The 135,682-nt window shown below is 40.0% G+C and overlaps 3 protein-coding genes and 1 pseudogene across 8 annotated transcripts in view; 2 read left to right on the top strand and 2 right to left on the bottom strand.

Annotated features, from left to right (window-relative positions):
- The window catches only part of DOCK8 (dedicator of cytokinesis 8), a 237,257-nt gene extending 236,085 nt beyond the window's left edge, over positions 1 to 1,172 (bottom strand). Inside the window, exon 1 of the mRNA XM_058431159.1 lies at positions 1,026 to 1,172. Coding sequence (XP_058287142.1) covers positions 1,026 to 1,078 — 53 coding nt within the window. The 5' untranslated portion in view covers positions 1,079 to 1,172. The remainder of the gene's footprint in view (positions 1 to 1,025) is intronic.
- Positions 1,173 to 37,770: 36,598 nt separating this feature from the next.
- On the top strand, positions 37,771 to 85,139 carry LOC116459280 (zinc-regulated GTPase metalloprotein activator 1C). Of its 5 annotated transcripts, none has more exons than XM_032139639.2 (15): positions 37,771 to 38,101; positions 41,113 to 41,199; positions 43,522 to 43,618; positions 44,716 to 44,807; positions 52,873 to 52,932; positions 54,781 to 54,818; positions 60,681 to 60,727; positions 62,411 to 62,497; positions 65,104 to 65,148; positions 71,333 to 71,389; positions 76,698 to 76,749; positions 83,138 to 83,206; positions 83,310 to 83,375; positions 84,463 to 84,592; positions 84,975 to 85,139. In XM_032139639.2, exons 1-15 carry the CDS (start codon positions 37,948 to 37,950, stop codon positions 85,079 to 85,081), a joined length of 1,188 nt encoding a protein of 395 aa, XP_031995530.1. In that variant the 5' UTR covers positions 37,771 to 37,947; the 3' UTR covers positions 85,082 to 85,139. The 5 variants fall into 5 exon arrangements, with proteins under 5 accessions (XP_031995530.1, XP_031995531.1, XP_058287240.1 ...); XM_032139640.2 differs by having other exon boundaries at positions 37,846 to 38,101; positions 60,684 to 60,727; XM_058431257.1 differs by lacking the exon at positions 83,310 to 83,375 and having other exon boundaries at positions 37,846 to 38,101.
- Positions 85,140 to 85,237: 98 nt separating this feature from the next.
- Positions 85,238 to 90,739, top strand: LOC116459281 (forkhead box protein D4-like 1). Of its 2 annotated transcripts, XM_032139649.2 has the most exons (2): positions 85,238 to 89,684; positions 89,738 to 89,888. In XM_032139649.2, exons 1-2 carry the CDS (start codon positions 88,606 to 88,608, stop codon positions 89,886 to 89,888), a joined length of 1,230 nt encoding a protein of 409 aa, XP_031995540.1. In that variant the 5' UTR covers positions 85,238 to 88,605. The 2 variants fall into 2 exon arrangements, with proteins under 2 accessions (XP_031995540.1, XP_031995539.1); XM_032139648.2 differs by having other exon boundaries at positions 85,238 to 90,739.
- An 11,544-nt stretch (positions 90,740 to 102,283) lies between these two features.
- LOC116459282 (eukaryotic initiation factor 4A-I-like) lies at positions 102,284 to 103,524 on the bottom strand (annotated as a pseudogene).
- Positions 103,525 to 135,682: the final 32,158 nt, after the last annotated feature.

A 135,682-nucleotide genomic window follows, 5' to 3' on the forward strand; every position in this document is an offset into this window, starting at 1 on the left:
GCCCTCTAGAAGACCTTACCGCCTTGTTTTTCTGGGCTTTTAATTCCTTGTTCAAACCTCTTCACATACTAACAGCACAAAGATGAACCTACGGTGGAATCCACCTTTCACAGGCTCAGCTAAACGAAGATTAACAAATCAGACAGCCCTGTGGGCAATAGAATAAGTTGACACTTCAGAATGAGTTTCCTATTATCTTTTAACTAGACAGTCTAGCTTCCTCAGGGCAAGACAAAAATGTCCCAACTACTTGTCAGCAGTTTTCAGTGGAGGAAAAACTGCACTTAAAGCACCTTTACTGAGAACTTTGAGCAGTAAATGTGTTTACATTTAGTTTGTGCAACTTTGATTAGGAATTGGATGGAGCTGGGATCCCCCAGTCCTTAGTTTTTTGCTGGAGTCCTGTAAATCTCAAAATGTCAGCCACGGGCCATTCCTTTTCGTTTATTTAAGTGGAGGTTTTTAAAAAATCACTTTTTCCACTTCATGGCTCCTTTGGACCAGGGTATAAAAATAGCGATGCCACCAGGAGCCAAACTCTTTCTGGAATAATGAAGCAGTAGAGGACAGAGCCCTGCTCAGGACAACAGAAGTCTTGCAGCCTGCCTCAAACGCAACTCTCATTTCAGCCACTTCACTTCTTTCCCTCCGCTCAGACTTGCCTCAAAGGAAGGAGCCGTTTATGAGACGCTCCGTGGCGAGCCCAACACGGTTACCCCGGCGCCTATCACCCTCCTGGGACCCGGCCACCTGTAAGAACCTGGAGGGCGGGAGCGGGCGAGGTTGTTCGGAGAAGCGATCCCCGGTGGCTGAGGACATCCAGGAGCATTCTCGGGGAGGACCTAGCCGGGCCCAGCGCAGGACCCACCGCCGCAGCCTCGGGAACCGGGCGCCCCAGGTCTCAGGCGCGCCTCGCCGCGGACGCAAAGGGACTCGTCCGGCCCCGGCCCCCGCAGCGATGCTCCGCGCCACGCCAGTGCTGGGCTGTGCGGCCGCGACCTGCCGCGCCGCGGGGGGCGTCTTACCTGTTGATCTTGAGCGCGAACGCGCGGCGCTCTGCGCTGGGCAGAGTGGCCATGGCCCGCCGGCGGGTCGGCGGCTTCTAGGGTCGCGGGGTGCGGAAAGCGGGGGCCCGGCGCGCCGCAGAGTAGCCGCGGAGCATGCCCAGCCGAGCGCAGACCTCCTCTGTCAGTGGGAGCTAGAAACTTCCGCATTTCCACCTTCTACTCTGAAATCACCGCGGGGGAGGGCCCGAGCTCCGAGCAGCGACGGCCGGCACCGCCGCCCGGCCTGGCACGCAGGCAGCGGCGGGCGAGGAGGGCGTGGACCCAGCGCGGAACTGGCCTCCGGATACTGGGGCAGACGGCGCGCTCTGCCCGGGGCCGCTGACCTCCGGCAGAAAGGAGCGCGGGCGGACGACAGGCGACCACGGAGCGCAGGCCGGAAACTCCATCTGCCCGAAGCGGGAGGCTGGCAGGGAATGTGGGCAAGTGGGGGGAGCCCCACAAAGTTAGCGAGGTCGGGAATCAACCCAGGGATTCTTAAGGCTAGGTGTTATTAAGGGTCGACACCATTCTCGAAGAAGGCAGCCAAAAAAAAAAAAAAAAGACAAAAAAGTTAGTGGAATCTATCAGGATTCAAATCAACTTTTGCAAGCAATATGCCCATCATCCTTCCTGAGACACTAAATAAATATAATGGATTCATCCAAGGAATAAACATTATGAATTCTCAAAAAATGTTTTCGTTACAACCTGGCATGAATGCTTTTCTCCGGACAAACACTGAATGCGGCATTCTTGCGATTCAAGGGTACACTGCGTCCAGGTTTACTTCAGTTTCAGACGGAGGTCTACTAAGAAGCCCAGCCTCAAACTCAAGATAAAAACAGAGAAGTCCCAGTGCTGACTAGAGTGGACAAGCCCGTGTTCATTTCAAGTTGCCGGCATGCTGCTCTAACCTGTGCTATACTAGAGCTCTCTCCATATAATGCCTGCATTTACCAACTTGCTCTTAAAAAATACCAAAGCAGGACGGGAGCAGTGGCTCACGCCTGTAATCCCCGCACTTTGAGAGGCCGAGGCGGGCGCATCACGAGGTCAGGAGATCGAGACCATCCTGGCCAACGTGGTTAAACCCCGTCTCTACTAAAATACAAAAAATTAGCTGGGCGTGGTGGCGCACGCCCTAGTCCCAGCTACTTGGGAGGCTGAGGCAGGGGAATCACTTGAACCCGGAAGGCGGAGGTTGCAGTGAACCAAGATCTGCCACTGAACTCCAGCCTGGCGACAGAGCAAGACTCCGTCTAAAAAAAACAACAACAACAACAAACAAAGCAAAGTATTTTTGGTTCAAACCTGCACTGTTTAATATGATAGCCACATTGGTATTATGGTTAGTCTGAATTGCCAACTGCTGGATGTGTAAAATATACACTGGAATTTAAAGACAGTACAGAAAAAATAATGCAAAATGTCTTGTTAATGATTTTCATGTTGATTGCATGTTAAATGATACTTTGGATATAAAAAAATTATTAAAATTAATTTCACCTGTTTGTTTTTTCCCTTTTAAAAATGTGGCTTGCATTTTTCAAAATGTAAAATCACATATGTGGCTCACATTTGTGAGCCTCCTTATATTCCTATTGGACAGTGCCAGTCCAATACAACCTAATTTGTAACCTAATACTAAAATCCGCCTAAGGACTATATTCAGTCTCTTCTTGATATTGCCTTCCTTTCTGGTTTCAGCTGTGTCAGGTAGTTTAGCAACTTTTCAGTACGGGTTAGGTAACTCCCCGCCCCCCAACCCCTACCAAATATCAGTGCCCTTTTAAGCATATAAGACAAAGTTCACTGCATAGACTACGATAGACTACATATGAAAACACACCCAGAGAAAAATAAAGCTTTTTTGCAATTTAGAGTTTCTGACTTTCAAAAATCTCCTTATTTACTACATTGGAATTTATGAGCAAACATTTCGATAGCAAAATACAAAGAGAACAAATGTGTAAGTACTTCTTCAAACTGAGACTCAACGAATGATACATAGAAAACATTTTGCCCCAGAGGCTTCAGTCCACGGTGTACTATGTCAGCCTTTCAGATGAACTCCTGAGTTTCTGAATGTTTATGACATAAACTTTCATATAGAACAAAAATATACTGGTTTCACACAAACATAAATAAAATGTAATGAAAGCATCTCAAATTTTCAGCATTTGCAATCAAGGAAACTTTTTGGGTGAATGTGGGAATCATAAAATCTTCCATCTTGCCTCAGATCATACTGCAATAGATTCAGTATTTGGTACCTAACCATGAAGGTTAGGCCAGCATTATTATCCTCTGTGCTGTCAGTAGCCTGATGGTTAGAATTGTCTCCAGATTTCCTTAACACTCTTTTAACCATTCACCATGAATGTGTTATCCATTAATTTAGTCAAATGCCTATTTTCAAGTTTGATCTGCTCTTAGATACATTCACATATCGCTGGCAAATAGCCATCCAAGTGCCTTTCTTCCTTATTCTCACTGCCTCTTTCGTTTTCCATCAGCTCTCTGTCCAGAGTGAACTCTGGGAGGCCTTCTTCTTTCTGCGTCTCATGGTCTCTCTTGGCCTTCCTCTTTCTCTGTATCTTTGTGTCATTCAATTTTGTTTTTCACCTTTACACAACTCTTCACTTGACTTCTATCTCAGACCATACATCAATTATCCTAAATTCTCTAGTTTTCCCCACATCTTCTTCTTACCTCCCCAGAAAGCCAATCTCTTTCTTTACATTGCATCTTACCTATTTTATTTAACAAACAACTAAATAACACTTATCTTGTACCAGGTACTGCTCCAAGTTCTTTATAAAAATTAATTCCTAGCAACCATTAAATAATAACATTAACCCCCCCACACACACCTCTTTGCAACTGGAGAAACTGAAGCTCAGAGAAGTTAAGTGACTTGAGCAAGATTACAAACTAGTAAGGGCAGAGCCATTTCCTATCCTAAAGTTTTGCCTATTTCCCATATTTCTGTACTGTAATATCTTCAAACTCCGATATAAAACTAAAATTCTCCATCTACCCTACTCAACTGGAAGCTAGCTATCTGTCCATAATCACCCATTTTTTGGGGGGGCGGTGGTGGCACACTACTTCCTCATTTTCCAGGTTTAAAACTTTGGATTCATCCAGTGGAGGGAAAAGCAGGAAATCTGGGTTCTGGCTTCAGCTTTTTGCTAATTGTGTGATCCTGAGTAAGTCACACCGTCTTTGGATCACAGAGGCTGGTGTCTTGGAATGACTCCATCTGCTTGCCTCTCTCTGAACTTTAGGAATACGTCAGCTCTAACTTTTTTTCCTCCTGTGTCCTTCCGATCTAATCACCTACCAAGGTCTGCCATTTATTCCTTATAAATATCACTTCTTTGTAAATATCCCTGTTCTCACAGTGGCTTTCATTCTGGTCCAGCCCTTATAAATTAGTATCTAGATAACAAAAATAAGATTTTAAATGGCTTCACTGCCTTTAGCCTCTTCTTTCTCCTATCTAATCTGATTCTATCACTAGATGAAGTTTACTAAAATACCTGTTTCATCATATTTCTTCTCTGCTCATTTAGCTTTGGTGACTTCCTGTAGCCTCTATGACCAAGCATGACCTTTTCTAGCTAGCTTGTATGCCCACTTCACAAAACCAGATTTATTCCTTACCTTTCTGTTGGAGCAGGGAAGATCTTCAGCTTGTCCCTAAAGCAGGCAGTACTCTTCTCTGCCCAGGGCCTCCTCCTGCTTATGTTATCCTTCCTGCTGTCCTCCCCCTATACCACATCCAGTCTCTCCCCATTCTCCAAGGTTTGAGTCAAGTTGCCATGTTCCATCTCTATGGGATGGAGTATCTCTTTCAGTCTGACAGTATCATTTAATTAATTAAAAGTGTGGGTCATTACCAATAAACACAGCGCAGTGGAATGCAAGATCCTGAGGACTGGACTACAGAGAAAAAAAAAAGTGTGATCATTTTCATGTCCCTTCCTTCTTCCCCAAAACCACACAGGACCTCCCCAGATTTAGTTCAACTGTCATCTTCCAAGAACATCTAGTTAACATGACAATGCCCCCTTCCCTTGTCCTGACACTTTCTAACTCCTTCTCCAACTTTCTTTTTCTCCATAGCTGTTATGACCATCTGACATACTATATATCTTATTTATTTGTTTATTATCTCTTATGCTTCTGGAATAAAAGTTCCATCAATGCAGAGGTTGTTGTTTGGTCAATTTGTGCTCTATCTCTAGTGTCTAGAGGCCTGGCACATAGTAGGTGCTCAAAAAGTATTTATTGAATGAATGAATGAATAAGTGAACTTAAATGGAAATGGCCAAGTTTCACTTGTCTTTCAGGAGACAGTGACAATTTTTACCTTTTTATTCTCTTATTTTAGTTGTACCTCCTTATGAATATCTTTCAACTCTGTTTTGTATTTATTTCTTGGCTTGAAAAATCAAACCAGCACATACATTATTACTAGCAAGTAGATATCTTTATTGTTGTCTTACAATTGGTGAAACATACAGAAAGATTTGCGTGCAGGTATTTAAAACCAGCCATACTTTAGACATTAGAATTTGTAGCTCCTCATTTTCTTCACGTCATTCCTTGTTTTGTCATAAAAAATCTTTCAATATGAAAAGAACAAAGATTAGCAAACTTTCCTTTAAAAATTATCATTGAGGCTGGGCGCGGTGACTTATGCCTGTAATCCCAGCACTTTGGGAGGCCGAGGTGGGCAGATCACCTGAGGTCAGGAGTTCGAGATGAGTCTGACCAACATGGAGAAACTCCGTCTCTACTAAAAATACAAAATTAACCGGGCATCGTGGCACATGCCTGTAATCCCAGCTACTAGGGAGGCTGAGGCAGGAGAATCACTTGAACCTGGGAGGCAGACGTTGCGGTGAGCTGAGATCGCACCACTGCGGTCCAGCCTGGGCAACAAGAGCGAAATTCCGTCTCAAAAAAAAAAAAAAAATTATCATTGTGTTTTAGATATATACACATACAGATTTTTTATATTTTATATATATACTTTAATATACATATTAGTGTTTTAAATATAGCATTTAGAATATATTCGAATGTACAATGCTATTGCATATTCAGTAGGAATATTTATACCATAGCATTTTATAACTAAAAGGATTTTGTATTAATTCATTAATGAGTGAATAAGTTCACTCTATCATCCACGTGTCTTCTGTTCATTCCTGCAGACCTTTACCAAGTAGTTACCATATGTCACGCACTGGGCTAGGTGATAGTAGGGGCAAAACAAAAAATACTTGTTCCCTGACTTCCCAGAACTCATAGTCCAGGAATGAGACACACGTAAAGAAGGAAAGAAGAGGCTCAGGCCCAGGAACATTTTGCCATATAACAGTCTGGGCAAGTGAGGACGCACAGAGAGGAATGACTTGTTCTTGGGAGAGGGTAGTGACAGAGAGATTGACGCTGAGGAAGAATGACTACACGGACGCTGTAACAGTGGAACTGGGTCTTACACAAGTTCATGAGGCAGAAGGAGCACTTGTGCAAAGGCAGGGAGACAGGGGACACCGCAACTTATCCTGAGCATTAGAAGAATGATGGGAGCCCGGGGGTGCAGAGTGAAGTGAGTTGCAAAAATAAAGCCTTGGAGGTGGGCAGGGCCTGAGTGTGAGGGTCTGTTAAAGAATTCAAGCTTGATCTCACAGGCTGTTGAAACCCACGCACGGTGATTGCTGTTTCTGTATCTAGGTCATAGTCTCTTGGGGGAGGCCTTGCCACTGGCTGTCCACAGTGAGGATGCTGCTGATCCCAGTAGGGTATGGAGCAGAGGGGTGGGGAACACGATGTCTCCTAGACTTGGCACTGTCAGCTCCACCTTTCTCAACCTGATCTCACATATTGGACACTAATGCAAAATACATAGTTCTTTGGGGAAAAATTTAGGCAATTTTCCCAAAGTCATATCTCACGGAGAGAAAAATAAATTACGGGGACAGAGAGTCAAGAGATTAATGTGTAGTCTGGTCATTTTTGCCGCTCATTTGAGTGCCTACGTGCCTCTGGTCACTGCCTCACTCCTGACTCCCAGCTTCCCCCTGCACTTCCCTTGGGCCTCTCTATTTACCCACTGCCCCATCCGTCTGTCTTCTCCCTAAACCTTCCACTACACATCCTTTGGCTAGTTCTTATGTCTGGACAATTTCCCAGGCAGCCACCAAATCTTGTGAACTCCCCTCTCCACCCGTTCCAGTTTCTGCTGGCCCTACAAAGGGGAAAGTTGGGCTCTGTTCTATGCTTGGGGGAGATCCAGTGGTGGGCTTCTATTCCAGGCTGTGGATAACATTCTTCTATGGAAAAAAATTAATTTCCTTCTGAAGACCCCCATCCAATATATATGAAAAAAATCATATTCTTCCCATTCATTTATCTTGATCTTACTTCTTATAGGTTATAATATTGGCCTCATTATGCTAAGAGAGAAACTCCTGCCCACCCACCCCTCACCTCTAGGCCCATAACAAAACTGTCAGCATGTTGGAATATTTCCTCTCAGTCTTTTTTAAATGAAAAATGTCTTAATCTTTCATGCTACAGACACATTGCTGGAAAGTTTCAATTTTGCATTTTACATTTATTTAGCTGTATTTATTTTCTGTGTTAATCTTATTTCTGTATTTATTATTTTGTATCCATTATCTTGATGCCCTCAAATATTTATTTTGTTCTTTTTTGTTGTGTGTGTTTACATGTCACCACTAGCTCTGTGGATGAGGTGGGTATAGCAGGCACATATTGCTGTGTTGATTCAGTATCCATTTCTCCCATTTCTGGGAGCAGCATCTGCATTTTCTGTATTTTCTGAAAAAGATAGTTCCTCCATTTTCAGACCATAGTCTTGATGGAGCTGCCTTCACTGTAGGCACCAAAAGTGTGTTTCCAACCTAAGTCTGGCTCGTCAGAGCATGGCCACCCTGTCCTTCATAATTAAGTCAGAGGACCAATAAAAGTCAGTAAGCCTCAAACCCAGAACTCTTGCTGGAACCATTTGCAGTGGAGACTTTCTCATTTTGTTGCAAATGAAATAGAAAAGGATGTAAGCCTGGACATTCTGTGGCCTTTTAGATACCACCAGTGTAGCTGCCTGAGACGGGAAGAAGGCAGATCCGAGAAGAAGGAAAAAGAGAGAGATTCCTGATCAAAAGCTAATATTGATTGATTAGTTATTGTATGCCAAGTGTTAATTAAGAATGTATTGTTTCAGTTTGTCTTCATTTTACAAATAATGAAATGCATTGTCATTATCTCTACTTTACAGAGGAGGAAATTGAGGCGCAGATTAAGAAGACTGCCTAACGTTACCTAGCTTGTAATGAGTGGCATCAGGATTGAAACACAGGAGGTTTGACCCTAAAGTCTGCCCTTATGACAACTCCACTATTCTGCCTTCTGATAACTTTTTTTTTTTGCTTAAATTAGTAAGCTACAAAGAGACTTGACTAGTAAAACTGAGCATGAGAAAGCAGATAAATGAAATAATTATATCTTCTTATGAGTATTTCAACTGACTCTTTCTTGCCATGCATTTACTAACTTTCCATTGGCCATATATGTCATAATGTGCACGGCCATGTCCTTGCTTAGAAGGAGGCCGGATAATGCAGAGGTTGAGAGTTTGAACTCTGAAGTCCAAACACCTGGATTTGCATCTAACTTTTTCCTTATGACCTATGCGACTTTTGGCACATTATTAATGTCTCTGTATTCACCTTGACCCATAAAATGGGCTTAATAGTGGCACCTTTTTCATAGGATGGTTATAAAGATTAAATAATATAAAGCACTTATGCTAAGTGACAAGTAACTATTTCTATTATTATCATTACCTGTATCCATTAGTAATGTCTATAGCAGCAACGTACTGAAAGTCCAGTTGAAAGTGGCTTAAACATCTAAATTTATTACCTAAGTAAAGCAGATGAGATGGTCCAGAACTGGGCCAGCCACTCAACAGTGCCATATGAACTGAGGTTCTTTCTGTTGCTTCCCTCTGCCATCCTCAGCACATGGGCCTTTGGTCGTCATTCTTATGACCTCAAGGCTAAAAGATGGCTCCCATGACTCCAAGCAGCCACAGCATCACAAAATAGAAGAAAGGAAGAGGCCAGGGCTTTCTCCATGGGAGGTTCCACCTTTCCCAGAAGTCCTCCAGGAAATTTATCTACAGTGTTCACTGGCCAGAAATGGGTTAGATGTTCATCCTCAGCTTCAAGGGATGCTGGGAAAGAAAGAGTATCTGACTGAGAAAAGTGGATAACCCATGGTTGGCTCAGAACTATGGTGATTCCTTTTCTTGAGCTGCCAAAACGAAAGAGGAACAAAGGGGAGAAGAGTTGTGTAGGCAGTGAAAAGAGGCTACCATACTTTCATTAACCAGATTAATTAAGATAATAGACATAAAGCACAGAGCATATTACTAGATATTGAGTATGCTCTCGGGACATGTTGGCTGTGATTTTTATTACTACTTGACATTTGTGTTGCTTTAGAGCCATATGGCTAAGGAAGCAGTTTAGTAATGGTTGCAAGGACAAATTCCTCCAACAGCAGAATGTCTAGATACCTCAATATTACATAACAGTATGTGCTTTTAAGGTGATTATAGTCATGCTTTGATGAGTTTACATACTAAAATGCCCAAAGGTAATTAATGTTCTTTAAATCAACAAAGTGCTAAATTTTGCCATGCTGTCAGCCCACCCACACGTAGATATAACTTAGCTTACTTTTACTTAGATAAGACCCCTCTGTAAGAAGAGTTTAAAACAAATATGGTGCATTCCTCCTCTTGCTTTCTGAGGATGCTCTACTTTTTAACCGAATAACTTTCAATAAACTCTCTTCTCACTGCACTCTGCAATTTGCCTTGAATTCCTTCCTACGCGAAATCCAAGAACCCTCTCTTGGGGTCTGAATCAGGCCCCTTTTTTCCAGCAATACATGTATGAAAGAGAATATCCTTATTCTTAGAAGATACACACTAAATTATTTAGGGCAAAAGGGACAGAACAGTATGACGTCTACAACTTACTCTTGGGGGTCATCAATAATGATGCTGCTGCTGCTGCTGTTAGTAATTTCCATTAGAATCAGACTAAAGATAATAATAATAATAAAATAAAACAGTTGTTGAATCTAGATGAAAAGTAAGCAGAAATTCATTGTGTGTATGTTTTCAAGACAAAAAATTAAAGATAAAATACTACAAACATAATTTTGTTTTTTGTTGGTTTGTACCAATTTATAAGCAATGTTATAAGAAATTCTATTTCATAGAACCCTCATTGAGTTTTTTCATTTTTGCAACTTTAATAAGCTACAAGTACATTTCAAAATATTTTTACGTAAGTGGTTCATTAGGTGAGTTGAATATTTCTCCCTGTTAGTTCACTACATAGTTGTACTTTCTTTTGTGTCTGTTTATGTCATCTCCCACTTGTCTATTAGGGCCTTAGTGTTTTTCTTATTGATTTATATTCATCTTTTAAGTAATGTGTGACTACTTTGGGGCATCTCTCTTTAAGTAACTATAATCTCCCTAAATACCTTGAACCATTTGGAGGACAAAGCCCAGGCAGGTTTACAGAATCTTTAGAAATGTTGTTGGTCCCTGCTATCTCTCAGCATCAGACCAAATTTTACATAATATTTTGAAATGCCTTTTTCCCATTTCAGTATTCTTCAATATCCTTCTGGCTCACTCCACCCCAACTCACTTCCCTACATAACACCATAACAATTCAGAGACCATGACAAGCACCAGGACATTTTTAGAGAGGGAAAAGCAAGCTATGCTGCTCTTGTTTATCACTCTCAATTGACTGGGCTGGAGCAATTGACTGGGCTGGAGCAGAGACTGGTTATGATACCATGACACAATCCAACTGCATGATCTCTGTGATCTTGTGAACTATGTAGCAGCATGATGATGGTGTATGGTAAGAGGTCAACTGTGGATGTTAGATCAAGGCAACATGACTGCCATGTCTCCAAATCTGTGTCCTACCCATTAGCAATTTGTGTCTTTTAAGACAGAAGCTCTCAAACTTTGGCAGTATCAGAATTGCCTGGAGAACTGATAACAAACAAAAAGACCCAGACTCACTGAAGTAAATGAAGCATTGGCCTTTACAGGTACGCCAAGTTCCTCAGGTGATTCTGTTACGTATCAAAGTTTGAGAACCATTGCTTGAGAATCATGAAATAAAAGAAAATATTCCTAAAAGATGTGATTAAAAACCTTTATTAGCTTGAATTTCAGCCTGGATTATTCGAACAGAGTTGAGAGGAATCCTTGCAAAAATGGCAGTTAAGTACGTATTTTGAGAGGTAGGATTCCTAACATGGGGAACAGAGCTCAGAAGGAAAAGCACAGGGTCAAAGGGGAGCTTAGTGCTGGTATAGGAAGGCATACTGTGAACTTAAGACGCCGAAATGGTTCTCTCTCCAGGAGTAGATCATCGTTCAGCAATAAACTTTTAAAAAACTGAGTATACTAATGTAAATGTCTATGTAACCCATAGAGTGAATGCATTACTAATAGGTAAAATCAAAACACATCTTGGCTGGGCATTGTGGCTCATGCCTGTAATCCCAACACTTTGGGAGGCTGAGGGGGGCAGATCACTTGACCCCAGGAGTTCGAGACCAGACTGGGCAATGCGGCAAAACCCCATCCCCACCAAAAAATAAAAATAAAAAAAATTAGCCTGGCATGGTGGTGGCATGTGCCTGTAGTCCCAGCTACTCACAGGAAGGCTGAGGTGAGAGGCTGGCTTGAGCCCAGGAGACAGAGGTTGCAGTGAGCTGTGATCGTGCTGCTGCACTCCAGCCTGGGCCACAGAGCCAGATCCTGTCTCAAAAACTAAACAAAACAAAAAGAAAGAAAAGAAAAAAACCCCACATCTTTATTATGGTTTCCCAATGCCTCTTCAAAGCGCATTAAGTAGGTGTAATCCTCGCCCCTCCCATATGATGGTGGGAAGACTCCATGACTTTTACTAGCCAAGATAATAATCAAAACTCCACCTTATCTTTGATGGCAAACCTTCCCCCAGTTGGAGTGTGCTTCGGGCTGTCCACCTGTGGTCAGAAAGAGAGGAAAGGAGGTATGGTCGGTGTCTTCTCTCTACTTTGTGCCATTTCTCTTTTCTTCCATCTCAGCTGGCCCACCATTTCTGACCTCTTGCTGTTGGAGGAATGGTAAGGAACAAGAAAGCTCTTACAGAATGGACACTGATGTAATCTGGTTTTGCACATTCTATGCCTGGTGGTTGTTAAAAACTGACGCTTTTCCTGGGGCTTTCTTGGGTCCTTTGGAAGACTGTTTTCCAGAAGACTTCTCTCCTATAGGTCATTGTATCTGGTTCATGCATCTCTAGTTGCATGCATTCTTGGTGTTTACTTGTGACGCATTTCTAGCCCCTGTCTAGTTTCCTGCTGGTAGGGCCCTCCACTCTCTAAGTGATTGACTAGACAGAACCCCAACCGACCCTTGGCTGGATCTCTCCCCCGTGGCACACGTCTGCTCTACTAAAAATGCTCATGACATTCCTGGCCCGAGAAGCCTTGCTGATTCCAATACCACCTTGCCCTGGTACCCCAGGCTACTTTAGCACCGTTGGGCCAGAGTCAGGCAGCATCCTCTGGGTCTCCCAGCTCCATTTAAGTTCATGAAAATGGTCATTTAAGCTTTCTGAAAGGTGTCTTAAGAAGCCTTGGAAGAAGTAGCAGCCCTTCCACATTTTTCTTCCCTATAAGCAGAAGTGGGAATTCTCCTTGATAAAATCCTTCCCCTAAAAATATCTTCAAAACTCTTGTGGAATCCAATAGTCATGGAAATGGTTCTCAGAATATTCATGATAAGGTCTGCATATGTTGATCTGGTTTTGGAATATCCCTTTTGTTGTATTTGATTATCCCAGGGAAACTTTTTTTTTCCAACATCCTGTTACTATAGTTTCAGATATCCTGCCATTAGGCCATATTTGGGGTCATAATTCAGGGCATTTTGCTTGTATTGGAGGCCTCTTGGAGAGAGGAGCATATTATTGAAAACAGTAAGCAGTTAGTGTTTTATTTTGCTTTATTATTTTATTGGTAAAATTTATTTCAATGCAAAACATATACAGAGACAAGTACATGGTGGTAAATGTATAGCTCAATAAACCTAATGAAACAAACACACCAATGTAACAGATCAAGAAAGAGGACATTACTAGCTTCCAGATGCCCTACCATGCGGCTTCCCAGTTTAGTTCCCTCAAGGATAATGAATATTCTGACTATTAATGTCATAGATCAGTTTTATCTTCTTTTGAAGTTTATGTAAATGGAATCCTTTCTGTCTAGTCAATATCATGTTTCTGAGATTCATCTATATTGTTGCCTTTAGTTGGAGACTGTTCATTCTCATTACTGGATGGCCATCCTATAAATATACTTGGGCAGTTAATATTTGATCAATTAATTTCTTCCCTCAAGGGTAGCTCAAAGGTTGACTATGGGCTCCCTACCCCGTCCCTGATTTCAATCTGAATCCACAGGAAGATTCTCACCTTACTCTAACAACTTGCATTGAATATCAGAACACAGAAGTTGGATTATTTCCAATTTTTAAACAATGTGCAGAGGTAGGCTTTTTCAGGGAAGCAGTTTATTATTTATTTCCATACTTTGTGTTTTATCCCATCAATCTGCTCTTTCAATTTGGCTTAGAGTTATAGAACGTTTGAGCTGGAGAAACCACATTTTCTGAGAAACATTTTATATAAATTCTGATAACAGTTGTATGAACTTCTATTTCTTCAAGAATCATGATAAGTTTTATCACATAGGTCCCAGAAAAATCTAGGTAGAGTAACAACTGGAGATCAGGAATATTTTTCTGAATATTTCTTGCATTGTACTTTACATAACGAGTTGTTTTTCAATTAAAGTGAAAAGCATCAAAGCATGATAGATTTTTTACCTGAGAATAAAATGGTCTTTTCATTTACATGTGAATAAAAATTCAAATTTAAAACTTCACCATAAAATTCAGTAATGTTGACAACTTGTCAGCACCTACTTCATAGATTGATACCCACACTATAATTTAGTATGTGGAAGTTAAAATAGTATCTACACCCTGAATAATAAATAATATGCACTAAAGACTCTTCTTTTATGGAACTCTATTTGGCAAATGCTAAAATATCATTGGAACATTACTTTAGACTAGAAAATATTTTATTAATAATTCAGACAGACTGTGATATGGTTTGGCTGTGTCCCCCCAAATCTCATCTTGAATTGTAGTTCCCATAATCCCCACATGTCACCCAGTGGGAGGTAATTGAATCATGGGGGTGGTTAACCCATGCTGCTATTCTCATGATAGTGAGTGAGTTCTCATGAGATCTGATGGTTTTATCCAGGACTTTCCCCCTTTTGCTCAGCACTTCTCCCTGCTGCTGCCATGTGAAGAAGTATGTGTTTGCTTCCCGTTCTGCCATGATGGTAAGTTTCCTGAGGCCTCCCTGAACTATGAGTCAATTAAACCTCTTTCCTTTATAAATCGCCGAGCACTGTGAGAATGGACTAATAAATATGAGTGTCTTAATCCATTTTGCATTGTTATAAAGGAATATCTGAGGCTGGGTAATTTAATAAAATAAGACATTTATTTGACTCATGGTTCTTCAGGCTCTGCAAGAAGCATGGCACCAGCATCTGCTTCTGGCGAGGACCTCATGAAGCTTCTGATCATGGGGGGAGGCCAAGGCATAGCAGTCATGTCGCATGGCAAGGGAGAGAGCAAGAGAGAGGGGAGGAGTGCCATGCTCTTTTAGGCAGCCAGATCCCACAAGAACTAAGAGTGAGAATTCACTCAATCCTACCGTAATGACACCAAGCAACTCATGAGGGATCTGTCCCCCTGACCCAAACACCTCCAACTAGGCCCCACCTCCCACATTAGGGATCAAATTTCAACATGATATTTGGAGGGAACTAATATCCAAACTATGTCATAGAGGTATGTGCATAACCTCATTCAACAAAATACGTAGTGAGCACCCGCTATGTGCCAGGCACTGTACTAGGCTGTAGATATGACTCATAAATAAGATGAATATTGCCACAGTCCTTAGGATCCTAGTGTAATTGGGGAATAGATAAGCAAACAGATAATTTCTATACCTGGTAATTACTACTTTGATAGGGCAAAGAGGATTCTGTTTGTGCTGTAAAAGCACATGAAAAGTACGAAGTCAATCCTTGGGATGTCATGGAATCTTTCCTAGGAAATGATATCTAAGGTGGATAAAAAGGTAACCAGATACAAATGAGAAGAGAAGGTGGGCCAGAAATTTTGAAATACTGAACCAACTGGATGTCATTCACTGACATAGGGTAAATAGTATAGGTGACTGGATTGGAAAACGAAAAAGAACTAAAAGTAATTAAATGAGCTGGGGACATGAAAATGAACACTTGAGAAGTCCTGGCAAGAAGTCATCATTAAGACAACATAATGAACTGGAAAGTGGTTGGGAGTAAGGCTGACTTGGATTCAAAGCCTAGTTTCACCACTTAATAGATGTGTTAAGTTGAACAAAATCCTTTAACTTTTCAGAGCCTCGATTTTCCTCTTTGTAAAATACAGATAATAACATGGACACTATAAGGGTGTTGTTGTTGTTGTTGTCATTGTTTTGAGACGGAGTCTTGCTCTGTCGCCCAGGCTGGAGTGTAGTGCCTTGATCTTGGCTCACTGCAACCTTTGCCTCCTGGGTTCAAGTAATTTTCCTGCCTCAGCTTCCAGAGTAGCTGGGACTACAGGCGCACACCACCATGCCTGGCTAATTTTTGTAATTTTAGTAGAGATGGGGTTTCACCATATTGGGCAGGCTGGTCTCGAACTCCTGATCTCAGATGATCCGCCTGCCTTGGCCTCCCAAAGTGCTGTGATTACAGGCATGAGCCACCGCACCTGGCCCGGACACTATAAGTTTTTGGGAGGATTAAATGGGATCATCCATGTAAATGCGTCTATCCCAGTCTCCAGCACACACTGAACACTCGAAAATGGGAGGTTTTGGTATTTCAGAAGAAAATCAGGTGTCGGGGAGTGTTAGTAGTAACCTTGCACTATATTCAAAGACTAAAGCTAGGAAGATAGGAAGAGTTTTACAAGATCCCTTTGACTATATAGTTAAAGTCATTAGCAGTTAGAGTTTCCCTTACAGTTGACAAGTGAACCATAAAAGTGAATGACTTGTGGTTCCTCAGATGAAAGCATGAGTCAGAGTTGTAATTTCTGTTTTGTGGACATAATTGTTGACCAAGTGCAGTGAATGTAGGGATGGCCAGTAGCAAAATTATAAAGCAGGCCTGTTTGTCTTCAAACACTCCTGAGTCAACTTGTCATTTCCTTGTAAAAATGCAAAATAGACTACTGAGTAGAGGTGATCAATTATAGAAATGCACTTACTTAGGCTTTCTTCTGAAACCTAATAAAATGACAGTAAAGGGATTTTTTTTTTTAATGCAGAAACCCACAACGATGATGAAATTAGAAAGGAAGACAAGAACAAGATTTTGGAATTCAGAAGCCATATAGACAAGAGGTAACACACCTGAGAAAGATGATCCCTAAATTTGTCTTGGAGAAAACTCGGAAGTACCTGACTACATCACAGACCTCCCAAACAGCTTCTAAATACCAGACACCACTGAAAATGGGGATAAAGGTAGGTTCAAAAATAGGAGGATTGGGTTATAAGTCTGTATAAGAAGTTGTTAGATCCCTACATCCTCTCTTCAACCCTGTATAGCCAGATAATGGTCCCTCTCCCAGCCTCGCAGAGGCTGGATAAGGTAAATAGAGAAAATTACTTTCTGGAGAACATTTGGCACATTTGGGGATGGAGTTCAGTAATATAAATGAAGGGGTAGTGAAAATTTATGGGAACATTTATAACCTAACAGAACCCCATGTCTTTTACCCCATTCTAATTCCAAACCACTAGAGATTAGAAAATTATTCTCCGGGATATCTGACCACTTCCAGAGGAAAGACATAAAGATGCTGATGTCAACAATGACCCAACTAAATGGCCCAGCCAGATGACCCAGTTGAAGCTGGTGGACAAGAAGCTTCATTCACGGAATCAGAACTTCCAATAAGGTCTTTTAGTACCTCACTCCTAAATTTGAATAGACTACCAAAGATTATCAGACATCTAAGGAGAACTGCCAGCATGAAAGGTAGAGACCAAAGCAAACAAACAAACAAAGAAAACAATTTGGAACTAACCAAGACTATGCTGGGAGAAGAAAACTATTATTAGTATCCAAAGAGCGTAGTACAGCCACTATGGAGAACAGTATGGAGGTTCCTCTAAAGACTAAAAATAGAACCATCATATAACTCAACAACCCCACTGCTAGATATATACCCCAAAGAAAGGAAGTCAGTATACTGAAGAGATATCTGCACTCTCATGTTTACTGTAGCACTATTCATAATAGCCAAGATTTGGATAGACTTTTTTAAATGTAGTACATATACACAATGGAATACTATTTAGCCATAAAAAAGAATGAGAAATGTCATTTGCAACAACATGGATGGAACTGGAGGACCTTATGTTAACTGAAATAAGCCAGGCCCAAAAAAGCAAATTTCACATGTTCTCACTCATTTGTGGGACCTAAAAATGAAAACAGTTGAACTCAGGGAGATAGAGTAGGATGATGGTTACCAGAGGCTGGAAGGGTAGTTGTAGTGGGAGGTGGGGTGGTTAATAAGTACAAAAATATAGTTAGATAGAATGAATAAAATCTAATAGTTGCTAGCACAACAGGGTGACTACAGTCAACAATAATTTATTGTACATTTAAAATAACTAAAAGAGTATAATTGGCATGTTAGTTACACAAAAAAAGGATAAATGCTTGAGGCGACGGATATACCATTTACCTGGATTTGGTTATCACACATTGTATACCTGAATTAAAATACCTGCCGGGCACATGGCTCATGCCTGTAATCCCAGCACTTTGGGAGGCTGAGGCGGGCGGATCACCTGAGGTCGGGAGTTTGAGACCAGCCTGACTAACATGGAGAAACCCGTCTCTACTAAAAATACAAAGTTAGCTGGGCGTGGTGGTGCACGCCTGTAATCCAAGCTACTTGAAAGGCTGAGGCAGGAGAATCACTTGAACCTGGGAGGCGGAGGTTGCGGTGAGCCTAGACCGCACCGTTGCACTCCAGCCTGGGCAACAAGAGCAAAACTCGGTCTCAAAAAAAAAAAAAAAATCTTATGTTCCCCATAAATGTAAATACCTATTATGTACCAATAAAAGTAAAAAGTAAAAAGTTTTAATTGATTTACAACTTTAAAAAACATCCACAGAGTCATAAGAGGAGATATTGTATTGCACCCACGAAACAGTCTTATGCTATTTCAGAAAGGGACATTTAAGAAACAAAAAGGGAGCTCTGGGAAATTTGAACAATATATAATAGTAGAATAAAAAATTCAGAGAAAGTTTGGATGATAAATTTGAGCCAATCTCCCAGTAAGCAGAGCAAAAATATAGAAAATGAGAGTTAGAAAATAAAAAGAAAAAAATTAAAGGACTAAAATAATAAGTGCAACATCTAAATAAGGGAAGATCCACAAAGAGCAACAGAGAAAAGAGAAGAAAGGAAATAATCAATAAAATAATTCAAGAAAATCCAAGGACATGAGTTGGATTGTAAGAGACTACTTGACTGAAAAAAAAAAAAAAAGAATGGAGTTAGACCCATCCCAAGGCACGTTATTTGTGAGATTTTAAAATACCGATATATTAGTATGCTAGAGCTGCTGTAACAAAACACCACAGACTGGGTGGCTTGAAGAGCAGAAATTTGTTTTCTCATGGTTCTGGATGCTAGCAGTCTAAGATCGAGGTGACAGCAGGTCTGTTTTTTCCTGACGCTTCTCTCCTTAGCTCGCAGATGGCTGCCTTCTAGTTGTGTCCTCATACTGTCTTCCCTTGGTCAGTGTTGTCTGTGTCCTCGTCTCCTCTTCTTAAAAGGACACCAGTCATATTAGGTTAAGAATTGCCCATTAGACCTCATTTTACCTTAATTACCTCTTTAAAGGCCCCACGTCTAAATACAGTCATATTCTAAACTACTGGGGGTTAGGGCTTCACTGAGTGAATTTTGGTGGAAAGGGGAGCAGGGGACACAACTCAGCCTATAAAAACTGGAAACAAAGTGAAAATCCTATGTGTTTCTGTGCTCAGAAGACAGGAAGTAGTCATACACAAGAGTCAATAATTAAACTGGTTCCTCACCAGCAATTTGGGAGACTGGAAGTTGGAAGACACGGAGCAGTGCCTACCACATTCAAAAGAGAAAAGAGGCTAGGCATGGTGGCTCAACGCCTGTTATCCCAGCACTTTAGGAGGCGAGGAGGGTGGATCACCAGGTCAGGAGTTCGAGACCAGCCTGACCAACATGGTGAAACCCTGTCTCTACTAAAAATACAAAAATTAGCTGGGTGTGGTGGTGCATGCCTGCAATCCCAGTACTTTGGGAGGCCACAGAGGGCAGATCACCAGGTCAGGAGTTTGAGACCAGCCTGACCAACAAGGTGAAACCCCATCTCTACTAAAAATACAAAAATTAGCCAGGCGTGGTGGCACATGCCTGTAATCCCAGCTACTCAGAAGGCTGAGACAGAAGAATCACTTGAACCCAGGAGGTGGAGGTTGCAGTGAGCTGAGATTGTGCCACTGCACTCCATCCTGGGTGACAGAATGAGACTCCGTCTCAAAAAAAAAGAGAGAGAAAAGAATTCCAACCCAGAATTCTCAACTTCACTGTGTCAGAGGATATGAAGTAAACAAATATTCATCTCTACATTTGCCAGTCCCTGTGGACTTAGGCCAGATCGTATGAGCAATAGTCACAAAAGGTGTATGAATGGGATAAGAAGCCACTTCTAGTCTGAGACAATTAACAGCAGTTGTGCCTTCTCTGCACTCTCACCCCGTCATTCTGATAGCTGAAGTGAAGGACGCCCAACTTCTGGAACTGCCCGATGAAAGTAGCCTTGTGTGAGTGTTGGCTGGCCTGCTTTGGTCTGGGATGCAAGTAGAAATAAACTCCTGTCATATTAAGCTACTAAGACTTTAGGGATATGTTCCTGTAGCATAGCCTAATGTAGCCTGATTACTAAACCAGCCACCCCATCAACTGAATCTATGTATACGCTAAAAACATTTTAAGATGTGCAAGGTCTCAAAGAGTTCACCCGATGCACACTTTTTCTCAGGAAGCTACAAGAGGATGTGCTCCACAAAAAATAAAGGTATAAATTATGAAAGAGGAAGACATAGGATTTAGGAATCAAGGGAATTCAGCACAAGACAGAAGAAAAGGGAATCTGCAGCAATATCCCTGAGCTGTGCATGTAACATGAAGGGCAACAATTTCCAACACAGAGCAGATCACGAGACCCTAGGATAGACTTCTTGAAGAAAATGAAATTAAAAGAATACTGGATTCATCTGAACATACGAAAAGGAGATTTAAGCAAATTTTAAGAGCTTGGGAATGAATTAATGATAAATATATGGTATTATGCAACCAAAACTACAATAAAAACTCATTAAAAATTATAACTCATAAAATTATTAATTTCAGGGAAAATAAAAAGTTGAGTAGGAATGAAAAAAGAATCGGAGGATACTATAAATCTCATCTGTGGATATTATTTATATAGTCATAATAATGAAAAAGAAATAATCTAACCAAAATTAAATGTTGGAAGTGTGGGGAGATAGAAATGGTAGAGTGTATTGGGTATTTATGTGTTGGGGAGGATACCTGCAAATTTAACATTAATGAGCTTTACTTTACCATGCCTAAATAAACAAACTCAAGCGTCCAACAGGGCTAGAGAAGGAGCTTACAAGAATGAAGCTATTGTGGTGTGATTCAATAGGGAATAGGTGGGGCATTGGCAACATCAATTTGTAGTATCCCTGCCAAAATTTAACTATGGAAAATAGTTAAATTTTAATATGCATACATGTGTGGTTGTGGTTATACAGATATATATATATATATATATAAAATAAAAATTTATAAATAAATAAATAAACAAACTCAAGTGTCCAACAGGGCTAGATAAGGAGCTTACAAGAATGAAGCGGTCGTGAAGTGATTCAATAGGGAATAGGTGGGGCCTTGGCAAACCGAAGAACACATTCTGTCTAAAGGGGATGGCCACTACTTGCTCCAGCTGTGGAAACTTGGGCCATGTACTGCTAGATCTAAGGATTTTCTTTTGAGAGATGCTAGATACATACATTTTTTAAAAATAAAATTATCCTGATTTTAACAACATTGCCTTATTATATAAAACATACCTTGGAGGGTGTGGGTAAGACACAACGTCCTTGAAATTATATTTCACTGGGTTAATAAAATTGGCTCCGGGAGAAAATAATTTTAAACAGCAAACCAAAAAGTGAAGGCCTTCAAAACTAACAAACCAAAGGAAAACAAAACAAAATGACAGCAAGAAAAAAACAAAGAAACAAAACCCCCGGAACTTACCATTTTTCTAAGGCATGTTGACATGATAAAATCAAAATTGCTTTGTGCTTATAAGGATCAAAGGTTATGCCTTTGATTTTATAAATTCAGAGAAAGAATTTAATTGGAATTATTTTTATGAATTAACTGAAGATCTAAGGCAACTGGATAATTTAGGTTCTGCTAATATCCAGAATATTCAAAGTTTATGTTTAGTCTGACACCAAAGAATCCATCATTTCTCTTGACTTCCAGGCTGGTCAGTGTCCTTCCTGTCTAACAATGTGTTAGAAATTCTCTTCTCACTCATAAACTAATATTTGTTCAGAGTAAAAAGTCAAGCAAGTAAATAATGAGAAAAAATTCTGTGTATTGTATAAACAAAGACAGAAGGCAGACCAATGGTTACCTGGGGCCTAAGCTAAAGAGATTAATCGTACACAGACACAAAGGAACTTTTTGGGATGGTGAAAGTGTTCTAAAACTGGATTGGGATGATTGTGGCACAACTGTATAAATGTTATTAAAACTCATTGAGTTGTACACTTAAATGAGTGGCTAAGTTGTGCCTTAATAAAAATGTAATTTTGAAATAGAATAATGGATGATCAACTGTGAGCTAAAGTATGATGAAAACACAAGACATTTACATAGTTTCAAAGTATCTCCCCATCAGGTACTTATTAACTGCAACAGGGAAACAGTAATTTTACGGTGGAGGAACCCTGCTGACAAAGTTAACATTCTAGTAAAAGCACAGGTGGATGTCATGTGCCTCTTGAAGTGATGCACAGAGAAGGATGCAACATCAATTTGTAGTATCCCTGCCAAAAATATGTAACCAGAATTTAATCATGCTGAAACATAAGACAAATCCAAGTGAGGGAACATTCTACAGAACAACTGATCAGTACTCCTCAAGAGTGTGGAGGTCCTGGAAGACAAAGACTCAGCAATGCTTCCGATTAAGGTAGACTGAGAGGTGACGAATGCAATGTGGGATGCTGGATTAGATCTTGGCCCAGAAACAGGTCTTCAGTGGGACAACTGGCAAAATGTGAATAAGGTCTCTGGTTTTGTGAATGGTAGCATATCGATGCTCATCACCTGCTTTTGATCATTGTAGTGATAGTAATATATTAACATTCAGGAAAACACAGTGAAGGGTATATGGGAATCTCTACTATTTTTGTAACTTTTGTAAGTTGAAACTGTTTCAAAATGAGTTAGAAAATTAAAAGGAAGTTTTCTCTTTCAGCTGGGAAAACGGCAATGGATTAATAACAAGAAATTAATGGCGAAGTGATGACTAAAATTCTACATTGCTCAGGAAGCAAGTAAGAAAGTCAGTGGTTGTAGAGAAGTTCTTACATGAAGTAATAAAAATAAAAATTGTTATATTAAGCATTTTCTATTTTCTTTTCCTCCCCTCCAAATGAAACAACATACAATTCTGCATGTTTTTCTACCTAACAACGTATCTTTTTAATGACTCTTGTATTTTAAACCTAAAATTTTGATTAAGATTCACTTAATATTTAAAAAGATAGTATAGGTCACAATGATATTTGAAGCAAACCTGGAAAGACAGAATCTTTTTGATCCAAGAGCTTTTAGAATTTAAAGTATGATTCCGGTTATTACTCTGCTCAGTTAAGATAGTGAAATGAACATTTACATTCTGGCAACCTCAGAAGTACAATGAACAAAGGACACCAGCCAGGTATGGCAAAGGCCTGTGCGTTCCATTTTGCTGTTACATGTTTATCAGATACATCCTCTGTTTCTGTTATATTACATTATTTTTCTCTTCAGTGTTTACTGAGGAAGAACAAGTACCTCCTCAGGCAAGTCAACTGTTAACTTTGCAGTTTTTATTTAATCTCCCAGGAATGTAACCCTTAACTTTAAAGAATGTAGTGACCATAAAGCTTATAAAGCATGTTTCTTAAGGAAATTGTGCCTGTTTAATCTATCAGATACGAATGTTATAGAAAATTAAATTTGTCCACTTAAGCTGTAGATGAACTTTTTGCCTTTCTGATCAGAAATTCACCATCTTATAGTATAGGTTCTGTTATTAATCAGAATATTTCATTTAGACTGTTTCTATCCAACTTTTTCTTAGAGGCTATTCAAAATAAAAGTGCTTCTAACAGTTTCATGTCGAAATATGATGCAAAGCCTTGCTCTTCCATGGTATCCTTTGAATGAGCCAAACTTATTTAGCCATTCCCCTATAGTTAAATAGCTAGGATGTTTCCAACATCTCACCTTTAAAACAATAGTGCTATGAATGTCATAAATGTTTGTATATGTAAATATGTAGGATAAATCCCTATCAGTAGAATTTCAAAAGGTATACACAATCAGTATTTTCATACATATTTAAAATTTTCCATCCATACAAAGGTTGCTAACATATTTATTTAAAATTTTAGGCCGGGCGCGGTGGCTCACGCTTGTAATCCCAGCACTTTGGGAGGCCGAGGCGGGCGGATCACGAGGTCAGGAGATTGAGACCATGGTGAAACCCCGTCTCTACTAAAAATACAAAAAATTAGCCGGGCCTGGTGGTGGGCGCCTGTAGTCCCAGCTACTCGGAGAGGCTGAGGCAGGAGAATGGCGTGAACCCGGGAGGCGGAGCTTACAGTGAGCGGAGATCGCGCCACCACACTCCAGCCTGGGTGAAAGAGCGAGACTCCGTCTCAAAAAAAAAAAAAATTTTTTTAAAAATAATTTTATATGCCTCTTGTAACCAGTAGTAGGATGCAAAGATTTTTTTTAAGGTAACATTGCTCCTCTTCCCCCATTGTCTCTGTCATCTATAGTACTCCCTGAGGTAGTTCATGTTATTGCAAGGGTGTGTGTCATCCCAAACATATTGTTTCCACATACATATATCAGCATAAATACATATATGTATAGCATACATATATGAGCACATACTAATATATGCCCATGCACATACAAGCATGTTTTTGTTAATTTTTACTGAAATGGAATCATACCACATACTTATGAACAAATTGCCTCTTTCACCTCATACCACTTATAATTGCTATTCTACAAATCAGTACATATAAAAAATACATATTTACATATGTAATACTCTGTTACAACTTTCTGCATGCACATGTATGCATATACATATATTCATAAACATAAAACTTAATCTAAACAGGATTCTTTTTGGGGGGGAGATATGGTTTGGCTGTGTCCCCACCCAAATCTCATCTTGAATTCCCATGTGTTGTGGGGGGACCCGGTGGGAGGTAATTGAATCATGGGGGCAGGTCTTTCCCGTGCTGTTCTTGGGATACTGAAAAAGTCTCATGAGATCTGATGGTTTTAAAAAGGGGAGTTTCCCTGCATAAGCTCTCTTCTCCTGTCTGCTTCCATGTGAGACGTGCCTTTCAACTTCTGCCATGATTGTGAGGCCTCCCCAGCCATGTGAAACTGTAAGTCCAATAAGCCTCTTTCTTTTGCAAATTGCCCAGCCTCAGGTATGTTTTCATCAGCAGCATAAAAATGAAACAATACAGTAAATTGGTAGAAGTAGAGTGGGGCGCTGCTGAAAAGATACCCGAAAATGTGGAAGCAACTTTGCAACTGGGCAACAAGGAGAGGTTGGAACAGTTTTGAGGGGTCAGAAGACAGGAATATGTAGGAAAGTTTGGAGCTTCCTAGAGACCTGTTGAATGACTTTGCCCAAAATGCTGATAGTGATATGGACAATAAAGTCCAGGCTGAGGTGGTCTTAGATGGAAACAAGAAACTTGATGGGAACTGGAGCAATGGTGACTCTTCTTATGTTTTAGTAAAGAGACTAGCGGCATTTTGCCCCTGCCCTAGATATATGTGGAACTTTTAACTTGAGAGAGGTGATTTAGGGTACCTGGCAGAAGAAATTTCTAAGCAGCAAAGCATTCAAGAGCTGACTTGGGTGCTGTTAAAGGCATTCAGTTTTATAAGGGAAGCAGAGCATAAAAGTTTGGAAAATTTGCAGCCTAACAACGTGCTAGAAAAGGAAATCCCATTTTCTGAGGAGAAATTCAAGCTGGCTGCAGAAATTTGCATAAGTAACAAGGAGCTGAATGTTAATCCCCAAGACAGTGAGGAAAGTGTCTCCAGGGCATGTCAGAGTTCTTCACGGCAACCCCTCCCATCACAGGCCCAGAGGTTTACGAGGAAAAAATGGTTTCATGGGCTGGGTCCAGGGTCCCTCTGCTGTATGCAGTCTAGGGACCTCATACCCTGCATCCCAGTCATGAATGAAAGGGGCCAAAGTACAGCTCTGTCTGTTCCTTCAGAGGGTGCAAGCCCCAAGCCTTGGCAGCTCCCACATGGCTTTGAGACTGTGGGTGCACAGAAGTCAAGAATTGAGGTTTGGGAACCTCCACCTAGATTTCAGAAGATGTAGAAGTTTGCTGTAGGGGCGGGTCCATCATGGAGAACCTCTGCTACAGCAGTGTGAAAGGGAAATGTGAGATTGGAGCCCCCACACAGAGTCCCTACTGGGGCACCATCTAGCGGAGCAGTGAGAAGAGGGCCACCGTTCTTTAGACCCCAGAATGGTAGATCCATGGACAGCTTGCACTGTGCACTGAGAAAAGCCAAAGACACTCATTGCCAGCCTGTGAAAGCAGCCTGGAGAGAGGCTGTACCCTGCAAAACCTCAGGGGCAGAGCTACCCAAGACCATAGGAACCGACCTCTTGCATCAGCATGACCTGGATGTGAGACATGGAGGCAAAGGAGATCATTTTGGACCTTTAAGATTTGACTGTCCCACTGGATTTCAGACTTTCATGGGGCCTGTATCCCCTTTGTTTTGGCCAATTTCTCCCATTTGGGATGGCTGTATTTACCAAATGCTGTACCCCCATTATATCTAGGAAGTAACTAACTTGTTTCTGATTTTACAGGCCCATAGGTGGAAGGGACTTGCCTTGTCTTGGATGAGACTTTGGACTTTGGACTGTGGACTTTTGAATTAACGCTGAAATGAATTAAAGCTGAAATGAATTAAGACTTTGGGAGACTGTTGGGAAGCCATGACTCATTTTAAAATGTGAGGACATGAGATTTGGGAGGGGCTGGGGTGGAATGGTATGGTTTGACTGTGTCCCCACCCAAATCTCATCTTGGATTCCCATGTATTGTGGGAGGGACCTGGTGGGAGGTAATTGAATCATGGGGGCAGGCCTTTCTCATGCTGTTCTTGTGATAGTGAATAAGTCTCATGAGATCTGATGGTTTTGAAAAGGGGAGTTTCCCTGCACAAGCTCTTTTCTCTTGTCTGCTTCCAGGTAAGACATGCCTTTCACCTTCTGCCATGATTGTGAGGCCTCCCCAGCCATGTGGAATCGTAAGTCCAATAAATCTCTTTCTTTTGCAAATTGCCCAGCAATGTGAAAACAGACTAATACAGGGGGAGATTACTTCTCCATACCCTCTTTGTCTGCCAACCATATCACCTCTCCTATTTCCTCTCCCCAAAAGGTAACCCATGTTAACCTCTGATTATGATCAAATAATTATATGTATTTATTTATATAAATACCATTTCTTTATATATTTTGAACATATTAATGTATACACAAGTGTGCTAAAGTTTATATTTCTACTGCTCTCACCATCTGTAGCTTGTATGATTTACAGAATTTCATAAACAAAAATACATGAAGTAAAAGGAACCATTATGATGTAAAAGCATATAGATTAACAATATTCTGCTTACTATTTCTTTTTTCTTTTTTTTTATTTCTTTTTTCTTTGTTTTTCCATTTGGACATGGAGAAAAGAGATTTCTTTTCTTTTTTTTTTCATTTGGAGATGGAGTTTCTCTCTTATTGCCCAGGCTGGAATGCAATGGCATAATCTTGGCTCACTGCAACCTCCGTCTCCTGGGTTCAAGCGATTCTCCTGCCTCAGCCTCCCGAGTAGCTGGGATTACAGGAGTGTGCCACCACACCTGGCTAATTTTTGTATTATTAGTAGAGACACGGTTTCACCATGTTGGCCAGGCTGGTCTCGAACTCCTGACCTCAGGTGATCCACCTGCCTTGGTCTCCCAAAGTGCTGGGATTACAGATGTGAGCCACTGTACCCAGCCTACTGGTGGTATTACCCAGGGATATGAATAGCTAAGCTATACTTTAGGCAGAAACCAGCACTATTATCAAGATGCAATATGTGAACTCATCTTTCTTCTAGCATCAGTTCAGAATTAATTTTAATCTATGTATTGTATACTGCTGCCAAAAACTCACTAACCACAATTAAATTATGAAAGTACATGTGTAAATTTATGGATAGCAATACACAATCCAAAATATGAGTTTGCTGTAAAAATACAGTATATGGGTAGAATCATATTAATTATAAGTAACCAGAACTGTTAATAAGAAATTAATATTAAAATTTATTGAATTTGATATTTCCATAACTGGACTAATTTAATAAGCGATGCTAACAAGTCTAAAATATCAAAGGAGAATAAGAATAAAGCTTGTTATTAAACACACAAGCTATAGCTAATCAACATACTTTCTTATATTTCTTGATAATATGTTGAATTTACCTTTCGAGCATGTTTTGAAGAGGTAGTTAGTCAATCTTTGTGTCCCTTTTGAAGATATGATGAAATAGTTACATCTCTATTGTGGAATAACATGAAGTGGTTTAAAAAATGAATGATGTATGGTCTGGCGTGGTGGCTTACGCCTGTAATCCCAGCACTTTGGGAGGCTGAGGCGGCTGGATTACCTGATGTCAGGAGTTCAAGACCAGCCTGGCCAATGTGGTGAAACGCTGTCTCCACTAAAAATACAAAAATTAGCCAGATGTTGTGGCGGGTGCTTGTAATCCCAGCTGCTTGGGGGGGCTGAGGCAAGAGAATTGCCTGAAACTTGGAGGCAGAGGTTGCAGTGAGCCAAGATTGCACCATTGTACTCCAGCCTGGACACCATGAGCAAAACTTCGTCTCCAAAAAAAAAAAAAAGATGAATGATGTATTTCTAATTCTAGTGAGAAGGAAAGAGTATCAGTGCATATTGTCAAGTGAAGAAAGCAAGCTCCAGAACAAAGCCTATGTATGTTCCTATTTATTAAAAACAAAAGCCACATATGTATACAAATGTACTCTTTCTGTTATAATTTTATGAATGCACATGTATGCAAATACATATATTCATATACATAAGACTTAGTCTAAACAGGAATATTCTTTCAGGAGGGAATCTTGCTTCTCCTACAGAAAAATATCTAACATGGCAGGGGCAAAGATAATATTGGACCAAAAATATCTGGACCTATGTCTATTAAATTGCTCATAGTGTTTATATAATATTGGTGAAGGGAAGTAAAATTGAGGTTAGCGAAAGAGACTCCATGTTTTACCCTAATACTTTTCTACTGTTTGAATTTTTTATAATTATAATACATTCAGGTATAATATGTAATTTATATATAAATACTATACATATACATACACACACACACACATATATATATGTGTGTATATATATATTTTAATAAGAAACAAGGTCTTTCCCTCTCACCCAGGCTGGAGTGCAGTGCAGTGGTCATAGCTCACTGTAACCTCAAACTCCTAGGCTCGCGCGATCCTCCCACCTCAGCCTCCTGAGTAGCTGGGACTACTGGTGCATGCCACCATGCCCAGCTAAGTTTTAAAATTTTTGTAGAAACAGGGTCTTGCTATGTTGCCCAGGTTGACCTTGAACTCCTGGCCTCAAGAGATCCTTTCCCCTCAGCCTCCCAAAGTGCTTGTATTACAGGCATGAGCCACTGTGCACAGCCTACTTATATTATTTAAAAAACAATTAATCAAATAAGTTAGTTAGGATTAGTTTCAGTGGCATAAACAGAAACTTAAACAATGTGAAAGTTTATTTCTGTCTCCTTCTGCCAGGTGAACACACAGTGTTCATCCCCTCAGGAGGACACAGCTTTTGAGGTACCATCTTGGAAGCAGAGACCAGCCCTCACTAGACACAAAGTTCCTGGCACCTTGATTTTGGACTTCATAGCACCCAGAACTGTGAGAAATAAATTTCTATTATTTACAAATTACCCAGTATTGGATATTTTGTTATACCAGCACAAAAGGTCTAAGACAATGACTGAGGGACAGAGCTATAGGACTCAAAAGACCCTGGTCTTGAAGCCAGAAAGACCTGGCTTTGCCAGTAGCATGGTATTTCAATTAAGTATGATTAAACACTCTTCCAGGGAATAGAAAGGGGAAGGAAGAATGGAGATGGATCATTTGTTTCACGCCTTTTACTTACATTTAAGGAATTATGAGCAGGTGCCTATGGATTTTGGAATATGCTTCTCTAACACTACAAAAACTAGAAAGTGAAATTTATAGCCACAAATGTCAGTTTGAAATTTCTAATGACAATAGAAGAAATTATTTAGACTCTCTCCTAAACTATTACATCATAAATCATTGCAAAACATTTTTTTTTCATTTTGGCCAACCTCCACTCCTGTCATTCCGCCCACTCCTATAGTATCTAAAATAGTTTCTTTTAGAGACAATAGTGCACCACTTAACTTGTCAGCTTGAGGGCTCTGAATGGTGTTTTCTTTTTTTTTTTATTTTAAGTCAAGCTGACTTATAAGTGACTCAACTGTAAGCTAAGACTTATTAATAGCATGGTTTAACCACCAAAGATAATTAATTCAAACGATGTTACTTACAGCCTTTAATGTCACAGTCCCTAAAAACATTGAAATGTACATTTTTCACCTGCTAGTGATCTTCAATATTCTGGAGAGGAAATATTCTTTCCTGTCCTTACAGTGGTTGTATATCTTAAAAGAGGACTGGATGACACTTGAATATTGATATTCTACCTTAACCAAAGCAGTCACAAGAATACAAGCCATTGGCCTCTGGCCTTTTAGATAGGTTCCCAACAAGTTCATGTGTACCCAATGAAAAATGTTAAATAAACTGATAAACTTTAAACATTTAAAAATATTTTATTTACGTGCTCGCTTCGGCAGCACATATACTAAAAATATTTTATTTATTTACTTGCCACAGCTAGATAAGAGGAACTGGGTTAATTTTGAAACTCTCAGTTTCCTTTCCTCTAAACCAGTAGCTGTTGCTGGCCACTAGTATGTTGTTTCCTTTGCAGGAAGTTGCAAAAATGAGAAAGAAAAAAACAAAAAACAAAACTAAGTTGGTATTATTTTTAGCTTTCTTCTTATTTGGATATAGCTACGGTTCTTTTTCTTATGGTGATTAAGATAACTATTGAAGAGAGAAGAACGAAGCAAAGGAGAGTAGTAGAGAATTAGTAGGGAATTGTGCCAAAGGACATATGGCAAGGTTATTGTCAGAAAGCTGAGCTGCTGAAATCCAGACAGTTTAAGAGCTTATCTGCTCTGCTCTGCTCCCACCTAGGAGGACTCCTACTACAATGCAAAGACTCGAGTTTCACCTTAATTAGGTCTTTCCCAGGCCACGTATTAGTGCCCTTGGAAAAAAAGTTTAAGCTTCTCAGCTTCAGATCTTCCTCTGAATATTAGCACTATGGTAATTAGCACAGTGGTACCTAACCCTTTGAGGGTCCAGGGTTGTTTTAATGGTGAGTGATTTACAAACTGAGTTTAAAATAGCAAGGAGGATCCCATTTTGCAAAATTTCATTAATTTTGCTTAAGAAAACAGTATATTATATTAGCTTAGATCATGAGTTGGGAAACTATAGCCTGCTACCATTTATTGTATAGCCTGCAAATGGTTTTTACATTTTTAATACATTGGAAAAAAAATTAAAGAAGATTATTATTTCATGATGTGAAAATTATACGTGTTGAAAGGAAAACTTTAGAGTTTAATTGAGCAAAGAATGATCTGTGAATTAGGCAGCCCCCAGAACCAGAGTAGGGTTGGTTACAGCTGAGCATTTGCCTTATTTGAACCTGGTTTGAAGAGTTGGCTGTCTGTGGTTGGCTGAAGTTTGGCTGCTGTGATTGGCTGAGACTCACTACTTGTTACAAGAGTAGGTTACATATCAAGTTTTACATATCAAGTTGAGTTATAGTTTTTTATGTGCTGGGAAACCTTTAGGGTAAACTTAAAATATGTAAAGAGGCAGCTTTAGGCCACAATGAATTTAACAATTCCTCCTTTTGGTCAACATCTCAATTTTGAGAGGATGATTAATTTTGAGGTCGCCCAAAACTTTAGGTATTGACTTCATTTTTTACCATCATAAATAGTTATTTGGTCTCTAATCCCATTGGCAAATAGCAGAACACTGGGTTTTGTAAGGTGGGAACAAGGAAACAGTATAGAAAAAAAAACTGATTGGTTAACATCAGATTACTTTTTTATTTTTTTTGAGATGGAGTCTCACCCTGTCACCTAGGATGGAGTGCAGTGGCACGATCTTGGCTCACTGCAACCTCACCTTTCGGATTCAAGCAATTCTCCTGCCTCAACCTCCCAAGTAGCTGGGACTACAGGCGTGCGCCACCACACCCAGCTAATTTTTGTATTTTTAGTACAGGCGGGGTTTTGCCACGTTGGCCAGGCTGATCTCGAGCTCCTGACCTCAGGTGATCCACCCGCCTTGGCTTTCCAAAGTGCTGGGATTACAGGCATGAGCCACTGTGTCTGGCTGAGATTACTTTTTTGTAAGTAATCTTTTGTTACTTTGGATTACTTTTCTGTAAGGGATAGAGCAGAAGGGACTTCCTTATTATACTGGAATCTCCTGTTTTCAGGAGAAGAAGAAAAAAACTCGTCTATTTTGGGACCTGTTTTTTAAAGTTTTAGTTTGATTTTGTGGTGCTTAGCATGAGTGACTCCATTTTGGTTTGGTCTGGTCCGCTTGGGACTAGTGCAGGAGCTCAGTCCAAAACAATGGCCTCTCATAATTTTGTTTAATACATGAAATTCAAATTTCAAACTTGTAGACATTTGCTTTCTCTCTTATTATATAAGTACCTACACAATGTCCTCAAATTTGCTTTTTGATCTGTAAAGACTAAGGTATTTATCATCTAGTTTTACAGGAAAGTTTGTAGATCTTCTGGTTTAAAAGAGCAGATTTAGTGTCAGGCAGGTTTGGATTGAGCCCAAGGTCTGCCATTTACTGATTGTATGACTTTGAGCAAGGTATTTATGTTTTCTAAGCCTCAATTTCCTCATCTATAAAATGGGCACACAAATAGTATTTACCTTGGAGAGTTAAATAGGATAATGCATTTAATGTGTTTAACACAGTGCCTATCAGATGCTTAGGGGCTCAACACATTATTATTGTTATTGTTGCTGTTTTACCCTAAAGTAAATGAGACAAAACAAAATAGCAAAGCTAAATGAGGAGAAATTTTTAAGTTACATCAGAAACTGTAATCGATCCTAAAATATTATAATTAAGAAATTCAAGAAAACCTAGGCAATACCATTCAGGACATAGGCGTGGGCAAGGACTTCATATCTAAAACACCAAAAGCAATGGCAACAAAAGCCAAAATTGACAAATGGGATCTAATTAAACTAAAGAGCTTCTGCACAGCAAAAGAAACTACCATCAGAGTGAACAGGCAACCTACAGAATGGAAGAAAATTTTTGCAACCTACTCATCTGACAAAGGGCTAATATCCAGAATCTACAATGAACTCAAACTAATTTACAAGAAAAAAACAAACAACCCCATCAAAAAGTGGGCAAAGGACATGAACAGACACTTTTCAAAAGAAGACACTTATGCAGCCAAAAAACACATGAAGAAATGCTCATCATCACTGGCCATCAGAGAAATGCAAATCAAAACCACAGTGAGATACCATCTCACACCAGTTAGAATGGTCATCATTAAAAAAATCAGGAAACAACAGGTGCTGGAGAGGACGTGGAGAAATAGGAACACTTTTACACTGTTGGTGGGACTGTAAACTAGTTCAACCATTGTGGAAGTCAGTGTGGCGATTCCTCAGGGATCTAGAACTAGAAATACCATTTGACCCAGCCATCCCATTACTGGGTATATACCCAAAGGACTATAAATCATGCTGCTATAAAGACACATGCACACGTATGTTTATTGCCACACTATTCACAATAGCAAAGAGTTGGAACCAACCCAAATGTCCAACAACGATAGACTGGATTAAGAAAATGTGGCACATATACACCATGGAATACTATGCAGCCATAAAAAAGGATGAGTTCCTGTCCTTTGTAGGGACATGGATGAAACTGGAAAACATCATTCTCAGTAAACTATTGCAAGGACAAAAAACCAAACACCACATGTTCTCACTCATAGGTGGGAATTGAACAATGAGAACTCATGGACACAGGAAGGGGAACATCACACTCCAGGGACTGTTGTGGGGTTGGGGGAGGGGGGAGGGACAGCATTAGGAGGTATACCTAATGCTAAATGACGAGTTAATGGGTGCAGGAAATCAACATGGCACATGGATACATATGTAACAAACCTACACATTGTGCACATGTACCCTAAAACCTAAAGTACAATAATAAAAATAAAAATAAAAAAAAAAAAAAAGAAATTTCGTACTTATTTAAAAAGGCATTTTCAATTTAACAACGATGAGAGAGTCTCACTCAGAATAGATAACCCTCTTATAAGTTAAAAAAAAAAAAAAATCCCGGCGCGGTGGCTCACATCTGTAATCCCAGCTCTTTAGGACGCTGAGGTGGATGGATCAGGAGGTCAAGAGTTCAAGACCAGCCTGGCTAACATGGCAAAACCTCGTCTCTACTAAAAATACAAAAATTAGCTGGGCATGGTGGTGCATACCTGTAATCCCAGCTACTCAGGAGGCTGAGGCAGGAGAATCACTTGAACCTGGGAGGCAGAGGTTTCAGTGAGCCAAGATCATGCCACTGCACTCCAGCCTGGGCAACAGAGCAAGACTCCATCTCAAAAAGAAAAAAGAAATAAAAATAAAAAGTCATGCCCAGCTATTTTGGGAGAACTGAAATTACAAATCTATCTAAGAAAATAAAATGACAGGACTCCACAGAATCCATGGATAAAAATTTAACTGAAGAGGAATATGGAACAGACTAAAGGAAAAATTTTATCACAGAGTAAAGGAAAAATTTTATCAAGCTGTAATCTTTTTACTTGTACCTAAGGCCAGAACTTGAAACTGCTGAAGACAGTGTTTCTCTACAAATGCACACAGGCATCCCATTTTGATGCACAGATAGGTGTTTATTTATTTTAAGAATAGCAGCTTTATTGAGATAAATTTCACATATGATACAATTCACCAATTTAAAGTGTACAATTCAATGGTTTTCAGTATAATCAGAGTTGTACTACCATCACCATAATCAATTTTAGAACATTTTCATCACCGCCCAAAAAACACTGCAGTCTCTCCCCAGCCCTCCACTCCTGGGAACCATTAATGTACTTTCCGTCTCTATAGATTTGCCTATTTTGGATATTTTATATAAATGGAATCATGCAACATGTGGTCTTTTGTGCATAGCTTTTTTCACTTACCACAATGTTGTCAAGATTGATTCATTTTGTAGCAGGTATCAGTCCTTTTTCCTGTTTATTGCCAAATAATTTTCCATTGTATGGATAGATCATATTTTGTTTATCCATTTGTCACATTTTGGTTGTCTATCAGTTGATAGATATTTGTGGTCCATTTAATTTTCGGCCAATGTGTAAAACTTATTTTGCTCTCACTGACGCTACATACTGTTAAAATAATGCTATTTGGTCAACTTGACTGAGCTGGCCTCATAGGTTACAGGTTGCTCATTGTTAGAGATGAGACTTTAGACCAGACTGGACAACATAGTGAGATCCTGTCTCTACCAAAAAGAAAAAGAAAAATTAGCCAGATGTAATGGCATATGACTAGAGTCCTAGCTACTTGGGAGGCTGAGGTGGGAGGATCACTTGAGCCCAGGAGTTTAGGACTGCAGTGAGCTGTGATCGTGCCAATGCAATCCATGCTGGGTGACAGAGTGAGACGCTGTCTCAAAAAACAGAAAGAGGGATTTTAATATAACATTCAGCCAGTGCCATATTGGGAACCCACAAGAATGTACTTTAAAAAATATGTAAAAGAAGGTAGTGAGGGCTGTAATAGCTGCTATTCAGGCAGTAATGCAGTGCTGAAGGGACATCAAGCAAATAGTGTGATGCCTGTGGGTGCAATGTTACTCCTTCTCTTAAGTTGCCAAAAAAAAATCAATACTTCATAGCATTCCTGAAACGAAAAAGCTCATGAACCATTGTGTTTAGGGCGTAAGCTATCTATTTTGGGCTGCCCATCACAGCTTCCCTCCTTTGGTAGAATAAAGTGAACTGAATCACCATGCCTCATTTCTTCCTCAGCTGGTTCATGGTTACATTGTCAAAGCTGTCAAAAGATATTTGCCTCATTTCTTCCTCAGCTGGTTCATGGTTACATTGTCAAAGCTGGCAAAGCATTCAAGACCTGATTTCTCAGACTGACTGTATGTGTGAATATAATATTATACTCATTTGCACAAATATAAACCCTCTGTCTTAACTGTGTTCTGCAAAAGGTGTGATAAATACTTTCAAGTTATATATCCTTATCGGTAGAACTAATGGAATACATACAGTATATTTTATGGGGAATTTCAGAGAAGGAAGGAAAAGTCAACCTTTTATTTGGCATCAGGATAGTAAAACATTCTACCTGTGCATCAGATGGATTTTTATGACCTAACCTGGACAAGTAACTTAACTCTTGGTGCCTCAAGTTTGAAAGAGGGATAACACTTCACAGGGTCATTCTAAGAATTAAATATTGCCAAAACACATGAAAAGATTCTCAACCTTGTTAGTAATCAAGGAAATGCAAATGAAGATCACAATGAAGTCTTCTTTTGTACTCAACTGATTGGTGAAAAATGCATGCCTGATAATATTGACATACAGACCAATGAGATCTCTTATAATTTGCTGGGAAAATGAATCAATTTGTACAAACATTTTGAAAAATAATGGTGCATTTTCTTGTAAAGTATAATATTTGAATAATCTAGGACCCAGCAATTCAACTCTTACACAGACACCCAAGAGGAAGTTGCACACACATACATCAGGAAAAATGTTCATAACAGCCCTGTTCATAAGAGCAAAACCTGGAACAATTGAGAGGAAATGAATAAATTGCCGTGTAGCCACGCGATAGAATACAAGACAGCAGTGATGCTGAAAAATACAGCAAGCCTCAGGAGTTTATATATTATATGGATAATTTTATGAAGTTCAAAAACACCCAAAATTAAACAACATATTATCTAAGTACATACGTGGTATATGTGATAAAACTAAAAAGAAAACAGGGAATGATCAGCAATCCAGAACCAATTCATGACTGTTGTTACTATCTTACGGGGCAGGCTGTGGACTGGAAATGGGGGCGGTGCCCATAGGTACGTGTAACTTACTGGTAATGCTCTTAGGTTAGGAATGAGGTCAAAGGAGTTCACTATAAATTTATATTAGAAAGGAGGGCTATCTATGGATTAGTGATGAGAGTGTCATGCACCAGCAAATATGATTAATGAACTTAGGTTACCTGAGGTCCAAATAAAGAATGAGAAAAAAGTAAATAAAAGTGATGCATGAATACTAAAAATTTGGAATTACATATATAATATGTAATAATAAAAAAAGAAAAAAGTGTCACTGGTTACCCTTCAGGTATAAAAATTACAATTAAAATTGTAATGTTATAACCTTCCATTCTTTCCCTTATGAATTAAAACTTTTTTTTTTAACGAGACTAAAAAATCAAGCTGATAAAGTCTACGCCCTGTGGGAACTGGCTAGGTCACGCTACTCACTCCAGATTTCCAGCAGGCTGGCCTCAGCCCTACCTACAGCCAGTAGCTTATTAAGGCTCTAGGCGCCAGTGACACCTTCAGACGGGTGGTCAGTGCGCCCTCAGGACTCCGCAGCGTCGCTCAGGTTCACAGAACACGCCCAGGGGCGAGTCCAGCTTTCGTCGGGCAGAGCCCACCTCGCCGGGGGGTGTGGCTAAGGGACCAGGCAGTTTTCTTCCAGAGCCCAGGTGATCCGGCCGGGATCAGCTAGCGGCGCGATGTGATGACGTCACGCCCCGTCCAGGCCTGGAGCGCGTGCTGGGCGTGCGCGGCTGCGGTACGGCTTGTTGGTACCAACGGTTCGGCTGAGGTAGGGACGTGCTGTAGGCCGGAATGTTACCCGCTGTCGGATCTGTGGATGAGGAAGAGGATTCTGCGGAGGAGGATTGTCCTGAATTGGTTCCCATTGAGGCGAAGCAAAGCGAGGAGGAGGAAAAGTCTGGCCTCGGCGCCAAGATCCCAGTCACAATTATCACCGGGTATTTAGGTAACTAACCATCCCGGTCACAAAAATGCCGTGAACTCTGGTGTCCTGGGATTTGGGGGGCTGCCGGTGCCTCTTCTCCTGAGGCATTGGGGCCTCAGGATCAAGAGCAAATGTCTTTGAGGTGGAGGCTGGGTCACTTGCTCCTCGCATGGGTTCCCTCTCATCTTGGGAGTTTCCTGATGCCGGGTCCCCTCAGCGTTAGATTCCCACTTCTCAAGTGACATGGAAAGTTAGCCTTTGAAGCAAGGCTTTGAAGCTCAGCCACGCGCCCGATTATCTGTGTGACGTCTTCCCGAGTTATCTTACCTTCCCGACGCTCGTCTGCCTCACCTGGAAATGGAAACATACCTGTGACCTGGGAAATAGCGCCGGCACCACCTACCTGGTGCCGTTACAGGGTGTCCCCTCTGTGAAATGCCCACGCGTGGGGCTTTCCTCATAGATTCTTCTTCCCCACGAGCCGAAGTGCTCCAGCCAGTTGGCGGGAAGTGCTCCCATCTCCAACACTTTTTTTTTGAGGTCTGTTTGTAAACCCCTGCGTAGAAAGTAAGAATAAAATCTCTGTCCTCCAGGACTTTCTCAAACTAAGAACGTTTAGGAGTGTACAGGGATCCTCGAAACCACAGGTTTGTGAGCTTGGTAGTTTCGTGAAGGGCGGTTTATGCACTTACACTAGAAGTTTCTTACTGGAAAAGTTTGAGAAATATATTTTTAAACCTAACAGTTAAATAGAAGGGCTAGAACAAATATATGACTGTATTAGAAATTTGGAAAAAGTTAAGAAATGTAAATAAAATGGCACTGTTGCCGGGAAATAGTATTCCTAGGTGTTGCTAGAGACAGGTACAGACTTGGGCCACCTCATGACCTTTTATATAAAAATAAGAAATAACTGTTTTTGTTGTTTTTTAAACTATGTAGACTGTAAGTTTATTCTCGTTTTTTTGCTTGAAAGTAATTTTATAAAGGAATTGAGTTTTGGCATTTCCCCACAGTTGTTCAGAGGCTGCTCTACTGAGAAGATGAACAAATTTCTTGTCCAAAACAATGTATTTCAAACGTGTCCCTCGGGCCTTTCCCATGTTGCTCACTGGTAGGTCAGTAGATCATTGGAGAAAATGATCTGAAGCTCAGGAGTGAGGACTAATACCAGCAACCTTGTTGCTGAATCTAGGAATAGTTTCACTCCTATCCCTGACCATTTTCCCTTTTTGAAACACTGTTCCTTTGGCTTCTATTACATTTTTCTTCTGATTTTTCCACCTGCTTCTCTGGCTTCCTTTTTAAGGCTCCCTCCTCCTTCCCCCTTTGTCCATCTTTAGCTGCACACCTGTGTAATTTCTATTTTGATGTCCTACAACTTAAAACTTAACATGTCTGAAACTTCATCCGTTACCATCCCCCCAAATCCTGCACCTTTGATCCCAACCATTTGGAATACTCTAAAAGCCTCCCGACTAATCTGGAGGCTTGCTGCCCTTTAATTTATTCGTTGCATGTTAGCCTTAATGATCTTTATAAATGTCAATCCGATTGCGTCACACGTTTCAGTAGCGTCCCTATGGGTTAAAATTCAAATTCCTTAACATGAATTACAAGGACCTATAGGATCTGGATCTTGCCAACCTTTCCAGCCTGCCAAATTGGCCCCGCCCAATGAACTAATGTTACTTCAAAGGTGCCAAGTATTTTAGCCCCTTGGAATAGGTATTTTTTACTGTGACTCCTCTGGCTAGATGTCCCTCTTTGGTTCTCCATAGCATTTTGTACATCTCCTATTGAATATGTCACCCTGTGACATAATGGCCTCCTTATTCACTGAATTCGCCTCCATTCCCCCCTTCCCTTAATATTTCTAAGCTCTATGAAGGCAGAGACTGTCTTGTTCACTTTTTCACCAAGGCCCAGCATAAATCTGTAATGTATTAGAAACCTTCGAATGAATGAACTATGTCTTAAAGTGTTTTTTTTCATAATATGGTTAAAAAGCCCTAGTAAATCTTCTCTTAGAAGATTTCTTACATTCACCCTTTCCTTTCAGTTTTCACATCACTGCCCTGTGAAACACTCATGTTCAGGGTCTCTGTCTCAGGCTTGGACTGGTTTTAAGATTTTCCTCATTGCCCTGTCTCTCTCTTCCATTCTCTACTTCATATTTTTGTGATGTTGAGCTTCCTAAAGTACTCTAAATATAAGCCTTCATCTCTTAAAAAGCTTTGAAAGGAATATGACCTAAAAGATATTAATACCCTAATACTCCGTAAAATCTTCCTAGTTACAGGAAGATCTAGTTATATACTAGAAAATGTATTTCAGAAGACATGTATAGCCTACATGTAAAAGTTTTTAGCAGCACTGTAATAGTAAAACACTGGAAACCAAATGTCCAACAAAAAAAAAGATAAAGAAATGATATAGCCATACAATTGAACTACAGTACTATGCAGTTAGGATTTTCTTTTTTTCCTCTATGAACTTTAGCCTGTACGGTTCACAAGACTTTTTTTCTACTGGAGATTGACATATTGGGTTTCATATGCCACCTGCTGGATAAAGTTGGTATAGCTTTATGAATTTATCTTACTGAACATTCTGTCCATTGTTGACACTACCTGGCTCTATTCCCCATTTCATAAAAACTTTTATACATTGTTTAAAGCATACTATAAGTAGCCATATAGTCAGCCTGAATTGCATCTGGTTAATGTTGAAATAAAAGGTGATTATAAATAAAAGATTGTGTGTAAATTTTAGGGAAGGTTAGGCTAGGTTGAAGAAACTGTTTCAACTTGTAGGAGTATTTGTAAATATTTATAAAATTTTATGTCTACATAAAGTATTTTGCAACAGGTTTCAAAGGATGCTTTAATCTTATCCTCTAGGATGTTCTATACTAAAGTAATATATGAAAAATAGCATGCAAATTCTCAAAAACATTAGGATTCTTTATATGTTTTTCGTATCTTTAAAATTATTTTGAAATTTTAATTTACAAAAAATGTGTTTTATAGGTGCTGGGAAGACAACACTTCTGAACTATATTTTGACAGAGCAACATAGTAAAAGAGTAGCGGTCATTTTAAATGAATTTGGGGAAGGTAAGTAAAGTTCAGTAAATGTCATGTTGCAAGACTTTATGTGACTGTTTATTCCTCTGGTGAATTGATATTCCATATTTAAAAATGGAAATGCAAGGTATTGTATTGATGTGGATAGCTTTAGAAAAATTAGATTAATTTCTGTTAAGATTTATATGGGTTGAGATACTGAAATTAGTTTTAATACAATTTTATTTTGTATAACTTTGGAATGCTTATTAACAGAATTAAACTAGATTTTTACATGAAATAAATGACTCCAGAAGTAAAAATCTAGACATATGAAAAAACATTTATTTTTTATTTTATTTTTATTTTTGAAATAGAGTCTCTCTCTGTCGCCAGGCTGGAGTGCAGTGGTGCAATCTCAGCTCACTGCCACCTCTGTCTCCTGAGTTAAAGTGATTCTCCTGCCTCAGCCTCCCGAGTAACTGGGACTACAGGTGTGCACCACCACACCCAGATAATTTTTGTATTTCTAGTAGAGACAGGGTTTCACCATGTTGGCCAGGATGGTCTTGAGCTCCTGGCCTTGTGATCTACCCACCTCAGCCTTCCAAAGTTGCTGGGATTACAGGTGTGAGGCACCATGCCTGGCCAAAAAATGGTTTTTTTAGGAACTAGAAAGGCACTTTTGTATGGACTCTATTGCAACTCATGAAAAATATTTGAAAATGCTTCTCTTATTAGTTAACTTTGTTTAATGTTTATTATCTGCAATGCGGTTAAAACTCAATATTTTAAAAATAAGGTAAACGTATGGTCTTTATCCTCATGTATCTTAAATTATCTGTGAAAATAAGCATGCTTAACTTCTCAACTCAAACTTCTAAACTGTAGTAAAAAAAAAAAAGCGCTAGACACAATACTTCTGTTATCTTCATAGGAGTTTTTCTTCATAAGTATGAATTGTAATCAAAGCTCACTTCTAGCCAAAAAACAGTATCTATTAAACGATTTCTTTTAAAACGTACTATTTTTTTCAGTGTAAAGAGTAAAAGAGCTAGGTTTTATGAATAGGATGGGAAGCCAGTTATATTCGATTTCTGGTTTTAATAAACTAAAGAGAAAAGTGCTTTTTAGGCAAAAATCCTGAGATTTCTAATAACAGACTTTTTTTCATCTTATTAAATAACCTATTGCACACTGATTACATTTATTCTTACTATTTTCTTTATTTTTTCCTGAATCATTTTTGCAATTTTATTTTTCACAGCATTCTCAACACTTTCCTTCATGTTTCATTAATGTTCTGTATATTGTCTGAATTCCGTATCATCCTCTTTAGAAGCTCTTTATTAATACGTAGCTGAAATATAAAAAATATGTAAATGTAAAACTACTCAGTTTTATGGGGGCTCATTTGCTTACTGGACTTGTAGAACTTCACCGTTTGGTGTATTTCTTTATTAGAGGAAAAGTAAAACATTTAAAATAATTCTTATAACAAGCACTTCAAATATAGTTTATTCTTTCTTAAGTAAGTATTGCTAGGAAAATATGTGAATTTGACTGAAAGTTTAGTTTCGTTTTTTTTTTTTTGAGATGGAGTCTCGCTGTGTTGCCCAAGCTGGAGTGCAGTGGCACAGTCTCAGCTCACTGCAACCTCCATCTCCCGGGTTCACGCCATTCTCCTGCCTCAGCCTCCCCAGTAGCTGGGACTACAGGCGCCTGCCACCATACCCAGCTAATTTTTTGTAATTTTAGTAGAGATGAAGTTTCATCGTGTTAGCGAGGATGGTCTCGATCTCCTGACCTCGTGATCCGCCCGCCTTGGCCTCCCTATAAGTTTAATTTTTAAATGAGCACATGATACACTGGCCAAAAATCTTCCTCAAGATGAACTAGGGTTTTTACTCGTTGGGAATATTCAGCAGTTTGTCTAACAGAAACAATTTAGAAGAAGAATGAAAAGAAAAAGATAGATAAGACAGTCTCTTAAGAGGTTGAAGGGCATACAAAATCCAGTATATAAAACATACTAGTCTATTTAGAAAGTTTACCCTGGACAAGAAAAAAATGCCTTCGAGATAGCTACTTTATTAAGAAATGGGGGTGGCCAAGTAAGAGGCCTAAGGAGGAAGTAGGTTTGTTTATCACTTTAGAATGTGTCTTTTTCAGGGCGTAAGTCATCTTAAATAAAAGCTAAAATAATGTAGTGTTCTGTAATTTAGATATCGAGGCTGCATGAATAAAATGAAAGAATATAGGTTATAAAATGCAGTTGCTGCTTTAAGATCTCCATTATTGAGTTATCCTCATCCTTGTTTTTTGTTGGCTAATGGACATAAGCTAAAGAGTGCTGTTTGTTAATTATTCTAGGAAGTGCGCTGGAAAAATCCTTAGCTGTTAGCCAAGGTGGAGAGCTCTATGAAGAGTGGCTGGAACTTAGAAACGGTTGCCTCTGCTGTTCCGTGAAGTGAGGAATGTGTTTACTGTGTACATGGTTTACTAGAAATGTTTATCGATTATATTTCCAGCTTTAATTTTCTTGAGTAATTTACCTGAATTTACACAGTTTGCTTCATTGTATTTTCAAACAAATAGAAAATAAACTTATTAGGAAGCATTTTCTTAAAGTGTTTCTTGCTGTCTTTTCTATCTGCTCTAATGTTTTGGTCCTTTTATTAAGTTTTTATTGCTTTTGATGTCAGGGCTTATTTAATCTCTAGTGCATGAAAATCTCATATGTAAAAAATGATTATTCTGAATTTAATATGTCATTGGTCATATTTCTAAGTGTTCAACCTTATAAAAAAAAATGACTATCAAAAAAGAGAAAAACCTTACATTATGTTCCGCTAGTTAAGTTTCCAAGGACAGTGTCTGTTCACTAGTCTACCATAGACCCTAGAAGAGTTACCCAACACACAGTAGCACTCAAATATTTGTTGAATGAATTATAAAAATGACTACTTGTAGTGTTAATTTTGTGTATTCCAGTGAATTAAATCTCTTCGGCATCATTTACTCCCTTAGGTATTTGACTTTGTGTCAAATGTATTGGCAAGTATAAAATTATAACAGACTTTCCTGAACAACCAAAATGTAATCTATTAAGTATTTTTCTTCAATTTTGATAAAATAAGAAAAAAGGGAAATTAAAACCTTGCATCCTAATGTAAAATAGAATTAAATGGTGTTTAATATCAGTGTCCCTTTAGCTATTATATTAAACTACTATAGTTAATAAATTTTATCATTTTGTATGTGGGTTTTTAAATTTCATGAAGCTATAAAAAGATACTTGGTCAGATAAAGTTTCCTCTGCTTTTAATTTTAATGAAGTATTATTATGTATATGATTTCTTTTTACCTGTTATATATATGCATCTATTGTTTTCTCACTGGTAAATATGGGACGGACATTTTGTTAGAAGGTTAGAAGTGAGTTAAATTTTCACATTCCTAAGGATACTTTTGTCTCGGGTTGTTGAATATATTTTAAAGTGTTTATAATAATCACTTCAAAATATTTAGGTAATTAACTGTAAATTATGTTTTGGTATTCTCCAGGGACAATGGCCTTAGAGCTATTGAGAATTTGATGCAGAAGAAGGGGAAATTTGATTACATACTGTTAGAGACCACTGGATTAGCAGATCCTGGTAAGAAGTGAGATTATGAATAACCAGAATATAGTTCTGTGATATCTTGTAAATAGATGTATTAGAGGAATATTTAAAATGAGTATTAAAGCTTTCGTTAGTATGAAACCAAAAACTTTTTTTGGTTTAAAAGAGGAAAAGTACTAGGTTGTCATTTTCTTTGGCAGTTGAATGAATGATCAGAGTATTTCTTGGTACTTTTAAGCTGTTAATAGAATTTGAAGTTTTATTGATTGACTTAGGATTATTTGTAAGAACAGAAGTTGTTAAAAATAAAGACATGTAGGAAAAGCAGAGACATTCTACCTCTAACTACAGTCGTCCCTTGGCATCCATGGGTATCAGTTCCAGAACCTCTGAGGATACCAAAATCTATGAATGTTCAAGTCCCTTACATAAAATAGTGTAGTACTTGCCTATAACCTATGCACATCCTCTCATATACTTTAAATCATCTGTAGATTACTTATAATATCTAATACAATGTAAATGCTGTGTAAGTAGTTATTATACTGCATTGATAAGGGAATCATGACAAGAAACTCTAAACTCTACTATGGAAAGCTACACAGAGTCAACCTGTTTCTAACAATGAGTTCTGTTACCTTCTTACCAAGCTCTAATTATTGATAAAGTCTGCTTATTTTCCCCAAATAACTTTTAGATAAAATCTTTATTTTCAGTTTGCATAAAAGTTAGTGCTTGTTCTGTGAATCTGACCCATACCATTTTTTTTTTTTAATCTGGGTCTCTGGCATTGGGGCGATTTGTAAAACTGTATTAAAGTATTTGGAGGTGATTTACTAAACAGGTCATAGTTGTCCAAAAGAAATATTGAAGTATCCTGAGGGTTCAAATGTGATCAATGGTTACTGTACTTAAAACAATTACATAATAACATCGTCCCCATGTTTTCAAAGTAGTATTGAATTAGGCTATTTTGGTCCTTATAGTAGGCATAGGTTTTCATACCTTTCTGATAAATCTGACTGATGATAGGACTTGGACTAATATGTTGGTGTTAAATATTATTTGAATCTGGTAAGAAAGAAAAATATATTGTATGCTTTTATTAGAAATAGCAAATACCAGTTTATTTCATCATAGCCAGTTTTGCCATTTTATAGACGAAAACTTGATACTTTTGAGAGAGTTTAATTAAACACGATTCAGCTTTTCAGAGGAAGAAGGAAAAACTAAAGATCACAGAGAAAGCTTTTATACAAACTGTAGTTATAAAAAATGTTAATGTTTCTTTTAACTTTCTTTACAGTAAAGATTTTATTGTTTGGGTAAAGACGGAACATTCATTATAAAAAAAATTTAAATACCTAAAAAATACAAAGAAGAAAGTTGAAAAGTAATCATCTCACTATTATGATATACAAGTAGGGGCTGGGCATGGTGGCTCATGCCTGTAATCCCAGCACTTTGGGAGGCCGAGGCAGGTGGATCCCTTGAGGCCAGGAGTTCAAGACCAGCCTAGCCAACATGGTGAAATCCAGTCTCTACTGAAAATTCAAAAACTAGCTAGGTGTTGTGGCACACCCCATAATCCCAGCTACTCAGGAGGCTAAGGCATGAGAATCGCTTGAAAGCTGGGAGGCGGAGGTTGCAGTGAGCCGAGATCACGCCACTGCACTCCAGCCCGGCCAATAGAGCAAGACTGTACACACACACACACAAACACACACACACACACACACGCACGCACGTAGGTAAATTTTATTCCAGGGATCTCTGTGCCAGTGCTACTTGATAGTATGTTGAATGGCAGCCTCAGCCTCAGCTGGGAGCTTGTTAGAAATGCAAATTCTTGACCAACCCAGATCTACTGAATCAGAATCTCTAAGGGAGGAGGTCGAGCAAGCTGTTTTTAATAAGCCCTTCAGGTGATTCTTATACTGTACAGCCATACCGCAGGGATATTGTGGGCTTAGTTCCATACCACTGCAGTAAACTGAATATCACAATAGAGTGAGTTACACACATTTTTTTGTTTCCCATTGCATTTAAAAGTTATGGGTTTTGGCTAGGTGTGATGTCACAGGCCTGTAGTCCCAGCTACTTGGGAGGATCACTTGAGCTCAGGAGTTTGAGGCTGCAGTGAGTCATGATTACACCACTGCACTCCAGCCTGGATGACAGCATGAGACCCCATTTCTTAAAAAAAAAAAAAAAGCTGTGTTTATACTATACTGTAGTCTATTAAATGTGTAATCGAATTGTGTAAAAAACATACATACCTTAATTAAAAATATTTATTGCTAAAAAATGCTAACGATCATCTCATCTTTCAGCAAGTCATAATCTTTTTGCTGGTAGAGGGTCTTGCCACAATGTTGGTGGGTGCTGACCAATCAGAGTAGTAGTTACTGAAGGTTGGGGTGGCTATGGCAATTTCATAAGGTAATAATGAAGTTTGCTGCATTAGTTGACTCTCCCTTTCATAAAAGATGTCTCTATAGCACATGATGTTGTTTGATAGCAGTTGACCCACAGTGTAACTTCTTTCAAAATTGGAGTCAGTCCTCTCAAACCCTGCTTTATCAATTAAGCTTCTGTCATATTTTAAATCCTTTGTTGTCATTTTGACAGTGTTCTTAGCATCTTCACCAGGAGTAGATTCTATCTCAAGAAACCACGTTCTTTTCCCATCCATAAGAAACAACTTCTCATTAGTTAAAGTTTTCTTATAAGATTGCAGGAATTGAATCACATCTTCAGACTCCCCTTCTAATTCTAGTTCTTAGTATTTCCACCACATCTGCAGTTATTTCCTCCACTGAAGTCTGGAATCCCTCAAAATCATCTGTGAGGGCTGAAATCATCTTTCAAACTCCTATTCATGTTGATATTTTGATCTCCCATGAATCACACATGTTGCTAATGGCATCTAGAATGATGAATCCTTTCCAGAAGGTTTTCAATTCACTTTGCCCAGATCCATCAGAGGAATCACTATCTATGGTAGCTATAGCCTTATGAAATCTTATTTCTTAAATAAGACTTAAAAGTCAAAGTTACTCCTTGATCAGTGGGCTGCAGAATGGATGTTGTGTTAGCAGGCATGAAAACAACATTAATCTCCTTGTACATCTCCATCACAGCTCTTGGGTGATCAGGTGCATTGTCAATAAGCAATAATATTTTGAAGGAATCTTTTTTTTTCTAAGCAGTAGATCTCAGTGGTGGGCTTAAAATAAACCATGCTGTAAACAGTAAACCATGCTGTAAACAGATGTGCTGTCATCTAGGCTTTATTATTTATAGAAAACAGGCCGAGGAGATTTAGCATAATTCTTAATGGCCCTAGAATTGTCAGGATGGTAAATGATTATTGGCTTCAACTTGAAGTCACCAGCTGCTTTAGCCTCTAACAAGAGAGTCAGCCTGTCCTTTGAATCTTTGAAGCCAGGCATTGACTTCTCTATAGCTATGAAAGTCCTAAATGGCATCTTCTTCCAAAAGGAGACCATTTCATCTCCATTAAAAATCTGTTGCTGGCCGGGCTCAGTGGCTCATGCCTGTAGTCTCAGCACTTTGGGAGGCCGAGGTGGGCAGATCACGAGTTCAGGAATTCAAGACCAGCCTGGCCAACATAGTGAAACCCGATCTCTACTAAAAATACCAAAAATTAGCCTGGCTTGGTGGCAGGAGCCTGTAATCCCAGTTACTCGGGAGGCTGAGGCAGGAGAATGGCTTGAACCCGGGAGGCGGAGGTGGCAGTGAGCCGAGATTGCACATTGCACTCCAGCCTGGGTGACAGAGCGAGACTCCATCTCAAAATAAATAAATAAATAAATAAATAATAAATCTATTGCTTAGTGTAGCTACTTTCATGAATGATGTTAGCTACATCTTCTAGGTAACTTACTACAGCTTCTATATCAGCACTTGCTGCTTTCCCTTGCACTTTTATGTTATGGAGATGGCTTCTTTCTTTAAATCTTGTGAACCAACCTCTGCTACCTTCCAACTTTTCTTCTCCAGCTTCCTTACCTCTCTCAGCCTTCATAGAACTGAAGAGAGTTAGGGTTGCTCTGAATTAGGCTTTGGCTTAAGTGAACTTTGTGGCTTGTTTGATCATCTCATCTATCCAGACCACTTCATATCAGCAATAAGGCTGTTTTATTATCATTTGTGTGTTTACCGGAGTTTTATTATCATTTGTGTCTCACTTTTAATTTCCTTCAAGAACTTTTCCTCTGCATTCACAACTTGGCTAACTGGCTCAAGAGACCTAGCTTTTGGCCTATCTTGGCTTTCAACATAACTTCCTCACTAAGCATAATCATTTCTAGCTCTTGATTTAAAGTGAGAAACAGGTGACTGTTCCTTTCCCTTGAACACTTAGAGGCCATTGTAGGCTATTAATTGGCCTAGTTTCATGTTGATCATATTTATGTTGTCATGGTTCTGTCATAATTCTTTTAGTTCTATGTTTTAGTAGTTTTGGTGCTCATTACCAGTACTGTTGCTTCTCCATTCCTGAGTTAGTCCATCTCCTGATTGAATTTCATTGTCAGGCAATCTTTTCAAGTTACACGTACTGCATGCATTCTTTGGGTTCTTATACACTTCATTGATTCAAAATATTTGTCTTTTGTTTTTATATTACTTGAAGGATTCCTTGGCTAGGTATAAAATTTATCAGTCACAGTTTTTTCCCCCTCAACTTTGTAAACGTTGTTCCATAATCTCCTCGTGTTTGATTGGCTGGATTTCTTTGTCCAATGTTTTCTCCTTTTATTAGGAAGAATTTGTGAGTATTATAGTCTCTGAGTTTCAATGCTTGCTGTTTTCTTTAATGCTTGAGAATGTCTACCTATTGCTTTCATTCCTGAAAAATAACTTGTTTGGGAACACTTTCATTAGAACTTTGTGTTCACTGTTTTATTATTTTGGGACATCTGGTGTTACTGTAGAAAAGTCTGATTTTTCCCCCTCCCTCTTTGAAGGCACTTTTTTTTAAAATCTAAAATGCCTGAGAATTTTTTTCTTTATTTTTGAAATTCAGTAGTATAAGCAAGATATATCTAAGTGTCAATTATAATCATTTTTCCCTAAATTATAATATGCCGTTAGTTCTTTTAAGAACATTTTCCTTGTTTATTACCATGAATACTTTTTTTTGGTCAAATTAGTAGATCCTCTACTTCATGACACCAGTTTTTTTAATACTGAATTTTCTTTTGTTCTTCCTATGTATTCTGATTGCTTTGATTTGTCTTTTACCTTTGCATTTACTGTGATCATCTGAAGCCTTTCTTTTTTGTCAATAATTCTGTTTTCTCCAGTGTCTGTTCTGTTTTTGATATTTTAAATGAATTAATTGGTTAAGTCATTGTGTTATATAGGCTCTAAGTTTCTTTAGCACTACAAACTGCATTTTCATCTTATTCTGCTTCTTCTTGCTTTTGAGCTTGTTTATTATAGGGTTGTATTGTTTACAAGTTCTTCATTATGATGAAGTTGTTGAGAATTTTCTTTAGTTTTTATTGGGTTATGTATCCTTCCAGAATGGGTTCTTTGCCACTTGTGTGCCCTATTCATTTATTCATTTTTTTGTTCTTTCTTGTCTTTTATTGCCTGTATGTGTGTGTTTCTTTTTGTCAGGCTGTAATACATATGCATACATGTTTCTTCTTGATATGGGAGAATTTATATGTGGTGTTGATGGAAAATATTTTTAATACTCCTCTCTCCTTACCCAAGTTTGTTTTTCTCCTGAGTCCTAGTTTGAAAGCTGTATATTGTTGGAGTGGAGGAAAAGAGAAGGGAAAAGTGGTGATTCAGAGAGCCAAATGGGGCAATGTGGCTTTAGGCTCTGCTCTCCTGACGTACCAAGTATTTCACTCTTGGGTCTGCCCAACTGCTTATGAATAAAATTCCTTTGCCTTGTATGGGGACATCGTTTGACCTCAGACCTCTCATTTCTCTTTGTTCTGAGCCCTAGAATGTGACCTGAACTTCTCCTTCCCAAAGCATGGAGATGGTTAAAACTCACTCTTGAAATTTTTTTGTTGACTTTTCCCTGTATTGCTTATTCATTCCTCGGCTCTACTTTTTGCCATTTTGGAATGTATTTCTGGTAAGTGTTTGGGATTTTGTAAACTATTTCCCTACAGCCTCTTATTGGAGGTAGGGGTAGAGTTGGGAATGACCATCAATCATATATAACTTTGTTTCTTATTTTGACTGTCAGTGTTCAAAATTTATGGCACGCCCTTTTATGTTTGGTTGCTGCTAATAAAATGTTGGCCTTTTTGTTTTATTTTTTATTTTTATTTTTTGTTTTATTAGACTTTGAAGAAGGGAGATTCTAAAATCTAGTTCAGGTTTTCTCAATGTCAGCACAAGTAACATTTTGGGTGATTGTTATCCAGATAACATTTTGGATAATTATTTGTTGTGAGGGGGTTGCCCTGTGCAGAGTAGGATATTTAACAACGTCCCTGGCTTCTACCCACTAGATGCTAGTAGCATTCCCCTAGTTGAGACCACCAAAAACATCTTCAGACATTGCCAAATATTCCCTGGGGAGAAAAGCACCCTGGTTTGAGAGCCACTGATCAGTTTTGTTCATTCATCTTTACTCCTCCTAAATACCTACATCCAAATTTTAAATAGATCCTTCTCGTGTAGTCTGGCAAGTATTATATCAAAGATAAATACCAGTTTTAGCATAAAGCGTTAATACACTCTTATATTTCAACTTAGGAGGCAAATATTAACAGTAGGATTTATAAACTATTTATTAGAATAAAAATCAATGAATTTTTAAAAATTACAAAATGATTTGTGTGTGTTAGATATTTTACTGAGTGAAAAAATTCATGCTTTTTTAAATGACTTACTGTTTGGAGTAGTGATACAGTAGATTTAATTTTCCCCCTCATTAATTGAAATCATGTTTTAGCCAAGAAAGTGAACAAAATTCTCATTGGCAATTCAGTTGTTTCCCGTTTTGGAGACTGACACTCTCCAGTTCTAAGTTAAATAATTGTCATGGTAAAGTAATTTCTTTGAAAAGAACGGACATTGATTCAGACCCTGTTACTCACAAATCCTATTTGAGTCAAATTGGAAAACTATTAAGTTTTTGGGAAAAAAATCAATAGATATCAGGAAACCATTAGATCTTGTGGCCCTTGCTATATCTTGCATGAGTAATCACTGTAAACAGCTGACAGGTATTTCACTGTTGACACAGAGTGATGCTTGGGGACCCACATCTTGTCAGAGTAGGTGGACAGCTTTAGACATTGGAATGAGTTTGGTTATCCTTATTTTTCTCCTACACTCATTCTTTTAGACAGCCCTGTCACTAACTGGGCCTGTGATGCTTTCAAAAATCAAATACTTTCCTTGCTGTCAGTTTTCTTTTTCTTGTGTTGTGGCATACTAATCAGGGTATGTGGTTGAGTACTGAACCAGTTTCTGTCAAAAACAAGTTTTAATTTATTATTTAGGAAAAATTTTTCCTCAAACCCAGGTTTTGTACAGTACTAAATAAATAGTGTGAGAAATAATTATAATGCCATAGAGTATATAATTTTACTTCGAGTTCTACACAGAATACAAGTAAATTTTTTTGGGACAAGTGATTTTGGAATTATCTATGTTTTGTTTTCCTTTTCCTTTAGAGTGATAATTCACTATTTATGATCTGAATGATTATCATATTAAAGAGATGAGAAAATAAAAATAAGTCTGATGTGCACAAAGCCATACTGCTCAAATTGTTTGATAATATCTGTTAATTAAATTATTATGGCATCAGTAGAAGAATGATGTTGTGTTTATATGTGGTTAGAGTTGGTCTTTTTTAAAGGAAATAACAAGAGGGATGGAAATGGAATGGGTATAAATAGTAAAAGGTTCTATCACTGTAATTCCCTTTTGCTATAAATAGGGAATTATAAGGTTCTATCACTATAATTTCCGTAAGAAGATATATGTGTTTACCTGTTAATTTTATCAGGGCAAATTAGAACATGGGTAGAATCATGTTTCTCAGTGTGGAGAAATATTTTTATTTGATGATATTATATATTTTCAGGTGCAGTGGCTTCTATGTTTTGGGTTGATGCTGAATTAGGGAGTGATATTTATCTTGATGGTAAGTTAAAAAACAATTTCCTTTTGGCCGGGCGCGGTGGCTCACGCCTGTAATCCCAGCACTTTGGGAGGCCGAGGCGGGCGGATCACGAGGTCAGGAGATCGAGACCATCCTGGCTAACACAGTGAAACCCCGTCTCTACTAAAAACAAAAAAAAAATTAGCCGGTCGAGGTGGCGGGCGCCTGTAGTCCCAGCTACTCGGGAGGCTGAGGCAGCAGAATGGTGTGAACCCCGGGGGGCGGAGCCTGCAGTGAGCCGAGATCGCGCCACTGCACTCCAGCCTGGGCGACAGCGAGACTCTGTCTCAAAAAAAAAAAAAAAAAATTTCCTTTTATCTTTCTTGTTTTTTTTTTTTTTTGAGACAGTCTCGCTTTGTTGCCCAGACTGCAGTGCAGTGGCATGATCTTGGCTCACTGCAACCTCTATCTCCTGGGTTCAAGCGATTCTCCTGCCTCAGCCTCCCCAGTAGCTGGGACTACAGGCGTACACCATCGTACCTGGCTAATGTTTGGATTTTTAGTAGAGACGGGGTTTTGCCATGTTGGCCTGACTGGTCTGGAACTCCTGACCTCAGGTGATCCGCCAGCCTCGGCCTCCCAAAGTGCTGGGATTACAGGTGTGAGCCACCACACCCTGCCTCTTTTGTTTTTAAGTAAAATCTTTATGGTTAAGCTTATTGTTGTTCATTCATATTATAACTTTAATTCCTTGCATTGTTGTTCTTTTCACACTTTAGTTTAATGATGAAGTCTTTCTTCATATAGATTAAAAAACCCCAGACAATGGTGGAACTCGATGTCGCTCAACTCCCAATTTAGTGCTTCCACTAAGGTTTTCTTTAAAAAAAAAAAAAAAATGCTTTGTAGGTTTTCTGTATCCTCTGTTGTTTGATTTATGCCCATAACATAATGGTAGAGCCTTTTATTTTAATCTGCCAGGCAATATGAGGATCATATGTTTGCTTTTATTTTCTCTTGAAGCTAAGAATTAAACACTCCTCCCTTACTTTATTTACCTTAACACTTTTGGGCAGTCTACTTTATAAACTTATAAATGATACGCCTTCATTTAAAATATATTAGAAACTTTCTTAGTTAAGCAACTATGTTTTCTCCCTTTCTCTTTCCCTTTTTCACCTTTTTAAAAACCAGTCGAAATTTTCTTACTTTTTCAAAAGTAAGAATCATTAAGAAATTTAAGAATTATTAAGCTGGGCCCTATCATTGAGCTCTAATATATGTGGCGTGTAACTGGTTGAATTCCTCAGGCCTAATTAAACTCATTCTTTTGTTATCAGCATATATTCAGAGATTGCTAAATGAATTGGTAGTTTGGAAACTTAGGCATATGTTTTGTAAAACATTGATGAGTTGGATTTGGGTCTGGTGAGAGATGTTAGGAATGATATCCTAAGATGTCTCATTCTTTAGGCAATAATTTAAATGTTAAGAAAAGTCTTGATTTTGATTATGTGAAAATAAACTAGAAATAACCTGTCTTATGTACTTACCACATTTGACTGTTACGAAATTTGACTTATATTTTGGATTGTAACCTTTTTCAGTGCCAAGGAAATCTTATTTTCTCATTTAATTTAAAATTTTTATTTGTTTTATATCTTCTCTAGTGCCTTAAAATAGTGGTAGCCACTCAGGAGATGCATTGACTTATTACTGGAATTTAATTAAATGGCAGCACTGGCAAGAGAAAAAAACAGTACATTGTTTTATTGAGTAGCATTTGTGAACTGAAATAGGTTAGTTTTAATTTTCATTCTGAAGTATGGTTGCACAAATTTTAATAAACACTCTTTTTAAAAAGTGATTAAAATGTTTTTTCCTTTGTAGGTATCATAACTATTGTGGATTCAAAATATGGATTAAAAGTAAGTTGAAAGATTGCTGTGAGTGGCTCATTGTTGAGAGCTGGGAATATGGGGATTGAATGTTTAATTTTCTTTATGTTTGTATCTGAAATTTTCTTTAACAAAAACCTTTTTCAAAAAGATATCCTGAACAATAGGTGAAATTTGTGTTTTAATTATTAGTTTGTGTTAAATATTTCTTTTTTATTACTCTGAGTTTGATTTGGTGATAAATTTGGAATTGTAATTTGTAATAAGCGTATGGGGTTAGGATAAAGTTTGGTATGTATAACTCTTCACAAGGATTCAACCCCAATGTTGGTAAGTTTTTCTGTTCCATAGAAGAAACTGAGCTTGATAAAGCATCTGAGATCTTATTTTTCTTGTTAAGTTGCTATTAAACCCTGGAAATGAGTTTTTAAAAAATATTGAAGACCTAGGTGATGGGTTAATACATGCAGCAAACCACTATGGCACACGTTTACCTATGTAACAAACCTGCACATCCTGAACATGTACCCTGGAACTTAAAATTTAAAAAATACATATTGAAGAAAATCAGGATATACACATAGGATTAGTAAGAAGACTCTCTCCATTAAAAGGCATCTTGCATCGCTTCTTGGTCTTTTGGCTAAGATGAAGTGTAAAAGACATCCTGCTATGAATGTTTTTGTTAACTTCTAAGGTCCTAAAATGCATTTAAATGAGGTTGAATTTATAAAATGCATTTAGTAAGATCTTTAGAAGTATGTTGTTACATACAGTAAAATGATGTTTCTCAACTTCCCAAGTGAGATACCGCTAAAGGCAGAAGAGAATGAAATTATCCCACCCACTGACCCGGTCCCAATCTGAGCATATGGATACGGCCCAAAGCGGTAATTTCTTAAAAGTTTAAATTCAGTGTTTAAAAAATTAGTGTCTGTTTTGTATCCAACCTCATATCTGAATGTGTTAATTTTTTTTTTTTTTTTTTGAGACAGAGTCTCACTCTGTTGCCCAGGCTGGAGTGCAGTGGCACAATCTTGGCTCACTGCAACCTCCACCTCCCAGGTTCAAGCGATTCCCTTGTCTCAGCCTCCTGAGTATCTGGGATTACAGGTCCATGCTACCATGCCCAGCTAATTTTGTATTTTTGGTAGAGATGGGATTTTACCATGTTGACCAGCCTGGTCATGAACTCCTGACCTCAAGTGATCCACCCGCCTCGGCCTCCCACAGTGCTAGGATTACAGGCATGAGCCACCACGCCCGGCCTGAACTCGTTAATGTTTAAGTTTGCTTTTTTTCCCCCAAATCTTTGCTGAAATTATGCTCTAAGGGGATATGTCAGGTTTGTCAAATAGCTACCAATGCCTCTTCACTGGGCCTTCTCTCCCTCGTTGATAGAGTGCCCTAATTTGAAAAGTTTGGAAGAGAACTCCTTTTTTAGAGTTTAAAATCTCAATTTATGAATTTATGAATATAATTTAAGAGTCAAAGAATGATCCCAAAAACAATATTACAGTTTCACTCAGAAAAATTCCAGTGACTGTTGGAAATCATATTTCTTGCGAAATGCTTATGGAGGTAGCACAAAAGCCCCAAATTATTCATTTTGCATGTTTATTATAGGCATGTTTGAATCTATCTGTTCCATAAATTTATTACAAAATTTGATATACCTATGTGACAGATAACTGCTAAGACATTTTGTTTTTTTTTTATTTTGATAGACTTAAAATGCCTTGCTGAAAGTCAAACTGTTTATGTATTTTATGATTATAGGAATAATTTTATATGTATAGTTAGGTATGGAGAAGAATTAAATAGAATCTATTATCAGCATGATAGAGGCCAAAAAACAAAGCAGCATTCTGAATAGTGCAAACACAGTAAACGTTTAACCTCCTGCCACCTTGATAAAACCCCTTAAATTATTAAATCAATATACCTACACAAAACTGACACACTGTCAGGATAATGGAAACTTTAGATTTTCTAAGTCGGATGCCAGATAAATAACTTTACCTTGATATAAATAATTTTGCAACTTGTCCAATTCCTCTGGTTGCAAAGCTTGACCTCAATAGCTGCTTGTGATTCAGAGAATTCTGAGGCAGTACAAGTAATGACACTTGGATAATAGGCAGCAATTTAAGAATGTCATGCTTCACAGAGCCAGCCCATCACAAGTAAAGCTGAGAAATGGTACCCTGTGGCCAGGCAGCTAAATTGAAACTGAAGTGGTAATTGATATCATGGGGTATCACTCTAATGGGATTGTCACCCATTGATCTGAAATATTCATTTTTTAATCATACGCAAAGAATTGGACAACTTAAAATGACAGTTCTCTATTCTCAGGACTTGACACCCGGGCTACTGACATTGTTCTTTTCAGTTCTACAAATGTGACAACATTTAATGCAATAGAAGCAATGAATGAAGTTAACCAGAGAAGGTCAAGTGAGAGGTTTCTTCTTGGTTCCTCTGTTGTATTGCACAATCTGTTGAAACAATTCAGTCAGAAAACAGTTGGCTTGGAAAAGGCCAGAACAATAAATAGACTGACATTAAGCAATAATTTTTTAAAAGCTAAAATAGTGTTAGGTCTGTAACCAATCCATTTGAAAGAAATAGTTCCTGCTGCTGCTTTTTAAAAATGACACCAGACATCTTTGACACTAGATTTATTTCCACTCTGGTCAATAGCAGTGTTCTTTCATAGGCAGTGAGTTTTAAGACAGTTTTTTCTTTTCTTTCTTTCTCTTTTTTCGGTCCAGCTTCTTTCTTTATTTCTGCAGAAGAGGACACCCTATAGCCTTTCATGAAGTTAGGTCTACAGTGGTGTTATTTCAGAGTTCCTTTGTTTCTCTCCCTAACCCCCCCAGCTTTATTGAGGTATAATTGACAAGTAAAAATTGTATATATTTAAGGTATACAATGTGTGAATTACATTATAAAACAATGGAGCTAATTAACATATCCATCACCTCACATTGTTATTTTTTTGAGAGGGGGTGGTAAGAACAATTAAGATCTATGTTTTAGCAGATTTCAAGTATACAATAGAATTAACTACAGTCATCATGCTGTGATTAGTTCTCCATGACTTTGTATTCTTTGACCAACATCTCACACCACTCCCCTTTAATTTCCTTTGTTTCTTGTGGTAAGTTACATTGGAGTTTTGAACCTTAGCCTTTTGAATATGTTAGATTAATTAGTACCAAAATTATTTTTGTCTTTTTTGATACATAAGCAAAAGCCATAGTTGTTAAGCAGAGATAAGGAATACTTTGGACATCTATGTAATATAAAATATTTAAAAAATATTTTGCGAAAATTTTTTCTTCACTTACTTATACAGGTGGAATAGAATGCCAAAATTTCCATTTTGTTTTATTTTATAAATGAAAGTCATCTGACTTAATGACCAAATGGTATATAATGTATTATTGGAGAATGTTCTTTTGAATAGAAGACATTGATTTTATACTTTTTGCAGAGTTTGACTTCGGAAGGTAGGAAGTCACATGAGGGAAATGCAGGGCTGATGTCTAAAGAAAATAAATGTTAGTATGCACTTATTTTTTTAAATGTTTGTATAGCTTTCCTATGTGCGTAGAAGAGGACATTTATTTCTTCCGCTATAATTGTATATGATTACATAGAATTTTAATACAGCTGCAAATATTGGCAGGCTCTCATTTGGGGTGATTTTCATTTATTTTTATATTTGATACTTTCTGACTGCCTGGAAGTAGTAAAACGTTAGTCTACCACTGTTAGCTTTGAGTGAAGAATTCTAATATTTTGGAGAGGTAAATGCATTTAAAACATTGCACATTACCATGTGAAACTACCATTTTATTAGTTACATTTAGGCATGGAAATGCAAAAACAAATCTGTAATTCTTCTGTCATATCATTTTTATGCCTCACAAACTCATAGCCAAATAGCCCCAATTTCATACGTTAAAAAAGCTTCCATAAGATCAATAATATAATATCTTGGAAAATATTTCAGTTTAAAAAGAATTTTCAGTACTGTAGGATCATTCAGAGGCAGATGCCTTGCCAAAACTATATCATTGTTAAGTAGATTTACTGCTTGATGGGAAGAGATTTGTTGCTGCATGTTAGATGGCATTTTTCATGTAACATCTTTTATGTATCCCCACAACAGGGGGTGTTAACTACAATTCATTCAACAAATATTTGTTGAGCCTGTGTGCCAGGCACCATTCCAAGGTCTGTAGCAGCCTCATTCTCTAGAGGCAGAGTATATAACAATAGGACTTGTTGTAGCCTCAGGCCAAGATGAATTATGAAAAAAAATATTAAACTTGGTCTTTTGGCATGGAATGATTTTTGATACAATACTTGCCAAGTTCTGTGACTTCCGTAATTGCAGAGTGGGTCTGCAGTTGAATTGAACAAGATTTTGCCTGAAGTAGAAGTATCATTGCCATGATTTTATTTCAGTTTTGTTTTCCTCAAAATAGAATTTGTTGAACTTTTAGAAGGAAAAAATGTTTCTTCTGTAGACCTAATCAAGCTTGTTAAATAAAATTATTACCTGCTTGCTCTGAGGTTCCAAACTATTCAGATACTCCTAATGATCATCTCCCCATGAATTATGAAACTGGCTTGGCTCTGATATATGATTATTAACATTTGTGTAGCATTGTACACAGACTGATTTTATGTGGCAAAAAAGGTTTCACAAAGACTTTAAAATTATGTTCATTTTACTTGATGGGTGTGTGTTCAATTAAAAAAAAAATAGTCCCTGTGATTGTATATAAAAGATAGTATCCTGTGATGATGAGGGTGTTAGATTTAGTTTCTTCCTTTATAAATGAAAATAGCCGTCTCCCATAATTGTTATGAAAGCTAAATGAGAAAATGTATATAATTTATAAAGTTAGATTCAAAGATTTAATTCATTTGTAAAGTTGGCTTCAAATATAGAGTATTACTATAATCTAGTTGCCTATAAACCTCAGTAGCCAGCTTTTTATTGTGACAGGGAACCTCTATTGAGGTTTGAGGTAATGAGGGTAAAAATGTAATTTCCCAGAGAAGAAGCTTGTGATGTTGATGACGTTAGGGATGTAAACAGGATTATGAGGGGGAAAAAGAAAAAACAAAAAAAAAAACCTTGCCTCCAGAGAGATGAAAACTACCACATGGGCCCTAAGTCAGTGTCAAAATATTTTTTGGAGTTAGCCTGACTCTGGAGAGGTCAGTAAAATAAACAGTTGCACTGAGAGGCCAGCTTAGCAAGTGTGGGTTTCTAAACGATAAACTGCTTTTAGGCTAGAATCACGCTTTCCACCCCTGATTTGTTTCTAGGGTGTTTGAAAGGCCTAGTACTGAGTTCACGTCGTGCATGATTGTGGGCTGGGGTGTAGGGAAGTATATTAAATTCTAATATGGGGTTTTGGTGTGAAGGGAAGTATATTAGATTCTAAGAAACTATATTTCAGTGGTTATCCTTTTTTTTAAAATAAGTAATAATGAATATTTAGAACAAGAACAGTATTGTAAGAAGGAAAATACCTAAAATCTGAACTGTAATCTTCTATGTTTTTATGACATGTGAATCAAAGGGGTTTTCCTTTTAAGTAAAAGAAAAGGTCAGGAGTATGAAATCCTAAGCCCTCTTCCTCCCCCTATAAAGCCCCATAGATTCACTTGTAGAAAAAATTGCAAATGGGGAAGAAAAATGCTTTCAGCTAGAAAAGTTAGTTTTGAATTCGTGTACTCAGTAACAGAACATGTTGAAGTTTTTATTAGATGCAAGAAGATATCTCTAAAGTAAAATCTTTTGTGTTGACATTAGATTTTTATTGTATTATAGTAACTTTATTCAAACTTTTGTTTTTTTAGCAGTTAACAGAAGAGAAACCTGATGGCCTTATCAATGAAGCTACTAGGTATTCATATTTAAAGTATATATTGATTGCTGGCTAATTGTAAAGAGAAAAATCACTAAGATGAAAACCAAAAACAGACTAAGAAATTTTAAAACATAGTCAAGGAAAATGTATTTTCTTTTTTCCCATAGTTGAATTATTGCTATCTATTTATAATGATCTGATAACTAAATTTTTACTTAAAGTCATTTTTGTCGTGGCATAAAGTGAATGCTGAACACAGGAGTTCTGTAATTTTGAGGAACTCGGGAAATATTAACATTTAAAAATATTTTCTTGTTACACAATTTCTTTGGGATTGAAGATTTTATATATATATATATATAATTATTATTATTTATTATTTATTTTTTTTTTTGAGACAGAATCTCACTCTGTCACCCAAGCTAAAGTGGAGCAGATCTTCGCTCACTGCAACCTCCGCATCCCAGGTTCAAGCGATTCTCTTGCCTCAGCCTCCCAAGTAGCTGGGATTACAGGCACCCGCCACCACGCCCAGCTAATTTTTGCATTTTTTTTTTTTTTTTTAGTAGAGATGGGGTTTCACCATGTTGATCAGGCTGGTCTCGAACTCCTGACCTCAGGTGATCCACCTGCCTGGGCCTACCAAAGTGCTGGGATTGTAGGCATGAATCCACTGCGCCTGGCTGAACTTAAGTATATTTGTAACTTTTTTCCTTATGAAAATATGGTTATTATAGAAAATATAAAGAAGCCAAATAGAAAATAGCAAAATTGGATTTGTGATGTATATACTGTTGAAGCCTGCTTTTTCAGTGAACTAAAGTTAATTTAGTTTTGAGAATTTAGTTGTATTCTTTGAGATAAAGCATAAGACCCTGAAAAATTGAGGAAAATTGAAAGAATTTCCAGTTTTACTATCCGTTAATAGAAAATAGAGCTTCTGATTATTATCATCTACTTTGTTATCTAGCATTCAGTCAACTGGATTCTTTACAGCGATAATATGCAGTATATTTATAGTGATAAAGAAGACATTTGTGCAATATCCTGATACATCTTCTGAAGCATAGCTTTTTTTTTTTTTTTTTAAGAAATGGTGTCTTGCTATGTTGCCCAGGTTGGACTTGAACTCCTGGGCTTAAGGGATCCTCCCTCCTCAGCCTCCTAAGTAGCCAGGACTACAGGTGTGCTCTACCATGCCCGGCTCTGAAGTATAGTTTTTAAAAACCTGTTTAATACAGTTTTTAGTATTAAGTGAACTTATAGAATATTTCTTTGAAAATTTTGGTAAATATTACAGTATTTTAGTATGTAAACTCTTCTTCTTTTTACCATATTGGATATCTGAATTTTATGCTTTTCTTCACAAAGAAAATTATGAGTTTAAAATCATCCTTTTGATTGTAAACTTTTTGAGACTTATCTTTGTAGCACAAGAGTAGCAAGTAAGAGAACTTAGTAAATACTTTGCGAATGGGTAATATGAAATCTGAACTTGTATAGTAATGAATACAAATCATTCACATTGAAAAATTAGCGGATTAGGAGTAAACGGAATCACTCCTATAGAGCACTATGTAATTCTTAACTGATGTATTGATCTACATGAGGTGTTTTTATTTATTTTTAATTTGTTCACATTTCTCTTTTGATGTATTAATCTGCATGCGTGTATATTATTTTAAATTTCTTAACATTTCTTTTTGTTTGCTATTTTAGGCAAGTTGCTTTGGCAGATATCATTCTCATCAATAAAACAGACTTGGTTCCAGAAGAAGATGTAAAGAAATTAAGAACGACAATTAGGTACAAAATGATAAGTGTGTTAAGTGCCTACAGATCCATATCGTATACACAGAATATTTTTTACTCTGATTGTTGCCCTGTAGAAACTTAAGGTATAAGGTTTACCTGCTTCAAGAACATTAGGGAATCACATATATTGTTGATGGCTAATTGTTGTATAAATGGTCCCCAGTGCTTGCAGAGTATAGTTCACAGTTAATAGACTGATATTCAGGGTCTTCTCACTCCATCTTTCTTTTCCTGTCTTCTCTTTAACTCTTTCCTAATGTCAATCTTCCCTAACTTTACCCAGGATGGTTAATTCACTTTCCCATGGATGCATCCTACCAGTTCCTGTCTTTACTCATAATGTATTCTCACTCTGCCAATCCCTGAATTCTTTCTTGTTTTTGTTTTTGTTTTTTAATTTATTCTATAGAGCCTATTCTGTCTCTCCCCCGTTCCTATGTGAAGTCTTCCCTGACTCAGGTGGTCTCAGTTTTCCCTGAACTCTCGTTGACTTCATCTTCCTTAACTGTCAACCATGCCTTGTCTTCCAGCTTGCTTTAATATCTTCTTTGTCCATAGCCAAGGCTGATCAGCATAGGACAATCAGGACAATATGAATGATGCTCAAATATGTGCTAACAGTCATTTTGCTGACTGTTCTGGAGACTCCCATTCTTTTTGAAAACAAAGATGGACTTTTCAAATGAGGTTATAGTTCAGGGACTTTGTTTTGAATTATTTTGTAAGACCTGAACTAATAAAAGCCCTATACAGAGAGACATTCGGTAGCTATTATTGTTGGTTATCTTTAATGTGTAAAATGCTTTGAGCATGATGTCTCAAAATTACTATTCTTGGTATTTATAAGTTCTACTGACATTAGATTTTGAATCTGTCATCTCAGTTCATATAGTATATATTATAAATTGAATCAGTAAAGGTAAGGCTCATTAGAAGATTATGATTAATGATGGTGGAAGAAAAAAATTCGTATTTTTTCCACATATTTCATCTTATTTTAATAGTAATGTCCTTAAACTTTACTATAAAAAATATAATGTCTCCATGTGGAGGGTAGGTATTGTTGCATAGTGTTGAAGATCATGGACCTTGGAATCTGCTTGGGTTCTAATCCTTGGTCTGTTTCTCATTGTCTTCTTAGGGAGCTTATTTACCCTTTTAAAGCCTCCTCTGTAAAAGGCATAATGCCTATCATAAGTTTGCTTTGAGTATTACATGAGACAATGTTGGTAAACTTTGCACAGTGCTGACACATAGTAAGTGCTCTGTTAGCTATTATCATGTAATTTTTTTCTTAGCTTACATAGTAAGTTCAAGGTATAGTAAAAAAAGGGAAGAAAGAAAAAGATGGCTGATTTTGAAAAGGTGAAAGTGATGAATGAAGATTGCTTTTACATTTTTTGACACTGGTCTTCTGATCTTGTTTCTCTTCGAAAATCTTGTGCACCATTGTGATTGCTAAGAAGAACACAATCTATTTAGCAAACGTTTTTGGCATAAAAGGAATGATAATTATTACTTGACTTTTATATCCTTATAGAGACCTAAGCTAAATCTCTTGACCCTGACAATATTGACTATTAGCCAGCTTGTTAACAGTACTAGAAATGAATTTGGAAGAAGCAATTTGATGAATCACACACCCTTTTGGCTTTTACCCTCCCTTTATATCAGACTTGTGACTGACTCAGAATCATATTTGGGGAGTTGAAAAAAGGTAAACATGTTTGAGAGGAAATAGCCATCAGACTAGAGTGTATTCAAAAAAGAAGATTAAGAATTTTGTAAAATAGTGGAGAGACTTGCCTCAGAATCATTATATGTGGGAAGCCTTACCCATGAGAACAAACTTGAATAAGTAGCAAGAATCTGGGGTAAGTAACCCTATAGACAATTGAATTCATGATAGAGAATTGATGATTGATGATAGGCAATGGAAAAGATAAATAGATGAGGTGTACAGTGTGTTGAAAAGAATTTAACGGGTACTTTTTGGTGCCATACAAAGCCATATTCTATAGTATCAAAAGAGGGAGAACAGGCATAACGGGCAGAGAGCCTAATTAGGGAACTGAAGAGGTTATTCTATAAGGGAACCTGGGATGTGTGACTTAGAATTACTGTGAATACTAAGGACAGGCTGGGGACAAAGCCACTTACGACTAGGTTTTTATTTTTAGTGTGTATATAGCCATTTCTGCCATGTATGCCTGACGAAAAAAGTGACCACCGTAAAAATTTTGAGTATCTACTCATTTTTAAGAACCCTAAGATAACTGACTATTTATGAATGATTTTTTCTAAAGTGAAGCGTCTTTTTATTAACCACAAAGTAGCCCTTAATCTGACAGTTGTGCGAAGTTTTGCATATATGTTTTATTGATGTACGAGTGGAATATATGTGATTTATTGTTTGAAGGAAAATCATAATTAGTTTTTAAAGCAAGTTTTGTTTTTCTGTTTTTAATTTTTTTCTGGTTCCAGATGTATTTGTGTATGCTTATTTCCTGTTTTAGAAACAATGTACTTTGTATACTTTTTTAAAAAGTTAATTTTTACTTTTAAAGTTTGTCTTCCTCATTTATTTTTTATTTCAGATCCATAAATGGACTAGGACAAATCTTAGAAACACAAAGATCAAGGTACTTTAAAAAAGCTATTCCTAATATACTAACAACAAATCATTTTAGTTATTAATAATAAACATTAAGTAATTGACAAATATGCTTGATTCTAATATAAGAAAGATGTAAGTGCATTTAAAAAGAATTGGATCCAAAATGTTGTTTGGAATGCTCTTAATAAGTTAGTTTGGCATATTTGGCTAGTACATTTGCCTGTCTTTAAAACTAAGATTACAAAGCCATGGTAACACTATGTAAGTGTTTGCTTAATGAGGAAGAAAAGACTTCCAAACACTCGAGAGGATAACTCAGTACAGAAATCTGAAGAAGTATATTGAAGAATCTTAATTTGAAGTGTTTAAATGGCTTTTTAATATTTAAAAAGGGTTCTTAGTGTTTCATAGTTGCCAAAAAATACATGGAGTCTTTACCTTGAAGTTCCTGACAAATTCTTTTTTTTTTTTTTTTTTGAGACAGAGTCTCTCTCTGTCACCCAGGCACCCAGGCTGGAGTGCAGTGGCGCAATCTCGGCTCACGGCAAGCTCCGCCTCGCGGGTTCACGCCATTCTCCTGCCTCAGCCTCTCCGAGTACCTGGGACCACAGGCGCCCGCCACCACGCCCGGCTAATTTTTTTGTATTTTTAGTAGAGACGGGGTTTCACCGTGGTCTCGATCTCCTGTCCTCGTGATCCGCCCGCCTCGGCCTCCCAAAGTGCTGGGATTACAAGCGTGAGCCACCGCACCCGGCCGACAAATTCTTTTATTAAATTTTTACTTTCATTTTCTCAAGGTTCTGTTCCTAAAACATCTGTGAAGTATATTTCTGTAGATTAAATTCTGTTTTCCATTGAATGTTATCTTAATTTCAGAAAATTTTTGTGCAGGGTTATTTTATTAAGCTCATTTTTTTTTTTTTTTTTTTTTGGTGAGAAAGGCTCAGCACCTGATAGACTCAGCAACAGGCAGCTAGGACCTCTGAGGCTCACAGCTGGCAGTCTAGTTCCACTCAGTCTCTACTTGAGAAATTCTTTCTTTGGAAGTACAGCAGAGGCCTTAGGTGAGTGGCTTGTCTGCTATGGCAGAGATTAGAGGTGCTGACAGACTGCCGTAAGTGTTAGGCAGTAACAGCAGCAGCTGCTTATATGCATGTGAACAGCTGGGGAATTAATTTGATATGCATTCTCAGGAGCCACTCATCTGCTGGCAGAGGTAGCAGAAGAATGCCCTTAGTGTAAGTCCTCTACAACCATACACCAAATGTGCTCCCTGCATTTCAATTTCCATTGTAGAAAGTCTCTGATAATCTCACTTATACCATGAGCCATTCCTCAGTATCTGTCCTCTTCCTGTTAGTTTTCTACAATTCCTTTCTCCTTAATTTTTCTCCTCTTTACAAAATGTCACACAGACAAGTGCATAATACTTAAACAAGCTTTTAAAAATAATGCTTATAAATAGCTTTGGTTCTGTTGTAATATTTGTATTTATAAACATTTTAAGTCAATTCTCTTCTCTTGTTTTCATTTTGGAGATATCCATGTCCTGAATAAAAGTTGCGTCTTGATTAGTTTATTATGTAACAAGTTAGTGTGTTTGACATTTCTAACTTTTTATTTCTAACATTTGCTTTATTATAGAACAATAAACATGCAGTGATTGATTTTTCTTACTTCAAGTGGATGAGTGAGCAAGTGACTAAAATCTTCTTCTGTGAATTCTTCAGTGTATGGTGCTTGCCAATGCATCTGAGAATCTAGGGACTTTCTGAAATAGTACTTCCTTGCTATGAGGACTGAAGTTGGATTAGAATCCTTTTCAATGAAGATCAGATGTCCTGAGTAGAATTCTTACTATTGGGTCCTGAATCTTACATTAAATATTCTGTCAAATTCCTTGAGGTGTAGCAACTTGAGCTTATCAGTTTAGAAACTGGAGATTTGGGCTGGGCGCGGTGGCTCACGCCTGTAATCCCAGCACTTTGGGAGGCCGAGGTGGGCGGATCACGACGTCAGGAGATGGAGAGCATCCTGGCTAACACTGTGAAACCCCGTCTCTACTAAAAATAGAAAAAATTAGGCGGGCCTGGTGGTGGGCGCCTGTAGTCTCAGCTACTCGGGAGGCTGAGGCAGGAAAATGGCGTGAACCTGGCGGGCGGAGCTTGCCGTGAGCTGAGATCGCACCACTGCACTCCAGCCTGGGCGACAGAGCGAGACTCTGTCTCAAAAAAAGAAAAACAAAAAAACAAAAAAACCGGAGATTTGGTTAACAAAATAGTCAAAGTCACTCTTACAGAAGTTTTGTTTTATTGTTTGTTTTTAAAAAATTTTTTACCATTTTGTACCTGACAAGTACTGACAATAAACTGCTATAAGCATGTGTAGAAAAAGGCTCACCTTGGGTAGTTAAGAGTAAGGAAAAGGAATAGTGTGTAGCATCATCTTAATGGTAAGACTTAAGTTGATTTTGTAGCAAATTTAAGTACTAGTGAACCACATAGATTTCAGAAGTAGGAGTAAAAGATTAGAAGATGTGTCATTTTAATCTTCTCTAGACTTTTTCTTAATTTTTAGAAATGTAAGTGGGCTGAACAGAGGAAAACCAAAACACAGCTGGTCAGTAATGTTAGATTAATTTGACAAACTGCCTGCTATGCATTTCATAGCATTTTAAGGACTATGTAAGCAATGGATAAGGCAAAAACTCTGCCTTTAGGGAGATCAGTCATTGGGCAGAAACAGAGAAGCAAACAAACAAAGAGGCAACATATTAGATATTAATATTAATAGAAGAATTTTAAAAGCACAGAGTTCTATAATAATAGGAACATAGAGGGAATGATTACTCAACTTTTCTTGAAAAAGAGTGAGGAAAATATTGACCGAGAAGGCAGTCATTGACCTGAGTCTTAAAGAATGAATAAGGCGTTTACAGATGGACTAGCGTAGGGATAACTTTCCAGGTATAAGGAAGATTTTGTATTCCAGGGACCTTTGAATATTTTAGAATGGTTAGAAAACTTGGTATTATGTAGCACAGAAAAGTGGTATGACTGAAGAGATAGAGAACTTACCACAAAGGGTCTTGAATGCCATGATACATAGTTTGGATTTTCTTCTCTAGGGAGCAAGGAGTTAGTGAAGGATTTTAAAAGCAACATGACTCTTGGGAGGTAGATTCAATGTGGGGCTAATCTCTGAGGTATAGGAAGTACAGGAAGGAGGAGCAACAGGTCGGGTAGTGGTGGAAGTAGGTTTGGAAAATGCGATTAGTTTTGTAAACATTTTTGAGTTTGAAGTGCCACTGGGGAAGGCATTTGGAAATTTATTTCCATAGTTCAAGACGGAGCTATCATTGCAGTTTGCTCAGCTATTTACTGAGCTGTCTGCTGTCAATTTGGATAGTATCTACAGTTTGCATTGTAGATACTGGATACTTGGATTGGCTGGTGCACCCTGTTTGTGAGACTCACTGGAGTTTGAAGAGATGACCATTGGAAAATATCCCTAAGCGGTAGCTGCGATTCCAGCCCCACCTTGGAGAGCCAAAACCCTCTTCGTTTTCACTCTACTGTCCTTGGTCTTAGGCTGCTTAAAGCAGCCTTTAGACATAGGGAAAATTGAAAGCCTCTCTTTTAGGAAAAACATTAGGTACTTCTGGAATAGAGAGTTCAAGAAATTAGGAAAAAAATGAACTTTTGAAGCTTTTTCTTTCCCTTTTTTGTTTACTTCATTCTCTTAGTTTTAAAATGCTGGTAATGGTCTTTTTTTTTTTTTTCTTGGCGATTTTAATGCTTTGGGAAAGATCTCATGGTTTTATCTCCAAAGGAGGAAATTGATTTGATGCCATGGAAATTAGTTTTCTAGTCATAAGCCTTGAATGAGTGAAGAATTTCTTTTTCATGGTGGTACTAAATTTAGGGAAAGCTATAGAAACTTTCATCTGGAAGCTTACACTTTTCCTCTTTATTGAAAATTTGGTGAGAGAGTTGGATATTTTATTATTTTCTGTAAAAGAGTGTAATTTGTTGTACAGGTCTATTATTGATCCTTTTTTGGAAGTATGGAAAGAATCTGAGTATAAAGCAGAATTACCTCTGGGTGACATGTATTCTCAAGGACACTGTCACAGTGAAACAGTTTATTTAGAAGCTTGTGTTTCCAAACTGTTGAATTTGATATTCACAAAATTGGCATGTGTAAACTTTATTAAACTTTAAGCTGTTTCCTAAGATGAAGATGACAAACTTGGAGAGAAACTTCATTCATTTGGTTTATTTTTATTTTTATTTTTATTTATTTTTATCTTTTTGAGACAGAATCTCACTCTGGTTTGAGACAGAATCTCACTCTGTCCCCTAAGCTGGAGTGCGGTGGTGCGATCTCGGCTCGCTGAAACCTCTGCCTCCTGGGTTCAAGCGATTCTCCTGCTTCACCCTCCGAGTAGCTGGGATTACAGGTGTGCGCCACCACACCCAGCTAATTTTTGTATTTTTAGTAGAGACGGTTTCGCCACATTGGCCAGGCTGGTGTCAAACTCCTGGCCTCAAAGTGATCCGCCCACCTTGGCCTCCCAAAATGGAGCCCCCATGCCCCTCGTTTGTGACCTGTCAATATAAATATGCTCAGTAGTGGGGGGAGGGGTGGGGGGTGAAAAAGGAAATATGTTTAATATTAAGACTTTGGCCTTTTAGCGTAAACTGATATTCAAAAATTTCTTCATAGAACATTTGCTTCTTTGCTTGATCATGTTTCTAATTCTGTACATCTAAAATGCCCAGAATTTGAGTTGTTGTTATAGTCTACTAACATAGAACTTTGGAGTAATAAGATGGGAATTTGTCTGTCTTTTGCCAATACAAGCATTCATAATCTAACACAGTATTGTTGCCATGAGTACGAGTATGTGATAGACTGTTGAGAATAAACAAAGCAGGCACAGTTGGTCAATCCTAAGAGAAAGGAGATGTTTTTTCTTATATGTTTGTGCATTAAAAAAAAAATTCTGGAATCTGACCAATGATGTTTTTTTTTCCTTGTAAGAAAATTTAACAAATGTTTGGCAAGCTTCTGGAATCTAAATTTGAAATTATACATTTGTCATTTTCTTTAAATATTTCTTCGCCTTAGCTTTGATTATGGAGAAATCACTGTCCTCTGCTGGTTTTTTTTTTTTTTTTTCTTTTGAGGCGGAGTCTCACTCTGCGCCAGGCTGGAGTGCAGTGGTACAATCTTGGCTCACTGCAACCTCCACCTCCCGGGTTCAAATGATTCTCCTGCCTCAGCCTCCCGAGTAGCTGGGACTACAGGTGCGTGCCGCCGCACCCAGCTAATTTTTGTATTTTTGGTAGAGACAGGGTTTCACCATGTTGGCCACGGCCAGGATGGCCTTGATCTCGACCTTGTGATCCGCCCACCTCAGCCTCCCAAAGTGCTGGGATTACAGGTGTGAGCCACCATGCCTGGCCTGTCCTCTGCTGTTTTCTGGGCTTATGTTAAAATTATAACTCAATCAACAGTCTTTATAAATTTGCTTTTTTATATTTAAACCAAACCTAATGCTAATTGTGATATGTTATTTATTCTCACCTGATTTGAATCATTGTAGTCAATTAAATAAGTTTAAGTATCATTAAATAATTCTAAGAGAAATAATGTCTATTCAGATGGTGGGAATTTTCTTTCTACATGCAGCCCCATTCTGAATGAATGAAATCAAATCACGTGAAGATCAGGGTCCTAGAGTAACTTAATATTTTGTACCTTGGTTATTTGACTCCTCATGTTTATATTACATGTTATATCAAGGGAGGGGGAATAAAAGAAATACAAAAATTGCAGAGGTATTTGGAATGTACCTATTTGTTAATTCTATTTGTCATTTCTTTTGTTTCATCTTTTGAGTAACAAGCTGCTTGGAAAAGTTTCTGTTCTTTAGCTGATTTTTGAGCTATAAAAATGTATTTGAAAAGCTCATAAATTTCAGGATTGAAAAGATAATTGAAAGTTTTTTAAAAAGCTAATTCATTGAAGTAATAACCAAACAATTTTCAATCTTGATTCAACTGTGATTCAAATCTTATACCATTTGCCCACTTCTATGAGTTTTATGTATAAAATTTTTTAAGAGTCTGTTTTTTTTTCTTGATTAATTGGATGTATTTCACAGAATTTCCAACTGCTCACGTTAGTTTTCTTCCTTTTAGAGTTCATCTCTCTAATGTATTAGATCTTCATGCCTTTGATAGTCTCTCTGGAATAAGGTAGGTTTTGTATAATTTGGTTACTTTTATTGTTATGTACCTTTTTTCCCCATAGTTAACAGGAATGATTTGCACAATTGCATCCATGATTTAAGCTTCCTGCCATTCCTTTGGCATACAAGACCATTCTTAATGAGGTATGTTCTTGAAAGTTGTACTAATTGGTTGTTTGGAAATCATATTGCATTTTCCTGTAGAAATTATAGTGTAAATGATAGTTAACTTTAGAGGCTAATTGTTAACACTTCTACACCATACACTATGTCTAATACTCTTTCTGTGAGAAAGTGCATGAAATACATAGAGAATTTTAGCTTAGGATTCTCACACAAATAACTCTCTTCACTTTAATAATGGATTAGTTTTCTGCCTTCTCCTGTGGGGAATCTTTTTGGTAAGGGAGGGAAGAAAGATTAGTTATTCTTGTGCATCAGTATCTTTTTCTGTTTTTATTGTAGTAAGAACATCTATCATGAGATCTACCCTCTTAACAGTTTTTTAAGTGTACAATACAGTATTGCTAACTATAGGCATGAGGACGTGCAGCAGATCTCTGGAACATTTCACTCTTTCTAACTGAAGCTTTATACCTGTTGAATAGCAGCTTCCCATTTCCCTGTCTTCATAGCCCCTGGCATCCACCGTTCTACACTCTTTCTGTGGGGTTGACTATTTTAATTACCTGACACTAGTGGAATCATGCATTATTTGTCTTTCTGTGACTGGTTTATTTCATGTAGCATAAAGTCATCAAGGTTCATCCATGTTTTTGCATATGGCAAGGTTTCCTTTTAAAGGCTGAATAATATTCCATTTTCTACATATACCACATTTACTTTATCTCTTTTTCTGTTAGTGGACATTTAACTTGTTCTCACAGCTTGGCTATTGCAAATAATGCTGCAATGAATATCTCATAAGTCTCGTATATGTCCATACAAGATCATGAAAATGGACGTCTCTCTGGGTATTTTGAATTGGTGGGGCAGTTTTGCTTAAGGGTAGGCATGGTGGCTGGCTCTATACTTGAGACTTCTAATTCTCATTCCTGTATCTATTTCTTTTCTTTTTATTTATTTTTTTGAGATGGAGTTCTCTGTCACCCAGGCTGGAGTGCAGCAGCACAAACATGGCTTACTGCAGCCTCAACCTCCTGGGCTCAAGTGATCCTCCCATCTCAGCCTCCCAAGTAGCTGGGACCACAGGCATGTGTCATCGTGCCCGACTAATTTTTTTTTTTAATTTTCTGTAAGCATGGGGTCTTGCTATGTTGCCTAGGCTGGTCTCAAACTCTTGGGCTCAAGTGATCCTCCTGCCTCAGTCTCCCAAAGTGCTGGGATTACATGTGTGGGCCACCACACCAGCCTTATATATATATTTCTAATTTTGCCTTAGCCATGCCCTTAAAAACTAATTCTACTTTCAACTAGTTTTTTTTTTATTACCTTCAGTCTGTAGTATTGTTCACATTTTGAAAACAATACCTACAGTAACCTGTGAGGTAGGACATGACAGTGTTTTATTGGACCCCTTTTACTTTATAAATTGGAAAAATTAAATTTGCATGTAGTTTGTAAAAAAAAAAAAAAAAAAAACAAGAAAGAAAGAAAAAAGAAATTGATTGAGATTATTTCAGCAGCCAGAAGTGTGGGATAGGTAGGGCAGTTATTCCTCCTTCTCAGTTTGGAAACTGAAGCTCAGAGAATAAACTTGTCAGTGACACAGTTATTCAAGAAGTCGTCTTCAGTTGAGAGATACGTTTTTCACCTGTAGCTTCTGGTATTGGAGCCAGTACCTTTTTAGACTAAACAAATTACGGTTAAAATTATAAAGATATTTTCGGAGTACCTGGAAAAAAATCAGCATTTTGCTTTTCTAGTTCCATTTAGTAGGAAGGCAGGAAAGTTTGGTATACCTGAATTACATGTGAGTTATTTCTGTTTTTCTAAAAATTCTTTGTTTGTTTGTTTGTTTGTGTTTTTGTTTTTTTGTTTTTGAGACGGAGTCTCGCTCTTTCACCCAGGCTGGAGTGCAGTGGCGCAATCTCGGCTCACTGCAGGCTCTGCCCCGCGGGGTTCACGCTGTTCTCCTGCCTCAGCCTCCCCCGTAGCTGGGACTACAGGCGCCCGCCACCTCACCCGGCTAATTTTTTGTATTTTTGGTAGAGACGGGGTTTCACCGTATTAGCCAGGATGATCTCGATCTCCTGACCTCGTGATCTGCCTGCCTCAGCCTCCCAAAGTGCTGGGATTACAGGCGTGAGCCACCGCGCCAGGCCTATTTTTCTAAAAATTCTTATAAATTATGTAAGGTAAAAATGACTACTTGTTGTTTTATGGTAAATATAGTTACATCCTTTCAAGCCACTGCTGTACAAAGTTGTGAAATCTCCCTGAGCCTTTTTCCCTCATGTCAGCTTCAGGTATCCAGTATCACTTATGCTTGATAATGATTGTATGAAAATCATTTAGAATTATACTATGTTTTTTTCATATAAAGCTTTTGTTTTACTAATTTTGAAATGACTTTTCCTCCATTAAGCTAATACAGCCCTAAGCATAAATTTGGTTTGTTCATTTAAAAATGGTCTTTTTTCCCCATCTTAGTTCTGGCTTTACTAGGGAGATAGATTGGCTGAGGTTGTCACCTAATTCTGGGAGCTTAAGAGCCTTTGTCTTTTGCTACCCATTTCTGAAATAACCAGAAGTCTAGCTCATCCTAACTTTTCTCTTGATGATCCTTTTCTTCTTTTTACTTCAAGGTTCTAGCCCTTCATTTGACTATCAGTGCTATTTCACTAGTTAGCCATGATCCCTTTCATCCTCCATGTCTGGATTAGAACTATTTTTTTAATTTGATGCTATGGGCAGTTTTGATAGTTACAGATCCTGTGATACATTTAAATATGTTTACAGGGGGAAAAAATGAAACAATACTGCATGAAATTTGCCTTTCTTTTTTTTTTTTTTTTTTCCCCTTGGAGACAGGGTCTGGGTCTATTGCCCAGGCTAGAGTGCAGTGGTGCAATGTCAGCTCCCTATAGCCTCTGCGTCCTGGGCTTAAGCCATCTTCCCACCTCAGACTCCTGAGTAGCTGGGACTATAGGCACGCACTACCATGCCTGGCTAATTTTTTATTTTGGTAGAAGATGAGGTTTTGCCATGTTGCCGAAGCTGATCTTAAACTCCTGGGCTCAAGTGATCAGACCACCTCAGCCTCCCAAAGTAATGGGATTATAGGCATGAGCCACCACACTTGGCCTTTTCTTTTTTTTATATTTATTTAATTATTTTATTTTATTGAGACAGAATCTCACTCTGTCACCTGGGCTGGAGTGCACTGGCTATCATGGCTCTCTGCAGTCCTGAACTCCTGGACTCAAATGATCCTCCCATCTCAGCCTCCTGGGTAGCTGGGACTACAGGCTTGCACCCATGCCTGGCTAATTTTTTTATTTTTACTTTTTTGTAGTGACAGGCTCTCGCTACGTTGCTGAGGCTCGTCCTTGAACTCCTGGCCTCAAGTGATTCTCCTACTTGGCGTCTCAAAGTGCTGAGATTATAAGCCTGAGCCGCTGAACCCAGCAAAATTTGCCTTTCTTAAACTAATTTATCTCTGTTGGGTCCAAGAGCTTGCAAGTTGGTTGTCATTTAGTATGTTAAACACTAAAATATTTTTTAGTTGAAATTTTATTTTTTCCCTTTACATATTGTATCCTTTAGTGTTTTATTTCACTAATAAGAATTATAGTATGAAATCATTTCCCACCTCGATATTCAGTATATCAATTTCTGTTTTTCCTTTCTACTTCTGTCTTTTGCTGTAATTTGCTGTAATACAGGTACTTTCATCAAGGCATCCAGTTCTTCGTATCATTCTATATTTTTACTTGGGAGAAATAGAAATGTTGCTAATTCCATCTTACTGACAATACCTAAATTATTGTTTCTTACAGAACATAATGATTTAAATATACAAAACACTAAACTGTTTGAGATTTTTTACATTTTATGCGTGCAGAATTTTCATTTTATGTGCGCAGAGACAAAAATTGTTATAGGATTGCAAGTTAATGTGCAACATGATTTCCGATTCATGAATTTCAGGTTTTGGTAGCATATCCTTATCCACTAGATTAGTCTTCTGAAAATGTGTATAATAGGGAAAAAATCGAGGGCATGAAATTCTGAGACTTACTGGGAACTAAACTTAAATGTTTGTTGTTAGATTTTTTTTTTTTTTTTTGCTGCACATTAAGTTTTAGACAGTCATTGTCCAACAACATTAAATACTGAACATATGGGAAAAGCATATGATTTTACAAAACATTTTTCTAAAATAATCTCATTCTACACTTAAGAGCAGTTACAATGCTTTAGTGACACTTGAAGTAGCCATTTAATGTGATCTCACCACTGTAGGGAAGGCCGTTGCATGACTTTTTTGTGTGTGCTTAACTGCTAAACAGGAGAATCTTTTCCTGAGCAACCAGCTGCGAAGGATTTAATTTGACATTCTCCCTACTAGGACCCCCCAAAGAGACTCATTCCCTCCAATAGTTCCTACAAATTCTTTCTCTTTCCTAAACTTGCTGTTACTAATTTACCCCTCACTGTTCTTCAAAGCAAAACATCTGCAAGGTTTTAAGTCCTTCCCCCTCCTGTCCTGTCCCTATCAGTGTTGAAATGTATGCTACAGTTGTTATGGTTGTAATTTGTTATGCCATATTGATCTTCTTGTGCTTTTCATATCAGAACAATGCATTTTCAACATTCTGACTTTCTTTTTCTCTCAATTGGTAACTGACTATATAGAAAATTTATATTTGTGGATACTATTTGTTTTTTAATAAGTTCTAGGGAAAACATTGATAAAGGAAAATTTATCCTTTTAACTTTCTTTAGGTGCCAGCATTATTTTCATATTAGGAAGCAGGAGAAAATTAAGGAACTCTGAGTGATACTAGAATGGTTATATATATATTTAAGCTTATATTAAACCTGTTGTAAAGAAATCTACTGACATGTTTAACCATACAAAATAGTGTTGCTAAAAGATTAATTTTTCTCTTTATTCTGTGCATATGTATATATATGAATGTGTGTTTTTTTTTTGAAGAAATTTTGAAAAAACTTAATCTGCCAGCTTTTCTCTCCTGGAATTTGTGAACAATGTGTAAAATTAGAATTACAGAATATTAGAATAGTCAGTTATGGAAAGTCACTTCATTATCCTTGTGTCACTAAATAACGCATAAAGTTAAATCAGAAGTGTATTCATCTCTGAATTTCTAATCGGTTGTTTTTAGTTTGCAGAAAAAACTTCAGCATGTGCCAGGAACACAACCTCACCTTGATCAGGTAAAGAAAAAAATCTAAATCCAAAATTCTTAATGAATGCTTTTAAAGGACCTCTTTAACTAAATAGGCTATGTTTAGGACTATTTTATTATAAACTTTTTCTAAAATGGTATTTTTGAACTGTGGTGATAATTTTTGGAATCTTAAATGCTTTTGACATAGTCTAATTCTATTTCTTAACACATAATAGGAATTCATCAAACCAGATTTGTTTTAGAATATGAGGAAATCATGCTTTCTAGCCTTTCCATTTCTGTAGTTGCATAGCATATTGATTAGTTCTGATAGGGATTACTCCTTAAAAGCAGCCTGGGGGTTCTACAGGCAGTCTGTTTTTAAGTAGGTTGAATTGTTTAAGGAAAGGTCTGATATAAGCATGGCTTATTTAAATAAAAATTGACTTGGAGTTTCACCTTCAGGTAGCACTGTAAATTTGAACTCCTTAAGATGTTTTCCATGCTCTAAAATTCTAATCCCTAAGGTAAATATCTAAGATGCTAGGAACAAATTAAATATAATTTTACTGTACCTGCGTTTCTGTTAAGCAGACCATAGATCGTAGAGCTTTAGGGTAACTTCTTTGTTCCGCTTAAAACCCTGAGTGGTGGAGTGGGGGATGTGTAAGTGGGCAGTGTGCCTAGTCTTCCTTCCTCTCTCTCAAGTGATGACTCAGTTTTTGAATTGCTATTGGTTGTAATAGGGCCAAGATAACAGCTAGTTGCATTTGTATTCATTTTGGTTCATATTTGTGAGCAGGTTTACTGCTATGTTTGTGGCACCTTTCCCTGTGAAACTTTTGTTAATAGGATATTCCTCTTCACGTATCTTTAAAATGAATAAATGAGAGAAATACTAGTCCTTGGGGATAGAATTTATGGTAAAAAAAAAAAAAAAACCCAGTTCTTTATGATAGTCGGTATCTGTCATATAGATGAACATGAAGCACATTTGAGCTTCTGGGTAAAGAACATGATGCCAAGAATCATAGGGATGAAAAGATGAAGAAAACGCAGTACTCACCATGAACATTTGGAGCGGCCAGTGTCTCCATCCGTAGAATCTCGAATGAACCCCTGTTGTGGCAGTTATGATGCCTTGTAGTTTGGTTGAAATGCTTTTGCCTTGCATTAGTCTATAAATTCCTTAAATATAAAATCTTTATTGCTTAGTACAGGGCTTGGGGGATACTCAGTGACTATTTGTTAAAAGAATGAAAAGCTGTGTTTCTCAAATGGGATATAAATCAGAATCACATGTGAAGCTTTTTAAAAAAAAATCGATAACTCAGTAGTTCTCACCCCTCAATCTCCAGGATTGGGACTTGGGTATGTGTATATCAATGTATATTTTTAACATTTTATTATGGAAGATTTCAAAGATATAAAAGAATAAACAGAATAGTTAAGTAAACCCCTTGTATGCATCACCCAGTTTAAATGGCATCAACATTTAGCTGATTTTATTTCACCTATCCTCCCAACATTTCTTTTGCCTGGAGTATTTAAAAAAAACAAATGTTTCTTAATAGGAAATTTCAAATGTGCATAAGAGTAGAATAGTATAATAAGCCTGTATGTACCTATTGCCCTTGCTGTAGTGTATTAAAGCAAATTCCAGACATTATGTCATTTTACTACTAAATAGGGCATATCTATATTTTTATAGCCTCTGTAGGAGATTCTGATGCACTGTCCTGCTTTAGATAATATAAACATAGGGAAAAATAGCATCACAGCCAAAGGGCTGTGGGATTCAGAGGCATGAACAATTTCATTTGGTTCAGTGGATCTGAGGTGTGAGGGAGGAAATTTATCTTTTCCTCGCCTATCACTAGATTCATGGCTGAGGTCTGTCTAACAGAAGACCAACTATCAAGAGAAATTTCAACATACAAACTTATTTAGTAAGCTTTACTTGACACAGGAGCCTTCATAAAACATACTTGTGTATGTTTTATGTTAGTTATGATATGGAAGAGGATAGTAACGGAGAAGCATAATTAGATAAAACAGTATGATCTAATAATAAACTGGGAAGAACTTAGCAAGGCCTGTTTGCTCAGATTTTTCTCTGTGACCGTTCATATTCAGACTTAAGGATGTTCTTTTCCTCTGTGTATAGAGAGGGCACCTCTTAAATGAGGTTCTTATGACCTGCATCAGTGGAAGTTCAGAAAATCTGTCCTAGGTTTTATGACCTGCTTCGGGAGAGAAGGTGAGAGTGACCTTCCTGATTCTGCCATTTTCTCAAATACCGAGGTGTCATATTTTGGGATAGCATGTCCTGAACCCCTTCAAATGCTTCATGAGGATAGTTTTTTGCTTGTTTGTTTTGGTTTTGGTTTATTTCTTTGCATACAGTAAAGCATGCAAATGTGTAATTTTAGTGTACAATTCAATGTTTGGGTTTTGTTTTTGTGTTTGTTTTTTTGGTTTTTTTTTTTGAGATGGAGTCTCGCTCTGCCTGGAGTCTCACCCAGGCTGGAGTGCAGTGGTGCGACCTTGGCTCACTGCAGCCTCCTCCTTCTGGATTCAAGCAATTCTTGTGCCTCAGCCTCCTGAGTAGCTGGGATTATAGGCATGTACCACCATGCCTGGCTAATTTTTGTATTTTTTAAAAAATTTTTTAGCAGAGATGGGGTTTCACCATGTTGGCCAAGCTGGTCTCAAACTCCTGACTTCAGGTGATCCACCCGCTTCGGCCTCCCAAAGTGCTGGGATTACAGGCGTGAGCCACTGTGCCCAGCCTCAATGTATTTTTACGTATATTTGTACCTACATATCTGTCTATATGCACATTCAAAGACATATCCTTCTAACCCCCACTCAGGTCAGAATATAAAAGATATCCAGAATTGTAGAGAGTTCCTTTTTGCCCCTTCCCAGTCAAAGAAGGAGTAAGTGCTATTCTGATTTACTCAACAAAAAATAACCTTGAAATGGTAGGATTTTTTTTGACAGGAAGCAGTAAGGAAAAGAGCAATATGGATGTTTAAAAATGAGAAGGTGAGAATCTTACAGATGAGTAGGTCTCTGGTACAGAAGTCTTAGTGGAGAGTTGGTACTGGAATCCTGGTCTAAGGTGTTAGGTTTTAATTTGCTAGAGAAAGAGAACTTAAGCAGTGCTGTCTAGGAGTGTTACGTAAGCTAGATTGGACTTTAGAGTCAGGAGACCATGCGGGAAGATACTGTGTGATGAGAGCCTGAAACATGTTGGTTACAGTGAGACTAGAAATGGGATAAATCCAGAGCTATTTCACCAGTAGACTTGCCTGAATATCCTGTCTGACGGAGTATGGATCAGAAAGAAAAGAAGGAGTGATGGGAAACAAGCCTAGATTGACTAGAGAAACCTAGAAATAGAAAAATCGGGAAGGCAAAGTGATTTGGAATATAATGCCATATATTCAGTTGTCCTTGGTGGCCAGATATTATAGTATAGATATTATACAGGCAAAGAAGAACAGAGGGCTAGAGTGTGAAGGTACAGATTTTGAGTTTAAGCATATTAGGGGGCTTAGTGTTCTGGATGAAGAAAACATATAAAGTTATTGCATGTTAGGTATTGTTTGCAAAAGAGTAGAAAATGGAGAAATAACCCAGTGGGTTAAAGAAGAAACAGACTAAATAAACAAACCTGAGTAAGTTGTTCCTAAATTTTATTTTAGAGACAATTCCTCATTTTGCTTTAGTTTTATGAATTATTGCCTCACTTTTCTGTTTCTTTCTGTGTCAGCATACATGGAAAAAGGAGTTAATTTTAGATTCAAAACAAAAACTGGAAAAAAAAAGTCTGAAATGGGTATTACCTAGGACATAGTATGTATGTGTTATTAAGGCTCTATCCCTGAATTTTTAATGCAGTTGGATTCTTTGTTTATTCCCCATAAGGGAATAGCTTCTTTGTTTATTCCCCATAAGGAACACCTGGGTTTGGAGAGTGGGAAGGTGGAGGAGAAAACCCAAGTGACAAATGATGTTTAGTTTATTATTAGAATCAACTATGAGTTGTGACCCTTATCTTCTGCACTGGGGATTACAGATTTTTTCAGGGTTTTTCTAACGTGAAAAGAGTTTATTGGTGTAGGAAAACATCTGGTTCCAAAACATAGATCATCCTTTTTGAGCCCCATGATGTGTTATCTTAATTTTTAAAGCCTTTTTTGTCTCATACTGGAGTTTATTGTACACCTTAAAAATATTAAGTCACATATTTAACCTGACAAAAGCAAAAATCATTTAAAAAATCTTTAGGCTGGGTGTGGTGGCTCGTACTTGTAATCCTAGCACTTTGACAGGCCCAGGTGGGTGGATTGCTTAAAAACCCAGGAGTTGTAGACCAGCCTGGGCAACATGGTGAAACCCCATTTCTACAAAAAATACAAAAAATTAACCAGGCATGGTGGCATGTACCTGTAATCCCAGCTACTCGAGAGGCTGAAGTGGGAGGATTGCTTTAGCCTGGGAGTTCTCAACACCAAGCTCTTCAGTCCTGCTCCTCAGAGCACTCTCCCTTCAAAGGTGCCTCACCACCATTTACTCTTTCAAATTCAGGTTCTTGTGTGTTCTTTTAAATTTTTGCCCTTGCAGAATGGCCATAATCCAAAAATCAAAAAAATAGTAGATGTTGGCATGGATATGGTGAACAGGGAACACTTCTACACTGCTGGTGGGAATGTAAACTAGTACAACCACTATGGAAAACAGTGTGGAGATTCCTTAAAGAACGAAAAGTAGAACTACCATTTTATCCAGCAATCCCACTACTGGGTATCCACTCAGAGGAAAAGAAGTCATTATACGAAAAAGATACGTGCACCCGCATGTTTATAGCAGCACAATTCGCAATTGCAAAAATGTGGAACCAACCCAAATGCCCATCAATAAATGTGTGGATAAAGTAACTGTGATATATATACATACAATAGAATACTCCTCAGCCATAAAAAGGAGTGAATTAATGGCATTCGCAGTGACCTGGATAAGATTGGAGAGTATTATTCTAAGTGAAAGAACTCAGGAATGGAAAACCACGCATCGCTATGTTCTTACTCATAAGTAGGAGCTAAGCTATGAGGATGCAAAGGCATAAGAATGACACAATGGACTTTGGGGACTCAGGGAGAAAGGGTGGGAAGGGGATGAGGGATAAAAGACAAAAATTGGGTGCAGTGTATACTGCCCAGGTGATGGGTGTACCAAAATCTCACAAATCACCACTAAAGAAGTTAACCAACCCCACGTGTTCCCCAATAACCTATGGAAAAAAAGAAATGTCTCATATGTTTCTGCCTAAATTGGTCTTCAATACTTACCATTAGCGATTCTCTGAGTTTGGATTATAAAATAGTATTGGTCTTACTGTATTTTCTGCTGTAAGCCTGTATGATTATGTAATGGTGAGTAAAATTGCTAGGCCAGATATGCAGTTCTAGGAAGTTATGCAAAGCTGTGCTTTAGTATATTATTGTCTACCTTTTTAAAGTCATTTTGAGCTTGGCTTTTGAGCCTCTATTTTCCAAGGTAGGGTGTATGTTTTTATAATGTTATGCTTAGCCCTTGTGTATTTTCATCTCTGAGTTTGAAATTTGGGGTTATATTGGCAAAGGGAGGTTTGGGTTTCAATTATGTGACCTGTTAGAGGAAATGTTAAGCTTCTGTTTCTTTAGGGTAGACAGTGAGAGATTTATCAAGATAAAGAAGAAAAATAAATCCTAAAGTTAATATTCATTACATGATGATGTCACCCTTACTAAAGCCAAAGAGGGCATTATCCTATCATTCTCATCGCTAAGAACTCTTCTCCTCTTGGCACATGCTTATTCAGTTAAAGATAAGCCAAGCCTTTCTTTCGTTTTTTTTTTTTTTTTTTAAGAGAACAAATTTACTTTGGTTTTGAGTTTTATTCCTGGCTCTGGGTAGCTTATTTTTTTGACCCTTATTTTCCCCAATTTATAAAATGAAATAGTTATCTTCACTCCCCAGGATGGTTGTCAAAAGATAAAATGAGGCGACTCAGGCAAAAGTACCTGGCCCTGTGTAGTGAGTACATTGTATGTGTTGTATATATTCTTATTGCTGAGAATCCATGAAAAAATGAGTTAAATAATGAGGACCCTTTCATCAGGGTTTTTGAGTGAGTTTTTTAAAATACAAGGTAGTAGTTTGTGTAAATACTAAACCCATTGGTACCTCTGCAGAATGTAGGAAATGGAGTTGCTAGTTCCAAAAAAAACAGCACATATGCTGAGGAAAGTATAATACCTAATATATATGGTTTAAGCAATGTAAAATTCCATGAATATGTTCCTTTTCATCTTAAAATTTGTGTTTTAAAAAATATAGTGATATTACTATAAAGAATTATTATTATTTCCCTTGATTTACAGAGTATTGTTACAATCACATTTGAAGTACCAGGAAATGCAAAGGAAGAACAGCTTAATATATTTATTCAGGTGAATGCAATTTTTAACTGTTTAATGATTTATCAGCGGTTTTGTTACATAGTTGTTGCTATTAGCAATGGTTGGTCTTATTAAAATATGTCACTTGATACAGAATCTCCTGTGGGAAAAGAATGTGAGAAACAAGGACAATCACTGCATGGAGGTCATAAGGCTGAAGGTACAGGTTACTGTTGGCTGTTACAAAAACTGTATTTGGTTTTAAACAGAAACACTGGTTTTAGTACAAATCATCTTTGTCTACTTTCATTTTTCTTTATTTCATGACTGAAAAGGAGCTTTGGAAATCACTGCGTAAGGCATGATTTACATGCACAGCTTCCTTTAGGGTTGCAGCTAGAACAACCTGTGTGCTTTGAAATGTTACCTTCTGCTCTCTATTCCCAAGTACAGAGAAATAATGTTGCAAATCTCACTTCTGCTGAACATTATGCTTCCTGATGCATTTAGCAGACACTAAACATTTGTCATACTCTAAACAAAGTTACAAAGGCCTGGAAGAGTTCTTGTTCTGTATTTAGAAACTCACTCACATTACTTGATATTTGGGTATTTAAGTCATGAAACGTATTTCTTCCAGGAAGCACTGATTGTAGGTGTATGCTTAACCAGTCAGTTGAGTGCCTACTCTTGTGTGTTCACAAGTGTGCACAAAGTTTTTGGTATATTAAGAACATTATTTCAAATAAATTAATTTCATCCCCATAGGAGCCAGTTTATCAGATAATTCGTTTCTCATTTCTGCAAATCAGTACAAAATGAACTTTTATTCAGATAAATACAATAGTTTTTCTTTATTTCATCATTGTTCATTGATTGCAACCCATTTCTAAAACAAATTATTTAATATAACCAAAATCCTTTAACTTCTCAACTTTTCCCACTAAAACTGTGAAACATTATATAAAATCTTTAATCAATAGGATATGATACATATTTCATCATTTTGTTTCAGGTTTTGGTTGTAATAAATAACACTGAAAACCATCCTAATAGATGTATTAACTTTATCATTAGAAAAGGGGATTGTTCAGAAAAAAAATACACAGAAACCTTTTTTGAAAATTAAAAACATTAAGAAACTTTTTGTAATTCACAAATAATTGGAATTAAGTAATTTTCTCAGCTTAAGAGTTTGTATTTTTTAAGTGAATATCAATTATTAATCCATTAACATTGACGCTCTATTTCTGCTTTTAAGTTTGAACTGAGGCTGATTAATGTTCAGTCAATTCTCCTTTGAGCAGGGATTGGTGTCAATCAAAGACAAATCACAACAAGTGATTGTCCAGGGTGTCCATGAGCTCTATGATTTGGAGGAGACTCCAGTGAGCTGGAAGGATGACACTGAGAGAACAAATCGATTGGTCCTCATTGGTAAGTCCCAAAGGATTAACAGTTTTAAAACAAAGTGAAAAATACATTTGAAAGGGATATCATATGCCACTTAAACAGATTAACCATTCAGGTCCTCTTTTATAACTAAATAAGCTTGTGGTCAATGTTCCGTCTTTATCATGTTACAACATTCATAAAAGCTTGTTAGGACTTTTGTTCTTTTTCAGTTTTAGAAAAGTGATTAATCCAAGCACCAATGTGGTTTTGATGTACTGAACTGGAAAGTTAAAGATGGAATCACTCAGTTACTATTCTTTTTGTAAATTTCTAAACACCATAAAGCATTTAATGAACTGGAATTGATAGGTGAACTGTGTCATTTTCATAAGCATAATGTAATCACATCGTATTTTGTTTGCAGGCAGGAATTTAGATAAGGATATCCTTAAACAGCTATTTATAGCTACTGTGACACAAACAGAAAAGCGGTGGACAACACATTTCAAAGAAGATCAAGTTTGTACATAACACTAGAAGCATTTCTTATCAAAAGGATTGGATAATAAAAATAAGTTTCTGCTGGGTATATTTCAAGCATTTATTTATTACTTTAGTTATGAATTCCAATAAACTTTAAAATGGTATTTATTTTACAGCATAAATAAAATGTAGCAAATCAGTACTGTAAAACATTTAACATTCGTACAATTATATATAATATCCTTTTTTTTAAAGAATGGTATTTCACTTAAATATCTTTTGAAATTGGCTCTGGAGTTTACATATACTGAACATGAAAGTTTATAATAATGTTGATAAAACTTTCAACATTGTCATTTTTTCTTAGAACTTCAGCTGATTGCAGAGATATGATTACATTGTTATTAAATTTTTTTAAAACAAGTGTCACCATTTTATGACATGAAATAAAAGGTTATGACTGTTATTGATGTTGATGTTGACGACCTGATCACCTGGCTGAAGGAGCGTTTGTCAGGTTTCTCCATTGTAAAGTTACTCTTCCCCCCTTTCATACTGTGCTCTTTGGAAGGAAATCACTGAGCACAGCCCACACTAAAGGAATGGGGAGTTGTAGTGTACTTTCTTGGGAGTGGTCTAAATAATTAATTGAAATTCTTTTGCAAAGGACAGTTGTCCCTTTCGCTTTGTTTATTAGTTTGATCATTTATGTTTATCAGTGTGGACACATGAATATTTTATACTTTGGGTTACAATTTAATACTACTTTATTTTGTTGCTCAAATTATCCCAGCTTTGGCCATTGGGAACTCTTTCAGTTTTCTCCTGTTACCCTTTGACATACCCCCATCAATGTGGGTTTTTTGTTTTGTTTTTGAGCGCCTCCTTATTTTTCTCCTTTATTTTTAAATAACCCCAATCCCTATCGAAGTTGGCACTAGGAAAACTAACAATACTCCCTTTCCCAGGTCATCCTATTCCTATGCTGATGGAGGAAATGTGCCTCACATGCTGGGGGCGCTGGGGAGGAGGCGTCTGGGATTATGTGGTTGAATAAGACACCTGGCCTGGCCCTCCTGGAGCTTAGTTTAGTAGGTCACACAAGCAGTCATTGGTAAATTTGGGATTCAAACAAATCTGTTAGGCTCAAACCTGTCCGTTATTTGTCCTCCAAGCTTCATATAAACTGAGTAGCCTTCAAGGGTAAAAACTTCAGGAGCAGCGAAGTTTTAAAAAACGATTAGCAAGAAAGCTGTTTTCCAGATTTTATCCTGAAGGCACTAGCTACTTTAAGCTATTTTTTATTGTATTGTGCCCTTGCAGTTGGTGTTTGATTTCTCACTGAACATTCATTGTCATAATTATAGATACTATGTGACTATCAATGGCATAATATTCTTTTATGCTGCGTTTTTATTAGATGGCACCTCAAAGTTTTCCCAAGTAGGTGGGTTTTAAATTATGAATATATACAGTGGCATAGTATCTTACTTAGTATTTTAATAAGATGCTTATTTATATAACAAATATTTGTTTTATTTCTCTAGTGCTACTTTAGTCTCTGAGCTAATTTTAATGAAGCCAATCTAAAAATCGTGTTACTTCTAAGGATGTCGAGTGAGTGAGTTGAACAGTTCTGCTGTCATATTGCCCCTCCCCAGTGCAGATAGTGAATGAGGACCCACTGATTTAAAGGCAACACTGCAGCCCCTTCTTGCCTCATTGAAGTCCCAAGTTTTATTATTACAGTAAAAGCACTTAATTTTGACATTTCTGAAAGAATGAAGAGGCCGGGCACGGTGGCTCACGCTGGTAATTCCAGCACTTTGGGAGGCTGAGGCAAGAGGATCATGAGGTCAGGACATCGAGACCATCCTGGCTAACACGGTGAAACCCTGTCTCTACTAAAAATACAAAAAATTAGCCAGGCGTGGTGGCGAGCGCCTGTAGTCCCAGCTACTTGGGAGGCTGAGGTAGAAGAATGGCGTGAACCCGGGAGGCGGAGCTGGCAGTGAGCTGAGATCGCCCCACTGCACTCCAGCCTGGGTGACAGAGCAAGACTCTGTCCCAAATAAATAACCAATCAAATTAGCCGGGCGTGGTGGCGGGCACCTGTAGTCCCAACTACTCAGGAGGCTGAGGCAGGAGAATGGCGTGAACTCGGGAGGCGGAGCTTGCAGTGATCTTAGATTGTGTCACTGCACTCCAGCCTGGGCGACAGAGCGACTCCGTCTCAAAAAAAAAAAAAAAGGAAAAAAAGAATGAAGAGCCAGAGCCAGGCATAGTGGCACGCCTGTAGTTCCCACCTACACAGGAGGCTGAGGTGGGAGGATCACTTGAGCCCAGGAATTCAAAGCCAGCCTGCACAACATAGACCCTGTCTCTAAAAATGAATTGGTTAAAAAGGATGAAGAAAGGAAGGAGGAAAGGGAGAAAGAGAAGCCCTTATAGACTGGGTGCATTTCTTGTATGTGGGGCCACTTTGTAAGAACAGGATTTTTCAAACTGGGCCCGTACTGGTATGTGTGAAATCAATTTAGTTGGTTATGGCCATTTTTTTAAAAAGGAAATATCAGTGATCACTATAGTGTAAGTGTATTGTTTCGTGAAACCCATCTTAGTTATGTGTTATGTCTGTATGTGTAAGATTGTGATATAAAATGTATTTCTTACTGTGGTTAAGTATTCAAAGAAGTTGGAGAACCATTGCTGCAAGGGGACAGAGGACTCCGTGTGAGCTCTCCTGCCTTCCCTGAATAAACTTACACAATTTAGTGCTGGGACATTTGAACCTTTTCTGAAAATTTGGGTCAGGGAGAGCATCTTGGGGAGGTGGGTAGGAAGGTAGAGGGAGCAAAGCAACACCTCCCTGAAGCCTGGGAATATTGTCAGAACCTTAAATATAATGCAGCTCACCATTCCGGAAAAGGACAGACTCTACCAGTGAAAATGGGTGATTACCAGCTGTGAAACACAAAAACATAGTTTTACAGTTACACATTCCTTTACAAACAACCGTGTACATTTCAGCCTCCCGCCCCACCATTTCTTTTCTCCAGGAGGGAAGACTGCATGTCGAGGTGGTCATAGAATGTTGAGTATCATACTTTCCTACCTCGCTTTTATTTGCGCAGTTTTAAATGCGCCTTAACAGAACCCATGCAAAGGCTTGCCAACTGGCTAGCTGCGCCGGATGAGTAGAGCATCTTCCCTGGTGGCAGGTGGGTGCGAGGAGGAGGGGGCTGGGCTTTTCTCCGGACGGGTATTTGCCCAGAAGACCCTCATCATTGGACTACGTCAGGAGGAAGTGGCACTGCTCCGAGGTAGGGGAAGAAGGGTTATAAAGGGGGGAGTCCACCATACATGGGCTTAAAGAAGCTTTTATTAAAAGGCAAAGACATCTTTGCCGGACGTTGTTCGAAAGGAGTAGAAACTAGCAGAAGAAAACATCCCAAAGGGTAACCATTAGCGTTCCTGCTTCTTGCAACATTTATCCCAGGCTTCCAGCTCAGCCCGCCCCACGCCAGGTGATCGGCCGCCACATCCCCTGCGACTGAAGCACCTGCTCCTCCATGAACTTGTCAAGAATTGAGCGCCTTCGCTCCACACCGCAGCGCAGCCTCCGGGACTCCGAAGGGGAAGACGGTGAAATCGATGTCCTGGGAGAGGAGGAAGATGAAGACGAGGAGGAAGACGAGCAGAAGGAGGCGAGCCAGCAGTTTCTGGAGCAGTCGCCCCAGCCGGGGCTGCAGGTGGCCCGGTGGGGCGGGGGTGCCCTTCCCCAAGAGCACATCGAGGGCGGCGGCGGCCCGAGCGACCCCTCAGAGTTTGGCACCAAGTTCAGGGCACCGGCAAGGTCTGCGGCGGCCTCTGAAGATGCCCGGCAGCCGGCAAAGCCCCCCTACTCGTACATCGCGCTCATCACCATGGCCATCCTGCAAAGCCCGCACAAGCGCCTCACGCTCCGCGGCATCTGCGCCTTCATTAGCGGCCGCTTCCCCTACTACCGCCGCAAGCTCCCCGCCTGGCAGAACAGCATCCGCCACAACCTCTCTCTGAACGACTGCTTCGTCAAGATCCCCCGCGAGCCGGGCCACCCGGGCAAGGGCAACTACTGGAGCCTGGACCCCGCCTCCCGGGACATGTTCGACAACGGCAGCTTTCTCCGGCGTAGGAAGCGTTTCAAGCGCCACCAACTGACCCCGGGAGCCCACCTGCCCCACCCCTTCCCTCTACCTGCTGCACACGCCGCCCTGCGCAACCCCCACCCAGGCCCTCTGCTTGGGGCCCCTGCCCCGCCGCAGCCTGTCCCGGGGGCCTACCCCACCGCCGCCCCCGGGAGACGCCCGTACGCTCTGCTGCACCCTCATCCTCTTCGCTACCTACTGCTCTCGGCACCCGCCTATGCCGGGGCACCGAAGAAAGCAGAAGGCGCGGACCTGGCGACCCCCGGCACCCTTCCCGTGCTGCAGCCCTCACTTGGTCCTCAGCCTTGGGAGGAGGGCAAGGGTCTGGCGCCGCGACCGGGAGGCGGATGCATCTCTTTCAGCATTGAGAGTATTATGCAAGGGGTCCGGGGAGCGGGTACAGGGGCTGCGCAGAGTTTGTCCCCGACCGCCTGGAGCTACTGCCACCTGCTCCGGCGACCATCATGCCCGTTGCATCCCCAGGCCGCTGCCCCTTTGCTGCACGCGTCCGCCGCCGCCGCTGCTCGGACAAGTTTGCAGCAACAGCAGCAGCATCAGGAGGAGGACGGCGCCAGCGGCTGCGCTCCCACCAAGGGCGGGGTGCTGGGCGGGCACCTGTCGGCCGCCTCGGGGCTGCTGAGGTGTCAGGCAGTGGCAGAGGGCTCTAGGCTGACATCGCTGGCTGCCCCTTTGGGCGGAGAGGGGACCTCACCAGCTTTTTGAGTATCGCCCACGCCCAGTTCCCTGGCCAACTCCCCAGGGCCCTCCTAGAGCCAGGTGGGAGGGCGGAGGGACCCGCAGCTGCTCACTCCACCCTGCGCGGCCCATACTGGGCGTGTGCATCTGAATCCCGCTGGAGAGCAAACACGAACTTCTGTTCGCTGCAAAATGGTTAGAAAGAAACAGCTGGATTACGTTCCTCTAAAAACCACCTGAACGTAACCTTCGCAGGGCGTCAAGTCGTCTTTTCTTGCCTTCGGTTGTGGCTTCTATGGCTTTCCCGATTTGCACATTTCCTGGGGTACTATGAACGTGAGTGGGGTATTTTGTTCTGGCATTAAAAGAAAAACAAGCAAGCAAACAAAAACACCGCCTCCGATGCTAAACATGTTCCCCCTTCCTCATTTCCTTGAAACTGGAAGTATTATTCCTAAGTCAAGTGCAAAATGCTTCTGATCTCTGTGTGTTCCCGATAGGGTTGTTTAATGTAAGTAGGATATGAATTTCAGAACATTGATTTCTTATCTGTGTGTCTGACGTGCCATCTTTATTGTTAAAATTAAGATGTTAAAATTAAGCCTAGTTATATAGACGAAATAAAATGCTAAGTCACTACACTACATCGTTTATTTTCTATTCCGTCTCATTCTTCCCTTTCTAAATGGAACTTTTAAAAACCCACATTATTTTCTCTCAAACAATTTATTTTCACAATTCATATTTATTATAGATAGCAGAAGTAATCCATTTTAATATGGCCTTTAAAAATACCAGATATTTGAGGTTGAAAATGTCCTGGCTTTTAAAATAGGAAATTTACTATTTATGAGGCTTGCAAAAGAAAAGAATAGGAGGGCATGTACATATATTCTCCATTTATTTTTCATCACCCCCCAACAAGCTGGAAAACCATTTAAGATCAATTTGGAATGTACTGGCCAACATGTATGTGTGCGTATATATATATATAATATATATCACCAGAATTTTCAAAACTTATTTCTTAAAAAAGAAACTCTGAAAAGACTTTGCAACTAGAAAGGTTTAAGTGTTGCTAGGCGTCAGGGGACGGAGTAGGGGGAAATCAGACAAGAACGCCCATCATGAATTGCTCCCCACAAAGAAAACAAATTTCTAGGAACTTGGCCGTTTTCCCCTGTCCTGAGTGGGGTTCCCTATTCTGTGCCGCTTTGAGGGAAGCTGCTCTGTGAATCTGAGAAAGTTTTTCCCCCAGCCCCCTTCTACTCCCCAACCCCAGCTATGAATTTCTTATTTCAGGAGGAAGGACAAACATGGAGACACACATTTTTACAGTAGTCTAATTGGCCGATTTTTCTCCGGCTTCTCTTCTCCATCCCATCTCTTGGAATTTCTTGGCATGCCCTACCTGAGATCCCCTACGGGAGATTTCCTCCTGGCTCCTGAGGTTCTGAGGACGTTCTGAAAAGTTCCCAAGCCCCACTTTTGGTAGCTGCCCAGACCCCAGCTTCCAATTCTTCCCTCTTCTTTGCACAGGTAGCCGTCAGCCCCGTAGCACCACCAGCGTCCGAAATAGACCACTTTTAGCAAATCCGGCAGGGCTGGGGCGGTCTAAGAGTTTGGAAACAAACTGAGAATAGAGGGGTCCTATTTCATACCAGGTTCTCGCTGGTTCACGTTCCAACTCCCCTCTGCCCTTTGTGCGAAAACGTCTCCAGGCCGACCTTCATTCATTTATTGTCAACAAGCGTCCCGGGAGAGCGGCTCCAGCCGGCCGCTGAGCTGAACCCAGACGGGACTTTTCCAGGCTTTCTTGGCACCCTCCCAATTACCTTCCTTCTCTTGCTCCAGGCCAGACCAACACAGCTGCGAACATGGGTGACTGAGGGTCAGACCCCATCCCGGAACGGCCTCCAAGCTCCTAATTTTTGCCTAATGTTAAACCATATCCAAAGATGCATATTTAAACAATCAATTCAGTGGCGGAGTAAATTAAACGTTATTCTCCGATCAAACAGGAGCTTCGGGTCCACCTGTTTGGAAGCACCCAGGCGGCTTGGAGAGGGGCGGCCTTCGGGTACGACCCGCAGGGGTTGCCCTGCCCGGCTCGCGGAACGGACGGTCACCTGGCGCGGCTGCGAACCCGCCAACGACACCAAACACTTGCCGGGCAGCCCAGGCGTCGTGGAGGCGCCGCAGTTCCCCCCCTCCCCCCAGGCAACGACGCGTCCCAGGGGCGTCCAGACCAGGCCGCCTTCCTGACTGCACAGAGCAGGAGGCCACACTCTGGATCCCACGCCGAGTCCCCGCGGTTCTGCAGGGAGGTCCCGGACGCCTCCCACATCTCGGGCTTCTGCAACCCTGAGGCTGGGCTTTAAAATCACGGCTCTTCTCAGTTGCACGAAGAGTCCAGTGTCGAGGGTCAAGGGTGGTCTTGGACCCTCGGGATCGTCTTCTTGAGAACTGGCTGACAGCTAAGCCTGGAGCTGCCCAGGGAAGGAAGCCAAAGAGCTGGAGCCGAGCGCGAGGGGCTGGGGGGCGCGGGGAGGCCCCTTACCCACCCCCCCCTACACTGTCCTGCCCACTAGTAACGCTGATGATAGTAACAGCATCGGCCAACCCCTTCCTCCTGCTCCTGGTCTGCCGGGCACCGACCCTCCTTCAGCGCTCCCAGCACTCACTGAAGAAGACACTCTAGAATTCTCCATTTTCCAGACTGGAAATGGGTAACTCGGAGACATTAGGAAACTCTCCCGAGGACCCTCGGGCAGTGGCACCTGGCCAGGTTCTGAACCACTAGCTCCGCCCGCGCTCGCCGCCTTTCCTGCCCGGGCCTCTTGCGGGTCGCAGGGGTGGAAGCCTGACCCGGGCCAGGGCCCCGAGTTCCTCCTCCTGTGGCCTCTGTCCCACGGCCCCCGGCGCCAGGAAGCGCGTTTCTCTCCCCGAGACCCACACGCGCCGAAAGACCCGCGTGGTCGGTCCTCTACCCCGGCGCCCCGGGCTGTGCGTTTTCTTGCAAGTCTCTGCGGATCGCGGGGAACGGCGCCCCCAGACTCCCCCGGACCGCGGCCCGGCTCGCGCCCGACTAGAGCCCAGCCTGCCTCACAGGGGAGCGCTCGGTGCGTTCTTCCTCCCTGCTGTGATTTTCGTTCTTTTTCCTCTCGCGGCCCCCAAGAGCCCAGGCACCCCTCGACGTAGGTGCCGGCGGGACCGGGAATCCCTCCCCTGGGCTCCCTGCGGGCCCGAAGCCACCTCCGAATCCCAGGCGCCTTCCCACGGCGCAGAGGTGGGCAGCTCCGTGCCCCGCGCCGCCCCGCGAAGCCGGAATTCCCCTTCGGAGTCTCGATCCAGCTCTCTCCACTTGGTCGCCGCGCACCGGATCCCGGCAGCGTGAGACTTGCCCGGGAAGCTGCGCTGCGCTGGCCTGGGGTGAAGGTCCGAGAGACCAGGGGCCGGGACGCGGGGCTGCTGCAGGTGCTGCAGGGACCGGCCCTCCGCGAACCCTCGGGCCGGCAGGTCCGGGACTATCGGAGCAGGAGGGGAGCTGGTGGCCACCGCAGAGGAGAGAGGACGTCCCGGAGCCGGGGGACGAGGGGTCTCCGGGGCTGGCCCAGGGTTGCAAGCAGAGGGGACTGTCGGTGGCCAGCAAGTCCCGCGCAGGTGCCTTCTGGCACGGCAGTAACATCCTACAGCGCCGATTCTGTGTACACTGAGTATCCAAAATGAAGAAAATCTGTTTACACATTGGAATGTAGGTTATGATCCCAAAATCTCATCGCCGGGCTGCCTAGATCACACGGCCACGTTGCTTTCGTTTTTACTTAATAACGGTCGTTAGAAAATTTAGAGAAACAGCAGAAACCACGAGAAAAATAATGGAATCAAACTGCGGTAAGTACTAACAAGGCTGGCGGGGAGATTTAGCAAATGGTGGCTTTTGAGAGTTTGCACCAGTCCTTCACCACATTTTATTGCAAGTGTGGAGAGTCACGATTCTCATTCCTCCCCAGCCTTCCGGAAAAATGCTCAGAAATTTCTTTCCACATGGACACCTGATTACAATCTAAATAGTAACCTTATTCTAATTGTTAATGTAACCTTCTCGTAATTTCTACAAAAATACTTTAGTTTTTCTAGCTATGTTTTCATGTAATCACTGAAATTATTTTTAATTGGTTTTAAGCATTCATTGATTCCATATATACCACCTGCAAAAAATTACATAGGTGATCGCTAACAATATATACCACCTGCAAAACTTACATAGGTGATCGCTAACAATATATACCACCTGCAGAAAACTGACATAGGTGATCGCTAGAATTCGCCCCATCCCAAGAAAACGTTAGAGTAGAAAAAGAAAAAGGATTTGAGAATCTAGTACGAAATTCAGTTAATCATTAGTTCCCTGTTTCGCAACTACCTTAACATTGTCAGGTTTACCTCAACATAAACTTCATTTTCTTAATTGTTCTTAGAACGAAGGGATATGTTTATTGAAATCAGTAATTAAGAATATTTTGGGACAGTTATGATTTACTTAGCCAGTGAAGCAGTTTCTATTCCCAAATCCAGGCAAAGGGAACAATAAGATTAAACGCAGCCTAAGAGATTTCCTTTTTGTCAAATAATGTGATTTTGCTGTGTATAGAGGGGGTGTCTATATGTAAGGGCGTATTTATGACCAGTAGTTCCTAAAATTAAGGGGACTGTTATTGTGTTATTCAAGGTATCAGTTGTATAGGATACATTATGTCGTATTTCAAACAATGTTTATATTTTCTTTAAGTTTAGAGAGGTTAGTATAATTAACCTCTATGTAATTCTCCTCTGGGCCAACCTTGTGTCTTCTTTATCTGCTGACAGTCCCCTCCCCACTGAATTATTTTGAATCAAATCCCAGATAGTCTATCATTGTATTGTATTTTTGAATATTTCTCTAAAAGATAATAATTCCATCAATGAGGCTGGGTGCAGTGGCTCCTCCCTGTAATCCCAGCTCTTTGAGAGGCTGAGGTTGGAGGATCACTTTGGGCCAGGAGTTCAAGACCACCCTGAGCAACATAGCAAGACCCCATTTATAAAAAAGAAGATTCCCATCAATGTAACCACAATACTATTATCACACCTAAATACTCCATTAATAGCATCAGTTTATCAAGGCAATATTTAAATATCCTCAATTGTCTAAAAACTTTTTGTTTAGTTGGTTGGTTTGAATAAGAATGCTAATACGGGTTATGGATTGTGTTTGGTTGATACGGGCTATTATATCTCTTTTAGATTTCCTTAATCCTCTTTTTTTTTTTCCCTTGCATTTTTATGAGAGAAACTGAACTGTTTGTTCTGAAGAAGTTGACATTCTGGACTTTGTACCTGCAGGTAATAGTTTTTTGGCAAGATATTCCCAGGGATAAGGTCGTTTATTCAGACTTTTGAATACTGGCAAATAATACTATTGTTTGTAGAGGGAGAAGGATTAGTCAAGATATTTTGAAGAATCAACTATTGAAAAAACAAATTTTTATCACAGTAAGCCTGGATCTGAGAAAGATTATGTGAAATTTTCCTAAATGCAAATACAATCTAAAATTGTAATGTCTTACAATTAAAAAATAGATTATTTTCCATATATTTATAGAAATATAAATGATCAATCAACTATTTCATTGAAAATTTTAAATCTAGTTTTATTTTGAGGAGAATAAAGTTTTTTATATCTTTAATATTTTAGTTGAAGATCCAAAGACGTTTTATGTTAAAACTTTAGGTTTTATATTGTTTTGTGTTTTAAAACATAAAATCTAAAATGTGGTAATATCCATGAGGTGCAGATAGAGTAATAGCACAAATTCTGTGCTCATGAAAATTCATTTTAGGATAACTTAATTAAAGGGACTCAGGATTTGAATGATATTAGATTAGAGAGAAAAAAGTTCACTTGAGTGTAAGACATAAATAATAAAAACCAAAGGTAGCTAACTTTTTTAGGCTTGTTATTTCTTTAATGAGTATGCATATGAAATAAAATTTCCACGTCCATGTCCATTTTTCCATGGTACATTGGGCTTCCATAATTTCATCTATCTCATCCTGCAGTTATTTTCATGGGTTTCTGTGTTCACCACTATCTGGAATCTCTGAGATGGTGAAAATGAAATCTTATTCTTCTTTATATTTCAAACAATTCCTAGCACATTATCAAAAATACCTGATAAAATGTATTGTGTCTGTAATACTGGTATGCATGTAAAAGCGTGGCAAATATATAGGCTTTAAGTTTAGATAGATCTAAATATTATTCAAATTACCAAATTATTGTCTTTAAAAAGTATTATTTTCCTAGGACAAATAGAGATTTTTAGATAAGACTGGATTTGTAATACTTTAAGTAATAGGTCACAGTCCTTAAGTATTTAATGCCGATTTGGTAAGCAGCTGATATTTTATATAATGCTCTCGGGTACTTTTTTTTGCGTGTATTTTCTGATGCACTGGATCCAGCACTTTATATCACATCATGTATCTGTTTATAATATATACAAATGTATTTTCATATATAATATATTTGATGTTTGATGGCTTTGAAACTTTAACCTTGAAATAGATTTTAAATTTTTATTAAAACTATTTAAATAACTACTGTAAGGAAAGAGCTCTTATTTGTTGAAATAAAATGTAGATTCGTGTTTCCTCGGGGACTAGTCTAGTTTCCAAGGATAGACGGCGGTGAGGAGTTGGGTATCTAGATGGAATTTCTGTTGGTTTGGATTCCAGCTCTGCTGCTTACCAGCTTTGTGGCCTCAGGCAAACAACTTAACGTCTCCAAGCCTCAATTTCCCCATCTATATAATGGTGATATTTATAAGTTTCACCTTATATGGGCGTGGTGGAGATTACATGAAATAGTGTATGTGAAGTGCTTAGCACAGTGCCTGGCACATGCTCAATGCTTTATGCACGTCAGCTAGTACCTAATGATGCTAACAAACAGACTGTGTCCCTAAGGATGGGTGGGATCTTGCCTGACGTCCTTGTCTCTGCGTCCTGGTCAGTCTTCACAGGGTGAGCATCCTTTATTTCGGGCCACACACGGCTGGTATACAGAGCATGCTGTTTCTTTCCTGCCAGAATGTTCCTGTTGCAGCTCTCCTGCTAGTTTAGCTTAGCCTTCTGGTTTGAGGGATGAGTCGCATGTACCATCACTTCCCAGGACCAACAGGACCTTTCAGGAGAGCTGTCCCTGCTTGCACAGAGAATTGCACTTGCCTAACACTGAAGCCTGGCAGAGTAACATGAAATAACCACAGCAATTCCAAAATTAGAATTAGCATGCCTAGAATAACAGGTATATCCTTCTCTTGTACTTTATCACTTGCTTCATTTCTGCTCAGCCTAATTTTCACTTGATGTGTAGATTTATTTTTTGTTCACTCATCCAGAAAATGTTGACTGAGGAATCACTCTGTGTTAAGTGCTCCGGTAGGAGCAAGGGATACAATGCTGGTCAAGGCAGGTGCAGCCCTCACCTTCAGGTTGTGGAGTCCGGATACGGACAAGGAGGCAGGCAGCTGTGAGATGCGTGAGAAATGCTGCGCTGGGTCAGCCCATGGTATTAGGAGAGCAGGTGAGGAAGGGTGGGGACAGGAGCGGACAACCTGGAGGAAGAGGCACCTAGGCAGAGTCCGGAGGGCTCAGGAGGAGTCAACAGGTAAAAGAGAGGGGAATCCTGACATGCCATCTCGACTGTAGGGCACGGCTAGCTGGAGGCCTTGGCTGCTGGAACACCGGATTTATGCAGGACTCCCTGAGTTTTTCTCATGGACTTGCGAACAAATCTGAGCAAGAAAACCACGTAATTTCTTTTATGCCTTGCCCAAGAAAGCCACCTGGAGGGGCACGGGGACCTTAGCAGAAAGAAGCTGGAGGTGGGGGGAGAGCGGGGAGATATTACTCTCCATATGGTGGGGGGTGGACACCTCCCTGTCGGATGGCTCGTCATATCCAGCGGGGGAGGGGGGTTGACCTTCCCCTGCGTTATTGGTAATATCAGCCCCCTCTCTCCTGCTAAATAGTCAGTACAATATCACAGGTGGGGTATTTGCAGTAATATCAACCTCTCCCCCTCTGCATATTAGAAACAATATCACGGGGGGGGCGCACACCCCCTGCAATGTTGAAAGTCATATCATCCTCTTTCTCCCTGGATATTAGGGACAATAGCACAGAAGGTGTTCACACCTTCCGCAAGGTTGGGAGTAATATCATCCTCTCTCACCCTAGATATTCAGAACAATATCACATGGGAATTGTACCTTTCTGTTTATTGAGAGTAATATCATCCTCTCCCTTTCTGTATATTAGAAACAATATCACAGAGGGGTGTGTACAGCCCCAGGAATGTTTTGAGTAATATCATCCTCTCCCTGCCTGGATATTTGGAACAATATGACAAGAGTTGTGTACACCCACTGTGATATTCGGTTTAATATCATCCTCTATCCCCTGGATATTGGGAGTAATATCAATCTTTAGCCCCTGGATATTAGGAACAATATCACAGGAGGGGTGTATACACACGGCGCTATTGGGAGTAATATCATTTTCTCCACCCCTTGATATTAGGCGCAATATAACAGTGGGGATGTACACCCCCTGGGATGTTGGGAGTAATATTAATCTCTTCCCCTGTGGATGTTAGGAACAATATTACAGAAGGGTTGTACACCCCCAGCGATATTGGGAGTAATATCATCCTCTCCCAACTTAGATATTAGGAACAATATCACAGGGGAAGTGTACAACCCCTGCAATATTGTAAGTAATATCATCCTCTCCCAAAATGGAGATTAGGAACAATTATCACAGGAAAGGTGTACACCTCTTCTGATATTTGTGGTAATATCATCTCCTCCCCTCACTGATATTAGGAACGATATCACAAGGTGTGTATAGCCCCTGCGATATTGGGAGTAATATTATTCTCTCTCCTCCTGGATATTAGAAAGAATATCACAGACAGAGTGTATGGCGAACCCCCTGCGATATTGGGGGTAATATCATCCTCTTTTAACCTGGGTATTAGGAACAATATCACAGGGGGCGTGTACACTTCTTTTGATACTGGGAGTAATATCATCCCCTCCACAAGTAAATAGTAGGAAAAATATCAAAGAAGGTGTGTACACCACTTGTGATATTGGGAGTAATATCATCTTACCTCACCTGGATATTAGGAAAAATATTGGGGGGCATTTACACCACCTGCGATATTGGGAGTAATATAATTTTCTACCCCAGTGGATATTTAGAACAATATCACAGGGGCAGTGTACACCCTCTGAGATATTGCGAGTAATACCGTCCTCACCTCCCCCCCCCACCCAGATATTAGGAACAATATAACAGGCAGATTATACACCTGCTGCAACATTGAAAGTAATATCATCCTTTTCCCCCTGGATATTAGGAACAATATCTTATGGGGGGTTTACAGCCCATTCCATTTTGGGAGTAATATCAACTTCTTCACCGCAAGAAATAAGAAACAATATAAGAGTGCTGGTGTACACACCCTGTGATGTGGCCAGTAATATCATAGACTCTCCCCCAGCATATTAGGAACAATATCAAAAAGGGGTGTATACCCACAGCGATTTGGGGATTAATATCCTATTCTCCCCCCCGGATATTAGGAACAATATCAAAGAAGGAGTGTCTACCCCTTGCGATAGTGACAGTAATATCATCCTCTCCCTCCCTGGATATTCAGAACAATACCACACAATTGGGGTACACCCACTATGATCATGGAAGTAATGTCATCCTCTAGCCCCCTGGGTATTAAAAACAATATCACAGAGGGGGTGTACACCCCTCGCGATACGGCCAGTAATATCATCGTCTCCTCCACTGGGTATTAGCAACAATATCACAGGGGTGTGTACACCTCCTGCACTACTGGGAGTAATGTCATTCTCTCTTCCCTTGAATATTAGGAATAATATCACAGATGGGGTGTACAACTCCTATGATATTGGCAGTAATATCATCCTCTCCCAACCCGGATATTAGCAACAAAATAACAGGGGGTGTACACCCCCTGCAATACTGGGAGTCATATCATCCTCTCTCCCAATTAATATTAGAAACCATATCCCAGGAAGAGTGTAAACCCTCTGAGATATTGAAAGTAATATCATCCTTTTATTTCATTGAGCAGTGGTTTGTGGTTCTCCTTGAAGAGGTCCTTCACATCCCTTGTAAGTTGGATTCCTAGGTATTTTATTTTGTTTGAAGCAATTGTGAATGTGAGTTCACTCATGATTTGGCTCTCTGTCTGTGATTGGTGTACAACAATGCTTGTGATTTTTGTACATTGATTTTGTAACCTGAGACTTTGCTGAATTTTGCTTATCAGCTTAAGGAGATTTTGGGCTGAGACGATGGGGTTTTCTAAATATACAATCATGTCATCTGCAAACAGGGACAATTTGACTTCCTCTTTTCCTAATTGAATACCCTTTATTTCTTTTTCCTGCCTGTTTGCCCTGGCCAGAACTTCCAACACTATGTTGAATAGGAGTGGTGAGAGAAGGCACCCCTGTGTCAGTTTTCAAAGGGAATGCTTCCAGTTTTTGCCCATTCGTATGATATTGGCTGTGGGTTTGTCATAAATAGTTCTTATTAATTTGAGATACATCCCATCAATACATAATTTATTGAGAGTTTTTAACATGAAGAGCTGTTGAATTTTGTCAAGGGCCTTTTCTGCATCTATTGAGATAATCACGTGGTTTTTGTCTTTGGTGCTGTTTATATGCTGGATTACACTTATTGATTTGCATATGTTGAACCAGCCTTGCATCCCAGGGATGAAGCCCACTTGATCATGGTGGATAAGCTTTTTGATGTGCTGCTGGATTCGGTTTGCCAGTATTTTATTGAGGATTTTTGCGTCGATGTTCATCAGGGATATTGGTCTAAAATTCTCCTTTTTTGTTGTGTCTCTGCCTGGCTTTGGTATCAGGATGATGCTGGCCTCATAAAATGAGTTAGGGAGGATTCCCTCTTTTTCTATTGATTGGAATAGTTTCAGAAGGAATGGTACCAGCTCCTCCTTGTACCTCTGGTAGAATTCGGCTGTGAATCCGTCTGGTCCTGGGCTTTTTTTGGTTGGTAGGCTATTAATTATTGCCTCAATTTCAGAGCCTTTTATGGGTCTATTCAGGGATTCAACTTCTTCCTGTTTTAGTCTTGGGAGGGTGTATGTGTCCAGGAATTTATTCATTTCTTCTGGATTTTCTAGTTTATTTGCATAGATGGGTTTATAGTATTCTCTGATGGTAGTTTGTATTTCTGTGGTAAAAGTGGTGATATCCTCTTTATCATTTTTTATTGCATCTATTTGATTCTTCTCTCTTTTCTTCTTTATTAGTCTTGCTAGTGGTCTATCAATTTTGTTGATCTTTTCAAAAAACCAGCTCCTGGATTCACTGATTTTTTGAAGAGTTTTTTATGTCTCTTATCTTCTTCACTTCTGCTCTGATCTGAGTTATTTCTTGCCTTCTGCTGACTTTTGAATGTGTTTGCTCTTGCTTCTCTAGTTCTTTTAATTGTGATATTAGGGTGTCATTTTTAGATCTTTCCTGCTGTCTCTTGTAGGAATTTAGTGCTATAAATTTCCCTCTTAACGCTGCTTTAAATGTATCCCAGAGATTCTGGTATGTTGTGTCTTTGTTCTCATTGGTTTCAAAGAACATCTTTATTTCTGCCTTCACTTCATTATGTACCCAGTAGCCATTCAGGAGCAGGTTGTTCAGTTTCCATGTAGTTGAGCGGTTTTGAGTGAGTTTCTTTTTCTTTTTTTTTTTTTTTTCAGTTTCCAAGTCATTTTATTCAGAATTTTGTGTTTGTTTCCTGAATCAATAAATACTATACAAAACAGTGTAAAAATGGCTACCATTTTCTCTCCCCTGCTTCCCCCCACCTGGGGACAACCCCCTGGGCACCCTCACTCAGGGGTATTAGGGGTTCTCCCTCCAGATTTGGTCCAGCAAATGAAGCTGAGTGACATAGTCCCTTGAATCACTTTCAAAGGAGCTCAGCTGAGGTGAGGAGAGCCTCTGGGATCTTGAGGTTACTAGGTTAGGGAAAGGGATTTTTTTCTTTTTTGGGAGAAGAGCTGGCGCCTGGGGCAAGAGCCTACCCCAAAGAAAAGGGTGTCTAAAATGCTCACAGTTCCTTCTTTTGCCTCAAAATGTGATATTTATTCAAAGAAAAAAAATGACGAGATGTTCATCCCTTGGCTCCCTTCCCTCCCCCTTCCTGCTGCTCCTCAGCCCCCAGAGATTGAGCCCTGGCTGGGGCTGGGTGGCAGGACAGTCCCTCAGATGAGGTCAGCAACGCTGAGGGGCATTTCCTCAATGGAGGTGTTGTAGAAGGTCTCAATGTCTCGAAGAGTCCTCTTGTCTTCTTCTGTCACCATGTTAATAGCCACACATTTACGGCCAAACCGTCCACCTCGACTGATTCTGTGCATATAGTTTTCCCTGTTGGTGGGAAAGTCACAGTTGACGACTAAAGAAACCTGCTGCACATCAATGCCTCTGGCCAGCAGGTCAGTAGTAATCAAAGCTCTGCTAGAGCCAGAACTAAACTCCCTCATGTCCACCTCTCGTTCCTTTTGGTCCATATCTCCATGCATGGCGGATACAGCGAAATCTCAAGCATGCATCTTCTCAGTGAGCCAGTCCACCTTCCTCCGGGTGTTGATGAAGATGACTGCCTGGGTGATGGTCAGGGTTTCATACAAGTCGTATAGTGTGTCCACCTTCCACTCCTCTCGTTCCACGTTGATGTAGAATTGGCGGATACCCTCCAGGGTCAACTCTTCCTTCTTGACAAGAATCCGAATGGGGTCCCTCATGAACTTCTTGGTCACCTCAAGCACATCAGAAGGCGTTGCAGCTGACAGCAAAACTACCTGGGTGTTGCTGTTGAGCTTTTGGAATATGTCATAGATCTGGTCCTTGAATCCATAGCTTAACATTTCATCAGCTTCATCCAGTACAAACATCTTGATGTATTTGGGAGACAGGTATCTCCGGTTAAGCATATCAAACACACGGCCAAGTGTACCCACGATGATGTGGGGAGCTTCCATCTGCAGTTTCTGCACCTCAGCACGCACGTTAGTGCCCCCGATACAGGCATGACAGGAGGCACCCATGTAGTCTCCTAGTGCCATGACCACCTTCTGTATCTGCTGAGCCAATTCTGACCAAGGCCTGGGTGGCTTTTATAACTAATTCAATCTGCTGCAGAATCGAGATGGCAAATGTGGCCATTTTCCCAGTCCCAGATTGGGTTTGAGCAATCACATCATAACCCTTGATGCAAGGTAGAATGGCTCGCTGCTGGATGGCAGAGGGCTTCTCAAAACCATAGGCGTAGATGCCACGGAGAAGGGACTCCGCGAGGTTCATGTCATCAAAGCTGTCAACAATCTCATTCCAGTTACTTTCGGTGACGCCTTCGGGCTCCATCCCATCGGGGCCATTGTCTCTGGATCGGGAATCCTGGCTCGCAGACATGATCCTTAGAAACTAGCTTGAGTGAGTTTCTTCATCCTGAGTTCTAGTTTGATCGCACTGTGGTCTGAGAGACAGTTTGTTATAATTTCTGTTCTTTTACATTTACTGAGGAGTGCTTTACTTCCAACTGTGTGGTCAATTTTGGAATAAGTGTGATGTGGTGCCGAGAAGAATGTATATTCTGCTGATTTGGGGTGGAGAGTTCTGTAGATGTCTATTAGGTCCACTTGGTGCAGAGCTGAGTTCAATTCCTGGATATCCTTGTTAACTTTCTGTCTCGTTGATCTGTCTAATGTTGACAGTGGGGTGTTAAAGTCTCCCATTATTATTTTGTGGGAGCCTAAGTCTCTTTGTAGGTCCTGAGGACTTGCTTCATGAATCTGGGTGCTCCTGTATTGGGTGCATATATATTTAGGATAGTTACCTCTTCTTGTTGAATTGATCCCTTTACCATTATGTAATGGCCTTCTTTGTCTCTTTTGATCTTTTTGGTTTAAAATTTGTTTTATCAGAGACTAGGGTTGCAACCCTTGCCTTTTTTTGTGTTCCATTTGCTTGGTAGATCTTCCTCCACCCCTTTATTTTGAGCCTATGTGTGTCTCTGCATGTGAGATGGGTTTCCTGAATACAGCACACTGATGGGTCTTGATTCTTTATCCAATTTGCCAGTCTGTGTCTTTTAGTTGGAGCATTTAGCCCATTTACATTTAAGGTTAATATTGTTATGTGTGAATTTGATCCTGTCCTTATGATGTTAGCTAGTTATTTTGCTCACTAGTTGATGCAGTTTCTTCCTAGCCTTGAGGGTCTTTACAATTTGGCATGTTTTCGCAGTGGCTGGTACCGGTTTTTCCTTTCTGTGTTTAGCGCTTCCTTCAGGAGCTCTTGTAGGCCTAGTGGTGACAAAATCTCTCAGCATTTGCTTGTCTGTAAAGGACTTTATTTCTCCTTCACTTATGGATCTTAGTTTGGCTGGATATGAAATTCTGGGTTGAAAATTCTTTTCTTTAAGAATGTTGAATATTGGCCCCCACTCTCTTCTGGCTTGTAGAGCTTCTGCCAAGAGATCTGCTCTTAGTCTGATGGGCTTCCCTTTGTGGGTAACCAGACCTTTCTCTCTGGCTGCCCTTAACATTTTTTCCTTCGTTTCAACTTTGATGAATCTGACAATTATGTGTCTTGGAGTTGCTCTTCTCGAGGAGTATCTTTGTGGTGTTCTCTGTATTTCCTGAATTTGAATGTTGGCCTGCCTTGCTAGGTTGGGGAAGTCCTCCTGGATAATATCCTGAAGAGTGTTTTCCAACTTGGTTCCGTTCTCCCTGTCACTTTCAGGTACACCAGTCAGATGTGGATTTGGTCTTTTCACATGGTCCTATGTTTCTTGGAGGCTTTGTTCATTTCTTTTTACTGTTTTTTCTCTAAACTTCCCTTCTCACTTCATTTCATTCATTTGATCTTCCATCACTGATTCCCTTTCCTCCAGTTGATTGAATCGGCTACTGAAGCTTCTGCATTCGTCCTGTAGTTCTCGTCCCATGGTTTTCAGCCCCATCAGATCATTTAAGGACTTCTCTACACTGGTTATTCTAGCTAGCCATTCATTTAATCTTTTTTCAAGGTTTTTAGCTTCTTTGTGATGGGTTCGAACTTCCTCCTTCAGCTTAGAGGAGTTTGATTGTCTGAAGCCTTCTTCTCTCAACTTGTCAAAGTCATTCTCCTTCCAGCTTTGTTCCCCTGATGGCGAGGAGCTGCATTCCTTTGGAGGGGGAGAGGTGCTCTGATTTTTAGAATTTTCAGCTTTTCTGCTCTGTTTTTTCCCATCTTTGGGGTTTATCTACCTTTTGTCTTTGATGATGGTGATATACAGATGGGGTTTTTGTGTGGATGTCCTTTCTGTTTGTTAGTTTTCCTTCTAACAGTCAGGACCCTCAGCTGCAGGTCTGTTGGAGTTTGCTAGAGGTCCACTCCAGACCCTGTTTGCCTGGGTATCAGCAGCGGAGCCTGCCGAACAGTGAATATTGCTGAACAGCAACTGTTGCTGCCTGATCATTCCTCTGGAAACTTTGTCTCAGAGGGGTACCTGTCTGTGTGAGGTGTCAGTCTGCCCCTACTGGGAGATGTCTCCTAGTTAGGCTACTCAGGGGTCAGGGACCCACTTGAGGAGGCAGTCTGTCCGTTCTTAGATCTCAAACTCCATGCTGGGAGAGCCACTACTCTTTTCAAAGCTGTCAGACAGGGACATTTAAGTCTGCAGAGGTTTCTACTGCCTTTTGTTCAGCTGTGCCCTGCCCCCAGAGGTGGAGTCTACAGAGGTAGGCAGGCCTCCTTGAGCTGTGGTGGGTTCCACCCAGTTCAAGCTTCCCCGCTGCTTTGTTTACCTACTTAAGCCTCAGCAATGGCAGGCGCCCCTCCCCCAGCCTCGCAGCCACCTTGCAGTTCTGTCTCAGACTGCTGTGCTAGCAGTGAGCGAGGCTCCATGGGCGTGGGACCCTCTGAGACAGGCACTGGATATAATCTCCTGGTGTGCCATTTGCTCTGTTGGAAATGCAGAAATCACCCATCTTTTGCATCGCTCATGCTGGGAGCTGTAGACTGGAGCTGTTTTTATTGGCCATCTTGGATTGATTTTTATCCTCATTATGTGTCATATTTTTTGCCTCTTCACATCCCTGATGATTTTTGATTGGATGACAGAGATCACCAGTTTTACCTTATTGGCTGCTTGCGTGTTTTTATATTTCTGTAAATCTTCCTGAGCTTTGTTCTGTCACACAGTTAAGCTACTTGGAAAAGCTTGAGCCTTCCGAATCTTGCCCGTAAACTTTGATAGATGATAAGAATAGTATTTGGCCTAGGGTTGTTTTGCTTACTACTGAGGCAGAACCCCTCTAAGTATTCTATCTTAATGAATTATGACATTTTCTATTCTGACTGATGTTAACAGGGACTATTTCTGGCCCCCTGTGAGCACTGGGAATCCTCTAATCCCTTTAATCTTTGCGGATGATTCTTTTTCCATTCTCAGGCAGTTTTCTTTTCTTTTCTTTTCTTTTTGTTTTTTTTTTTTTGAGACTGAGTCTTGCTCTGTTGCCCAGGCTTTGCTCGATCTTGGCTCACTGCAACCTCTGCCTCCCGGGTTCAAGTGATTCTCCTGCCTCAGCCTCCTGAGTAGCTGGGACTACAGGCATGTGTCACCACACCCGGCTAATTTTTGTATTTTTGGTAGAGATGGGGTTTCACCATGCTTTCCAGGATGGCCTCTATCTCCTGACCTTGTGATCTACCCACCTCGGCCTCCCAAATGCTGGGATTACAGGTGTGAGACACCGGGCCCAGCCTCTCAGGCAGTTTTCATACCTGCATACTCTTATCACTACTCTGTTAAACAGTCAAGGAGGGTAAGTATTATCTTCAGATTTCCAGAGTTCTGTCTCTGTACAGCCCTCTCCTCCTCAATATTCTGCCCTATGAATTCTAGCCACATTGGCCTTCCCAGACTCACAGTTCTGTCTTCGTAACTCAGGCAGACCTCTGAGCTCCATCTGCATTCTTTCTTCCTGTGCTGTGGCCTGGAGAGTTTTATGAGGTGTTGGGGAGGTCAATTGTGGGGCTAGCCTCATTTGTTTCTCATCTCTTGAGGATCACTGTCCTTTGACGCTTGATTCCAGTGATTGATTCCCTTTGTTGCTTGAGGGCCATAGTTTCATATATTTTGTCCAGTATTTTTGTTGCTTTAGGTCAGAAAGTAATTTTGGTCTCTGTTACTCCATCTGGGCCAGAAGTGTAAGTCACTTAACTAAGCATTTACACATCAAAATACTGCACACGAAAACTTAGTTTAAGCTACTTTTTAAAAAATCCCCTTCATTTTCCATTTAGCATTCTATTTAGGGTATTACATTGGTTTTTTGGAAATTCTGTTATTGGCAGTTTCTGTTGACTATCAATCTCATTTAAAGATAGTGCATAGGGTATTCTAAAATAGCTGTTAAGCAAAGAGAAAAGTGGGCCTGATAGGGTGAGAATCACAGCTCTAATACCTAGAGTGACCTTATAACGTATTGTCCAAAGGAGATATTTTTGACAGTGAAAGAGGGTGTTGTTAGTAATTATATCAGGACCATGGCCTAAACCAGGACTATCCCAGGCAGCCTGGGACGTATTTGTACCCTAGCTCTATTTAAGGCCTTTATACAATTCTTTTTTTCACACTTCATTTTTTTTGACGATGTCGTGTCTCTCTGTCGCCCAGGCTGGAGTGCAGTGGCGCAATCTCGGCTCACTGCAAGCTCCGCCTCCCAGGTTCATGCCATTCTCCTGCCTCAGCCTCTCTGAGTAGCTGGGACTACAGGCGCCCACCACCACGCCCTGCTAATTTTTTGTATTTTTAGTAGAGACGGGGTTTCACCGTGGTCTTGATCTCCTGACCTCAGGATCCGCCTGCCTCGGCCTCCCAAAGTGCTGGGATTGCAAGTGTGAGCCACCGCGCCCGGCCTATACAATTCTTTACTTAATTCTACCAGCCTTTATTGAACCTGCTTTCTTTGTCTAGCTGAGTGCCACGGGCTGACATCACTAAGATCAATACGGCAAACTCTGAAAGATGGACAGAGAGACAGGAGATGGTCCTTTATAATGCAGTGTGATCCGTGCTGCAATAGAGGTGAGCACAAGGGCCTTATGAAGGCTCAGTGAAGAGCATGCCTGACTGCAGGGGAGGGTACTTAGGTTAGAAAAGATGAGTTGAAGTATGTTCATAGGGAGAGTGGGATGAGAGATGGTGGGAAAGGTATTCCAGACAGTGTGTGTCAAGGCCGAGAGCCAGGGGAACAGAGGTAGGACTTTTTTTTTTTGTTCCAAGATGGAAGAGTGTTCTGATTGGCTGGAAAACAATGCACATGGGAAGCTGTATGGAAATGAGTGGGGAAAGGTAATATTTACAGCAACAGCAGTTAATATTTAGTGCCCACTTATCACATGCTGGACACAGTTCCGAGTACTCTGAACATATTCGCTCATTTAATCTTTACAACAACCCTATGAGGTAGGTACTATTATTATCCCCAGTTTCAGGTGAGGAATCTGAGGCACAGAGAGAGTAAGTACGTTGCCCAGGGCCACGCACCAAGTGTGTGGTAGGTCCTGGACTTGAATGCAGAGCCCTCCACTCTAAACTCCTGAAAGCCGGATGCTACGAGGCGTGTTATTCTAGTGGAGGAAGGCTAAGGACATCATCCTGCAGGGGACCAGGAAACCCTGAAGCATTTGAAGCAGGAGAATGGCTTAAAACAAGGTGGTATAAGAAAGTGCTCCCAGAGCAGCATAAAAGTCTGGTGTAGTGGAGGTCTCCGCTAGTCACAAAAGGTGGTGAGAAGTTGAGCTAAAGCAGCTCCAGCAGGGATGCAGAGGATAATTTCCACAAACCCTTACGGGCAGAGTCCCTTGGCTTCGGTGACCATGTCCAAGGGTGCAGAGGAGAAGCCCAAGAGGATGCCAGGTGTCTGGCTTATGCCCCTGTGTGAACGTGAAGCCTCTCATAGACATGCAGGTTACAGGAGGAAAAGCAGGTTTATTTGGGAAGGAGGCTTCTAGACCATGACTTCCATTTTAGCCATGTAGTTTTTGAGGTGCTTGTACAAGTTCTAGGTGGAAACGTCCAGGAGGCAGTGGGTAACTCAAAGTAGATCTCAGGAGAGAGGCTCAGGCCAGATGGCTTGGGGAATCATCAGCATGGGTGTGGGAGGAGAGCTGGTGTTTGGATGAGACTGCAGTGGAGCATGAACAGAGTGGGAAAAGGTGGTAATGAACCCAGGGACTCCACTATGCGGTAGATGGCTGTGAGATTAGGAAGCAATGAAGAAGGCCGAGACGGATGTGGGGAAGAAGCATCAATAAGGAATAAATGAGTTGCATGTGCTCCAGAGAGGCCAAATAAACACTGGATTTGGCTCTCGCAGGTCATACATGAAAGTATCTTGGAACCACAAGGAAAACTGTGGTGGCTTAAGGGGTATATTCAGTTTCTAGGTCTGCTGTCACAAAATACCAGAAACTGGGTATCTTGTTAAAACAACAGAAATTTATTATCTCAGTTTTGGAGGCTAGAAGTTCAAAACATGGTGTTGGCAGCACCATGCTCTCTCTGAAGATGCTGGGAAGAATCTGTTCCATGCCTTTCCATTCGCTTCTGGGCTTTCCTGCAAGCCCTGACGTTCCTTGGCTTGTAGATGCATCACCCCAGTTTCTGCCCCCATCATCACATGGCCTCCTCTCTGTGTGTATGTCTGTGTTCCCTCTCCTCTTCTTCTAAGGACACCAGTCATAGTAGATTAAGGGTCCGTTCCTAACTAATTACATCTGCAACAACCCTATTTCCAAATAAAGTCACATTCTAAGATTCCTAGGGAGAACATGAATTTCTGGGGCTGTGTGGATGCTGTTCAACCTGGGACCTGGGGTAAATAAATGGCAAGGAAGTTCACAGATTACTTTAAGCTAGAGAGGGAGATAGGGTTAAATGTAGGACATTTTTTTTTTTTCCAGGACGGGAGAGGTTTAAACATGTTACTACATTGAATAAATGAAATAGCCATGGACATGGAGAGGCTGAAGATTCTGAACTAAGTGCAAGTAATTGATAGCGCAAGCTCCGAAGGGGCTGGGGCCCGGAGCGCAGATGGATGTATCCACTGTGGGCAGAACTGGGGCGTGGGAGGGGTATGCAGATGCAGATGTGTTTGAGGGTGGGGGGCCAGAAGCTGAGTGGGGCGAAGCGTGACAGTGCAGCTCCAAGCACCCTGGAGGTGTTCACCAAGCAAATCAAGAGCAGATGGCAGAACGAGCAGCTGAAATAACAGCTTGTGAAATCAACCCTACTTTGTGGGGAGAGGATTAGTTAAGGATTCTAGCCGTGAGAACCAAAAAGAGGAGGATAATCTGTTCATGCCTATTATGGGGCTTTGGGGGAGCGGTTTCAGCCTCAAGCTGGAGAATGTTTTAGAAGGCCAGAGAGAGGAACCCTGCAACTCATGTGAGCTGGCCCCTCACTTTGAGATGAAGTGTCCACACAGCAGTAATGCCGCCCTCTGTGTAGTGGTTCTAGAGTGTGGCAATCTGGAGGGGTCATTATGGAAAAGGGCTGAAGCATAAGAATGTAGGCCCAATACTGAGATAGAAAGAGGATTCTCTGAGATGACTTAGGCAGGGCGATGGTGGTGGAGGTGGGTGTGAGAAGCCCTGTGCTGCCTCTGTCCCAGCATGGAATTCAATTCGTCAAGAGCAGAGCCAATCACCATTTAGGCCCCCTTGTTAGCCTTAATTTATTCCTCAGGTATGGAGAAGACTCCTCAAGATGCATTCAAAGTGTGAGCTACCTCTTCCTCAGCAGAGGGCTGCCCAGCAGGTTTGCAATTCTGTCGTTTGCAGATTCCCCGATGTCTCCCTTGGCTCTTCCCATTCTTTCGCTTCAACACATTTTAAGACCAGGCCCCTTAACTGTAGAAACAGCATGGAAAACAAGTAGGTTTCAGGAAAAACTATCCCAAATGGAATCTCTACTGTGCTCTCTTTATCAGATGGAAAGCTTAAAACAGTGTAAGAGTTTTTACAGAGTGTATTCATATCACACCAGTTTTGGGTCCATAGACGGAGGGTTTTTCTAGATCAAACTGTTCAATTGTCCTGTTGATCCTGGCCTAAAATCCGAGTGGATAAAAAATATTTTAGGAGAGATGAGATTCTAACGCTCAAAGACAAAAAGCAGGGCTGAGCCCTAAGCCCGCGTTTTTACACATATCATACAATTGAATGTGCTGCGCTGCCGCTGGAACGCTAGTTCTCAACCAGGGGCAAGTCTGCTTTCCAGGGGACGCTGGCAATGTCTGGAGACTTTTTTTTTTCCATTTTCAAAAATTGTGGCAAAGCACATAACATAAAATTAGCCTTTTGAACCATTTTCATATGTATAGTTCAGTGGCACTAAGCACCTTCACACTGATGTGCAACCATCACCACCATCCATCCGTAGAACTCTTTTCATTTTGCAAAACTCTCACTCTGTACTCATGAAACACTAACTCCCCATTTCCCTCTTCTCCCAGCCCCTGACAACCATCATTTGACTTTCTGTCTCCATGATTTTGACTACTCTGGGTACGTCAAACAAGTGGAATCATACTGTTGAGGCATTTTTGATGGTCACAACTTGGGATGGGGTGCCGCTGGTGTCTAGTGGGTAGAGGCTAGGGAGGCCACTCAACATCCTGCAATGCACAGGAGGGTCCCCACAAGAAAACATTAACTAACCCCAAACGTCAATCCTACCAAAACTGAGAAACTCTGAGCTGGAAAAATCCCATGAGTAATCTCACACCATGGAGTATCAGTCAATAGAGACTAGTTATGTTGCAATAAGAAACCACCTCCAAATTTCTGTGGTTTAACACAACTTATTTTTTTGCTCTAACATGGAGCATCCTTAATTAGCAATCCAGGCTGATTGGAGTTCCATCCTGACCTGGGCTTCAATGATGACTGAAGCAGAAAAAGGATCAGTGATAAACTGTGCACTGGCTTTTAAAGCTCCCATTGGAAGTGTCCAGGTCATTTTCAGTCACGCTTTCTTGGCCAGATCAAATCACAGGTCCACATCTCACTTCAAAGGGAGGAAGTGCATTTTTATTCCGAAGAAGTACAACCACCACACCTAGCAATTAAAAATAAACCTCATAATGTTATCACCTGCTTGAAGTGCTGATATCAGAGCAAGCCTACCAGTAGGAGTGGTGCAGGCTGCAGGTGTTTTGTTTTGTTTTGTTTTGTTTTTTGAGACTGCGCTCCAGCCTTAGTCTGTCATGCAGGCTGGAGTACAGTGGTGTGATCACAGCTTGTTGCAGCTTTGACCTCCCCACACAAGCGATCCTCCCACCTCAGCCTGCTGAATAGTTGAGACTACAGGCCCGTGCCACCAGGCCCGGTTAATTTTTTGTATCTTTTTTTGTAGAAATGGGGTTTCACTATGTTGCCTAGACTGGTCTTGAACTCCTGGGTGCAAGTGATCCACTTGCCTCGGCCTCCCAAAGTGCTGGGATTACAGGCATGAGCCACCATGCCTGGCCTAGAAGCTCATTCTTATTGGCCAGAAGCTAGAGAGTGATCTAAAGGCTCCAAGCCAGGTCAGACTGGTTTTAAGCCTTAGGGCTAGAGTATTAATGAATGAGGTTCAAGCTTCTATGGCATGGGAACTGAGGGGCACCGCAACACTCAGCTTACTCAAGGGACCAATTCTAGCAGCCTTCGAAAGAGTCTGAAAAAAGTAGCCTTGAATTAGTTTCCGGGTGAAAAATATTTGTCCCAATGGAAGCAAGTATTACTAGTGACTGCCTCTGCTGTGGAAGCGGGGGTTACCTGCTTACCTGTGAGCTTTAGGATTTCTTGGGGTTGATTTTGCAGGAACATGTATCTCCATGTGGCCAAACAAGCAGGCTCGCTTAGATTTGCATCACAGGATGTTAAAGTGGGAAGGAATCTTAAACATCTAATTGAGGGATGGAAAATTGGGTTCATTGTAAGGGTCACCTCTGACCCTTTGGTTGTGGCTGCTGGGAGCATTGGGTGGGAAGAATTCCGTAGCTTTTTCCAGAGAGAGACAGCCATGCTTCATCAGAGAGTCTAGTGAGCATGGACGGGAGGGGGTGAGTTGTTGTGCCTGTGACAGGATTTTCCCATCCCTATTTCTAATCCAACACTTTGAGAGCTGAGGCTCAGAGACATGAGTGATTTATAGAGGTCCTTCCTTTATTGCTTTTATGTCACCACATCTAGAATTAGGTCTTCTGCTTCCAAGAAAGTCAGCTGCCTCATTACCATGTAGCGTAGTTAGGTTCCCCATTTCATCTAGAAAATAAATATTTACTGAGGGCTGGCCAGGTGTGGTGACTCATGCCTGTAATCCCAGCATTTTGGGAGGCCAAGGTGGATGGATCATTTGAGGTCAGGAGTTCGAGACCAAACTGGCCAACATGGTGAAACCCTGTTTCTACTAAAAATACAAAAATTAGCCAGAAATCCCTTGAACCCGAGAGGCAGAGGTTGCAGCGAGCCAAGATCGCACCACTGCACTGCAGCCTGGGTGGCAGAGAGAGATTCCATCTCAAAAAATAAAATAAATAAATAAATAAATTCAAAAAAATATTTATTGAGGGCCTACTTGGTTCTTAGTACTGAAATAGGAACTGAACCTAGAGCAGTGAATGAATAGGCCAAGTCCCTGCTCTTCTTGGCCTTACATTTTGGGGGAGGAGACAGATTAGTAATTATTAGGAGAATTATGAGTAATTATTAGGAGAAAGCAGGAAATTTCTGCTTTCACGGGTGGGATACCAGAAGGTAAATCATGATGAAAGGAAATTTTGGGACACATTGCTATAGCATAGATGTATTTTAGGATGACTGGGGCTGTGTGTTGTGGACACAGGATCTCCGGGGCAGTCAGAGGGCACCAGGAACCTCATCTCTTAAGACTTGCATGCACTGTAGGCTGCCATTTGTGTCCCTCACTCTGGCCAAGCTCCCTCCTTCTTCATGGCCTTTGCACTTACTGTTCTCTGCCTGGGGAAGAATGCTCTTTCCCTGGAGATCCAAATGGTTCACTCCTTCAGTGTCTTCAAATCTCTGTCAAATATCACCTAAACAGAGAGGCTTTCCCTGGCCTCTAGAGGACAAAGTAGCACATTTTCTCACCCACTTACCCTGCTGATCCTTATAGCACCCCTCACCACCTGCTGTATTATTTGTTTATCGTTCAGCTTTCTCTCTAGAATGGAAGATCTATGAGAACAAGAACCTGTCTGCTCACTGAGGTGTTACCAGACTCTAGAAAAATGTCTGACCCATAGCAGGTGCTTAATCAACAATTTTTGAATGAAAAGTGGAGGAAAAAAAGATAGAAGAAAGCAAACTCATGAAGAAGAGTGCTTGGGTGGGGTGGGAGAAGAAGAGGGCAAGGGATCCAGGCCCTACACGGATTCACTGTCCAAGCAGGAAGTCCAGGGAAAGCCACATGGCCTCCTTCAATCAGGTGAGCTGGAGATGCTGACATGCCCTGCAACCTGGCAGCCAGTGCATGCAATGCTCCAGCCGGGTCTAAGGACAGAAGGAGGCTAATGAACAGCCACCTTTGGAGCCACAGGGTCACTTCAGTCCTCCCTGTTTACTTCCAAGCTGCTGAGAGTCTTGTGCACATTTCCTCTTCTCACTTGCCTCTTCACATCCCTAGCTGCTGCAGAAATTTATGGCTTAATTAAAGCGGGAAACAGGGTTTATATATGTTTATATAAAGTTATATTTTCCTCCACCTCTTTGTTGGAAGAAAACTCAAATGTTAAAATTCTTAGGAGCCCAGGAGTTCGAGACTAGCCTGGGAAACATTGCAACCCCATCTATACAAAGAATAAAAAAATTAGCCGGGAGTGGTGGTCCCAGCTACTTGGGAGGCTGAGGCAGGAGGATCATTTGAGCCCAGGAGGTTGAGGCTGCAGTGAGCCGTGATCGCGACATTGCACTCCAGCCTGGGTGACAGAGTGAGGTCTTGTTTAAAAATAAAGAAAGAAAGAAACACCTAGAAAGGACACTAGAGATAAATCTAGTTCATGCTCCTTGTTTTGTATGGGAGGACACTGAGGTCCAGGGTCACACACCTCATAAATGGCCAGCCTATGGAAACCCTGTAAGAGGCACAGTGTGAGGAAAAGGCAGGCACTTGTGATAACCCCACTGGTGGGCAGGAGCTAAGTCTCCACAGGTGGGGCAGGGAATTAACCCCAGGACACAGGCTCCAGTCTGGGGGCTCGATATGCTCAGGGGACACCAGTTAGAACTAAGGCAAGAGGCCAAGGCAGAAGCTGTGCTCCTCTGCCTGGATGTATGAGGGCAGCAGAGGAAGAAGAGTTGGCAAAGCAGCCCAGAAAGACATGAAGAGTAGGAGTGAATGTAAGCAGAGCGTGCCAGAGGCAGCAGATCAAGTCAGGGAGTTAATTTGAAGGGGGAGGCGGCAGCGGCCAAGGGTGCAGAGTGATTCAAAGTTAGAGCTGGTTGTGGGCTGAGGAAACGGCTTTCTGTTTCACTGCTGTGAGAGGCAACCAGGTTGCAAGGAATGGAAGGGAAGAGGGAGGTGGGAACATGGAGGAGTGAATGTAGACAGAACCTTCCAGATGTTGGCTGAAGATGGAAAGTAGAGGGAGGAGGGCTTCTGGAGGGAGAAAGAAGTTAAAGAGTATTTTTTTTATATGGGGAGATTTGGGAGTTTTGGGCTTTATTTTTGGCTTGTGAGAATGAGCTAATCTTGTATAAAGGGATTAAAGATTTTTAAAAAAATTTATCTCTGAGCCTTAGGTCTTTCATCTTTAAAACAAGGATAAAAAATCTATGTCTTTGGCCTCTGAGGATTAAAATGTGAAAACACATGAGTAATGCTTAGACCAGTGCCTGGCACATTATAAACACATAATACATGGTAGCTATTTTAAATATTTTATTATAAACTCATGTAGTGCTCATCTGGAGGCCCAGGAAAGTGTTATTGAAAGTATTTTAAATCTTAGTATCTTATATTTATCATTTATGGGGTATAGTAGATTAAGAAATACTTCACGTATTTTGAAAGATTGGGCTGGAAACATGCCCGAAGAAGCAGTCTTTTTATCTCTCATGTACATGTGGACATTATACATTTTAATTAGGTGTTATTATATGAGCCAAATTCCCTCCTCATGGGTGTTAGTGGGAGCTGACCTCGCAGGAGAGAGGATTCGGTTGTGGATTTATGACTCACATCCACAAAAGGAGTAAGGGTGAATAAGAACAGGAAACTCTTTGATAAGCAATTTTACCATGTTTTCATTTTCATCTGAAACTCTGTAATCCAAGATTGGGGTAACTGCTCATATTTTTTAAAAATACTTTTTTATAGGCTGGAGTGGTCTTGTGTAAACAAGGATAAATCACAGATGTTAGAGAGACATTTGTCTCTGTGCTGTTTGGTGTAAATTCCATGAAAAAGAGCCAAGCGGAGGGGGGTGGTGGTGGTTGTCAGGAAACCAAGGGATGAGCTGTTTTTCTTTTTCAAAGGTGACACCTGTGATGCCAACTAGTGAGCGAACAGGGCGGAAAGCAATTCGTTACAGTCCTGAAGAGGGATAAATGCATCTGGTGTCAGATTAACTCCAGCGAACAGCCTCACTCAGTCCTAAATACTGACTCAAAAGCATGTTGATTTCAGTGTGAGAAACAGATGTGTAAAGGTGACTTCTCATGAGGTAAAATATAAAGCAATATGCCCAGGTCTTAAAATCATGACGCTGAGTGCAATTATAAGAAAAAATGGGCTTACTGATGTAATGTCATTATGTCATTTAAAGCCACATTTGCATATAAAACAACCCCGTCTATTTTTATAGAGATAGTTGTTTTTTGTTTGTTTGTTTTGTGACAGTGTCTCACTCTGTTGCCCAGCCTGGAGTGCAGTGGCACCATCTCAGCTCACTGCAGTCTTGACCTCCCAGGCCCAAGCGATCCTCCCACCTCAGCCTCCCGAGTAGCTAGGATTACAGGCACAGGCCACCATACCTGGCTAAATTTTTTTGTTTTTTATTTTCAGTAAAAATGAGATCTTACTATGTTGCCCAGGCTGATCTCAAACTCCTGGGCTTAAGTGATCCGCCCACCTCCATCTCCCAAAGTGATGAGATTACAGGCATGAGCCATCGTGCCCCTGGCCAAGATATAATGTTTAAGGACACATATCAAACATACTAGAGAGGTTGCTGATGGGATAGGGAGGATGAGTATGAGCATCACAGACAAGAGGGAAAAAGCAAAATGAGACAGCGGCTTTGCCCAGATGGACAATGAAACCGTGCTATGAGTTAAAGAGTATGAGTTTTAAAAGGAGAGAAATCTTTTAGTCATTGGTCTTCTCTTTGTTCTGGCTTAATGAATCTGCTGCAAAGAAAAATAACTTTCGGGCAAACTTGCTGTCCTAGTGGTAACATTGGCTTCAAGGACTCCTCGAGCAGTTTGGGATGGCTTCCTGAGGGTGACAAAGAGGAGCTGTGTTTTCAGCCAAGTGTCAGAACCAGGGCCACTGCCTGCTGCTGAATCCCAGCGGGCACCCCCACTTTGTGTTTATCTGTGGTGGCTGCGCTTGCCTACCTGGGTGGGAACCCCGAGAATGACTCCAAACTTTTCCAGGGACTGCATCCCAGGGTATTTGTACAATTTATGTGTAGAATTTGTTCTGGCGGAAAAGTTATTTTATGAAGACGAAACAAGCAATTGGGGTACCTACCTTATGGCGTTTTTTACATTGGGATTGTTAAAAACACCCCTCCCCCAACCAAAACCCTGACAAATAGAGCCAAGGAAGGCCCTGAAAAAAGGATTCTTGGGCTTGTATGCCTGATAACAAAAAATTATCACAGAAGACTGCAAAAAACACAATCTTGCACAAAGCCCATTGCAACTTTGCACACAACAGTGCTTCTGAAGGGTATTTGCCCAACAACTGCCTGTCCAACCTGGGCCTGGCATCACCTTTGTTATTGATCTTTGTAGCCAAGGATAATCATTTCAAAATGATCATATCATCTTCCTCATTTTTTCTTTTGTCTTCCTTTACTTCCGTGAATATGCATATAGTTTCCTCTGGCTTGCCTATTTCCATTGCAAGGCTCTGTTTCCAAACGAATATCTTTTTCTTGTGGAGGGTCTCTCTTTGTTTGTGATTTAGGTTGATAAGAGAAATGTGAACATTTGAGAGCTCAGGTGAAAGGCCTTAGTCTATAGTGAAACTTTTTTGCACTCTTAGATGCTTACTTCCACTACAACTTGCAGGTGGGCCTTGAAAATTCTTGGAATAAGTTTGTGCTTTGATCTTGTACGGTTCATTTAGCATATAGGTTCTCAAAATGGGGTCCCTGGACTCACAGCATCAGCATCACCTGGAGGTTGTTAGAAATGCAAATCATCAGGCCTCATTCCAGACCTCGAGCTGGAAACTCTAGCGGTGGGGCCAGACCTTCTGTAGCTGAACAAGCTATCCAGGTGGTTTTGATGCAGCTAAAGTTCTGGAACCACTAATGTAGCCCCATTTTGAAAACCTGGCTGTGCAGGCCTCCCTAGCTGGTAAGCTGCTAGCATTTTTTGTTTGTTTGTTTTGATACAGGGTCTTGCTCTGTTGACCAGACCGTGACCTCCTGGGTTCAAGCGATTCCCCACCTCAGCCTCCTGAGTAGCCGGGACTACAGGTATGTGCCACCACCACGCCCAACTACTTTTTGTATTGTTTTTTTTTTTTGTAGAGATGGGGTTTTAGCCCAGGCTAGTCTGAAACTCCTGAACTCAAGCAATCTGCCCGCTTTGGCCTCACAAAGTGCTGGGATTATAGGTATGAGCCGCGGTGCCCAGCCCTGCCAGCTTTGTATAAGCTGAGGAGTTTTTGAAAATACCTAGACTCAGGGCAAACGCCAGACGCTTAAATCAGATTCTCTGGGAGGTGAAGCCCAGGCACTGGTATTTTTAAAGTCTCTACAGATGGTTCTGATGTGCTGCCAAGTTGGAGAACTGCTGATTTAGACCAGGGCTTTTCAAACTTAATGTGCACGTGAATTACCTGGACTTCGCTAAAATGCAGATTCAGTCTGCATAGGCCTGGGGTGGGGCCTGAGCTTCTGCATTTTTAACAAGTCTCTCGGGGATGCTGCTGCATCTGGGTTGCTAGCTACACTTGGAGATAGGAGGTTCTGGAGAGCAGAGGAAAGAGCACGAACCATAACCTAGGGGTTGGTAGTCCTGACTTCCGAGCCAAGGTTTGCCTTTATGTGGCTGGCACCTTGCTTGGACCCCTACCTCAATTCTTTGGGCCCAAGGTTTGTCCTGCGTCAGAAGGATGTCAGGAAAATTCAGTGAGTAATGCAGAATTGTTTCTTAAAGTGCGTGGAGATGCTCCATGAATTTAGAGAGTATGTGGATGCATGTACATTACTAAATTTTAATAGTTGTGAACATGTTGTTATGAGTACTTAGAACAAGTAATAATGGCTTTTGATGTTTAGTAGTAATAAAGCTTCCTTCTAAAAGGCATATATTTAAGTTTCAAAAGTGGGGCTATTTAAAAATATGTGAAATAAATAATAGCAGAGGTAATTGACAGAGCAAAATTATGAAGGCAGGATGAGAATGATTCAAGTTTGGGAAATACTGAGAAAGCAGATGCCCAAGGGCTATGAAAACTTAAAAAAAATAGGTAGCACTTGATTTTGATTGGCTGAATGAGATGATGTGTTTGACCATTTATGGGGTTGGCGTTTGGCAACATGCACTAGGTGGCTGGGATCACTGTTTATTAAAAAACATTTGAGTATCTACTTTGCACTAGATACTCTTTTAGTCTCTTGGGAGAGGGACTGGGGGAGCAGGCAGGACAAAAACAAATTATGCCCACAGGAAAATTGCAGGAAGATAAAAGTCATGAAATAAACTCTGTGCTTCTAATTTAATGTTTTTTATAGATTATGAGAAAACAGTTTTCTCACTATCAGCTTGGAAAGCTGTCTTAGCACAACCATTCATTCTTGCACAAATCAAAATCAAGACGAGCCAGAAGGCTCCATTCTGACAGCTTCTAATGGAGAAGCTAAATTTACTGGATATGGGGAAAGTTGCTGGGCTCTAAGGACTGTGCTCATTTCTGGAACCAGATAAATGGTCTTGGTGTAGCATAATACCAAAACTTCTTGTCGCAGCCTGTAAGGACAGAACTCAATGAGCCTGAAAAGGAGGTCAGTGACTCTGACTCAACACGAGAATGTTCTGTGATTCCTAAAGAAGGATGTAGGAGTGTGGAAGAATTCAACCATAGCCTGTGGCCCCGTGCCTCTGCCTTGACATGAGTGGGATTTCCCAGCTGGTCATTTTCTTCTTATCTAAGACATAGGGAACAGATTACTTGACCTCCTCTGGGGTTCCGTACTCCCACTCATCAAATTACAGGACTGGGCCGTCACTCGGCTCTCTTTAGGCATCGTATTTTAGTTTCTGTGATTTTAAATTTGAGAAGGGGTGTCTAAGGGAGAATATATAGGGGAGGGGGAAAGGCTTATTAAAAGTGTAGTTAGACACTGAATTTTTAAGAATTGCATTTTGTAATAATACCTTTACCTAATCAGGACTGATAATCTTACCTGATGATAGCACCCAGAGGAATGGCTGCATTAAAAAATAAAAATAAAACAAGACCTTATTTGAACTTAGCAATAATGCTGATTCCTCTTTTTGATTTGAGGAGGTTTTAGCTGTTATAAATGCTTGAACTGGGTCTGCCCCAAAATGGAGTCCAGAGTCCATGTCTGATAAATTTTAACAATGTAGACAATAAAAAGTGTTGCTTAAACTGCCCCTCTTTTACCAAAACGCATTTACAAATGAAAGAACAACACTTCCATTTTTTAAAAAATTTTTTTGAGATGAAGAGTCTTGCTTTGTCACCCAGAGTGGAGTGCAGTGGTGTGATCTTGGCTCACTGCAAACTTTGCCTCCCAGGTTCAAGTGATTCTCCTGCCTCATCTTCCCGAGTAGCTGGGACTACAGGCGCCCACCACCATTCCCAGCTAATTTTTGTATTTTTAGTAGAGACAGGGTTTCACCATGTTGGCCAGGCTGGTCTCGAACTCCCGACTCCAGGTGATCCGCCGACCTTGGCCTCCGAAAGTGCTGGGATTACAGGCGTGAGCCAACACGCCTGGCCAAAAGATTTCCATTTTTAATTGCAGGGTCTGGGGAATTAAAATGCCTCCATAATTTCTTGCATCTCTCCGCTCCGGCTTGCATGAATGCAGAGGGATGGGGAGGACTTCTTGAGGCAAGCATCCCCTCTTGTCACCTGCCATCTGGAGAGAGAGGGCTGTGATTTATCTCACTTTAATCAGGAAGGACCCAACGGGAGGATGGAGAGGTCTGATGGCTTTGTTGCTCCATGTGGGAAAGAAACGGACAGAGTGAATTTGTGTATGGTCCCCGAGGAGAAAGCGTCTTTGTGCTGTATTTCTTTTTGACCTGGAGCCCCTGAAAGCAAGCTAGTTACAAGTTGAAATAGGCCGTTTCTAAAGTGTGATTTTGTTTGTGTGTGGGCCTTGATTACAAAGGGAAAAAAAAACGCTTAATTTACATACACACCAGATGTAGTGCACGATCCCCTGGGCTATCTTTTCAGGTATCAGGAACCTTTGATGAAAGTCACTTGTCTCATCTAGGAGTGATTTCCTATTGTTTAGCAGAGCCTGATATTAACATTTCCTTCCACCTGTTTACTGGAATCTGTGTGTTCCCTTCAAGTGATGCATACTGGGTGCACAGGCTTCCTGCCACTGTCATCCTAATCTTTCCGTGCAGGCAGGAGGAGAGGGGAGAGCGCTGAGCCAGGCCCCAGCTTGCTTTTCTTTCCTGACTCAGCCCGGCTCCGCTGCACTTCTCAGCTCTGGCTGTAGGTGGTGGTGTTTGACCATTTTCTTCATGTGACCCTCCACTCGGTAATATAAATTCATTCGGAGGATGACCTGATATCAAAAAAATGTTCCTTTTGATTAGTAGAATCAACTTATTTCTTCACACGATACTCTTCCCACTGAGACACATGGAGACAATTCTGACTCCAGGTTTACAAGCTTGAGATTTCTCTCAGATGCAATAATAAAAAAAAAAAAAGCATTTTGAGTGGCACACTGATGCCTAGTGCATGATCATGTTTGTCTGCTCAAACATAAAAGGGAAACTGGTGGGTTTGAGGATGCCCAGCAGCACGACAGCTGCCAGTGTAAATGAGCGGTGTAGAGAGAGCGGGGGCGGGAGGGGACTACAAACTTCAGAGTATGAGCTGATCGTTTATACATTAAATAAAAAAAAACAAGTCAAAAGGCAGCCCAGGATGGTGCAGGAAAAAGGAAAAGGGAAGATTTTCTTTGCAGCTAATCAGGAGAGTTCATAAGCGCTGATTACATGTGTGAAAGCCTGAAGTTCTTTTTTTAAAAAATGTGAAAGTTTGCATGTACGTATGTATGTATGTATAGCTTCGTGTATTACCATTATTATTGCAATAGGCAAATGGACTTACTTCCTTTATCTCATGGGCTCCTTCCCACTCACTTCTGGCAGCTCTTTTTCCTTTCTCTTTCATCCCTTCATCTCCTTCATCAAAGAACAGATGCGCTTCCTAACCCTGGCTCCAGGGGACTTTATACAGTGTAAACAGTGCATCTCTAAAGTGGTTCACCGCTTAGAGAACTTGTGTCCCATTTTAAAACTGTGACTCCTTTATATTTTGCAGTGCTTATTTTAATAAGAGACATTGGACTTGTGACTTATTTTTCATGGAGGAGTGAGCCTAATGGCTGAAAGTAATCAATAAACTTGTTTTTCCTCTGATGCCATCAGCCAAGTTCATGTGGCAATAGTAAGAGGATGACACTGGGCTGGCACCCCCTCCGTAACATATTTGGACCATTTTTTCCCCCAGAATGCACATGCAATAGCTTTGGTTTGGTAAGAGAGAGATGGTGTACTTGGTTTCCTTCTGTCACACTTTTGGTGAAATGAATTAGACTTTTAAATCAGGAAATTCAGTGAGATGAGTTAGATTTTTACACAAGAGCAGTGGAGGACTTCCAGCTGGTTGGGGGAATGATACGGAAATATCTTGCTAAATCAGGGTCTGGTGGAATGTTGCTCCCCTGGCAGGCTCCTCTTCACAGGGAGCAATTTGTGTGTTGCTTATAGAACAGGCTGAGCAGGAGGCATAGCGTGGTCTTGTTCGTGGGAAGACCCGGTGTTCAGATGTTTGTCATTAGGAACTGGGCGTGGGCTTTTTCAAGTTAAACTGAAGCAGCAGTTCTGTTAGGAAGCGCCTCCCAGATCAGCATCTTCTGTTTCTGGATACTCTCCCTTTGAAAAGCCAGATTTCAGCAAAAAGCTTTGCTAATGGTGAAATTGCACAATCGAAACCCTATGGGAGCAATGGGAAAGATGGAGAAAGAGGTGGTTATATCATGTACTTCAACAGTTTATGTAGAGGCTGTTGACATTAGAATAACAAGCCAAGACACACAAAAATACTCATTTTGGATGAAAATTTTGTCTTTTCGTGTAATTATAGATAGCTGAGTCCTAAGACTTATACAGAAACACATTTTCCTAACGAAAATGTGTTTTTTCCTAACGAAAATCTGATTTTTCTGGTTGTGCAAGTAATATCCAAATTATTTATACAAAGTTTTGGCTCAGGAGCAAACATCGTATTGCATACTGAGCTAATCACTTGCCCTTTCTAAGGTACAGGTTTCCCGTTGGTTCTTTCTATTGGCTCCGATGTAACATGAGTGAAGTTCTTAACATCCTTTCAGACATAAACACAACTTAGCTCATCGTTTCTTAGTTCGTATAGAGGTTTTCTTGCCCCTGAGACTTTCATGTCAGACAGCTGGCTGTTGCTGTGTTCAAGGCTCTATATGTTGATTTTGTATCCTGCAACTTTACTGATTTCACCTATCAGTTCAGTTCTAATGGTTTTCCAATTTTACTTATTTGTTTTTGTTTTTTAAATATTGTATGTTTCATTTTACAGTCAGGAGGGTAGATGTGCAGGTTTCTTACACAGGTATGTTGCGTGGTGCTGAGGTTTGGGCTTCTAATAATCCCACCGCCCAAGCGGTGAGCATAGTACTCGATAGGTAGTTTTTCAACCCTTGCTCCCACCATCCTTCCCTCCCACCTTTGGAGTCCCCAGTGTTTATTGTTCCCTTCTTTGTGTTGAGTTCTAACCTTTTTTTAGTGAAGTTTGTAGGGTTTTCTATATATAACAAGATCATACTGTCAGCAGAGGCAATTTCACTTCTTCCCTTCCTATTCGGGTGCCTTTTCTTTCTTTCTTTTGCCTAATTACCCTGAGAATGGTGTCCGCGGGCATCCTTGTCTTCTTCCTGATGGCAGAGGAAAAGTTTCAACTTTTCACCATTGATTATGGTGTTAGCTATGGGTTTGTCATTTATGGCCTTTATTTTGTTGGGCTACAGTCCCTCAATACACGATCTGTTGGGTGTTTTTTTTTTTAATCATGAAAGGGTTTCAAATTTTGTCAAAAGCTTTTTCTATATCTATTGAGATGGCCATATAGTTTCTATCATTTATTTTTCTAATATGGTATATTATATGTATTGATTTGCTTATGTTGAACCATGACTTGATCATGGTGAATGATTCTTTCCATGTGCTGTTGAATTTAGTTTGCTAGGATTTCGTTGAGGATTTTTGCATCTATGTTGATCAAGGATATTGGCCTGTAATTTTCCTTTCTTGTAGTGTTCTTGTCTGGCTTTGGAATCAGGGTAGTGCTGGCCTTGTAAGATGAGTTTGGAAGTATTCCCTCCACTTTACCTTTTTGGAAGAGTTTGAGAAGGACTGGTATTTGTTCTTCTTAAGAGGTTTCGTAGAATTAATCTGGGAAGCCATCGGGTTTTGGGTTTTTCATTGATAGGAGACATTTTCTTACCGATTCAACCTCCTTGCTTGCTATTAGTCTGTTCAGATTTTTAAATTTCTTCATGAGTCAATCTTGGTAGGTTTTATGTGTCTAGGAATTTATCCATTTCTTCTAGATGATCCAGTTGGTTAGTGTGTAATTATACCTAGCAGTTTCTTAGGATCCTTTGTATTTCTGTGATATTGGCTATGATGTTTCATCTTTCATTTCTGATTTTATGCTATATTGAAAACATGAGGCATAGCAGGGAGGGGGCACTTGGGGTATAAACTGGCAGATGTTAAGGTGGGTGATTCTGGTTAACTGAGAAACTCCGAAGTCCCGTGTGGAAGAATTAACTGCCTTTACTCTCCTAGTAATGTATATCCTTGGTCAAAAAAAGGCCCAGCTGAGAATGTTGGATGAAGGGACCAAATCAATATTCATCATTATATTGAAAACAAGTCAGATCTGCTGTGGTCTTTTGACAGCAGGTCAGTGGCTAAGTCTATTAGAACAAAGTTAGGGCAGGTTCAAGGGCGAATCCTGAGATCGGTATTCTTCGTTCCATCCAACCTTGCCTTTCAGTTTCTCCTCCCCATGCCTCCAGAATGTCCCTGCCCAGCCCGTATGTCCCCCTCCTTCAGTACCTTGCCTTACGAAGGGGAGAAAATGAGTTTTCAAATGTTAGCATACATTTAGCCTTCCAAGATTTCTATTTCTATTTTAGGGGAGCTCTAGGAAAACAGCACATTACTCTAAATCCCCAGGTAAAAGTCTGAAATGGTGGAATTTCATACGACCAGAAGACATATTTTGGGGCAAGTGGGCTTTTCACAATCACTTGGTCATGGAGGCATCTGCTTCTTCTATGCCTAAAATATTCCTTCAACTTAGTAGTTTAATTCCTCTTCCTCTTTTTTAAATTTCAAGACAATACATGCAGTGACTGAACAATTTGAATCCAAGTTTCACTATTTAACTGCCAGTGTGAACTTGGGCGAGTCACTTAATGTTTTCAAGGCTCAATTTCATCATGTAAAGTGGAAGTACAAACAAGCCCTGACTTACAATATTTTGACTTTATGATTTTTCAACTTTAAGATAGTTTGAAAGCAATACACATTCAGCAGCAGCTGTACTTTGAGTACCCATACAACCATTCTGTTTTCCACTTTCAGTACAGTATTCATTATATTACATGAGATATTCAAAGCCCACTTTATTATAAAATGGGCTTTCTGTTAGATGGTTTTGCCTAACCGTAGGTTAATGTGAGTGTTTAAGGTAGGCCGAGCTGAGCTATGATGTTTAGTAGGTTAAGTGTATTAAATGCATTTTCAGCTTACAATATTTTCAAAAGTTTATTGGAATATAACCCCATTGTAAATTGAGAGGCATTTGTAATAATGATATCTCTTCAAGGAGACTTTGTGAGCCTCTCATAGGAAAATGCATACACAGATGCATATAAATATGTAATCTTTCTTTTCCATACATATGACATTCTTTAAGGATATTCAAAAATCTGGAAACAGTTGCCTCCAGGGAGATAAATGGTGGTGGGTTGGGAAACTTTTAACTGTATACCCTTTTGTACATTTTGCATTTTGAATCAGATGAATGTATAATCTACATAAAATATTAAGATTAAAATATCACCGAATAACTTATCAGGAGTTTGGTAAACATAAAGGAAGGCCACTGTATGGTGGCTGTATTTTATTCACTGTTGGTCACTGTTGGGCGCTTCATAGAGCTTATTTCATTTCATCCTCACAAGCGCCGTAGGAGGAAGGGGCCCCAGAGGGATTCATGGTTAGAATAGCAGAGTAGGAGCATTTGGCAGTTATATTCTGTGTAGGTGATAACTTTAAAGATATTTTTGTTATAAAATGTTTCAAACATACAAAAAATATAGAGAAGCAGTTTTCTATAGTTATTAAATGTTCTTAATGGGTAGTCATAGAAATTAGCATCCAAAGTGGGATATTTTTGAGAGAAAAAGGAGGTTCTATTTATAATTATGGTGGGATAACAAACTCGGGATGAAAAGCACTAGACAAACTAGGCTGTATGGTCCCTGGAAAACAAGGGTTACTGTAAATGTGAGTCCCGCCTTGTGCTTCTTCCTGGCCCACGTTCTCTCTGTCCCACCAAGAAAATATGATCTTGATACAGATGTTCATTGTGTCGAGGCAACCATGGCAACCACGGTCTAGATACACTGTTCAAGTTTTATGCTGATCCTACCTATGTATGTCTCAGGAACTTTCCAGAGATTTCTTTGAGTGCTTCTAAATTTTGCTTAAATGGTATGTTGTCCTTTGTCGCTTTTTTAAACCAGTAAGCCATTTTCCCTTCTTTTCCTGGAAAATTAAAGGAACAAGGACCAGGAAATAACAACGTATTAGCTAAGGTTCTGTTGATTGAAAGCAACAGAACCTAATTCTGGCTAGCTTAAACCATGCTACGATTTAATGAAGAATACTGCAGAATCTTAGATAGCTTATGACTGGGAAAGAGGAGGTTCAGGCAGTTCCTGGGATGTCAGCAACAGGTAGCTGTCAATTAACTGCCCCCACACCACCCACTGCTGCCATCATCAATATAGCACACCACAAAGTCTCCCAGCCTCTGTATGTCTGGGTTCCGGTGTTCAAATTCTAGAGACAGCAAGAGAAATCCCATTGAGTCAGGGACCCTTCCCTGGGTCACCCTCCCTGTATATGGTCAGAAATGTGGGATTATGTAGTAAAGACACAGCTACTGAGGGCCCACTTCACTGTTTTGGGACCATTTGCAAGGGAGGCAAAATTGTGAGCTACGTACTTAAAGAAGTGATAACCATAAGTTTGCAGGAAAAAAAAAATTGGAGAAGAGAAGGATAACACTATGCTATGATTTCTTCTGAAAATGGACCAAGGGAATAGCATTTCCATTTGGAAATTCTCTCCTGTCATTTCAATATTTATGGATTCCTGAATTGTGAATTCTGAGAAAAATCAGTTGAGAAATTAGGAAAACGGGAAGGAATATTCTAATTTTCCTGTGAGAATTACAGCCTAATAGTCAGTATAGAGAACTTACTGGCTTGAAGAAATGCCCTGACTTCAAGTCAAGCAAGATGAGGAAGCGCTGACATGTGGAGATGAAAGTTAAGGTGAACAGGACAGGAGCAGTAAAGGGGCCTTGGTCAGACTTTCTTGTATCTGTTACTGTGTTATAAGTGTGTGTTCATGGCCTTGTCCACTGCTAACAGTGAACCATTTCTGCAAATAAATATTAATGTGTTCCTAGGCATAGCACATGTTTTACAAATCCTACGAAAGGTGTTCTAAGAAAGGCCAAGTTTTAGAAACAAAATATGCCCTTAAATCGGCAATTTTGACAGTTGCTTCTTTCTAGTGCTGTTCATCTTGCCAGGAAATCAGAATGTTGTGTTATTTAAATAGTATTGGAGGGGATGATTGATGCCTTGTTTAACAATGTCACATAAACAGTGATTAAAGCATTAAGTATTTGTGGTGTTACCTTTCAATCTTTAAAGGACTTTTCTTTAGCATTTATTTTGTGATAATATTCATTTCTTTTTAATGTTTTCTCTATTAATGCTATTGGATTTTATAATCTTGTTACAATATGTTGGCTCATAATATTAATAAATCATCAATTGTTATCATATCTTTTTAAAACAGAAGACTACTAAAATTTTCACATAATCCTGTTACAGAAAAAACGACTATTTGCTTGTTATTATAGTCACTTATTATTTTTCAAAAACTTGTAAGTGAAGTGTTATGAAAATCATATGAATTTGGGAATTCCTAAGCATTCTCAGAAATTCTATTTCCTTGTTCCCAAATCCCAGTGATTAATATCTGCCAGGAGTCGGAAAACAGTGAAAGGAAGTAACATCCTATGTTGGATACCTGGTAGGGTTAGTGAAGGAACGTTATGGCTGAGCTCTGTGTTCCCCTCACGAATGATGCCATTGAGGAAGTCACATTTGTTGAAAGGAACGCAGATACACAAAGAGTTTTGCTGCTGTCTGTTGGATAAGAACCCCCTGGTCGATTTCAGCTCCTACTGCAAGTTAGAAAAATCAATCCAATGATAAATGAAAAGTGACCAGTGTGCTGGGAAATAACTTATTTTTTGGCTTCAGAGGAAATTTTAGAAACAGTGCAAAGTGAAACATAAAAACAAACTATGAAGAGGTTCATGAATTTCCCTCTGAAGCTGATAGCCGTATTTTAGCAGATGAAACTCCTACCATTAGCCCAACTCTTGGGTTGAAACAGTGTGTCCAGGAAACCCTATGTTAAAATGCAATGTGGTGGGGATATTGTTCCTCTATTTGCTTGAGTTAATTTTCAAATTAGAGTACTCCCGCTTAGCTGTGCTCTGAGGGAATGAACAGAAGATTGGTAAACTCTGATGGAGAACACTGGTCAGGCAGGGCACGTAGAATCCCTGGGGATGGTGGTTCCTGATAAATGGGGGAGGAGGACCTGAGCCAGGCTTGGGCTGGGCTAGAGGAACTTGAAGATGGGATCTACTCACAACCCCCAAAACTGAGGGGTCCTGATGACACATTATTTCACCCTCTGCCATGCAAATTCATCATTTTTATGGATAAAATAGCTTTAAAAAACTAATTTACATTGGAATGTTAAAATATTTACATAGAGATTATTGGGAATCCCCTCCTAAAGCCCAAACATAAAAACTACCAAAAAAAATTCCGTGTAGGCTAAGATTGCAAATGACTGATGGAATGTAATTTAAATTAAACATGGAAAATATATTTCCTCTTTAATAAAGATCTAAATTCTATTCTTTTTAGGAGGCTTCAGAAATGAAATTCAACTATTAAAAAAAGTATAGAGAAACCTTTAGAAAATAAACTTTTCTTTTGCTGTATTATAAAATAAAGAACTTTGATGAGCATAGTTAAAGTTTTTAATCATCGATTACACTGATGTTTCTAGGTATTGTGGGGAACACCTAGAAACTAAATCTTCATCTTTGGCAGACCAGAGGCCTATTATTTTTAGGTAAAACAATTAAAATCTGCTTTTAATAAATCACCAATTTTGCAAGTTAGCCATTAATAGTAAGTGCTTTTCAAAGTTAGGCCCAATACATGCAAAAGCCAGAAAAACATACCTGCATTAGTTTTGCCCGTGAACTTCTTATGCTGGCCTCAGAAGATTTATTACCAGCTTTCAATATTTTAGGTAGGCTGGATGTGGTGGCTTATGCCTGTAATCCCGGCACTTTGGGAGGCTGAGGTGGGAGGATGGCTTGAGGCCAGGAGTTCGAGACCAGCCTGGTCAACATAGTGAGCCCCTCAGTCTCTCTGAAAAGAAAAAAAAATTTAGGTATCCTGTGGCTACCTCCAAAAACAAACACCAGAGGAACTGAATTTTTTTTTATTTGTTTCATGTGTTGGGATAATGGCTTCTTTTGCAGTTACTTATGAAGAATTTAAGGGTCAGTAAAAATATTTTTTCATCCTTAATAACATGAATTCTCTAATTTGTATGTGATACAATGCTAGATATTGTGCCAAAAGGGTTACACAGACATAATCCATGCCCATTTTCAAAGATAATACTAATATAGAGAATAAGAATCATTACTGTAGTAATTATTATTTTAGTAATAGTAGTAATAATCATAACAATTACATCAAACACTTATTAAACCCTTATTATGTGCCAGGTACTGTGTAAGCAATTTCCACATATTAGCTCTTTAAATGTGATCACTAACCCCATGAGGTAGGTAGCATTATGTCCATTTTATAGATGCAGAAACTGAGCTTTGAAGAGGGAAAGCAACTTGCCCAAGGCCATGCAGGCAGTCATCGATAAGGGTGGGAAGCACGAAGTTGAAGTCTGAGATGTAAGTTCACAGACACAAGTACACAAACACATAAGAGATACTCGTATGACATGTAGGGTTGCTTAAAATATGTAATTGACTTTCCCCAGCACCAGAAACTGTTTGGACAGATTTCAAAGGGATCTAGCACTTCCTTAGAGGACCGCCCTGTGACATTTTTCCATGTGTTCTTCTGCCTGTTGTCCTATACTTTTGGCATTTCTTCTGCTCTTAGAGGCAGTGAGTCAACAGCGTATTTTTAGCACCTCCTGTGTGCATAGAAGTGGCCCCTGACTCAATGGGAGTATATGACTACCACAGGCCAAATCAATGTGCTTTCCTGTCAGCCAGGGGAGTATAGAAGAACACGATCCCCTGATTCCAGCAGAACTTGCTGCCACTCTCATGTCTTAATTGTAAGGCCTCTAAATGAATGTTCAAGAAATTCATGTTAAAGGCACGTGTCATTTGTGTAACTTGTAAACATTTGTGTACTTGTCTCTGTGTCCTTACACCTCAGGCTTCGACTCTTGCTTTTACCTTTATCAATGACCTGTGTGCTGTGTGGCTTTGGACAATTGCTCTCTCCTTCTAAAGCTCAGTTTCTGCATCTGTAAAATGGATATAATGCCATATATACATAGATACAGATATACATACACAAATATATATACATATACAAACTGAAATATATAGTTATATAAATATTTCCGTTTAAGTCTCAAAAATCACTGGAGGGTATTTTTATAATACCCTTCGGCAATTTTACCTGCTGCCTTTGCACAGTCTGGTGAATTTCTAAACGGAAGTCTGATGGAGATTAATCTTTTAATGCATCATAAATAAAAAAGAAAATCACAGAATGATGTAGCTGGAGAGGACCCTGGGGATCTAAAGTGCTTCATGAAAGATTAATGTCCTTGATCTGTTTGTAAGTGTTTTGGAAAAATCCTCCACGGTCAAATAAAACTTGGCAATGTTGGATTAAAGTTAAATAGGTTTTTCTTCCTGCAGAACTTCACACTCTTTAATATGCTAATGTGTTTTGTGAATCTACAGGGAATGAAGTGTTTCAACACTTATTTTACCCAGATTCTCATTTTGGGACAGGCTGGTCAAGCTTAGTCAGCTACTATATTCTCTAGATGGAGATGATGGCTGATGCCTTTTTGACAGCAAGAGAGTCCCCAGGGGAAGAAAGGATATATCAGTCGCTCCTATTTCATGCCAAGGATCCTCAGTCTTTAGAGGCTCAGAGAAGGCTGAAAGGCTACTCTGGGCTATCAGGGCTACCATTCATTGTGACCCATGCTACAGAGAAGCTTTGAGCTCAGCACACAGGAGTGATCAGCCCTTGAGAATCGTGAAAATTTATTTATTCCTGACCTAGTCCACTGAGGACATACAAGGAGTGGGGCGGGGGGTGTCACCAGCTGTGGTTACAAGCTAGTCTGATTCTCTTTCACTAAGAAAACTGGTCCCTCTGAGTTCAGGTTGGGAAGCACGAGGTTAAAAAATTTTTAGGCCAGGAGTGGTGGCCACTGTACTCCAGCCTGGGTGACAGAGTGAGAATCTGTCTTAAAAAAAAAAAAAAAAAAAAGTTAATTGATGTCTTCTATTGAGGACCTCTCAGAACTTTTAATATGAAAGTGTGCATTGTGAAGAACGGGAGTAGAGTGTACAGGAGTTTTAAAAGCTACTTGGTCATGAAACTCTTGCTTTATGCAGGGTTTGAGGGGCGCTAACACTCTGAGGAAAATATTTTGGGAAACACTGATCTAATCCAAACTTCTCATTTTACCAGCAAACAACTGTGGGGCCCTCTAAATTTCCTTTCTCCATCACTGTGACAAATTCATTGGAATTAATTCAGTTAAACCTGGGGTCAGCTTTGAAGAGATTTATTTAGCAGGTAAATCTGTTTTGTACATTTTGAGGGAATTCTGAGTTTCCATAGTCAAAAACCACAGATCAATTTAACCAACCTTTATGGAATATCACCTGTGGCCCAAAGACCCTTTAGCTGCAGTGATGGTCTACAAAAATATAAACTGTAATTCTTGAAATACAGGAGATTAGTAATAATGGTGAATATAACGATGATGACACCATGAATAGCTAACATTTATTGAATGCCTTTCTATTAGTCAGGCGCTTTACTAAGTATTTTAATCCTACCAACAATTTATGAGGTAAGGATTATAATAATTCCAATTTTTTAGTGAGGACACTGAGGTCAGGAAATTATCCTAACCTAAACGTTAGATATAAGCCTGAATAGAAAGGTGTTATCAGCCTGTAAGACATTCCTTTATGAGTGATACAAAGTGCTATATAGATTCAGAGAAAAGAAAAATAGTTGTAGAAAGCCTTGATCAGTGAGTGTGAAGTACCTGGTGGCCCAGTTACTGTTTGGTCACCCATCTGCCCTCCCTCTGGGGATCAGCACCCCTTACTTTGGAAGAATTGTTTTCCTTTTCACAGTAAGATTCTTTCTGGCTATGTGGTGGGACACATTTCCTCAAACTAGCCCTGTTCCAGTCTTTGAGAACCTTGAAATTGGAGCCAAGGGAAGACGATTGCCTCTTGAATGGTGATTCTCTAAAATCTAGTCTGAGGTGTTGGTGCCTAGTCCCTGGGTCTGTGGAAGGAGCTGGGCTGTGAGAGGGGAGAATGATGTTGATATCAAGAGAGAGGCAGGTGCTAGGAGCAGAGAGTTGGAGGCCTGGAGGGTTTCTGGGCATCTCTGAGGCTTAGGGTTTAGATCATTGTCTTTGTTACTGAAACAAAGGATTTACCATACCTGCTCTTCTGGGAGTGAAACTGTCCTGCTCTTCAAAATAAAATGTCATTAGAAAGGGATCTTCAAAACCCCACACCATAGAGAGGTGCACAGATCCCTAGAAGTGTTAAGGTTCTGTCTGTTGGGTGCTAAGCCAAGGCTCTTAAGTATGTTCTAAAGAGAAACTGGTGTGTGTAGGCTGCGCAGTCCCAGGGAGATAAAAAGTTAGGAACTTTATGGGTTGGGCTTGGTGGCTCACACCTGTAATCCCAGCATTGTGGGAGGCTAAAGCGGGCAGATTGCTTGAGCTGAGGAGTTCGAGACCAGCCTAGGCAACATGGTGAAACCCCATGTCTACAAAAACCACAAAAATTAGCTGGGCGTGGTGGCATGTACCTGTAGGCAGGAGGATCGCTTGAGCCCAAGAGGGAGAGGGTACAGTGAGCCATGATTGTGCCACTGCACTCCACCTGGGTGACAGGAACTTTATGGGGAATGGGATCTTGGAGACTGAGTAGAGACTAGAGGAAAAAAAAAACAAAACTACCTCCCCGACTTGCCACACCATTCTTTTTAAAAATTGTTAATTAACAAATTAAAATTGTATGTATTTATGGGGGTATTATGTGATATTATGATATATGTATACATTGTGCAATAATTAATTCCAGAGAATTAATAGATTAATCACCTCAAAACCTATCTTTTTTGTGGTGAGAACATTTGAAATTTATTGTCTTAGCAATTCTGAAATATTCAATACTTCACTGTTAACTGCAGTCACCATGCTGTGCTGTAGATCTCACCAAAATATGTTCTTCCTGCCTCGACTAAAACACTGTACTCTTTCACAACGTTTCCCCATTCCTCTCACCCCCTCCAAAAACACCCGTTCTTTATGTTGAAGAGAATGGCTAAAAAGTCCCAGCACATTTCAACTGATGGCTTCAGTGGTTTTCCCATCACATTTCAATATTATTAATAAAAAGGGGAGGGGCAATACATAATTCAGACAGGCTGAAAGTATCATCCCAACCACTTTCTTGACTTCACAGAAAAAGTCCTCTTGTTTTCATCTGTAAAATGGGAACTGCATGAATACCATTCTTCTTTTCTTCAGCCTCCAAAGAAAAAACAGATGCAAAGCCTTTTATCAATTGCAAAACAGTATACAATGTGTGTTATTGCTCACAGTTGTCTTACTGTGACCAAACGCTTTATAAGCCTGCAGCAAGTCAGCCTTACTCTCAGGAAGTGGACAATATTTGGGGAAGGAGAAGCAGCAGGTTATTTCAGGACAGTAGCCTTGGTGGGTCCAAAAATTCCTTGAGAGAAATGGGAGATAGAACTTTCTTCCTGCTTTGGGTTTTATCCTGTTAGTCTTTTCTCTCTTCACTCCTATTTTCTATGGAGAATTTCCTGGTTTTGGAGTTTTGGTGGGTTTTTTGGAGAGGAGGCAGAAAATCTTTAGCTCCAGCAGAATGAAAGGATACGTGCAAAGGAACGTAGCACAGTATCTGGTACCCAATTCTCCTTTAACTTGGCTTTATTCATTCCCTCCGGGTAGGACATTAATAAGGGCTTTAGCCCCCTCCTATTGAAAACGATTAATTCAGGGAAGAGTTCAGACGGTGTGGACAAATACAGTGTAGGACAAGCCTGTTTCTAAGGCAGGAGCTGGGTAGGGAGGGTGAGAAGGGTGAGAATAGGGAAATATGTGTCGTCTGTGTTGCTGCCGTTGCAACTACCACAATAAACAAACAAGTGGAAAAAAAAAAAAAAAAAAGAATTGTCCATACCGGAAAGTGTGCTGTTTTGGAAGAGGCTGGAGAAAGTGTGGATGGCTCGAGTGGGTCCGGTTGGATTGAAGTCTGACAGTGGTGATTCCCTTCAACAAATGGTCGGGGTGGGAGGGCAGACACACCCACACAC

Source organism: Hylobates moloch, unplaced genomic scaffold (genome assembly GCF_009828535.3).
Source record: "Hylobates moloch isolate HMO894 unplaced genomic scaffold, HMol_V3 SCAFFOLD_19, whole genome shotgun sequence".
Classification (NCBI taxonomy): Eukaryota; Metazoa; Chordata; class Mammalia; order Primates; family Hylobatidae; genus Hylobates; species Hylobates moloch.

Coding starts and splice junctions, on each gene's coding strand:
- LOC116459280 (XM_032139639.2), top strand. CDS start 37,948: ATGTTACCCGCTGTCGGATCTGTGGATGAGGAAGAGGATTCTGCGGAG. Junction 71,390..76,697: donor GATAGTCTCTCTGGAATAAG/GTAGGTTTTGTA, acceptor GGTTGTTTTTAG/TTTGCAGAAAAAACTTCAGC. Junction 83,376..84,462: donor TGGAGGTCATAAGGCTGAAG/GTACAGGTTACT, acceptor TCCTTTGAGCAG/GGATTGGTGTCAATCAAAGA.
- LOC116459281 (XM_032139648.2), top strand. CDS start 88,606: ATGAACTTGTCAAGAATTGAGCGCCTTCGCTCCACACCGCAGCGCAGC.